This window comes from Gopherus flavomarginatus, chromosome 1, assembly GCF_025201925.1.
Source record: "Gopherus flavomarginatus isolate rGopFla2 chromosome 1, rGopFla2.mat.asm, whole genome shotgun sequence".
Classification (NCBI taxonomy): Eukaryota; Metazoa; Chordata; order Testudines; family Testudinidae; genus Gopherus; species Gopherus flavomarginatus.
Genome location: NC_066617.1, coordinates 154,256,908 through 154,394,516, shown reverse-complemented (window position 1 = coordinate 154,394,516; position 137,609 = coordinate 154,256,908). Strand labels below are relative to the sequence as shown.

Here is a 137,609-nt window from a genome sequence, read left to right as displayed (position 1 = left end):
TAGCAACGTGAGGAATCTAACAGCTCTTCAGCTTCAGAAGTCATTTTCAGCACCTTGCTAAATAATCTTTCTCTGAGCCACTTCTCAGGGCTTGTTTACACTACAGACACTACTCTTCTGTATTGCTCTCAGTTCCTCTCTATGGGATGGTAAAAAGAATGGTTCCTTTTAGAATACCCTGTCCTACAGCATCTCCTGGGGATTTTTCCCCTAAATGCCTAGATGCTCTAATCTGAATATTTCCATTTCTCTCCCAGGAATTACACCCATTTCCATCATCCTATTTATGGGAACTGCTACACATTCAATGATGGCAATAGCAGCCTGTGGACGTCATCCCTGCCTGGGATCAATAATGGTGAGGGTCCCCGTGACAGGTGGGGAGAACCCATTGAGATGTGTATCTAGAATAGGAGAGTTTTGGGGGTGGGAGAGAACTGTGAGCACCAAGATCCTCCTCTGCTTATTCCCCTGTGTGATGGTGGATTGCATCCCCACCATGACCCATGTGAGTTTTGATTGCCAAAAGTTCAGGCCTCCTCCAAATTCTGCTTTCTCCAGGTCTGGCTTTGCAATCCCAGTTCTCTGCTGCCTCCAGAGACTCTAGCCCTGATCCCCAACTCTCTGCCTCCTCTCCAGGCCTGACCCCCTTACTTTCCACTCCACTCAGGCCCAGCCCTGATCCAGTTTTCTTTTCTGACTCAGCTGAGATTCCCCCCACTCTCTGCTGCCTCCTTCTCCCCCACTAGCCCAGGTGTGATCTCTCGGCTGTCCCCCCACCCCAGTGACTGGCCCTGATCCCGCCTCTCACTCTCTGAAACCTCTACAGGCCTCTCTCTGCTAGTGCGCACAGAGCAGAACGACTATATCCCACTGCTGTCCACAGTGACGGGAGCCCGGGTGATGGTCCATGAGCAGAATGAACCAGCCTTCATGGATGATGGGGGCTTCAATGTGCGTCCGGGTATGGAGACCTCCATCAGCATGAGAAAGGTAGGGGGGGTAGAATGAGGGAAGAAGCATGGGCTTCACTGTGTACCCATATGAAGACTTGTGTCAGGACAAGATTGGTCAGTAGGGAGCAGAAGGGTTGCCGTGAAAATAGGATATGGGGAGCAGAAAAGTTAACCCTAGACGGTGGCAACACTGGGTGGGACTGAGGGGGAGGACATTACCTTGGGAGCCATTACTAATCAGGGAAGGGCTGGAAAAGGGGGATAGCAGGAAGGAGTTGGTGGCATGAGATAGGAGTGAGGACTGGGAGGTTATTACCATCGTATTTGTTATTGATTGGGGATGGATGGCCTGTGGTGTGCAGGCAGTCAGACTGGATGATCTGGTGGTCCTGTCTGGCTTTAAATTCTCTGACTCTAAGACTGACAAGCTGCTGTTTGTTGTCAGGAGACGACAATGCGTCTTGGGGGCAGTTACAGTGACTGCACTGAAGATGGCAGTGATGTGCCAGTACAGAACCTGTACCCATCCCGATACACTGAGCAGGTAATCCATCACCACTGGTCCTATTCCAGACCTGTCCTCGCCCTCCTTGGGATACAATCTCAGTCATTCCCTGCCATGAGTGGGTCTCATGTGTTTTCTGGGCCTGATTATGCTGGGATGTGAAGATTCCCCTGCTGAGCTCTCCCCTTCTCTCATGCCTCCCAGGCCTGCATTCGTTCCTGTTTCCAGATCAGTATGGTAGAGCGCTGTGGCTGTGCATATTACTTCTACCCCTTACCCTCTGGAGCCGAGTATTGTGACTACACTAAGCATATAGCATGGGGTAAGTGCTGACAGTGCAGAAGGAATTACATAATGAACCCCCCCCCCCCCCAAACCCTCCAACTCCCAACACTAAGACTTTCCCATTATCCCCTGCTATCAGCTCCCCAACTCCCCTGTTTAAGTCCTCTAGGGGATTCCTTTTCTGGAGCTCTCAGCCCCTCCAAGGGTGCTACCTTGTTCTGAGTGCGCATCACCCATCTACATGCCCCAGAGGTTCTCTTCCCTGCACAGATAAGAGTGAGCTCACTTTTGGTTTTCTCTCTTCCTGCTCAGGTCACTGTTATTACAAACTCCAGGTTGAATTCAAATCCAACGTTCTGGGCTGTTTCAGCAAATGTCGGAAACCTTGCGAGTAAGTCTCAGCAGGCTAAAAACTAGAGCTTTATGAACACCATTATATGAAATAGTTGCCTGAGATCTCAGGGGACTGGACTTGGCCCAGTAGGTCACTTCCAGTCCTACGCTCCTATGAGGGTCTCATTCCTAGTGCTCATTGAATGGCTGAGAATTTGATTTGCCAAACCAAGTATTCAAATATATGGGGCAAATAGTGTTTGAACAGTTAAATATCCAGATAGCTACGTCAATCTAGTGTGTCCCAGCAGGAAACAAAGTTAGTAGTGGGGTAAAAATGCTGTCTGTGGGGATAGCTCCTGGATGCTGCAGTCTGGCTACTTTCAGGAGGCAGCACTGTAAGGAGTAAAGCAGAAGTGCTAGATATGGAGAAAGTTCCCAGTTGTTGAGGTTGCTGTGCTGATACTGGACCTTGTGGATCCCATAGCCCTTGCGGTTAAGAATGTATCTGTCTTCCTCCAGGGTGACCGAGTACCAGCTGTCAGCTGGACACTCCCACTGGCTTTCCACTGTTTCCGAGGTAAGGATATCGTTTCCTGTGGGAATCCCACCAGACACAGGATGCAGATGCATCTCACCATTTATTAACCCTCAGCAAGAGGAGGGTGAGATCACAGAGTAGTGTATATCTATGATGCCCTTTGTGCTTTCCTTTCAGGACTGGGTGTCTCACATGCTGTCCCGACAGAATAAGTACAATATCACATCCAAGAGGTGAGATCTCCAGAACTGGGGCTCAGGACCAGAGATGGGACCCAGTGATGGTGGGGTCAGGGGCCTGGGCCCAGATGAACCAATGATGGGTAGAAACAGGGGAGTAGGGGTGGTCAGGGGCCTAGAGCCAAGCACAGAGATCAAATCAGTGGTAGGGAGAGAAGCAGGGGTCCAGGAGTGCAGGGCCAGACAGGAAGAATGACCCAGTCATGGGAAGACAGGAGAGCCTGACTTACCTGGTCATGGAGATAGGTGGAAGTTCAGGGGTCTAAGGATAGACCCAGAGACAGACCTAGTGAGGGGGAAGACAAAAGGCTTCAGGAGCGTGGGACCAGGCCCACAGTCTTGGCTAGTAATGGGATAGGAGTGTTCTCAGGGGCCTGGGCCCAGATCAGTGGACTTGATCCAGTGATAAGTTGAGATTTGGGGAGCAGTTTAGGGGGCCAGGTCCAGAGACTGGCAGAATGATTGGGAGGATCCCTGGACAAAGGACTGATGTAATGTTGGAGGTGAAGTCTTGGGCAGGGATTGTGAACTTGGGGAATCAAACTGAAAGTGTGGAGGTATTCTATAAGTTTAGGAGAAAGTCAGATGTGAGTTTGGTGCAGTAGTAAGTTTGGAACTATTGCACCAAAGTAGGGGCATGTGCAAGGGGTGGGGGCAAGCAGGGGTACTGGTCCCCCCTAATAATCAGCGAGGGACGCAGTACTCCCCCAGCTCCAGGGCTGTGGCAGGGAGAGAGCCACAGCCCCGGGGCTTGGGGGGCAGGAGTCTTCTCTCCCTGCTGCAACCCCAGAGCTGGAGGAGTCCTCTTGCCCCAGGGGCCAGGTGTGGAGCGGGGGCAGCAAGCTCCTCCCAGGGCCGGAGATGGGGGGGGGCAGTGAGCTACTCCTGAGGCTGGGGAGAGTGAGCTTCTGTGCCCCTCCAAAAGGGGTCAAATTTAAATTCCTGCGCACACCCCTGCACCAAAGTGTGTGGGAGTGAGGGTGACTAGAGGTCCCATTTTTAAAGGGACAGTCCTGTTTTTTGGGACTTTTTCTTATATAGGCGCCTATTAACCCCCATCCCGTGTCCCATTTTTTCACAGTTGCTATCTGGTAACCCTAGTTGGAGTGATAAAGGCTTGGGGGTTGGGTGGGAGTTTGTGGGTGTTGATTTGAGGGATCCTAAATCTGGGATATCACACAGGAATCTCAGAGGAATCCTGTAGGTATGGCCAGTTGCACTGGATTTTGGGCACACGGCAGGTTTGAGTGATAAGTGGGCTGCCGAATGGGGGAACTGCAGGTTTGGAGGATTAAATATTTGGTGTGGGTGCAGGATAAGGAGTGTATGCTGCAATACAGGGGTTGCAGGATTAGAGTCACTCATCTCTTTCTCTTATTAACAGGAATGGAGTGGCCAAAGTGAACATATTTTTTGAGGAATGGAATTATAAAACCAATGGGGAGTCTCCTGCCTTCACGGTACATACTTCATCCTCCAGCTTCCCTTCCCATTCATCATACCCCTCTGCCTTGCAGCAGCATCCCTGACTTCTGCATTTCTCCTCCTGAGGCAGGACTGGAGATGGGAATAAAGCCCCAGCAGTGGTGATCCTGGCAGTGAGCGGGAATATGAGCATCTTCACACAGACACAATTCTCACTACCCCCATCTCTCTCTTGCAGGTGGTGACGCTGCTCTCCCAGCTGGGGAATCAGTGGAGTCTCTGGTTTGGTTCCTCTGTTCTTTCTGTGGTAGAGCTCGCCGAGCTGATTTTGGATTTCATTGCCATCACTTTCATCCTCTCCTTCCGGTGGCTCCGCTCCCGTCAGCTACCGGCCTCTGCTGTGCCACCCCAAGGTGCTCATGACAACACTGCCTTCCAGCCTGAATCCTCTGGCCCCAGTGCTCCACCCCGCTCCACTGTCGAGGCTGTGGTAACAACGCTGCCCTCCTACAACAGCCTGGAACTGTGTGGGCAGGACAGGGATGCCGAGATTGGACTGGAGTGAGGATTGTGGTGGGGCAGCGCAGTGAGGTTGAGTTTTCTGTCCCACACCACAGATTACATGGTTGGGTCTGAAGACATGCGGCAGGTTGGAGCAAGGAATGATCTCGTTTGGTGCTACAGCACGTGCAGCTCAGCTGCATTCCTATCATGCTGGTGCAGAGCTTCCATCACCTCCATTATGGCACTCAGTTGGGAGGCAAGTGACTGTAGTGTTGTTTGGGGGGAGGTGTTAGTTTATATTCCCTACTGTTAGTAAACCCTGCATTCGTCTCCCACAATACAGCTGACAATGCCTTTGGCCACATTTGCTGAGGAGTGACCAATGATAGGAAGAGACAGCATATGTGGGTGATATTGACTGAGCCACCTTCCACATATACACACTCACTTCTCTGCACCCAGGACCGTGGCCACGCTGGTCTGTAACTGTTTGAGAATAAAAACTAATTAAAGAGACTTGGGTGTGTGATCAGGAAAAATTAGGCTCTACTGCGTATGCCTGACAGCAGACGGGGTGGGGTGTATAGAATCCAAGAAGGTACTAGCATGCACAAATACCTCATCCTGTCTAGGACAAGTTTTCGGGCAGGAGGCTAGATGCTGCTTCCCAACTCTGGGTTGCTGCTTCTGATGCCATGCTCAGGCTGGAAATTTCCCCCTCCGCACAGGAATCTAGGGAGGAGACTAAGAGAGCCTGTTTGGAAGGACACCTCCCTAGGCTAGAGACCAGGCAGGATAGGTGCTAGGTTGAGGAACAGATTTTGGGTGGTGGTGGTGATAGGGAAAGGGTTCCTGCATGGATCCTCATTCTGGCATGAGGTCTAGAATATTCTCAAGCTCTCCACGGTACCTGCAACTCTTAGGCCAATACAAAGATTCTTCTTTGCAACATAACATATGCCTCACTCTAACTCTCCATTCAGCCTCTCATCTCTTTTTTGAACACTGGGGGCTAAAGTTGTCTTGACTCTGGCTTATACCTCCCATAATCAGGAGCTGTGGGGGCTAAAGTAGCCTCAGTGATGCAGAGCCTGCAGAGCTACCCTAAACTGTGACATTGCTTCAGTGGCCCCTCGGAGCTGATGCAGTAATTAGAATAGGAATAAGAACTCTGCAGGTCCACCGCAGCTCGGATCCACCTATTCCTACTCTGTTCAACCACAGAATACCCACTGCATGGGTGTGAGGGTGCTGTGCTGAGTTGGCTCCGTAATCTGCTTTGTGAAAAATGTCAAAGTTTTGAAATTCATTTTCATTCCCCATCAGAACAAAAATGAGACCTCTGAAATTAAAAAAACCCCACAACACACAGGAGAAAGCAAGTTACCCCAGAACAGCCAATAGCCCAGAGGTTAGAGGACTTCCATGGGACCCAGGTTCAAGTCCCTACTTGGCCTGATTCATAGCACCACCCTAACCACCAGGTTACAGTATCTCTTGCTCATGATCTGCTATTGGAGCTGTTCTACCGGATATAAATGATGACATATTCATGGGGCCAGAGAGAGACTGGATCTAGCCTGGGCAATAGGCTATTTTGGGGTGGCTTGTTCTCTTTCATCCTGGCCCTGAGGAAAAACAGTTACTAGGGGTAGATAACTGTTATTCTTCGAGATGTGTTGCTCATGTTCTTTCCAAGTAGGAGTGCGTGCGCCGCATGTATAGTCACTGGAAGACTTTTCCCCTAGCGGTACTCATCGAGTCGGCTATGGAGGCCCCTGGAGTCGTGCCTTCATGGCAATGTACATAGGTCCCTGCTGAGCTGCTGCCTCTTCAGTTCCTTCTTGCCACTGCTCTGACAGAGGGGTAGGAGGGTGAGTATCAGAATGGATATGAGCCACACATCTCTAAGAAGAAGTTACAAGAGGTAGGTAACATTTTTTTTCTTCGAGAGCTTGATCATATTGATTCCAAGTAGGGACTAGGTGGGAGTCACCTAGGAGGAGGGGTCAGAGTTCACTGAGTCACAGACTGCAGCACCACTCTGTCAAATGTGGCATCATCTCTAGCCTGCTGAGTAATGGCATAGTGCGATGACCACATTGCTGCCCTGCAAATGTCTTGAAGGGGGACCTGTGCCAGGAACACCGTTGAGGAAGCCTCCGCTCTTCTAGCGTGTGCTGTTACTGCTGAGGCAGGTATCTTTGCTAGGTCGTAGCATGTCCCAATATAGGCCAAGATTCATGAAGAGATCCTTTGGGACAACACTAGAAACCCCCTCATCCGCACAGCAATTGCAATGAAGAGCTGTGTTGATTTTCGAAACAGCTTTGTCTGCTCATTGTAAAAAGCTAACGCTCATCTGACAGCTCACAACCCTGGGTTTAGCAGGCCAATGCTCAAACCACTGAGCTATCCCTCCCTGAAGCACCTTATCTAATTTTCTAGATCAAAATGCCTCTTCTTTGTGTAGGACAAGACAATTTAACACTTTGTGACAAACGAGATGAGCCAACAAGGAGTGTTGGAGAAACAGAAGGTTAGGTGAGCGTGACAAAGGGAGTCCTCTCAATAGTGACACCTTACCCTCCTCTCTATTTTGGAGAAGAGGTTCACAAGTTGAGATACAGTGTGTAAAGACATGGAGACACTGATATGTATTGGGTGAGGGATAAAAACAGTAAATAAATTACTGTAGACATGGCACAGTTATCCCTCCCCCTCTGGGTTGGAGAGAGGCCACATTGCCTCACTAAGTTGTCAGGCCGCTGCCTAGTGTCAGGGGAATTAGCGTGAGGCGTAGTATCCCAACTGGGCTAACAGGCTAAGCAGCCAAGTACCTATAGCCCTTGAGCCCTGCATGCAGAGGCCATGCACAGTTTAGTGTATGGTCTCTGGGTCCTTGGAGCAGGGTTCAGAGCGCATATAGGTGACTAGTAGCTCCAGGCCCTTCAGCCAAGGGCACAGCACACACAATGGTCAATTTGCTCTGGCCTCTGGAGGCAGAGACAGAGCAAGACCTGCAGTCAGTTAGTTCTGAGCTCTAGTTGTAGGGCCAGAGCAAGCCCAGGAGTCAATCAGCCCTGGTGTCTTGGTGCAGACACAGAACAAGCCAGCAGTCAATTGGCCCTGGTCGCTCAATGTAGAGGCAGAACACACCCAATAGTCAATGAGCTCTGGCTTCTTGATTCAGAGGCAGAGCATACCCAGGAGTCAATTAACCCTTGGCTCTTGTACCAGAGCCAGAGTAAACCGCAGGGGCTGGGCATCCTAGCTCCAGGAGACAATCAATGAGCACAGGCCACTGGGCCTGGTGAGGGGGAGGCTGCCACCCCTGGGATGGGGTGGAAGGTGGGGTCTGGGCCCACCCTACTCCACCAGACCCCAACCTAGTGTCCTAACATTGGCAGAGTGGTCCACCCCTGGGTCAGCAGGGATCCCAACCACAACAGACTGGCTATGCCTTATGCAAAGCTGCAGCCAGACCAAGGTCAGCTGCCTCTGGACCACTTCCTCCCCTCCTCTCAGGGTGTATTAGAACAGCAGGGTGTCCTCTGCTTCCTTTAGGTAGGTGGCCTGTGGCAACCCTAGGTTCAGCAGCAAGGTCAGCCTCCAGGAGCAAGCAGGGTCTGTCTGACTTCAGTGTCTTGGTCCCAACTGAGCAGGAGGTCCTGCACTTTATACTTCCTGCCCTGGTGACGTACTTCCAGCAGAGGAGTGAGGCAGGCCTGGCTCTGCCCACTTAGGCACAGAAGGAGTTCCTCCCTGTCTCGGTCCAAGGGAAGCCACACTGCCTCACTACAACTATGCAATGGCCTTTATTATGAGCAAGAAAGTCTCAGAACAGGGGTGGACAAACTTTTTGGCCTGAGGGCCATATTGGGGAATAGACATTGTATAGCAGGCCATGAATGATCACAAAATTGGGGTTGGTGGGTGGGAGGGGGTGAGGGTTCTGGTTGGGGGTGCAGGCTCTAGGGTGGGCCTGGGGATCATAGAATCTCAGGATTGGAAGGGACCTCAGGAGGTCATCTAGTCCAACCCCCTAATCAAAGCAGGACCAATCCCCAACTGAATCATCCTAGCCAGGGCTTTGTCAAGCCTGACCTTAAAAACCTCTAGAGGAGATTCCACCACCTCCTTAGGTAACCCATTCCAGTGCTTCACCACCCTCCTAGTGAAAAAGTTTTTCCTAATATCCAGCCTAAACCACCCCCACTGCAACTTGAGACCATTACTCCTTGTTCTGTCATCTGGTACCACTGAGAACAGTCTAGAGCCATCCTCTTTGGAACCCCCCTTCAGGTAATTGAAAGCAACTATCAAATCCCCCCACATTCTTCTCTTCTGCAGACTAAACAATCCCAGTTCCCTCAGCCTCTCCTCCTAAGTCATGTACTCCAGCCCCCTAATCATTTTTATTGTCCTCCGCTGGACTCTCTCCAATTTTTCCACATCCTTTTTGTAGGGCAGGTCCCAAGACCGGACACAGTACTCCCGATGAGGCCTCACCAATGTTGAATAGAGGGGAATGATCACATCCCTCGATCTGCTGGCAATGCTCCTATTTATAGAGCCCAAAATGCCATTAGCCTTCTTGGCAACAAGGGCACACTGCTGACTCATATCCAGCTTCTTGTCCACTGTAACCCCTAGGTCCTTTTCTGCAGAACTGCTGCCTATCCATCCAGTTCCTACTCTGTAACAGTGAATAGGATTCTTCCGTCCTAAGTGCAGTACTCTGCACTTGTCCTTGTTGAACCTCATCAGGTTTCTTTTGGACCAATCCTCTAATTTGTCTAGGTCCCTCTGTAGCCTATCCCTATCCTCCAGAGTATCTACCACTCCTCCCAGTTTAGTGTCATCTGCAAATTTGCTGAGGGTGCAGTCCACATCCTCCTCCAAATCATTAATGAAGATATTGAACAAAATCGGCCCCAGGACCGACCCTTGGGATGCCACACTTGATACCAGCTGCCAACTAGACATGGAGCCATTGATCACTACCTGGTGAGCCCAATGATCTAGCCAGCTTTCTATCCACCTTATAGTCCATTCATCCAGCCCAGATTTCTTTAACTTGCTGGTGAAGAATACAATGGGAGACTATTTCAAAACCTTTGTTCAAGTCAAGAAATAACACGTCAACTGCTTTCCTCTCATCCAGTTATCTTGTCATAGAAGTAAATTAGGTTAGTCAGGCATAAAAAAGAAGTTCGGGGTGTAGGGGGGAGATTAGGGCTGGGGCAAGGGTGTGGGAAGGGGTTCAGGTCCCAGCTGGGGGTGCAGGCTCTGGAGTGCGGCTGGGCATGAGAGGTTTGGGCTGCAGGAGGGTGCTCTGTGCTGGGATCGAAGGTTTTGGAGAGCAGGACAGGGATCAGGGCTGGGGCAGGGGCATGGGGAGAGGCTATGGGGTTCAGGCTTCAAGCGGTGCTTACCTCAAGCAGCTCCCAAAAGCAGTGGCATGTCCCTTCTCTGACTCCTATGCATAGAGCAGCCCTCGACTCTGCGCCCCAGAGTGGGGCCATGCTGCAGTTTCCAGGAGCAGTGTGACATGGCCCCCGCCCCAGCTCCCAAGCTGGAGCACCAGAGTGTGACCGAGCCATGTGGTGCGGGCCCCTGACCTGGTGCCCCAGCTGGAGCGCCAGAACAGGGCAAGCCCCCAGAGACTGCTCCCCAGTGGGAGCTCACGGGGCAGCTTAAAACGGCTTGCAGACCAGATCGTAGTTTGCCCACCCGTCTTAGAGCAATCTGTGTTCATGAAAGACGTGTGGGTGTGGCAGCCTGCCCCATCACAATCATACAGTGCACAACTTCTGGTCAGCCATGAACCCTCCAATTTCCAAACTAATGTTCTTGGAACACTTATTAATGGTTTCCATATTATTTCTGTAGCAATTATTCAGATGCTCGCCAAATCAGAGAAACCTATCACAGTTCATGGAAACAAATCCAGGATGTGGTCCAAATCAGAAGATTACAGTTGGAAGGGACTTCCCGAGGTCATTTAGTCCAACCTCCTGCTCAAAGCAGGACCAACCTCAACTAAATCATCCCAGCCAGGGCTTTGTCAAATCTGCTCTCATATACTGTACGTGGTGCACACCAGGAATAAAGCCCAGATCATTTCTATCCAAGTAAGTCAACATAATGCCTAGATGATCACAATCTCTTAAGTCACTAATTAGATGTTGGCAAAACATGATACCAATGCAGGTCACTGCTCTCTGCCCAAATCAGGCTGTAGTCCCAGTGATGGGTTGGACCCCTTAAGGTGACACCTGAGATACCACTAAGCCCTCCAGTTATGCCAGTCTGGGCACCCTTCTTACCTGTCTAGCTGAGCCAGGCTATTAAGCCTCCTCCAGTGCACCGACAGGCAGGGCCACACCCAACTGCAGAATGACAGACACTGAGATCAGATCTAGGAAGGCTCAGTTTAAGGGACTTGCTCCAGCATTCAGGTGTCCACCTCCCTTGGTATATTATGAAATTTGCCTCCTCCCTCAGTGTGGAGGAAGGTATGCACAGTCTCTTATCCCCACCTATTATGAATTGCACAAACTGGGTTGTTATAAGAAATAAGTTTATTAACTACAAAAGGTGGATTATAAGTGAATATAAGAGTAATCTGTTTTGTTCTCTCATCTAAGCAAATAAAACAAAACACGCAAGCTAAGCTTGTTCACTAAAGAAATTGGTTACAAGTAGTGATTTCTCACCCTAGATATCGTTACAGGCAGATTACAGAAAGTCTTGAAAGGCAGCTGCACTGGTCTCCAGCTTAAGACCGTCGATATTTATTACTCACAAGCTAGATGTCCTTCCAGCTTGGGCTCAACACTTCTCCCCCGAGGTCAGTTCTTGCTTCCAGATGTTTTTTAATGTCTCTTTGGGTGGGGAGGCAGAGGAGAACCTCGATGTCACTTCTCTGCCTTATACAGTGCTTATGGCGGGAACCTTTATCTCCCAGTGGAAGAACAGCGGTATTCCAAGGAGTGGTGACTCAGACCCATGTCTCTGCAAGACTGTGGCAGCCATTATTCACAGACTGTCTGGAGGGTCCACATGAAGACTAAGCTCTTTCACAGTCCATTGTTTTTGCTAGTGGGCCATTAGCCCTGTCTGGCTTTTCCATTCTTGTACTTGAAGGGCTGGTTGGGCTGACACCCAAAGTAGCATATTTGAAATACAGATACATAGTCAATATTCCTAACTTCAGATACAGAAATGATACAGGCATACAAATTGGATAATCAATCACAATCTTTCCAATTATCTCACATGAGCTATCTTGCATAAAGTATATATCTCAGTTATGTCATTAATATCATAAGCATATTTTCATAAAGAACATGGAGTGAAACATCAGTCCCACGTCATAGTTTACTCTTTGCTCTCCTGCAAACTTTTGCCACTTCATGAGCCAAGAATCTTCTAGAATCCACATTAGCAACCCTGGCAGCACACACACATTCCTTTTCCCTCAGCAGCCAAGATACCTGAGCTGTCGGTTCCAAACCTCCACACTGTGTGTCTTTGGAAACTCCACATTAATAAACCACTCAAGGAGTGCGGCATTGTTTTGGTGGCACTTTTCCTCTCCGGTCCTCACTGTATACTCAGCTCTCACCCATGGCTCCATGTAGCTATAAGTATGTGACAACAGCCACACCCTGGTAAGCAGGTGGGCTAAACCAGGTGAGGGTAACCAGAAGTGTGGAAACTGACTGGATTTAGGGATTGTCCTCCAAGCATACGAAGATTGTTCTAGTAGCTGTCAAGGTTTGGGTCTTAAAACAAGGAGAAATTAACCATTCCCCTCCTTTTCCCCCCTACCAATCCCTGGTGAGTTTAGACTCAATCCCTTGGATTCTAAAACAAGGAAAAGTCAATCAGGTTCTTAAAAAGAAAGCTTTTAATTAAAGTAAAAATTCTCTCTGTAAAATCAGGATGGAAAATGCTTTACAGGGTACTCAGATTCATATAGACTAGAGAGACTCCCCCGCTACCCCAGCCTGAGATTCAAAGTTACAGCAAACAGAGGTAAGACACATTTACCAGTTGAGAAAAACATAAGACTAATCCGCCATGCCTAGCTATTACTTACTATTTTGAAACATGAAAGACCGATTCAGAAAGACTGGAGAACCTGGAATGATGTCCCGTTCCTCTCAGTCCCGAGAGCGAACAACGAACCAAAAGAAAAGCACAAACAAAGACTTCCCTCCACCAAGTTTTGAAAGTATCTTGTCCCCCTATTGGTCCGCTGGTCAGGTGTCAGCCAGGTTTATTGAGCTTTTTAACCCTTTACAGGTAAAAGGAACATTAACCCTTAACCATCTGTTTATGACACGCCCCCCCCAAATCTCAGACAGTGTGGAACCACACTGGCGGTGATTTCTTCCTAGAACTTTAGAATAAATAGATTAATAAAACACATGCATCTTTACATATACTACTAATTATGTAAAACAACAAGACTTTTCACATTTCAAGGACAATTTTTAACCAGTTGATTCTGGGAAACTTTCACGGGAGAGTGCATCAGCTACTTTGTTAGAAGCTCCTGAAACGTGTTGAATTTCAAAATCAAAATCTTGGAGAGCTAAACTCCATCAAAGCAGTTTTTTGTTGTTTCCCTTGGCAGTATGAAGCCACTTTAGCGCAGCATGGTCGGTTTGTAGCTGGAAACGCTGTCCCCAAATGTATGGGCGTAGCTTTTCCAGGGCATACACAATGGCGTAGCATTCTTTTTCACTGATTGACCACTGGCTTTCCCTCTCAGACAGTTTCTTGCTGAGAAACACGACAGGATGGAAGTTTTGATCCGGTCCTTCCTGCCGTAAAACTGCTCCCACACCATGCTCAGATGCATCTGTGGTTACTAGGAATGGTTTGTCAAAGTCTGGGGCCCTTAGCACAGGGTCAGACATGAGGGTTGCCTTAAGCTGGGTAGAGGCCTTCTGACACTCATCAGTCCACTTAACTGCATTTGGCTGAGTCTTTTTGGTCAGGTCTGTTAGTGGGGCAGCGATTTGGCTGTAGTGTGGCACAAATCGCCTGTAATACCTGGCCAAGCCTAAGAAGGATTGGATCTGTTTCTTTGACTTTGGGACAGGCCACTTCTGGCTAGCATCCACCTTGGTCTGTAGGGGGTTTATTGTTCCTTGACTCACCTGGTGTCCAAGGTAGTCACTCTGTTTTGGCCTATTTGATACTTTTTAGCCTTAACAGTTAGTCCTGCCTGCCTGATGCGCTCAAAGACTTTTTCCAGGTGTTCTGCCCATGAATCAGAAAAAATGGCCACATCATCAAGGTAGGCAACTGCATATTCTCTCAACCCTGCTAGGAGACCATCTACAAGTCTTTGGAAGGTGGCAGGTGCATTTCGCAGCCCGAAAGGAAGCACATTAAATTCATACACCCCTGCATGGGTGATGAAGGCTGACCTTTCTTTGGCGGGTTCATCTAGCAGTACTTGCCAGTATCCCTTGATTAAGTCTACTGTAGAGATGAACTGGGCATGTCCCAATTTCTCCAATAGCTCATCTGTGCGTGGCATTGGATAGTTGTCGGGACGAGTTACAGCATTTAGCTTACGGCAGTCCATGCAAAAGCGTATCTCCCCATCTGGCTTGGGTACTAGAACCACTGGAGATGCCTATGCACTGGTAGAGGGGCGGATTATACCCATCTGTAGCATGTTTTGGATCTCCCGTTCTATAGCAGCTTGGGCATGAGGAGACACCCGGTAGGGTGGGGTTCTAATTGGGTGAGCATTACCTGTGTCAATGGAGTGGTATGCCCGTTCAGTCCGTCCTGGGGTGGCTGAGAACAATGGGGTGAAGCTAGTGCACAGCTTCTTGATCTGTTGCCGCTGCAGATGTTCCAAGGTTGTGGAGAGGTTCACCTCTTCCACGCCACCGTCACCTTTTCCATCGTAGTAGACACCTTCAGGCCACTCAGCACCATCTCCCTGGGCTGTAAACTGACAAACCTTTAAGTCTCTGGAATAAAAGGGCTTGAGAGAATTAACACGGTACACTTTAGGCTTTAGGGTGGAGGTGGGAAATGCTATGAGATAGTTAACAGCTCCCAGGCGCTCTTGGACCGTGAATGGCCCTTCCCATGATGCTTCCATCTTATGGGCCTGTTGCGCCTTCAGACCGTAACCTGGTCCCCTACTTTGAAGGAACGCTCTCTGGTATGTTTATCATACCAGGCCTTTTGCTCTTCCTGAGCATCCTTTAGGTTTTCTTTAGCAAGGGCTAAAGAGTGTCGGAGGGTGCTTTGTAGCTTGCTTACAACGTCTAGAATGTTAGTTCCCGGAGAAGGCGTAAACCCCTCCCATTGCTGCTTCACTAACTGTAATGGCCCCTTAACCTCGTGGCCACACACAAGTTCGAATGGTGAAAACCCTAAACTGGGAAGTGGTACGGCCCTGTAGGCAAAAAGCAACTGCTGCAACACTAGGTCCCAATCATTGGAGTGTTCATTTATGAATTTACGTATCATGGTCCCCAAAGTTCCTCTAAACCTCTCCACCAGGCCATTGGTTTGATGGTGGTAAGGGGTGGCAACCAAGTGATTTATCCCATGAGCTTCCCACAGATTTTTCATGGTCCCTGCCAGGAAATTAGTTCCCGAATCTGTAAGGATGTCGGAGGGCCAACCTATCCTGGCAAAAATGTCTGTTAAGGCCTGGCACACAGTTTTAGCCCTGGTGTTGCTTAGCGCTACTGCTTCCAGCCATCGGATAGCAAAGTCCACGAAAGTCAGTATGTACTGCTTTCCTCTGGGGGTCTTTTTTTGGGAAAGGACCCAGAATATCCACAGCTACTTGCTGAAATGGGACCTCAATTATGGGGAGTGGCTGGAGAGGGGCTTTGACCCCGTCTTGGGGCTTTCCCACTCTTCGGCACATCTCACAAGACCGCACATAATTAGCAATGTCCTTGTCCATCCCCTCCCAGTGGAAGGACTTCCCCAAACTGTCTTTGGTTCTGTTCACCCCAGAATGGCCACTGGGATGATCATGGGCTAAGCTTAAGAGCTTTCCCCGGTACTTAGTTGGAACTACCAACTGTTTTTGAGGACGCCAGTCTTCCTGGTGTCCACCAGAAAGAGTCTCCTTGTATAAAAGTCCTTGTTCTACAACAAATGGGCATTGGTTAGGAGAGGTGGTGGGGTGCTCCATGCCGCCGCCCAAGCTTTCTGAAGGCTGTCATCTGCTTCCTGCTCAGTCTAGAACTGTTCCCTAGAGGCTGGAGACACAAGTTCCTCCTTAGACTGTGGACTTGGGCTTGGTCCCTCTGGAAGCGATGTAGGTGATGGGGTTGTTTTCGTTGATGGTGAACTGCTTTCCGCTGGTGCACTATGTGACATTTCAGGCTCTGGCTGAGCCTCTTGGGTAGGGTTGTCTGCTGCTTCTGCCAGTTCAGGCCCACTGGTGCCCTCTGGCGTTGGAGTGGTAGATGGGTTTGCAAGCGCTGGAGTCAGTGTTGGCAACGGTTCTGGTGCTGGTTGCTCTTTCAGTTCCGGTTCTGGGACTGGATGCACTATGGCTGTTGCCGTCGTTGGCAGCGGATCCAGGTCCACCACCTGTCTGGGTCTCTGGTAAAACAGACGGGGCCCTTGTGGACAGCTCAGGAACAGCGATGGGTCTGGAAGCTTGCCTGGCTTGGCTGCATGTAACCATTCCCACCCTCTTGGCCAGCTTCACCTGGTTGGCCAAGTCTTCCCCCAGTAGCATGGGGATGGGATAATTGTCAGACTGCAAAAGTCCACATTCCTGACCAGCCCTTGTACTGGACAGGCAGTTCAGCTGTAGGCAAGTTTACAGATTTTTGATATGAATGGGTAAATTGTCACTTGGGCCTCTTGGTTGATGAATTTGGGGTCCACTAAGGATTGGTGGATAGCTGACACTTGTGCCCCAGTGTCTCTCCACGTGATAACCTTCTTTCTGCCCACTCTCAAGGTTTCCCTTCTCTCTGAGTGTATTTGAGAGGCATCTGGGCCTGGGGATCTTTGGTGCGATGGTGGTGTAATGAACTGCACTCGATTAGGGTTCTTGGGGCAGTTGGCCTTTATATGTCCCAGTCCATTACATTTAAAGCATCTTCCAGCTGACTGGTCACTGGGATGAGGTGGATTGTTGGAGACTGGCGAGGTGGGACAATAGGGAGTCTGGGGCTTTCCTTGGGTTGTAGGTGGGGTCTTAGGTTGCCCTCGGTGATAGGGTTTATTTTCTGTTTGCCCCCTGTGATATTCGCTTCCCTTGCTAGTAGCTTTCTTCTTTTTTGCCACTTCCACCCATTTGGCTCCAATCTCCCCTGCCTCGGTTACAGGTTTGGGCTTCCCATCTAGGATGTACCTTTCTATTTCCTCAGGAACGCCCTCTAAGAACTGCTCCATTTGCATTAGGAAGGACAGCTCTGCCAGAGAGTTAGCATTTGCTCCTGATATCCAGAAACCCCAATTCTCTCCAATGTGGTAGGCGTGTCAGGTAAATGACACATCCGGTTTCCACCTTAGGGCTCTCAACCACTGACGGGCATGCTCAGGTGTTAGCCCCATTCTGATTCTGGCCTTAGTTTGAAAAAGTTTATAATCGTTCATGTTTTCCCTAGGCATTTCAGCCGTCACCTCTGCTAAGAGTCCACTAAGCTGTGGCCTCAGCTCTATCATGTACTGGTCTGTAGAGATGTTGTACCCAAGGCAGGCCCTTTCAAATTTTTCTAAGAAGGCCTCAGTATCATCACCTGCCTCGTAGGTGGGGAATTTCCTGGGATGGGGAACGGTACCTGGAGAAGGGTTGTTAGGGTTGGCTGTTGCATCTTGCTTAGCCTTTTCTAATTCCAGGGCCTCCCTCTGGAGCTCCAAAGCCCTCCGGTGGTCAGCCTCTTTGGCTTTTTCTTTGCTTTCTCTCATCTCCAGCCCTTTGTTTCTTCTCCATAGTTCTCCTGTGGTCAGCCTCTTTGGCTCTCTCTTCTGCATCCAGTCTAGCCAGCTCCTGTTTAGTTGCTTCCTTGGTACTCATTTGTCTGCTTTCCTGTGGTGGCCACACTACCTCTGCAGCTTACTGACTGGAATGCTTTAGCTCAGGCTGCTTGGTTAACAGATTTTCTAACTAGCTATATCCGAGAGGTAGAAAAAAACAAACAAACACACAATTCAACCCGTAAATGCCTTTTTCTGGTTGTCTGCTGGCTCACAGCTTGAAGCCTCCTTTTAACAAAGACCCTTGTAAAAAAAAAAAAAACGTAATACCTCTGCCCTCAGGCTGCTTTCCAAGCAGTTAGGGAGAGAAAAAAAAATCCTATTGGCTTTTGGTTCCTAGAAATCCCAACACTGCTCACCATGTCAAGGGTTTTTCCCCACTTTGAACTTTAGGGTTCAAGAAGTGGGGACCTGCATGATCACTTTTAAGCTCAATTACTAGCTTAAATTTGGTACGCTGCCACCAGCCAGAACTCTGTGTCTGGCACACTTCTGTTCCCCCCACACCTTTCCTGGGGAACCCAAGACCCAAACCCCTTGGGTCTTAAAACAAGGAGAAATTAACCATCCCCCTCCTTTTCCCTCCACCAATCCCTGGTGAGTTTAGACTCAATCCCTTGGATTCTAAAACGAGGAAAAATCAATCAGGTTCTTAAAAAAAAAGCTTTTAATTAAAGAAAGAAAAGGTAAAAATTCTCTCTGTAAAATCAGGATGGAAAATGCTTTATAGGGTACTCAGGTTCATATAGACTAGAGGGACTCTCCCCCCACCCCCAGCCTGAGATTCAAAGTTACAGCAAACAGAGGTAAAAATCCTTCCAGCAAAAAGACATGTACCAGTTGAGAAAAACATAAGACTAATCCGCCTTGCCTGGCTATTACTTACTATTTTGAAACATGAAAGACCGATTCAGAAAGATTGGAGAACCTGGAATGATGTCCCGTCCCTCTCAGTCCCGAGAGCGAACAACGAACCAAAAGAAAAGCACAAACAAAGACTTCCCTCCACCAAGATTTGAAAGTATCTTGTCCTCCTATTGGTCCTCTGGTCAGGTGTCAGCCAAGTTTACTGAGCTTTTTAACCCTTTACAGGTAAAAGAGACATTAACTCTTAACCATCTGTTTATGACAGTAGTTAAGGCGGAAGAGACCATATATTGGTCCAACAACTTGAAAAGCAGTGCAGCAACACATTGTGGAAGGCGAAAGGCATGATGGGACACTACAGCAGTCATGGCTATCCACTGCAGCTAAAGAAGCCTCCAGTAGTAACAGCCTTTGTGCCACTGGGCCAAGCTTTAGCCTCCAAGAGAATGGGATTGTCCCAGTGCAATGACTCTCCCATTTTAATCAACCTCACACGCACACAATTAATGCACCTCTCTTAAAGAGTCCTGTGGCGATGGGGGAGTGGCAAAGTGACTGGTGAAGATGATTACTGGCTGTTGTAACCACAAGCTTGCACGCAGGTGGCCTGGGACACTGGTCGCCCACCCCATCCCAAGGGCAGCAGGGAAGCTTGGTAACATGCCAGGCGACAGAGCAGCCCTCATTAGGATTGCACACTACTCTCCCTGTGCAAGGGAAGGGGTTAGAAAAGGTGCCTCAAACATTGCCTGCGCCAATCAAATCCAGTCAATTTACCGCAGCTGGCAGATCATCCTCAACGCAGTCGAAAACTAAAGAGCACTTGGAACATCAGGACTATGACAGACCAAGATGATACTTCTCAATTTAAAAGAATAGCTTTCCTTTCAAAAGAGCTAGCCTGGTATGATATTGACATTGCAGTGTTCAGTGAAACCAGATTGGCAGATGAGGGCTTTATTACAGAACTGGCTGGGGGCTACACCTTGGGCTTGTCTACGCTTACTTTTTATAGCACTCTAACTTGCTGGCTCAGGGGTGTGAAAAATCACCCCCTTGAGCACAGCAAGTCAGAGTGCTTTAAAGTGCTAGCGTAGACAGGCTCCAAGTGCTGGGATCTGCGTTCCCAGCGCTTGGGAGTTAATCCCCTCGTCAAGGTGGATTACCAGGAGCACTGAGAGAGCTCTCTCCCAGCGCTTGTGCGCTACCACACTCACACTTCAAAGCACTGCCGTGGGAGTGTTCCTGTGCTTTGACTTTTCCAGTATAGACTGCAACATCACAATGTCTACATGGTTTTATAAAGATATGTTAATGAGTGAACATAATGTAACTGGAATATGCTTCATGCAAAAGGTCTCTTGTAATGTATCATTACAAAGCTTATAATCTACTGAGTGTGAGCATCCTATTTGTATAAATGTACCACTTGTATCTGAAACTGGAAATACGAAATGTAACTGAGGGCCTATTGTAATTATGCAAAGTGTGGGCCATTAATGGCAATTTGGAATCTTGATGAAGCCCACTAACCAGGACAATCGTATGCAGATGGGTGTGTTTTACCTGTAAGTCTTCCTTTATGTGTGTGTGCTGGCAAGTGAGCAATGAAATGTAATCATGTCACCTGAACTGGAATCCACCTTTTAACCTGGTGTCTTTCCATTGAGAAGGAGGGGGTGGGAACTCAGGCTGACAAAGGATTCCCATCTTATGCAAAAGATATATAAAGGGGTGGAAGAACAAAACCAGAGAGGAGCCATCATGAAGAATCCCCTAGCTACCACCTGAGCTGGAACAAAGGCTGTACCAGGGGAAAGAATTGTGCCCAGGCCTGGAAGGTGTCCAGTCTGAGGAAAAAACTTAATCTCGCCCTCAGAGATGCTTCAATATCTGTATTCAGTTTGATTAGACAGATTTGCACATTTTATTTTGCTTGGTGACTTACTTTTTTCCTGTCTGTTACCACTTGGAGCCACTGAAATCCTACTTTTAATGAAATCACTTTTTACTTATTAACTCAGTATGTATTAATACTTGGAGGAGCAAGCAACTGCGCATCTCTATCAGTGTTATAGAGGGCGAACAATTTATGAGTTTACCTTGCATGAGCTTTATACAGGGTAAAACAGATTTATTTAGGTTTAGACCCCATTGGGATGGGGCATCTGAGTGTTAAAGACAAGCACACTTCTGTGAGCTTCTTTCAGGTAAACCTGCAGCTTTGAGGCAAGTAATTCAGACTCTGGGTCTTCGTGGGAGCAGATGGCATGTCTGGCTCAGCAAGACAGGGTGCTGGAGTCCCAAGCTGGCAGGGAAAGCAGGGGCAGTAGTCTGGGCATATCTGGTGGCAGCTTCCAAGGGGGGTTCTGTAGTTCAATCCATCACAGACATTTCCCTTCTTTTTGAAGGGAAAAGAAGCACAATTCATTGACTGGGAATTGTCATCACAACCAAACTCTTGTAATGTCTTGAAGAATTTCCAACAGGCATCCACAAAAGACTCATGAAACTCTGGCTATGGCTAAATAAGTCACGATTTGCTACCATCATCAGTGCATATGTGCCCACCTTAACAAGCCTGACGATGCTAAAGAACAGTTCTACTCTGATCTCAAATGTCTCATCAAGTCAACACCTCAAAGTGACAAACTAATCATAGGAGATTTCACTGCATGAGTAGGTAAAGGTAACAACTGGCAAGGTGTCATTGGAAAAAATGGCATTCAAAAAAAAATGAACAAAAATGGTCTCCTACTCCTAAGCAAGTGTGGGGAACATAACTTAATTACAAATACTATCCTCAGACAGGCAGACAAATATAAAACTACATGGATGCACCCCAAACAATGGCATCTAATAGATTCGCATTGATGGACAGTGATGTACATAGAGATGTCTGGATCACCAGAGCCATGTGTGGATGGAGCAGGAAGCTGGATGGATCCTAGAATGATTAGGTCAATACTGAATGTACACACCGTAGCCACATGCCTGAAATGCCAAAAACAATCAAGAGATCCCAATATTGCTGAACTAAATCATGCATACTATCGAGACAAGCTACAAAGTGCACTAGGAACCAACCTTGGTGATAACCTTGTTTCATGGGAGGAATTCAGAGATACAGTACTAAGACATTCCCCTGGTGTTATCTGGACTGGTGATCTGCTAGGTCACTTCAATCCTTGACTCTGGGAGCCAGCATTACCTTGCTCTGCTGTGAGAAAACCCACTCCTGGGTTGTTCCTGCACAGCCTCTGGCATGTATCTGGGAGCAGCTTACATGAGTGAGCACCTTTGGCCAGCCACTGCTTGGATTGTGCAACTAAGTGACACTAGCCAATATCTCCGGTCTCAGACACAACCCTAGGAACCTCTGTCTTGCAGCGCCAGTTATGCCTGCTGGACGCTGCAAGCTTATAGGAGTTCGCCAGTTTAACAAAGAAATTGATATGTACTAGGTTTGTTATTCCAAAGGGAGTCTGACACTTCAAACTGAACACACTGCTTCAGGTAGAACAAACAAATTTATTAATTACAAAAATAGATTTTAAGTGATTATAAGTCAAAGCACAAGTAGTCCATTTTGGTCAAATGACATAAAAGCAAACTTGTTCTAAGTTGATCTTAACACTTTCAGTGCCCTTACAAACTTAGATGCTTCTCACCACAAGCTGGCTGGTTGCCCTTCAGTCAAGCTTTCCCCTTTGATCAGTGCTTCAGTTGTGTGGTGGCGGTGTCTGTAGATGGAGGTGGAAGAGAGAGCATAGCACGTCTCCCCCTTTAATCATGTTCTTTCTTTCCTCCTAGTTCTCCCTGCCCCTTCAGAGTCAGGTAAGCATTACCTCATCAGTCTCAAACTGACCAAGGGAAGGGGGGAGTGACTCACTAGAGAGTCTAACAGATCTTTTGTTGCTGCCTAGGCCAGTGTCCTTTGTTCCTGTGAGGCTGGGCCGGGCTGGGCTTGTCACACCTCATCAAGGCATGTATGGGAACTACCCCTCTGCTCCCGAAGAGTTTTTGCCTGGGCTTGTTTTAAGCCACAAGGACACATGTTTAGCCTCACAAGTATATACATGAAATTACAACCTATAACATTGCTCAGTGCATCATGAGCCTTCCGAAAACACATGCCATGACAAACTGCATTGGATACCACACAATCATATTATAAGGATGGACACAGAGGTGCAGGGTGTTCCTGAGGTACAGACTGTCACAAGCACAAAAACGTGCAGCTGACATCCTCAGACAGAAGAAAAGGGCTCATGACGAAAATGAGGATGAAATCACAGTACTCTTGAAAGAAAAAAAAATATGAGGCTTTCCAAAACTGGCAAAATAGTTATTCAGTCCATCCCAAAGAGACAGGTTCAAACTTCTGCAAAGCAACACACGGAGACAACTACACTCAACACAAGATAAATGGTGGGAGAAGGTAGCAGAAGACATTCAAATGTATGGAGAAACAAATGAAATAAGTTATTTGATTCTTTGAAGCTAGTACATGGACCTTCAAAGGTGGGCAGAGGTTCACCCATGACAGCTGATGGCTAGACAGTCAAAGACATACATGGCATGGAACAGATGTAGAACGGATGAAAAAGATTAATTGTTCACTTTAATATAACGTCATAAGCAAAGTTTTATGAATGAAACAACATTCGTTCATAACCGGTTACCCCAATAACTGGCTAATTGACAATTAAGATGCTTGTAAGAGCCAAACCCTTTAGCCAGTTGCCCTTGTAAGTTTCACTGTCAATCCAATTCCTGCTTAAACCACTGAGACTTGCACTGTTTCAGTATTGTAACTTCTGTTCACTGTTTACCATATTGTAATTCAAATTCCATTTTGCAAAACCCTGCTGTAATCTTATTAGTTTAGACGTGTAAATGAGGTATGTATAGATAATGAAATCAACCTCCAGCACCAGCCTGTTCTGATGAAATAGAGTTCAAAACACTACCGGCTGAAGATGCAGACAACAGCCCTAACAAAGTAAGAAGAGACCACCCTAAAAAGAAAACAAAAAGGTACAATAAAAAGGAAGATCAAAGTCAGGTCTGCGGCTGAAAGTCATGTCTGCAATTGACAGGTGATGACACCGAACTCAGAGGCAGTGTGACATAGCAAGACCTATAGACTCTGGATTCCAACTAAAGCCTACAAAAAGGATGGGTGAGATGGAGGACTTTTGAAGGTAACGTTCTGCTGCGAACATGGGAGGGCAGATCCAGCCTTCCTTGTGCCTGGCTTTCTTGGCCAGTTAGCCACCACAAGCTACAATCCCAAGCCATATTCAGGAATGGTAACTATCAAGCAGCTGCAGAACACACACATACACACACACACACACACACACACACACACACTATATGTATTGGTCATAAATCAAATTGTGGTATCATAATAGATGTGGCATCTTTGCCTTGCCTCCTGAAATGATCCTGTGAAGTTTTGTCTGCTTAACACAGAGATGGGTTGAACACTTCAGCCAACTACTGAACAGGCCACCCTCAAATGAAACAAGTGCTATTAACCAGATACCTCAAGAGCCTAATCAGCACCACCCTGACTCCCCACACTCACTTGAAGAAACGGAAGAGGCATGATGAGCTCAGGAAAGTCCTCAGGCAGAGATGGAATACCAGCAGAAACATAAATCTGCTGGCCCAAAGATGTCAACAACACTCCAGAAAATCCCTATGACATCTGGGACAACGAAGAAATGCCACAAGACTTCAAAGAGGCCACAATTATTCCTTTATTTAAAAATAAAAGTAGCAAAAACAGTCTGTGATAACTACCATGGGATCTCTCTCCTATCAGTGTCACTGGAAAAATCTTTTGCTCGTGTCCTCCTAAATTGTATCAGAAGCCAATCTACCTGAGGGTCAATGCGGATTCACTGACTCCTTTCCTATTTCAAATGGAGTCAAACAAGCTTGTGTCTTTGCTCCTGTACTGTTCAACTGCTTCTTCACTCAAGTTCTCAACCATACTACAAACAGGCACAACAGAAGCATATATATCAGGTACAGACAACATCTCAGACTTCAATCTTATAAAGGCTTAAAGCAAGAATCAAAGTAACAGAACTACTAATAAGAAAAGCACTTTGCGGATGATTGTGCCCTCCTAGCACACACAGAGGGAGATTTCCAATGCATTGTAGATTGCTTCGTGGAAGCATCCAAATGCAATGAGCCTGGAGAAAACTGTGGTGTTGCATCAACCATCTTCACTACTCCATGCCATATCCCATTAGCTTATCCATTAGTGGAATACAACTAAAGCAAGTTGACAAATTTTACCTCTCAGCAACAAGATCTCCAATGATGGATCTCTTGACAAAGATCACAAACAGGATACAGAGAGCTTCTCAGTCACTAGGAAATCTATGCAACAAAGTCCTGAAATCTCACAACATAACCCTCTCAACGAAAACAGAACTTGACAGTGCTTTTGTGTTCACATCTCTTCTATGGCTGTGAGACCCAGACACCATACGCATGACATATCAAACAGCGAGAGGCCTTCTATATGTGGTGTCTGTGCGCCATTATGGGGATCCACTGGAAGACAAAATACCCACTTGGAAGTTCTCCAAAAGTCAAATGCCACAAGCATCAAGGCCATAGTGATAAGAGCCTAACTATGCTGGGTTGGACATATCATTAGGATGCCTGAACATCGACTCCCCAAGAAAAAAAAAAAAAAAAGACAAGAACAAAAACAAACCATTTTCTATGGAGGATTGGCACAAGGACACTGCAATCAAGGCCACCCCAGAAAGTGCTAAAAGGACAGCACCAAGAACAGGGTACACTTTGGTGCAATAAAACTAAATGATCTTGAAAGGCTGCATCAAATAGATCAGCATGGTGACATACAACACTCCAGCCTTTGATGAGGACAGAAATAATCAACTGTTAGCTGCAAGTGAAAAGCATCATGCTACTGCTATAGCTACCAAGAAGCTCACCCAGTGACTGTGTCTGCCTGATCTGCTCATGAGCATCACGCTTCGGACTTCAGAGTCACTCCAGAATCCACAAAAAGAGATAGCATGAAAAGATCAAACCAACAAGACTATGCAAGAATGGAGTAGCCATTTGCTTCCCTCCTTCCCACAGGGGATAGGAAAATACAGATTCTCAAGCAAGAAATCCAGTGCTTACCTACCACCTGTCCTCATTTCCCGTCCCCTTTGCAGCCCCAGCCTATCTCCTTGGCCCTCTCCACTGGTGCCTTCCCACACACAGAGACCTCTGTATCTGGCTCCTCGCCACCCAATAGAAAAAGCATTTTCATTAGACTGGATACTAACTAGTTTGCTGTGTTCACAATAAACCTCCCCATGAAGCAAATGCAGGTTATATTATAAAACTAGACAACTTGTAGCAAACAATGTGAGTTAAGTTTTTATTGCACAAGGGTACAAAGGTTCAGACTAGAAACATCAGTGGCAGGGTGTTCACAGGGCAATGGTATTGGCACATTCCCTCATATTATCTAGGCAAGCATAAAGTGGATGAACAGAAACTCATTTTCTTTATTGACACATACACATCTATGCAAGCAAAAATACAAACATGTTTTTAAACACCATTCACAATTTGGATCCCTCAAAGACTCAGTGGGTGGCACTACCTCGCACAAAAATTGACCGATTGGGACCATTTTTGACCTGCATCACAGAAGTAGTCTGATTTCTAATCCTGCACGCACACAAAAGCCCCACCTAAAAACTGCTATTTTTTCCAGGGCTTCAATCTCTGGGTCCTACTCTGCACTCCTATGAAGAGCTGCAAATTTCAAGAAAATCTCTGCAAGCATAGAGACTTTAGAGCACTTAGGCAAGGTCTACACTACATATCTATATCAGTATAATTATGTCACTCAAGGGTGTGAAAAAATCCACCTCCCGGAGTGACACAGTTATATTGACCTTAGCTCCCTCCCCCTCCCCCCCGCCACCAAGTATGCAGCACTATTTTGGCAAGAGGGCTTCTCCAGAGACATAGCTACCGCCTCTCAGGGAGGTGGATTAACTATGCCAACATAGTTACTCCCAGGGGAATTCTGTGCTAAAAACAAACAGAAGAAAAACCACTGTGCACAATATTTTAAAATTCTGCATATTTTGTCAAAACACCACAATATAATCACACCAGTTTCAATTATTTTGGTAATTTATTTCAAAATACCTGTCAACAAGTTTGTTTGTAACAATACAGACAACAAAAAAGACTCAGGAAATGTTTGTCAGATTCGTTACTACGCATATTAATACAGAACCCTGAGTAATAATTCATTTAAACTACAATACAGAATCATCTTTCCTGCACCCCTCAGAACCAATGCAAAGGCTGGGGGGAGTGAGGGCTAACAAAGGAGCTGAAGGAGAGGGAAACAATTGCAAGGTGTGAATTTGGAGGGTTGTTGGGTATGGGTGGGAAAAATATGGTGGGTTTTTTTTTTTGTAGGAGGCACGGAGGGACTGTTAGAGAGATTCCCCCATGCATATCCTGGGGGACTCTTAGCCTCTCCTCTTCAATCATGCACATCTGCCCCAGTCCTCATGTGTCCCCATCCCCACGTGGCTGTGTCCCCACTTGGCTGTGTCCCCACTTGGCCATTCCCCTTCCTCCCATCTAGCCCTGCAGCCCCAGTCCCCTCCTCTCATCCTTGTGTCCCTACACCCCATCCCCATGTGTCTGTGCCCCTACACAGGCATTCCCTTCCCACCTGTGGCCTTGCACCCCTCCCCCGTCCTCATGTGGCCCTGCCCCTACTCTCCCATTCAGCCCCTGCCCCAATCTGTTCTCCCACGTAGCCCTTATGAACCCATCTGACCTCCCAGCAGCTCCACGCTGTGTTTCCCCATAGTCCCGGTCTCCTGACCTCAGCGAACAGGTGCTGTGAAGCCGGCACTGCAGGCTCTGTCTCTTCCCTTCCCTAGCTGGGTGGAAACAGCTGTTGTGTTCTAATGCAACAGTGGCCTCTGGTGGGCAAAAGGCAGAACTGCAGCAACTTTCTTGCAGAAAATAGCTTCTGCAAAAAAAATTTTAAATATGCACGGTCCGTTTATTATGGACATGCACAGTGGTGCAGAATTCCTCCAGGAGTACATGGTGTAGCACTGTACATGAAGAAGAGTTCTTAGAAGTATCCTCCTTTAAACAGGAAGGATAGAGGGCCAATGGAGGGGAAAAAGCTCCTCTTCACATCCATCTGCAGCATAGGAGGCTCTGAAAGGTGTGAAGTGGCCCATTCTTCTCAATGGGATGATCCCAGCTGATTAAGAACACCCCAGCCTGAAACAATAGCATGTGAATTGTTCCACCCATCTCAGGGGGGGTTCCCAATGACCCCATGAGTGCTTTAGATTAGAGCCTGTAATATGCATGAAGTATACTCATTCTCTGCTTCCCTTCAGAAGTGGCAGGACTTCCCCATATCCTGGTTTACATGGGAGCAGAGAGGGGGCCTATGATCCTCCCAAAAGGGCAAGCCACCCACAATCCAGCTCATATTGGTGGGGGAAGGAGTGCATCCAAGCACTATAGATGGCCCTAAGCCCCCCAGATCCTGGCACACACCTAGGAAGCAGTAAGAGGGGATCAAAACGCCACCAGAGATACAAGATCCCTCATATCCCAGCTCACGAGGGGGCAGGGATGGGAACCCAGACTCCCCTAAAAGGAGCAAGAGTCCCCCAGGTCTGGGCACACACACAGAAAGGGAGAATGTGGGGCTGCTAGGTGCTCCTACCCCTAGTTGTCCCCCAGTCCTCCAGCCACTCAGCCCCACATTTCCCCTTCCCAGTGTCCCACTCCCAGCCCCCCTCTAATTCCCACACTTCTCTGACCTACAATCCATCCCCATACACTCCCTACTCTCACTGTAGCACCAAACCCCTCTCCTCCAATAACTCTTCCCTCTCAGGAAGCAGTCACATGTCTAATCCCCCTCCTAAATAAAATTACTACCTATAGAACTTGAATTGTAGCAAGCTTCAGCCACTCAGTCCAAAACTCTTGTCACAGGTAGGTGCTTGTGATAAATTTATTCTTAGTTACATTAACAGAAGGGTGAGTTCACAATCATCAATCTCAACAAGGTATGTTTCATCCAGTCATTAGTACCTCTGAGTTTAACAGCACAAGGCAGCCAAAGGAAAATATTTTTGGAAGGCGGCTCTAACTTGGGCATCTCATGACCAAGTGACCCCAAATTTAGAGACACACCACATTTCAAATCAATCCAAGTAACTGTTCAGATTTGAGAGCACTTACAAGAGAGTCAAGCTGTAAAGCATATAAAATGGTGGGAAACGAAACACTCCCGACATTTTTCTGTAGTGGTATGGTCACTCTAAAAAAAAAAAAAAAAATTGACCATTTTCTTAAATACTGTTTTCATATTTGGTCCTCAAATTTACTTTGGCTAAAACTAAGACAGACCATTTTGACTGACAACACATCAACCGCTTAATCTGCAGGTCAGAGCACATGCATGCACACACCCCTTTTTTCCCCCTCTCCAATCTATACCTCAAGTGATCCCAAATTTGGGACACTAACTCTACCCAGTAGCCTTCAGTGGCACACCAAATTTCAAAGGAATCTGACTAAACACGTTGATTTTAGAGGACTTAGAAAGGCCAGTCAACTGAGGTGATGAAACATCATTAACTATGATGGCACTGCCCTGCCATTAGGATAGGAGTGAGTCTGTGTGCAACATGGTGCCCAGAAACCCTGTTCTGGCAACTGTACTTGCCTCTGACAGACATGTAAAAAGATGTCTGTCTCTTTTACACTTTGGCAACATAAAATAGCATGCTAATAAAGCATCAGTGACATTCCTGTGAATGTATGGGACTATCATTACCAGTCTGAGTCCCTTTCTTCGCATGTATGGCAGCATGCACAAATAGTCTTATAAAGTCTCATCGTTCTTCTGAAGTGAATTTGCTTTCTTTTCATTATAGTATTGGTTCAAAGTATGTGTGCCTATCAATCTGATTATCTATCTTTTTTGTGGACAGCTGAACATATGTCTGACTTTTAATGCCACCATGCCTTGATGGGTATCTTAATGAGTAAATGCCTATCAGTGTCACTTTGTCAGCATCTGGACATCTTGCATGCATTATTGTTAAGGCTACATTTTAGTCAGAGGTATTTTTAGTAAGTTGTGGACAATAAACAAAAATTCACACCCTGTGACCTGTCCATGATTTTTATTATGTATCCTTGACTAAATCTTGGGGGGGGGGGGTAAATGGGTGCTGGGGGTGCTCCAGGCCAGTGCCACAGACCACTAAGTACCTGAGCTTGTCACCTGGCAGCCCTGCCCCAGTCACCCACCCACCTGCCCCAATCCCCACAGGCACACCCTACCTGGGAATGACAGAAAGGCTCAGGGGCCACCAGCACAAGGCAAAAGCACATGCTGAGTGCAGCCATTATTGGACAGTCAAGATTTTGGTATTTGCATATGGAAACAAAGCAGCATCATTGAGGCCCAGCCCTGGTGGCCCCCCCCTGCAGGGCCAATACCGCCTCCCCTCCCCAACTGTCATGGATTGTCAGGTGCAGTGGCTCAGACCAGGAATAGGCATGCACCATCTGGCCTTCTCAAAACCACTGCCTCTCAGGGACAGCTCTTTGTCCTCACTCTCCACCCATCATTTGGCAGCTCCACTTCACCCTCTGCTGCCCACTCGGATCACCAGGCTCCTTCAACAGGGGGCCATGGCCAGCCCCCACTCCACCACTGTATACAGTTGAGGGGGCAACTTGGGACTCTGTCACAGCCCACAGTTTAGGAACCACGTATATAGAGCACCACCAAGCCCCCTTTCCTCTGATGGGTGTTTCCTCACTAACTCCCTTCTTCAAAGGGAATTACCTCCTCCTTGTCTTAGGGGTGTGTGTAGCTCTCAACCCCCACTTCTCTAGTTGTGTTTTTCCTCTGCCTCCCTTCCCTACATATTGCACCCACTAACTATCCCCAGCTGATAAGTGGGATTGTCTCCTTTAAATTCCTTTTTAAATTTAAACTCCAAGTCTTTCAGTGTCCTTCTGTTTATGGACATCTCCTTTGAGCCCCTCACTCATACATTTCCTCTGAACCTTCTCTAATAACCCCCCAGTTGCAACACAGTTCAAACAGCACTGAACTCTACTACTTCCAGCCTTAGTAAAGCCTGTTTTCAGTGAGAGAGCACACACATCTTCCTCCCACCCTGTCATTATGAACAGCTGTCTGCCCTCTCATAAGTTACCACTCCTATCTAATGGTCTTCCTTCCTCTCGGACACAAGAAATTGCCTTATGGTGTTCAGTAGAAGAGCCACGTAGGTCAAGCTCTATTACATTCTATGGGACAAACACCAATTATTAACCCAGGTTCCTGATGCTGATAGTAACATGGTTTAGAGTTGTTACCTTTCCTCACAAGGACATACTTGAGATACAGTAAGATAGAATGACTCAGAACCAGCTATGCACTTAAGTTCCAGAGGAGAACCACTGCCCTACAGACTAGAGGTTCATTTTCCCCAACCGTGGAATTGCAGAAGGTGCACTATCTTCCCCACTCCCACCCACTGGAGCAGTTCAAGCTAGACACAAAAGGAGTCAGACCCCCACACCCCCCCAGTAGTCCAGGGACACCCTTCCCCACCCATATGCAGACCAAACAGACAAAGCAAGGGAGTAGAACTGTGTTTATTAGCAGAGAGTTCAAAGTACATGAGCTGGGTGCTATATATGCCCAAGGAGAAGGTTACAGTTGCGTTTATAGAGAAAAGTCACACCACACATGTGAAACACCCACTGAAGCCATATGGACAGGGAAGGAAGTTCCTTGCTTTGGGCTCGGAACAACAGGGACGGGGGAATATTTTTTGCCCCCACATGAACCAGAAAGAGGGGCATAAAAAACCCAACAGAAAGATAAATGGAAGAAACAGCCCAGAGGCCTCAGCGCCAGAGGAACAAGAGGGATGGGGGAGGGCTTGTCCAGGAAAGTTTGAGCAATACCTGCTGGCTTGGGAGCCCTGCATCATCTTGCTTGCCCTCCTCCCAAGTTATGGCATCAGCACAATCAGGCCCTAGCTCCTCTTCGGCAGATGTACTTCTGTCCATCCATCTCCACAGCTCAATTCGACAGAGGATAGTAGGAAGCACTCAGACAACAAGGACCACTTCACTCCAGATCTTCAGTTTTGCCTTCCTCAAGATGGGGAGGGATGGGCAATTACAGGGACTCGGTGTAAATGAAATGCTGGTTCATGGAGGTGAGCAAGCAAAACCCATACCCTTCCCAGAATATCCTATTGCAACAGAGTCTTTTCTTCCTTTACCGGCATTCCATCTACCTTACACTCATGAACCCCCACAGATGGCAACCCTCTTCCCAGCATCATTGGCCCCTGCTCACAAGTCCCAGTGCATTCTAATTCATAGCCAGGGCTCCCTGAATTGAGGAAGCCTTTCGGTGCAGAATACAGGGAGCATTGCTCCCTCTCCCTACACTCTTCCCTCAGTGGTTCTGTTTGAGAACAAACTACTCACAAGAGGTTCTGTAGGGATTTACACACAAACTGTGCAGCTCATTTCATCCACAGAATTCACCACAACACTTCAAGGACTCAGAGGAGCAGTGTAGCTCTTTTCACAGATGGGAAAATGGAGGCACAAGAGAAGTGACTTACCCACAGAAGGTTATACCGTTTCATGCGCTCAACTCCCCAGAGCTGGACTAGATAAACCTTGGAGAGAGTTCAGTCTGGACTCAAAAGTCTAAACTAAAGTTTGTAGCATTAACAGAAAAAGTTTTAATCTTGTGAACCAGGCAGATTTGCTGAGATCCAAGAGTTGCCTAATACAGAGCTTTGGAAAAATGTCGAACTCTTTCTCAGAGCAGAACTCTACTTTACTACCATTTTTTTGTCACTGCTTGAGAGACTGAAGCCTTGGAGAAAGAACAAAGCAGAAGATGGGGACTTGCCCAGAAATACACACAGGATGCAGTTACCCAGCTGACTATTTAAGCAACAGAGACACCCCACACCTGGGACCCCCCCAACCCATGTCTCCCTTCACACAACAGAAAGAGGCACACAGCTTGATGAAGCAAGAAAAATCCAGAATTCCCTCACTCCCTCTACCAGTCCTGTTCCCTCCATGCCCTGGACTTCCTCAGAGTAAGGGGCATGCCAGTAGCTAACCAGGGTGACATCCTGACAAGTCTGTACCAGTTACAGGAATACCAGCCCCCAACATAACCACTGCTGTTGTCCTTGCAGTGTAGGCAAAAGGATCACCAACCCTTCCTCTTGCATTCCTATAATGCCGAGAGCTGCCACATCATGAGCAAGGCACAACCCATCACTATTTGTGGGGAGCTGAAGGCTAAGTGACCAGCATATACTAGTTTAGACTTCAGCAGTTAAAGGGAAACTCCATAAGAGCTGAGGCCAGATGCTCTCCTCTGAGTTGAGGCACTACTCTAATCAATTTCATATTGGAGTCGTCCTCCTGCTCTCTATGCTCATCACAGCCAGGGAACTGCTTTGAGAAAACTCACATTGCTGAAGTACACCCTTTAGGTACAGCTGTGATGAAGGTGACATTTAAGCCATGCCTCACTCAAATTCAGACTTAAAAAAAACCCTCAAACATAAGAATGGGAGCAACATCTTCCCTTCCCCCTTAACTGAGCTGGCCCTCCCTGGGGCTGCAGCAGGTTTTGAAGAGGTTAAACCTAGGTCCAGGAGAGTTGCTTCAGAATCTTACACAGAAGACAAACAAAACCAGCTAAAGAACTGAAGATGAAGCAGCCACATGGAGCGGGGAGCATGGGCAAGGAAGGAGACAGGAAGAGGGGAAGGTGGACTGCAGACTGAGGGGCCACATTCTCAAGTACAGAAGTAAACTGGAGACAGAATGCAACAGAAGGAAAAGAGAAAGGAGAGAACAAGAGGGCAAATTACACCCAGGTCCCCACTAGTAGGCAACTGAGGCCTACAACCCTCCAGCCAAGTTAGGGACTTCCCAACCCTTCCACTCCCATGTCTTTCACACTTAGGAGAAGAACTCCTATCCCAGTAGAGCGAAGGCCCCATTTCCCAAGGAAAAAGAGCTCTCAGACTGGGTCCTTTATATGCTATTTCGAACATATCATTTCCCTGAGGAGTTTCCCCAGATACTCCACCCTTCACCAGGCATTCGGAAGGTACCTTTTCCCTTAACCAGCAGGCAGAAGCTACCATTTGAACATGCAGGGTACTCTCAGACCTTCAGTCCCTTAACCAAAAGGGAGAAGGTGGCATTTTGCAAGAGTTGGGGGCTCCCTCACACTCCATTCAGATTCTATATGGTACTTACGTACAATCGCCACCATCACAATGGCACAGATCACTCCAAGCATGATCATCATCTGGGGAGAAAGAAAGACTGAAAGGTTAATACTCTCAGAAGGGGTTATTATGGGGTGGAGTACTCCCAAGGCATCTCATCCACACTCTAGAGACAAGAAAGCTCAGAGTTCCAGTCCTTCCATACAGCATTGCCTGGTGCAAAATAGCATTTCCTCTTTCTAGCCCCCAGCATCACGAACCTGCTTCAACAGCCAAGAGATGAATGTCCAGGTTGGATCAGGAGTCTCCAAAGAAGGGGGAGCAACAAGTCCTAATTAGTAGCACAGCAAGTTTTCTTCAAATCCTAGGCCATGGATGCAGTGCTGACCCATTGATTCTCATCTCTAATCTTCTCCCCAATCATTCCCCAAGGCCTCTCATGCAGAGCAGTGAGGAAGCAGCAGAGATCCAGTGGAAGGCTACACTCCACAACCCCTCACAGAGGGTATGAAGCGATCCAGGTCATTCTCCTTCCTGTGTACCTTGCCTTCCAAAGAGGTCTTGGGGCAGCTTCATGCTGAAACCACAGCCATAACTCTACAGAGTGCAACTGCCTTATAACCCAAACTTCACTTTGATGCAGCCACACACTACCTGTGCCTGCTGACAGGGAGTGGGGGAGAAGGGAGAAGAAAGGGAGGGACACAACCTCATACACCACACCACACGCTGAAAAGTGGCAGTACCTCAGAGCAGCTCCAAACTTTCTCCACTTCTGCCTTTGCCTCTCCAAGCCTGGCTTGCTGTCCCAGCAGCTCTGCAGGGAGGGGCCTGGCTACATAGTGGGGTGGCACATGCAGGGTCACACAAACTGTGGCTTCTGGACGCAGCCAAAGTAGACATGGAACAACTGCATGTCTGGCCTCACTGGAAGGTAGATGAAAGGGTTGGGAGGCTTACCTTACAGTTCTTCCACCAGTACTTCCTCTTTAGCTTTCCTGCACTAGTTTTAAACACTGAGGCACCAGCCTCAAGTGCCTCTGCCTTGCCATCCATCTCGGTCAGCCTTATGTCTCGATCCAGCACTTTCTCCACATTCACACTCATTATGCTCACCACCTGCAAAAAGAAGAAAGTCATGTTACACCAGCACAGAAGGAGGCGCAAAAGCAAGAACGGGATTCTAGTCCATTACACTAGTCCTAGGCAATATGATAATACAAAATAATAAGAGACCAAGCTCATGAGACACTGATTTACCTCCTCCATCTGGGCCTGGGACTGCTGCAGCCGAAGGTTACTAGTCAAGTTGGGGGAAGGCCCAGGGGGACCCCCACCAAGAGCACCCCCTTCTGGGGCCCCAAGAGCAGATTGTTGAGCTGGATCAGACCTGATGAGACAAGGAGACATATGCAACAGAGGAAACAGTAATATGGGTCCATCTACGTACCTCAGATTTAAGAGAAAAGCACAACTCAGGAGTCAAGTCCCAAACTCAAAAGCCACGAGAAAGCTCGAGAACTGATACAGTATCTCAAACTGGGAGAGGATATGTAGTGAGGTCTCATGGGGTGGGGGGGGATTGTCAATCCTGGGTCCAGCACTACTGAATATTTTAATTATTTGGATAATGGCATTGAAATTATGCTTATAAAATATATGGATGACACCAAGCTGGGAGTGGTGGTAAGCACTTTGGAGGATAGGTTTAGAATTGAAAACGACCATAAGAAATTTGAGAACTGGCCTGAATTCAGCAACATGAGATTCACTAAAACACAAGTGTGATGTAGTAGACCTAGGGCTTGGCTACACTTGTGACTTAGTGTGCAAAAACGGAGCCCCGTGGGCACTAGCTTACTCCCCATCCACACTGGCAAGTCACGTAGAGCGCTCTGACTCCGCAGCTAGAGTGCTGCTGGTACTCCACCTCAGAGAGGAATAATGTTTGCTGTGCCTTGGCTACAACACACCGGTGTCAATGTGAATGAGGTGTTGCATTACTCTTATCAGCTTCCAGAAACGTCCCATAATCCCCTTAAATCAAGTGGGGACTCTTGTCATTGTTTTGAACTCCTGTAGGAATGCAGAAATGCCCTTTCAAAGCTGTTTCTGACAGCCAGCATGCAAGTTCTTACTGTGGAACGCTGTGTGTGAGAGAGAGGAGGGTGGGCGGGCGGGGGGGGGAGTGGGTTTGCTGCTGTCAGAACTTACAAGACAGTATGCTGACATGCTCTCAACCCCCCAAAAACCCACTCTCTTCCCCACATACACTCTACTCCACCCCCATTTGAAAAGCACATTGCAGCCACTTGCACGCTGGGATAGCTACCACAATGCACTGCTCTCTGTGGCCATTGCAAGAGCTGCTAATGTGGCCACGCCAATGCGCTGGCAGTTGTCCGTGTGGATAGACTGCAGCGCTTTCCCTACTGAGCTCTGTGAAGTCTGGTTTAACTCAAAGCACTTTATATCTGCAAGTGTAGCCATGCCCTTAGTTCACAACTCCAAAAGCAACAACTACAAGATGGGGAATAACTGGCCAGGTGGAAGTACTGCTGAAAAGAATCTGGGAGTTATAATTGATCAGAAATTGAAAATGAGTCAACAATGTGATGCAGTTGCAAAAAAGGCTAATGTTACTCTGTGGTATATTAACAGGAGCATTGTATGCAAGACAGGCAGTAATTTTCCCACTCTGCTCAGCACTGATGAGGCCTCAGCTGGAGTCCTGTGTCCAATTCTGAGCACAAGATGTGGGCAATTTGGAGAGTCCAAAGGAGAGCAAAAAAAAAGGCAAGGTTTAGAAAACTTGATCTATATGGAAAGGTTAAAAAACAGGTATGTTTAGTCTTGAAAAGAAAAATAGTGAGGGGGAACCTGATAACAGGCTTCCAATATGTTAAGGGATATTGGAGGACTGTGATTAATTGCTCCCCATGACCACTGAAGGTAGGAAAAGTAGTAATGGGCTTCCTCTGCAGTAAGGGAGATTCAAGTTAGATATCAGGGAAAAAACAAACAAACAAAAAAAAAAAAACTATAAGGGTTAGAATAGGCTTTGAGTGAGGTTGTGAAATCCCCCATCACTGGAGATTTTTAAAGATAGGTTGGACCTGATTTCTGTTTACTTGTCCAGTCTCAACATAGGGGGCTGGACTTGACCTGGAGGTCCCTTCCAGACTTACATTTCTATGATTCAATGGCACACAGGTATCTAATGCCAGACAACAAATAACGGCCAACTTTAAAAGGAAAGAAACAGAAGCGAGGGAAGGGAATTGAGTCTAGCAGTAAACCTGCATATGTGCATGCAGGACTGGAATAACCATCATCATCTTTCTACCCCCAAAGTCATCTTTAACTGATTTCTCTCAATTAGGAATTAAGGCTGCATTTCTCAGTCTGGGGAGCTGATCACAGGAATGCAACTACTTGAAGCATTCACCACACAGGACTGCTTCAGACCAGGATGCTTATAAGTCACACACACCCCCCAGCACCTCCCAAGAAACTAACCAGCACCATCCCACCACTTGAGCTGGGACAACTAGAACCTGCAAAAATATTTAGGCAGAGAGGGACACTTTCAGAGCAGTTCCCAGGGCCCACAGAGCAGACAAGCCACCTCCCAACCCTAGGCAAACCTCTACAGGGAGAGGAGAGCCCATTCCAAATGTTATTACAACATGGGCAAAGAGAGACACTCCCCTCGCCCCTTCATTTCAGCTGCAGGGAGCCAGAACCACCTGGTGCCTTGCCTGACAGGCACCACTGATGCGCGAGGGTGCACAGAGCAGGATTCCCAGGCAGTCCCCTAGAACAGGGACTCCATGGCAGAGCCTAAGACCCGCACAGCAGGAGACCCCCAGCCTCTGAGCCCTTGGGCGGGGACTGCAGGGGCCAGAGGGAAGGCTGCTAGGAACGAGACGCGACACACGAGCGCAGATACTGCTGCTGCTAGTGGTCGGGCAGAGCAGGCTGGCGAGAGCACCAGCCGGAGAAGTGCAGACGCCGCTGTGCAGGGCGGATCCGGCCATAGACGTTGATGGGAGCCAGGCAGAGGTGCAGGAAGGCCCATTTCGTGCCAGCCGAGGCCCCCACCAATCGAGGGGGGAAGCCAGTCCTGGGGCTGCGGGGAGCTGGCAGGAGCCGAGGAGAGGCGGCCAGCACTGGCACGCAGGCTGCCCCTTCTCCCAGGGAGGTGGCGGGTACATCTTGCGGGCCAGAGGACCCTGCAGGCTGCTCAGTCCCAGCTCGGGGCCGCTGCTATCGCTCCGCACGGGGCAGCGCCCAATCCCCGCGAGCCACAGCTGCTGCAATGCGCGGCGCGGCGCGGCGCCCCCTTTACTCACATAGCTCCGCCGGGCTGAGAACGCGCAACTCAGCGCTGCTACGCGGCACCCGTCCTACACCTGCCTCGGGTTTGGGCTGTCGCGTCTCTGCGCCCCCTCCCGCCCAACGATTTATAGTCTGGTGCTATTTGACCGCGCCCACCGCCGGCAAATCAGCGCCGCCAGAGGCCACGGCCACGCCCCCTCCCGTCTGCAATGTCCCTTTGCACCGCCAGTCTAGACACCCTGTGGGTCTGGCTGCTGCCCCTCCACTCGCACAGCCACAGCCTAGCACCAGCCAAGCGTCATGTGACGGTCCCCCAACCGCTCTACAGGGAGCTGCAGCCTCCGTTCCTCCTCCCCCCGCGCCACCGAGCTGTCAGGCCACGCCCACAACTCTTAAAGGACGAGGGTTGATATGGTCGTGGCGAGGAAGCCCCTCGGGTCCCCCCCGCCCTGAGGTCAGAGAAAGCTGCGCAGCGGGACACAGATAATGGGTGTTTATACGGGAAAGAAGAGGGCCCCGGAAAGGGGAAAGAAGCCCAGAAAATCCAGCCTGGCGCAGACGCAATCATTGCAGGGCCGAGCTGCGGACAGAGATAATCAAGACGTCATTATAAAAGTGGAATGTGAGCGCATCAGACTGAAAAAAAATCACCATGGCATCACAGCCTGATGTACCAATCTCACTACAGCACAGCTCACACGTGGAAAGAAGTTAGGGCTAGGGACTGCTGCCCCACCCCTCAATGTGGAGAAGTGACTATATGTCGCAGCTCCCCCTTCATGACTCAGAGACTCTACAACAGCAAGTGACACTAGCCAAACTTCTGCCACACATCATTGCCTTCCCCTGCAATAGCCAGGATTGCTGGTGCAGGGCTCCAATGTGTTGATTCATTTACTTCTCCCACCCACTCTATAGAGATCAACTATCTATTTCAGAAGGTGGAGAGAGCTACTAGGGAAGAGGCTGTTCTAGATTTGATTTTGACAGATAGAGAAAAATTGGTTTTGAATTTGAAAGTGGAAAGCAGCTTAGGTGGACGTGATCATGAAATGGTAGAGTTCATGAGTCTAAGAAATGGTAGGCATAGAGTCATAGACGTTCAGGGTTAGAAGGGACCTCAGGAGTTCATCTAGTCCAACCTCCTGCTCAAAGCATGACCAATCCCCAGACCCATAAATAGCCCCCTCAAGGCTTGAGCACACAACCCTGCGGTTGAGCAGGCCAATGCGCAAACCACTAATCTATCCCCAGCTCCATGAGAACAGCAAAATAAAGACGATGGATTTCAAGGCAGACTTGAGCAAACTCAGGGGAGTTTGCCAGTAAGATCCCATGGGAAGCAAGTCTAAGAGGAAAAACAATTGAAGACAGTAGTTTTTCAAAGAGGCATTATTAAGGGCACAAGAGCAAACTATCCCACTGTGGAGGAAAGATTGGAAGTATGGCAAGAGACCACCCTGGCTTACCCAGAAGAAACAAGGAAACATTCTACAAATACATTAGAAGCAAGAGGAAGACTAAGCACAGGGTAGGCCCATTACTCCATGGGAGCAAGGAGGGAAATAACAGAAAGTGTGGAAATAGCAGAGGTGCTTAATGACTTGTTTCGGTTTTCACCAAGAAAGTTGATGATGAATGGACATCCAACATTGTGAATGCTAGTGAAAATGAGCTAGGATCAGAGGCTAAAATAGGGAAAGAACAAGTTAAAAGTTATTTAGACAAATTAGATGTCTTCAAGTCACCAGGGCCTGAGGAAACGCATCCTAGAATACTCAAGGAGCTGACTGAGGAGTTATCTGAGACATTCGCGATTATCTTTGAAAACTCATGGAAGACGGGATTCCAGAAGACTGGAAAAGGACATATATAGTCCCAACCTATAAAAAGGGAAATAAGGACAACCTGGGGAATTACAGACCAGACAGCTTAACTTCTGTACCTGGAAAGATAATGGAGCAAATAATTAAACAATCAATTTGCAGTAAGATACAAGATAGTAAGGTGATAAGTAACAGCATGGATTTGTCAAGAACAAATCATGTCAAACCAACCTGATAGCTTTCTTTGACAGAGTAACAAGTGTTGTGGATAGGAGGGAAGCGGTAGATGTGATATATCTTGACTTTAGTAAGGCTTTTGATACTGTCTTGCATGATCTTCTCATAAGCAAACTAGGGAAATACAACCTAGATGGAGCTACTATAAGATGGGTACATAGCTGGTTGGAGAACTGTTCCGAGCTATCAGTGGTTCGCAGTCATGCTGGAAGGGTATAATGAGTGGGGTCCCACAGGGATTAGTTCTGGGTCCAGTTCTGTTCAATATATTCATCAATTATTTACATAATGGCATAGAGAGTACATGTATAAAGTTTGAGGATGATACCAAGCTGGGAGGGGTTGCAGGTGCTTTGGAGGATAGGATTATAATTCAAAATGATCTGGATAAACTGGAAGAATGGTCTGAAGTAAATGGGATGAAATTCAAGGACAAATGCAAAGTACTCCACTTAAGCAGGAACAATCAGATGCACACATACAAAATGGGAAATGACTGCCTATGAAGGAGTACTGCAGAAAGGGAGCTGGGGGTCATAGTGGACCACAAGCTAAATAAGAGTCAACAGTAACACTGTTGCAAAAAAGCAAACATCATTCTGGGATGTATTAGTAGGAGTGCTGTAAGTAAGACATGAGAAGTAATTCTTCTGCTCTACTCTGCGCTGATTAGGCCTCAACTGGAGTATTGTATCCAGTTTTGGGCGCAATATTTCAGAAAAGATGTGGAGAAACTGGAAAAAGTCCAGAGAACAGCAGCAAAAATGATTAAAGGTCTAGAAAATGACCTATGAGGGGAGATTGAAAAAAATGAGTTTGTTTAGTCTGGAGAAGAAAAGACTGAAAGGGGACATAACAGTTTTCAAGTACACGAAAGGTTGTTACAAGGAGGGAGAAAAATTGTTCTTCTTAACCTCTGAGGACAGGACAAGCAGCAATGGGCTTAAATTGTAGAAAGGGAGGTTTAGGTTGTACATTAGGAAAAACTTCCTGTCAGGGTGGTAAAGCACTGGAATAAATTGCATGGGGAGGTTGTGGAATCTCCATCATTGGTGATTAAGAGCAGGTTAGACAAAAACCTGTCAGGGATGGTCTAGATCAGTGGTCTCCAACCATTTTGTCTGGCAGGCACCAGACGACGAGCCACCGAGGACCGGGGCTGGTGGACGAGCATCTGCCGAAATGCCGCCAAGAAGCGGCAACGTCAGTAGGTATCGTTGCTGAAAAGTGGCAACGTCAATAGGCGTCGCCACTGAAATACCGCTGAAAATCATCGGTATTTCGGTGGCAATGCCTCTGGATGCTGCTGCTTCTCAGTGGCATTTTGGCAGATGCTCGTCCGCCAGCCAGTATGCGGGTGCACAAAGATGCCCCGGTGGGCACCATGTTGGGGACCACTGGTCTAGATAATACTTAGTCCTGCCATGAGTGCAAGGGACTGGACTAAATGACCTCTCAAGGTCCCTTCTAGTCCTATGATTATCTTTGCCATGCAACCTACTACTCACAAATTTTATCTGTTGTGCAGATTGTGAAAAAAAAACTCAGAAAACCCTGAGTTGTGTCACAGAAGTGAAAGCAGTCATGCTTTGGGAGGAGATATGTCTTTTATTTTACCCATTCCCTTTAAAAGATTGACTAACACTTAGTTTCACTAACGTTCAATTTAGTCAAGAATTGTTTGGTGTGTTTACAGGGCTATGGTCCCACAAAGTGGAAATCAAGATGGAACCTTAACTAGGATACCTCCTGATGATACAGATTTAAAAGACCCACATGAATAAGCCCCTGGAAGTACTTGCATTCATCTTTAGATGATGAAGCCAGCCAGCTCCGTTCCTGACAGTCAACCATCATCTCTGGAAAAAGATCCCAGTACCTCTGCAACAGCCATGAGAAAATCCATGTGTGCATGTAGCCCAGGTTTTCTACCATCAGCCCTCCAAAGATTCTCAAGATTAAACCTGAGCTGAGGTACATTCAATCTATCCCATCCTATCAAGGGAAAAGGAGCGGTTCTTTCTATATCCCAGCACAGGTTATGAAAGATGTAGCATGTTCACAGCTTGACCCACAAACACACCATTCTTTATTAGAATGATAAGATATGAACTACTAATAAAATGCAGTTAAAAAGTTTGGGAAACAAGGCAGGAGAAAGTGATAGGATTAGAAAGGGAAAGCAAAGAGACAAGAGGTGTGGAATAGAAGGAATACAGGAGATATGGGGAAGCAAAAAGTGGGTGGCTGCAGGTAGGCTGAGCCGTGAATACATTGCTGCTGGAGCCATATTTCATATAACAGAATTTGATAGCTCAAGCATATGCCTTACAGGCTGAAGCAGCAGCAATGTTCAGAAACTCTAAAGCTTTGTCTACGCTAGCACTTTTGTCCGTCAGGGGTGTGAAAAAAAACCCTCTCTCTCTCATCGACATAAGTTTCACTGACAAAAGTGCTGGTATGGCATAGAGCGGCTAAACAGGAGATCTTACAGTGGTACAGCTGTAGCGGTAGTTGTGCCGTTGTAAGGTCCATAGTGTAGACATAACCTCTGGAGCACTCTGACAGGGTTTGTAGCCTCCATAGCAGTGCTTTCAAGCTCTTCTATAAAGGCATGAAGGTACACAAGGTGGAGTAACAGCCAAAGTTGTAGCCGGGTCTAAGGAGACTTCCCTCTGTCACCTGACTAGAGACCTATTGCTGACCCTCCTAGGGGCCAGAATTCTTCCATTATATCCCTCTGCAGACAAAGGGCTCTAAGGGCTCAGCAATGTTTCATGCTGGGGTACAACCCAAACAAGTTTCCAACTCCTGCCTCCCACTGGATCAGAATGGAAACCACTGGGTCTCTGCCTGGTGTGAAAGTAGAATGAATTATATTGTGAAAATAGAAAGGATTAAAGAAATGCTGTCTGTACCTTTAAGAAAAACTGTTGGAATGCTGCAATCCAGGTGTCAGGAATACAGACATTCACATAGAACAACTGCACCATTTAAGGGCAATTGGTGAAGTATTAGCCTCAGATCCATAAAGAGTTAGTAAGGAAGTAGGATATGCATGCTGTGCCCCAGGTGAATTTTACAGTTTTGCTTTCTTTGTTCCTTTGTCTGATTCCCGCTCTTTTATCTGTATAAATAAGACTGTTTTGGCCTTGCATGGCCGCTCACATATTCTGAATGTTATTGGCAGAGCGCTGTGCTAATAAAACAGAGTGGTCTGACAAATTGTGAGTCCTGATTCTAACTTTGACAATTTGGAGGTTCCACCGAGATGGCAAACGTCTTCACTGGGGCTGTGTGATTCCTGACTGTTTTTGTGGGATGACCGTGGCAGCCGGCACCTGGGCATTTGGCCCAAGCGGTCCCCCACTAGAGCGGAAAGGCGCACAGCCACAGTGAGGTCTACGCCATCGAACCTGTTGGTTCCCACTCTGTTCTGGTAGGGATCCCGGGATCTGACATCAGGAATCTGGTCAGGTAATTATTTCTGTGTTTTGTCCGGACTGAGGACTGTCCTGTCTCTGTGTCTATCTGTCCTCTTGTGGAGTGTTTGAGTCTGGGTGCCGTCTCTGTCTGGGGATCGGCCGACCAAGGGGTTCCTGTCCCCGCGGTCTGAGTGAGTGAAATCTGCACAATTGCAGCCGCACCACACCTTGGGTAAAACCCTTAGTGTGAAAGCAAGGGCAATTGAGGCAGTAGCCTGTGGGCTCCTTTTATGTGTTGCAGCAGGCATCGCTCTGACGAACCTGAATTTCCTTCTTGTGTGATTGGTGTGTGAAAGTCCTCCTGTACTGGTAACCAGACGTCTAAGTCGGGACAGTTCCCTAAATGAACGCCGGCTCATTTTATGTATTTAGGATGGGTCCAGACTCCTGTAAAAAGTGTCAAGACTCCTGTAAATTTCTGGGAAAATGGTCTAGGCTAACTCAGGGGGATCCCAAAACTCAGTGGCCACTGTTAAAATCTTGGAACAAAGACTGAGTGGACGTCTTAAAGGACAAACTCGGCCAACCTAAAACTAAATTGGCTAAAGGAGAGGTTAATTGTTTCATGCAGTGGTGGGAAGAGGCAAATCATAGGTGGACAAAATCAAAACTGGCCTCTCTCACTTATTCAAATAATAAGTTAAAAGCTTTATTAAAAGCCTCCTCTCCCACCACTAGACCGAGCGCTCCCCTTTACCCCGTTCTCCAAACCCCGGATCGATCCAAACCCCTTCATACTCCCATCTCATTGTAAAAAGGACAAAAAGTCCCTTGTTCTGTTCCCCTTTGTTGTCTGCCTCAGAAACTGATTCTTTATAGTGTCCCACTACCAATTCAGCAAGGCTCGGGGCGGGGGGAGCTCCTCAACTAGCCCCCACCCTTCCTGGTCCCTTTCCTTGAACATTTCTTTCAAAATTGTGAAATGACCACAATATCATTCACAAACGGTTCATTGAAAAAAAGCAGGATCGGGCCCAGACAAGCAGGCAAGCAACAGAAAAGAAACAGGTTGAAAGCCCTAAGGGAATAGTGTCAGGAGTAAAAAAAAAGTAGTAAGTGCAGGCATGAACCCCTGGAACAATACTTAAAAGGGTGAAATCTAAGGTGATAAAGGTGTCATTTTGGAACATAAACAAGTGATTTAAGAAAAGAGAGTGAAAAGTTAACTATAGAGGCTGGAGAGAATTAAGCAGTTAAACTTTGTGGAAAATGTTAAAAAGGACCATGTTAAAGAGAGAGAATTCTTGGTTTCTTTGCAGACATTCTGAAGGGAAAATGGGCCCTTTTCCAGAAGAGTGCCTGTAAATAATCCTTATATATATACAGCTATGCAAAAACAAAACAGTGTAAAAAAAAAAAATGTTAAGGAAAAGAAAATGTGTATGTATCTATTTGTCTGTGTATGTAAAGTTCTAAGAATCTAAACCAACACATCTGGTTTGTAAAACTACTGTTTTGTAGGTGTAAGATAAATTGATTTTGTTTTTGTTTTTAATGCCACTAAAAATTCATTTGACTCTTTGATTCAAAGTTGCAAAACTGACAGACCTTTTTGCAAGACACAGGTAATTAGTGTTGTTTGGCTTTGGGATTTAGCATTTAACCCTTAAGGGGTAACTTGATTCTTTACAAAAATTAAAATGTTTTTAAATAAAGACCAAGTCATGGCTGCAATAGGGCAGTCAGAATCAGGAGAATAGGTAGAGATTCTGGAGTCTTTTTGTTTGTTTGGTTTGTTTTTTTTGTAACAATAGCAGATAAGAGCTGTAATGACAGAATAAGAAGTTAACAGTGACCCTCTGAAGCAACAGCAGAGGTGAGGTGCACAAAACAAAAAGAAGCAATGTTAAAAACACTGAGCCTTAAAATGACTATGTGTAATCAGACTGTCACTTTAATAAAAGTACATGAAAACTCTGTAAAAACAAAACAAAGTTATACCTTATGTAAAAATTAATATGGCTAATGTTTTTGAAAAGTTATAGTATAGAAAGAATGTGCATTTTCCGTAGGACATGTGCAGCGTATATTGTAGAAAGGGATGTAAAAAAAAAAAAATGCAAATGAAACATGCTGCTGAATTAAAATCCTATTAGGGCTCCAAAAAGAGCCGCAATAGGCTGTGTTTTCTTTTTCAGATCCCTGTGTGTTAAAACAGAGTCTCTGAGCTCTGCTGATGGCTTTGAATCCAAAAGCCTAGCCTGTGTTGATGCAAATTACCTAACTGATAAAGAAAGGTGAAAACTGCCAGCACAAATGAAGCTGCAAATAAAGAACATACCTGGTCAGCAAACAAACTGCCTACATAAAAGGCATGGTATAACAAGATACCTTTAATTAATTTGATGCTAATGTTACTGTTAATATTAAACATTAAAATAACTTTAATGTTAGTGAGTACCCCTGTAACAACTTGTAGTGTGTATGATTTTTGGAAAAATCCTTTAAAGTAATATGGTAATGATGCTTCTCAGCTATTACCTGTGAATAAACTTAAAGCTTAACACAGCAGGGAAAACATTACAAACTTGGTCTGCTATATAAGAGGCAAAACTTGAGGTACACCACCTCATGAATTTAATAACTAAACAGTGAAATAATTTTTGCATAACCCTTAAAATGTAGAAGCCATTAAAACCTGGCCTGCCTTAAAAAAAAAAAAAAAAAAAAAAAAAAAAAACCACACAGGAAAATATGGGGGTAATTCCTCTGTTTTGCCTGCAGTCAGGAAGGGTATTTGTAAAAGAATGAAATCTTTAAGCAATAATCAATGCCACCCCAAAAGGGGTAGAAAACTGTTCTTTTTGTCTTTCAGATAATCCAAAGTACTGTATAATGGACTATGTGTATGTGTTAATTCTTGGGGAAAAGTGTTTAAAAAGTGCTAGCAACCCACCAGAAGACAAATGTAAATGTAATGTAAGTACTGTGTTTACCAATAATCACATTTACTATTTGCCACAACAACAACAACAAAAGAGTCTCCGCTTACTGTAAGCACTGATTTAGCTGAGTTCTCTATCAACCTTGGCATTAAATGGCAAACAGTTACCAATCATCTGTTAAAAGGTAAAAAGGTAACATGGCTCCTAAAAAAAAATAAAAACAAAAATGTGGAAAACTGAACTGTTCATATTATACACGCAAATGGGGACATGTTAAAAATTGCCACTGCATAAAAGCATAACAGCTTACCATTGGTATAACATTTTCTGGATGGTCTCCCACAACTACTGGCATACTAATATTACTACCCTAATTGTTTTTGGTTTTACATTGTATGTGTTTAATTGAAATGTTTAAAATGTGCTTGTGGATAAAACAAATGTATGTAAAGCTAAAGCCACAGGCCCAAATCACCTCCCAGTATTTTCTGTTACGTGGACTAAATAAGAAGTGACACTGGCCATTAATAATCTTAGTGTCAAAAGGGGGATATGTAGGAGCAGGATTTTATAATATCCTATAAGAATTAAAGTATAATTTGATTTCATCCTGCTAGTCACTATTTTTAAATAGCAGAAAGAAATGACCCCCTGGGACTATAGGATTCTGTTTTCCCATATGCATTACAAATTGGGCCCTCTCTAACTCTTTGTTTTAAGATTTAGGTAGTAAGAGACAGGATTCTCTATTGTGTCTGTGTTAAGTAAATTAGAGAAACATTGAAGGCCTGGGTCTCAATGTAAATTGTCTTAGTTATCAATTGTAAAACTTAGCAAGGTTTAATTTGCAATGCTTTTTTTGTTCTATATAAAATACTACTGTTTGTATTCTCAAATCTATTTGTGTGAATGAGGAATGTATGCATCAGGAAAAGATAAGGTGTGAAGGCCATTGTTACAGCCAGAGTCAAGGGACGGCTGTTAAACTGTCTGGCATCTCAGAGTGGATACATGCTTCGCAGTGTAAGAATGCACAGACCCCAGTGAACCAATTACCACCTCAGGACCACGCAGAGTCAATTTTTTTGACTCCAGAAGAAGACGTAGAGGAACAGCCTGCAATACCTTACAATCTACGCTCTCGTAAGGGTTGCCAGAAGCAGATGACTACATAAAGCAAGGCCCAAGAAGAAGCAGTAGTGAGCCAAGCGCCTGCTGCCTGGTGGACATAAAACTGTGAGTGCAGTTCCCTCAGTTGAGGTTGTCAGAACCAGAAGGGCCTTGCCTCCAACATGCAGCTCTGGTAGCGCCTGTTCCTCGGCTGCTGGTATCTTAAGGTCTGGGGTGCACACAATGACAATTCTTTTATCCAGCAGCAAGTGTGGATAGCTCAGATCCTTATTATTTCTAAATGCTGGGTCTGCAGCCACATCCCAGCCCACTCTCAAACTGGTGTTCCTGTCCTGGCTATCCCACTCAATTCCCCAGACCTCACTGGAGGACTTTGTCTGTTTAACACAATATGGAACAGTAATGACACCTGGGAAGAGGCTATTGGCAGTTCCTTTACCCCACTTGGGGGAGCAATACACCAGGCAAAAAGGCTCCTAAGTAGTTAAATAATGGCAAATAAAACCAGAGAAAGTTTAAGAGCCCTGGCCAAGGAAACAGAGGCGATCGGACAGGTGGCCCTCCAGAACCGTCAGGCATTGGACATAGTGCTCACGGCCAAAGGAGGGACCTGTGCTCTCACTGGAAAACAATGTTGTATGTTTATACAATACCAATAAGGTAATAGATCGCTACAGCCACTTAGAACAAATCGCATATCTTCCTCATGAAGAGCTGAGTTCTTTATGGAAGTGGCTAAGTAACCTGTTCAATTTCTCTGGCATAGGAAACTGGTTGTTTCAGGGAGCCCTAACTATCCTGTTTGAAATCTTAGTGATTTTTGTATGCTTTCAGTTAATCTGTTGTATCCAGAATTGTGTCACCCAGATGGCTGCCCCAAAACAGAGTGCTAATATAATGATTTTGAATATCACTGATGAACAAAAAGATAAGAAACGGTTAATTTGTGGAACCCAGTAATTGTTGGTCATGGCGTGCGCTTGACCAAAAGGAGGGATTGTGAAAGTAGAATGAATTATATTGTGAAAATAGAAAGGATTAAAGAAATGCTGTCTGTACCTTTAAGAAAAACTGTTGGAATGCTGCAATCCAGGTGTCAGGAATACAGACATTCACATAGAACAACTGCACCATTTAAGGGCAATTGGTGAAGTATTAGCCTCAGATCCATAAAGAGTTAGTAAGGAAGTAGGATATGCATGCTGTGCCCCAGGTGAATTTTACAGTTTTGCTTTCTTTGTTCCTTTGTCTGATTCCCGCTCTTTTATCTGTATAAATAAGACTGTTTTGGCCTTGCATGGCCGCTCACATATTCTGAATGTTATTGGCAGAGCGCTGTGCTAATAAAACAGAGTGGTCTGACAAATTGTGAGTCCTGATTCTAACTTTGACACTGGACACCAGCTAAAGCTTCCTCCAAGAGAGCACTACTACTCATTTCAATTCCCCAGTCACAACTGCTGTCCCCACCACTGGAGGAAGGAGGGAAATGAACTCTGTTCTTCTGTTACAGCTCCCTTACTGAGGCTAATTCTTGATGCAATAACATCTCAATGCAACACTGTTCCTCCTGGGACACCACAGAACTCCTCATTCAGCTGTCTATACTGAGGCCTTGGTACATCAGGGACTCCCCATGGTAGACATTTCAGCACAGCCAACGAACTGCTGATGCTTCATTACAGGAGAACTGGTATTCACCAGCCCAAGACCCCATCCACAAACAGACATGCCAAACCCACAAAAAAAACCCCACAGAAATTGGGCTTGTTTTTGGCTTAATTGGCTTGTGAGTTGCTTGTCGGCTAGTTTTTGGCTTGTCGCTTTTTGCTTCCTTTTTTTCATTGGCTCCCAGCAAGCAAGGGCAAGAGGGGGAGGAAGCCGGGGCAAAGGGGTGGGAGTGAGTCGGGGTGCATGGCAGGCCCACCACAGTCCCAGACTGCATGCTGGGGGTATCTAGTCACATAGTGTTGGGATTCTTAAGGACTGGCTTGTTTTGAAATGGGATTAGCTTGATTTTTGGCTTGTGAAAGTCAGCATGCTTCTTTACCATGTCAAAGTTGGCAACTGTGTCCACAACCTTCTTTCCCTCTCCCACCACAAGTCTACCTCACATCCCCTTATTGTATGTAGTGCTGTAACTATGTCAATCCCAGCATTTGGTTCAATACAAGATATAACCTCATCCACCTTGTCTCTCTCACTTCCTGTTGTAGCTCCCCACACAGCTACCGGATGATGCAGCAAAGGACAGAGCTGAGTAGAGTGGGGATGGGAATTTAGCAACATTCAGAGAGGCATTGGATAATATCTAGTAATCATACATAATTTTTTTGGAAAGGCTATTAAATCTTATACTTGGTTTTCAGCCCAGCTCTCACTGTGAGAAATCAGAACGTGAACTAGAGTACCACAGATCTGCCTACAGCAGATTTCTTACACCTGCCTCTGAAGGATCTGGTACTGGCCCCTCTATGAGACAGGGCACTTGACCCCAGCTGATCCAGTAGGGCTATTCCTACAAAAGATCCTGATGACAACCTGACTTCAGGGAAAATTTCAAAAAGGGTTTATCTAAATTTAACCTGCTTAAATTATATTAGTAACCTTTGGCTAAGAAAATTCAGCTGTTCAGGGACTGTATTAAATATAGATTAAACACAGGACATAGTAGTGTGAATTAAAAGGATTAATCATCCGTTAAAGACAAATTTCAATGCAACTTCAATTCTGGGCTGTTAAGGTAACCAGCATTACTCAAGTCACAATTTTGGGGGGGGGGGGGGGGGTTTGAAGGACAGACAGACAACTAAACTGTGAGCTGTAGCAGATGGGGCATGAGTGGAGAAGGAGAATACAAAAGAGACTTGCAACTCTTTGGGAGAATTATAAAAAGAAATCAAGGTTGTCTGAGTGCTGATAATTGAAATAATTTAAGGTTTTGTGTCATTTCAATATTAAGATTGGTGTAACAAACTATGAAGCTGGAAACCAGATACTACAGGGAGGGATTGCAATAGAGCAATATGGGGAGCCAAACTAAGAGAAGCAGTAAGAAGATAAATTTAAGGGTGGTGGTGAAGAAATAATCAGCAAAGGTGTGCAAAGGGAGTCATAGAATATCAGGGTTGGAAGGGACCTCAGAAAGTCATCTAGTCCAACCCCCTGCTCAAAGCAGGGCCAATCCCCAGACAGATTTTTGCCCCAGTTCCCTAAATGGCCCCCTCAAGGATTGAATTCACAACCCTGGGTTTAGCAGATGAATGCTCAAACCACTGAGCTATCCCTCCCCCTGAGGGAGCTCAGGACTGGACAAGCAGGAGGGTCTGTACGTAGGATCAAAGGTAGAAGGTGGCTATAGAAGAGCAACTCCGTTTATTATGATTTTACAACACCCCCATATGTGCACAGCTCCAGGTGCTAAACCCGTTACACCCAGGATGCCATCGCTTCCAGGATGCACATGGCTAGTTCTCACAGGTCTGCTCCTAGCGGTGTTTTCCAGTGCGGTTGAAACGTCTGTACAGGAACTTGATCCTTTTGTTAAGGTTCTTGTAATCCTGATCAAACATTCGGTGACCTACAATTTGCTTCTTGCGGATGCATCTCTGTAGCTCATTTCCCCGCCAGCCTCGCAACCAGCTGGGCCCTGTGATCAAGTCCTTGGGGTGAACCTGGAAATCTCCTGAGGAGGAAGGGGTAAGTGGGAAACAGAGGCAGTAACAGGCAGGGTAGCAGAAAGGTTACCCCCAGGTCCCATCAACCTCAATTAATTCTGACACCATTAAAATTTTCCCCAGCCCCAGAGTAGGACTAACCTCTACTCTCCTGACTCCCCCCAATTTGGAGTTCCAGTTACTTTCCCTTCTTCCATGATATCCTCAGACCCACGGTTGGTTACTTACCTAGAATTCCTATATTGTCATAGACCCCAAATAAGGCTCGTTTCTCTGTCCAGCGATCAACCTCTTTAGGTTCAGGGGGCACCTTCACATGGATCCAGCTGGAGACCCCTTGAAAGGGAGAAGACAGCTGAAGAACGAGATTATCAGGGAAAGGGCCTGATCCTGCCGGTCGCCCGTGCCTGGCCGGGAGGGCACCACAAGGTCTGGGCGCGAACCCCGCCCCGCTCACCACAGTGGAGGCTCCTCGCGGTCCGGACCAGGGAGAGGCTACGGCCCAAGAGGCCCCATCTTGCCAGCTGCAGCGGAGTCCCCATTGTGCCCCCTGCAAAGACAGAGCAAAGGTCACCGGGGCAGCCCGGGCGGCAAGGGCAGCACGGCCGGACCTACGCTCCCCGCAGGAGCCACGGCGGCCCGACTGGACCGGAGACCTCAGCGGCAGCGCGCACCCCACCCGGACAGAGCCATCTTAACTGGCGGCGGCTTCCCAGAATGCACCGCTTCCCGCGCGGCCTGTCTTGGCGCGCCCCAGTGCCCCTGCTCCCGCCCACAGGTCCAGACCAAACCAACGGTGGCTGCTGCCCCGGACGCCCGCTCCCCCACAGGCTGACAATGAACCTGGGCTCCAGGGATTCAGCCCCACCCCAACCGGGGCCACGGACCGGCGCTTGGGCGGCCGGGAACTGAGAGGTGGAGGGAGCCCCTGGTGTCTGATTGGTTGTTGTGTTCCAGCCGCCCCCTGATTGGCGCTGGTAAGAAGGAGGCGGTTGTGATTCGAATACGGGAGGAGTTGGCGCCAACCCGGCCGTTCAGAGATGGCCGGGCTTGTACGTGGGTAATTGGACGGAGGTGAAGAGAGCGGTCTGGGCTGTGATTGGCTCCCTGGCGTTCCGCGGGCGCTGATAGGCTGAAGCTAGCGGTTGTAGCGTTTGCCTGCGCGGTGTGAGCGTTCCGAGGCGGACCGGCCGCGTTGGCTGGCCAGGCGCGCGGGCTGGTGGAGCCAGGCCGCTGCCGTTGCTCACGTCGTGTCTGTTCCCCGGCAGCCAGGAGATGCCGTCCTCGCCGCTCCGCTGGGAGTTCCACCTGCCCCTGGCCCCGGCCGACCTGCTCCGTAGCGGGGGCCCCGCGCAGTACGTGGTGCAGGAGGTGCTGGCCCCGGCCCAGGTTGCTGCGCAGCTGGCGGGTAAGAGGCGCGGCTCCCCCGCCCCCCGCGGTTACTAGCGGTGCCGCCTCGCGCGGTGTGATTGTGACTCTGGCAATTTTGCGGATGTTTTTCCCGATCTCGTGAAAACGGCTGTTCCCTTATTCAAAATGGGCGCCACTCCGCCCATGGCTGCTAATGGGGCTGAAGCCAGCAAAATGGGCGCCATCTCCCTACCGTCCCGCGGCGTCTGGGAGTCAGGCTGACCAATAAGCAGATATAAAGAGCCCATGGAAAGGTGGAAGTTCCCTTACTCTGTCTGGAGGGGGGCGGGGGTGTGTGTCAGTGGTAATGACACCAGTCCCATTAGGGTAGATGTGGCCCATTCCCAACAGTTGACAAGAAGGTGTGAATGTGAGAGGGAAAATGATTTTTTGTAGTGACCCAGTTATCCAGTGTTTATTCAGGCCGGATTTGATGGTGTCAAGTTTGCAAATTAATTCTAGTTCTGCAGTTTCTCTTTGAAGTTGTTTTGTTGAAGAATTGCCACTTTTAAGTCTCTTGTTGAGTGTCCAGAGAGATTGACGTGTTCTACTGGTTTTTATATGTTACCATTCTTGATGTCTGATTTGTGTCCATTTATTCTTTTGGATAGAGACTCTCGTTTGGCCAATGTACATGGCAGAGGGGTATTGCTGGCACATGATGGCATGTATAACATTGGTAGCTGTGCAGGTGAACTTGCTCCCTATGGTATGGATGATGTGGTTAGGTCCTATGATAGTGTCCCTTGAATAGCTATGCGGAGAGAGTTGGCAATGGGGTTTGCTGCTGGGATTGGTTCCTGTGTTAGTTTCTTGTTGTTGTTGCTGGTATTTGCTTCAGGTTGGGGGGCTGTTTGTAAGCGAGGACTGGCCTGGCTTGCAATGTCTGTGAGAGTGAGGGATCATCCTTCATGATGCGTTGGAGAGGTTTTAGTTGGGGGGTGTCTGTGGGGCTAGTGGTGTTCTGTTACTTTGTTGGGGCCTGTCCTGTAGTAGATGACTTTTGGGTACCCTTCTGGCTCTGTCATTCTGTTTCTTCACTTCCCCAGGTGGGTATTGATAGAGATCCTGTAGGTGTTATCTTAGGGCTTGGCTGTAGATGGACTAGATGACTTCCTGAGGTCCCTTCCAACCTTGATATTCTATCATCTACCAATGTGATATATGCCATCATGTGCCAGCAAATGCCCTCCGGATCATTATAAAAAATAATTTTCCCTCTGATAGCCACACCGTCTTGTCAACTGTTGAGAATGGGCCACATCCACCCTAATTGAATTGGTGTTATCACTGTCCCCACCCCACACACACCCTGGTAAGGCAACTCCCATCTTTTCATGTGCTGTATATTTATACTTGCTTACTGTATTTTTCACTCCATGCATCTGATGAAGTGAGTTATAGCTCACAAATGCATATGCCCAAATAAATTTGTTAGGCTCTATGGCAGGGGTCTCAAACACATGGCCTACCAAGCCCCCCCTCGCCCGCTCCTCTGCTCACCTCCAGGCCAGGGGTGAGCAAACTGATTCAGCTGTGGGATTGCCCCCAGTGGCACTGCAAGCCCCGCACCGCTCCGTTAAGCAGCTGGCAGCACAACCCTTCAGGCCGGAGGGGAGGAGGCAGTCTCACTTCAAGGTACCGCCCCTCCCCTGCAGCTCCCATTGGTGGGAACAGGGAACCGCGGCCAATGGGAGCTTCGTGGTAGGTACCTGGAGGAGCAGCAATGGAGCCCCGTGCCCACCCCTGCTCTTCCAGGGGCCATGGTTCCGGCCGCTTCCTGGAGTGGTGCGGGGCCAGGAGCCTGCCCTGTCCCCGATGCGCACTGCTGCCACCCCAGAGCTGCTCTTGGTAAGTGGCGCTGGGCTGGAACTTGCACCCTGTACCCTTCTTGCACCCCAACTCCCTGCCCTGAGCCCCCTCCTGCACCCAACTCCCTGCCCTGAACCCCTGCTGTACCCCCTGGTGACAGGGAAGGGGCAGCGTAGGATTGGGAAGAGGCAGGGCCTCATGGAAAGGGTGGAGTGGGGGCAGGGGCAGTGAGGATGGAGGTGTCAGTGATGTGGCCCTCGGGCCAATGCACTTATCTTCATGTGGCCCTTGTAATCATTTGAGTTTGAGACCTCTGCTCTAAGGTGCCAAAAGGACTACTCATTGTTTTCACTGTTTTTGAGTGAGTTGAAGCCAGCCCGCGAGCGATGTGGCTGCCAATGTGCGGTGCAGGAGCCAGAGATAGTGAGGGGCAGCAGAGGCTGAACGGTTGGTGGGGAGGGTGAGGGGGGCAAGTACTGGGGCAGAGGGTGGGTACTTGATTTCATGTAGAGATGCCAGTCTTGCTCTGAGACATCTAGAAATGTTTGTGAAAAAAATTAGGGAGCTTGTTTGGAGAGCTTTCCTCTTCCCCTCCCTGTTTATGAGAAGCAGAGAGTTGGGATGTCCCATCCCTGTTGTGCCCCTGACACCCACCCACAAATGGAGAAGGGGAGGATCAGACCTGGGAAAGCTACCCTCATACATCACCTAGGGTCCTTAATCAGTTTGGTCAGTCTCAGGCCTGTACCTCCTTCCAGGGATGATCCCCCCCCCCCCTTCTCCCTTTTATGTCACGTTCCCTTTCTCCTCCTCTGCCATCACTACCTCCTCAAGCTTTTCCTTCCCTATAGACTGCACAGTGAGGGTCCAAGAAGATAAGTTGCAGCACTTGTTAATGGTGTTTTGTCAAATCTGCAGTGAAAGTGTTCTTAAAATGAGCAACACGTGCTGGGTCATCATCCGAGACTGCTATAACATGAATTATATGGCAGAATGTGCGTAAAACAGACCAGGAGGCATACAGTTCTCCCCCAAGGAGTTCAGTCACAAATTTAATTGACACTTTCTTTAAACGAGCGTCATCAGCATGCAAGCATGTCCTCTGGAATGGTGGCCGAAGCATGAAGGGCATACGAATGTTTAGCATATTTGACATGTAAATACCTTGCAATGCCAGATACAGAAGTGCCATGTGAACACTTAATGTCACTTTCAGGTGACATTGTAAATAAGAAGTGGGCAGCATTATCTCCTGCAAATGTAAACAAACTTGTTTGTCTGAGCGATTGGCTGAACAAGAAGTAGGACTGAGTGGACTTGTAGGCTCTAAAGTTTTACACTTTCATTTCTGAGTGCAGTTATGTAACAAACAAAAAATCTACATTTATAAGTTGCACTTTCAGGATAAAGAGAGTGCACTACAGAACTTGTATGAGATGAATTGATTTTTTTACAGTGCAAATATTTGTAATAAAAATATAAAGTGGGCACTGTATATTTTGTGTTGTAACTGAAGTCAATACATTTGAAAATGTAGAAAAGCATCCAAAATATTTAATAAATTTCAATTAGGATTCTATTGTTTATCTGTGTGATTAAAACTGCGATTAATCATGATTAATTTTTTTTTTAGTTAATTGCGTGAGTTAACTGCAGTTAGTCAACAGCCCTAGTAAAGACATGTAAAAAATTGACAGGATTACTGAAAATTAGGGAGGATTGGCATGTGCTTCTTGGATGGTCCTGTAGTAGTGAAATAGGGTCCGGGAGCAGCAGAAATCAGTAGAGCGGGGAGTTGGGAAAATGTTGCTACTGGATCTGGGGTCCTGAGCCCTGCAGCAACACTTAACTTCTCCCAGTGCCTTGGGACTTCTCCTCTACTTGACATCCAAGCAGAAAAGAAGCCCCAGGGTGACCAGCGAGCCAGAGACTTGATGCTGTTGGACCCGGAGAAGGGGTGGCGGGGGAGAACACTTCAGGCAGCAAGGCAGGTGACAGGAGAAGTCCACACAGTAATAAGGGAACAATCATCCATTGTCTATCTTAGGGGTAAGGAGAAGATAAATGGAGTCTTCATCTGAGCAGCCAGAGAGGGGGTGTTCATTTTGTGTCCATTAAAGGCTGTCTTTTCATCCTGAAATTATCTCACACAGCCAAAAGAGTGGAGGGGAGTTAAAAAGTCACAAGGCTAAAAAAAAAAAGTTTGATAGCTTTTTGGTTTTTGTTTGTTTAAATCTCTTGATTTTTGTGGGGCCAATCTCATGGCTTTGGCACTTGATTCATGATTTTTGATCCCTTGCAGTTGGCAATATTGTGTTAATTGTGTCTCCCTGTCTCTTCAGAATTCCGGGGGGCGTTCCAAGTGCAGGGGCCACTAGCCATCCTGCAGCACTTCGACACCCTCTACAGTCTACTCCAGTGAGTATACCCCGCACTGCAGGAGTGGGAGGGAGTGGCTTGGTCATGGGCTTCAGGGGTGATGGTGATCAGTGGTAGTGGGCACTGCTGTTCTTGCTCCAGCGAGGCTTCAGGAGAACAGAGTCCTGGATGTATCTGCAGAGGTATCCAGATGGGGATAGGCCCTGGCTGGGTCCCTTTATAGATGCCTCCTCTTCCTGAGCGCAGTAGGGCCCGGTGCTGAGAGTGGCATGAATCCGTCCCCACCCTGCGGTGATCCCACTGGGATACTAGTTAGTGATGTGATAACATAAGCATTGACTGTTTAACTGGTTACTGCAGACGCTATCTCGGGAAGGAGAGGGCGTTAAGCTGTGGTGGAGCTGGAAACTGAGAGTTGCTGGAGGGAAGGGAATGTTACAGCTGGGCAGGAAACACAGATTTCCTATCTCACAAATATTTTAGGTAGGCCATTCTTCCCCCCTTCACCTCCCCATTCAACATCCGGACAGAACGGATACCTTTTGATATGGATGTATGCGTTAGAGCTGTTTTTATAAGTTTTATTACAGGATAAAAATTTGGTTTGTCTGGTTGTTAAATAGCGTTGGAGGGTGATTTATGTATGTGAATTCTATAATAAGCAATTTTTCACTCTCAGCCTTATGTCAGCTTATCTTGCAGTTTCCATAATTGGTAGTAGGAAAACATCTATTGATTTGTACTAATAGAGGTCTACAAAACTTTTGCTGGCATAGCAACGTCAATAAGGGGTGTATATAATGGTGTCCTAGTTTTTGGCCAAGTCTCGACAAGGCCTTAGTTACCATATTATAACTTCTTGCATTGCCTTTGTCTTTTTTGTAACTTTTTGTGTTTAGTACAGTATCAGACTCTCTCACTAATTCAAATAATTTGCATTTCCAGACCATAGCTAAGTATTTGGTACTCAAAAGTGAAGTGGTATTTGCTAATTAATAAGCTTCAGTAATAAATTCTGATTGCTCACCTAGATCCACTCTGTTTACGTTTTGTTTTTAACATTTTAAAATGTTCTTCTATGAAATCTTTGTGTAGAGGCCTGTCTTGGAGGTGCTGATGCACTATACTAAGTTTCACTCTTAATGTAGGTGCTCAGTCTGTTACCTGAGGAGGAATATAGTGTATCCTCCCAAAACTCTAGCACATGCATTTGGAGTACAGAATTTTCTGAGAAGTTACAGGTAAACCCATCAATGAGTTAGATTAGTTCTTTTATCTTCAAATTCTCCAGGGAAACTCTCTGCAGAACGTATTTGAACCGTCTCATAAATTGATCCCTCTAGTCACAAATGTGGGCAGGTTGGGAGAGGACTAGGTTTAGAAGACAAGTCTAGAGTTGCTCCTGAAGACTCTTGTGTGACAGCCTTGAACTAGGCCTAGTGCCAATGGTCATCCTGTATTTTATCATCTGTTGTCTGCCTCACAGCCACTTCCGGTCCATAAATGCTGCAGTCAAGGAGGATGCCCTTGAGCTGATGGTGAAAGGTAGGTGTGAGGATCCTTCTCCCCTTGTGGAGGGGATAGTGCGATATTTGCTTCCTCCCTGCAGCTTTATGATGATATAAAGGCAAATGTGACCCCATTGGCTGGGCTGCACCCTCACTCATCCCTGATACAGGTCTGTAATCTTGGCAGGCAATGCAGAGTTGTGTGTGTTTGCTGTAAGGGCAGACCGACAGGAAGTCCCATTTCATTCCTGGCTGGCTATATCCCAGCCCCTAGCAAGTGGTCCTAGGAGCTGGGCAGGGGATGGGGACAGGGTGAACTTAGCATCTCTGGGTCCTGGGTCACAGGGTGTAGCCCAAATTATGGCTGGTGAGGCATGAGCACAGTTCTTTGGTAATCTGATGGCTGCTGTGAGTTTGTTACAAGGGAAGTGGGTGCTTTGGTGTGTATGGGTAGTGATGCCTATGCCTTCTCACCTCCTTGCAGTGGTGTCCCGTCACTCCAGTGACCTCTCCTCCATCTTGGATAATCTTGACCTGAACCCTTCAGACCGCACCACTCACCTCAATGCTCTTAAAATGAACTGCTATGTACTGATACATCTAGTAGAGGCCTTTGAAATAGACTCCTGCAAGAGTGGCTTGGCAGGGCTAGATCCCAGTGGGAAGGTATGTATGTGAGCGTGGGGGTGGATTATGCATCTCCATTTTCATAAAAGCTTTGCAACTTTGTTCTTACACATTGATGTCCCCTCAGGTGACTGTAACATCAGTTCAGTACCATAGTTGGAATTTCCCATATGGATACTGGGCAGGCCAAAATGACATGAGGAAAGCCAGGCTGTGGTACATGCACCTCTAAGAAATGCTTGTGGGCAGCAGCTTCAGGAGACAGGACATATCACAGCATGTAGTGCTCCACTGATCTCTAAATGCTCAGACTGTTCTCTGTGCTGCCTCCCACTTCTGTGTCTGCCTTTGTTGCAGTTCCAGTATACCAGCATTTCCTCCCAAGCACATACCTCTTCCCCTCCATGTATTAGAGGGAAGCAACTGCTTCCATTTGGTGTAGCCCTTTGGCTCCCGGCGGGTTTGGGACAAGGGTTTCATTACTGTAAAGCTTGAGTGTCGCCCCCAGCTTTAAAAGGATTTGCTGCCTGATGTGAATACCCATAATCTCCTCAGAGCAAGAAGAACCGCACCACGGGCTCAGGCTTCTGCTGGGAGGAAGAGAGGCAGCCACTCATACATCTGCTGACACAGCTGCTGCAACTGAACCTCCGTCGACTGTGGTGTGGTTTGGTGATGGAGGAGGAGTTCATCAGGTAAAGGTTCAAGAGAATGCTGGGGAGAGGAAGACGATGGAATGGCTGCAGGGTGTGAGCTGTATGTGGGAGATTTTTGGAAGGGCTGACTTGTAAGAGGATAGATGGCTAGGTAAATCAGTTTGTTGCACCTCATTCAAAGGCAATCTATAGGATGTGAACCTTTAGGGGAGTAAAGAGTTTGAAAAGAAATTTGGGAGAACAGGCTAAGACTGAACCAAGGAAAAAGTTTGGGAACCAGTGCTGGACGGGAGGGGTAGCTCTGTGGTTTGAGCATTGGCCTGCTAAACCCAGGATTGTGAGTTCAGTCCTTGAGGGGGTCATCTAGGGATCTGGGGCAAAAAAAAAAAGGTTGGGGATTGGTCCTGCTTTGAGCAGGGGGTTGGACTAGATGACCTCCGGAGGTCCCTTCCAACCCTGATATTCTATGATTCTGAGGGATCTATGAGCATGGACACCTCACTGCTAAGGCCCTGAGGAAAAAAATCTTTTTTTTTTTTTTTTTCCCCACCCTTTTCATACTGCTGTGGTGTCCCATCTCCCCTCCCCTCTCTTCCCCCCCGCCCCCCCCACATGAGAGAGGTGTTCTCAGTGCCACCCCCTTTCCCTGCTGGCTAGACAAGAAGCAGCAATGATGGCCTAGGGTAGGAGTGAATTGGGCTGGGTGGGCTGAGCCAGACCACCTGGTGCCATGTGTTGAGATTCCTCTGCTTCCCAGAATGGAATTGGCCCATTAGTTCATGAACAGCTGCAGCCTCAGTGGGAAGGTAGAAGTGTCTCCCTGCTGTTGGGAAAAATCATGGCATTGGGCTAATTTCATGGGTTTTTTGTTTTGGTTGGGTTTTTTTTAATGCAGTCCATGAAATTCTTTACACAGGGCCTTAGTCATTGCTTAGGACACTGGGAAGTTGGAGCCAAGGTAACAGTGAGGAGGTGGAAACTTTTTTAAAGGCTCCACCAGTTCAGATCTCTTAGGGGGGTAGGGGGAGTGTCAGATTGCAGTGTCAGGTCTCATCACTCCCTATTTTCCTCTCAGCCTAGTGACTGGCAGCTGTTACCGCATTTTGGAGAAGCCCAGCATCAGCCACCAGAAGCATCGGGCCATGCGGGAGGCAGTAATGCATCTGCTTGCTGTGGCTCTGACTCACTATGACCACATGCTCAGTGAGTCTGTCACCTACCCTCCCTGATGTGGGATTCCCTTGTATATCACCTGACCCCTTTCCCCCTCCCCCTTCTGTGGTTTGGCAGGTGCAACTCTGAAGATCACACAGATGCTGCAGCACTTTGAACATGTAGCCCCAGTGTTTGCGAGGGCTGTGAGCCTGTGGGCCACGGAGTATGGCATGAAGAGCATGGTGGGAGAGCTGCTGAGGTGAGAAACTCACCAAGCCCCTGCTCTATCCATCCCTGGCAACCTTGGGCACTGACTCTTTTTCTTTATGCAGGGAGATTGGCCAGAAATGTCCACAGGATCTGACTCGGGATGCTTCCGGAGTGAAGGGTTATGCTGCTTTTCTCTCAGAACTGGCTGAACAAATCCCAGCGATTGTGCTGTCAAACATGAGTGTCCTCCTGCATCACTTGGATGAAGAGGTACTGCTTGGGAAGGGGCAAAGCACAACATATCCCGGGAAAGGAATGTGTACCATAGTGGTGTCCAGTCTTTTGGCCTGAAGATTGAGTGAGTGTATATCACAAAGATCAAGGAGTTGCAATCAATATTCTGAGGCAGATTCTCTGCCTTGCTCCATATCCTACATGCTCCGGTGATGCAAACGGAGCAGGAACCACTGCAGAAAGTACCATGCTGAGAATTCCCCCAGCATAGGTAATATCCAACAGCAGAAAATTGGGGTGGGGGAGAGAACTGGCTCTTGGTTCCCTGCTTTGTGCTTCCCCCCCCCACCCCCACCCCTCCTTCTCCTGGATGCCTATGTGGAGAGAAATACCAATCCTTTGCTAGGCTAAGGCAGAGCCAGCTAATCTATGTGGCTCCCCCTGGGGCTCCCACAGCCAATAGCAGGGATGGCATGGGTATTTGCCAGAGGTGGTTTTTACCAGGTAAAATCATGGCTTGTACCAGTTTAAGGCATTTTCTATTTTAAAAACTTTCATTAGCATGTCACATTCCACTTAGGTTAGTTACATATTCAAGTTACGGTTACATATGGCAATAGATTTGTAGATTATTTAGGTTTGTACAAATAAAAAGTAAAACTTCAGTGGGCATAATACTCATATGTAATTTATAATAGCGAACATCAGAATGTCTATACTTTCCAGTTCAGTATTTTCTAAACAAAGTTATACGTGTTATGACTCATTTCGGTTTTTCAATATTATATTAACAAACGTTGAAAACATTTGATGTGGAATTGACAGTGATGCAGGGTTGAAACATTAAGGAATCAGAAGCATGCAAAATTGCAGACTACCACCCAAGTCCATTTGGCCTTACAGCATTCTGTAGCAGAAGACCAACTTTGATGCAGTGGATTTGACGGAGCCTATTCCTCAGGGGGGCTTTTTGTATTTTTTTTCGAATGGATATATTCAAAGTTTGAAAAGATTTTGTTTTGTACCTGCTGGAAGGGGATGCAATTATTTTTCCTAATTTAACCCAGGTTTAAGATGGTATTTACAGCATCCTGTCCTAAACTAGTTTTTCCCGGGAAATTGCCAACCCTGGCCAATAGAGCAGCCAGAACTTCTGTCTTTCCTCATCATGATGCAGCATTTGGCCAATAGGGGAGCTGCTGAGAAAATGCATTGGGAAAAGAACAGTAGCTATTTTGGGACTGTGGGGGAAGTGGTGCTTCCCATAATAAGGAACCTGATTTGCTTCTGTTTAAGCTGCAGGGTGTGGCTTACCTTCAGCTCATAACCAAATACAAAGTTTCTTAAGTCATTCTCAAAGTCCACAAATGAAACTCATTCCATGGATAGGGTGCTGCAGACTTAGGTGCATAGGAGGGCTGGGAGACACAGCCTCCTGGCTCAGCTACACTTGCTTGTTGTCACACAGGAATTCTGTGATGGAGCAGGGAATTAAATTTGGGTTTCCCAAATCAGGTTAGGTGCTATAAGCACTGGACCATCCTTGCTGTCTTAGCATGAGTCCTAGTTGGATGGGGTCTACAGGAATATGCCCTGCCTTCGCTCCCAGTATAATGAAGTCATTTTCTCTCTTCAGAGCTATGTGATGAGAAATGCCATCCTGACAGCCATGGCAGAGATGTTGCTGCAGGTCCTGAGTGGAGATCAGCTAGAGGAAGCTGCAAGGGGTACTCGGGACCAGTTCCTGGATACACTGCAGGCCCATTTATGTGATGTCAGTGGGTTTGTGCGCAGCCGTGTGCTGCAGCTCTTCACCCGGATTGTCCAGAGGAAGGTGAATCTCTGTGTGAGGAGATTTGGGGGGTTGGTTTCGAACTGCTCTCCTGTGAACGGAGGAGTGAGGGAGAACATCAGGTGTCTTGCTGGGCTCTGAGGAAACTTGGCTGCAGACCCTTCCCAGAGTGAGGAATGAAAGATTGCATCTAATTTCTCCAGGGCTTCTGGGTAACCTCTTCAATCTGCTTTTTGCTGCAGGCCCTGCCCTTGGCTCGGTTCCAGGTTGTGGTGTCTCTAGCTGTGGGCCGTCTCCAAGACAAATCAGTAACAGTGGTTAAGAATGCCATCCAGCTGCTGGCTGCATTTCTCTCAAACAACCCCTTCTCCTGCAAGGTAACCCTTTGTACTATGCTGGAATTTCTGTGCCTCCCCTGGGGCAGGAGCCCCCAGGGAGAGAGTGGTCACCAGTCTTTGGTTGTGGCTCAGGTTGGAGGCTTCCTTGCGTTTTCTCATATCCAGGTGCCCTAATATCTAGGTTTTCCATCCCCTTGTGCAGCTTGCATGTATGCAGGGGCATGGTGTATGCCTCTTAACTCTGCTGAAAACCTGCCCCAGTTTGATTTGAGTCTGCCGTGGGGACTCTTCTTTGAGATCTTGGTTCAGACTTTGGGATCTTGCTTCACTGCATCCCTAAATCATTGTGCAACAGCATGATATCCTTCACTTAGACTTCATCCCAAACTGTTTAGCTTCACAGACAGGCAACCTACTGCAGCCTCCGTTCTGGGAAGTGGACTAGAACCAGGTACTCCAGCTTCCAAAAGCAGGTGTCTTCTACAGGCCTGAGGTACTTAAAGTGGGAGCTGAAAGCAGGCTGTGGGGAAGGAAGAAGGATCCTAAGAATTAAGAAAATGGAGACTAGAGTGAAACATTCCCATTCTCCCCTCACATCCCCAGCTAAGCTGCACTGATTTGGCTGAGCCACTCAAGAAAGAGATTCAGAAGCTGCAAGAAATGAGGGACAAACATACAGCAACAACTGGTAATCTTTTTTTTTTTTTTTTTTTTTTTTTTTTTTGTCCCCCCACCCCCCATCCTAGGGGATATACTGTGCCCTCTCAGCAGGAGTTCCTGTGCACTTCTCATTCTACCTCCTGTCTTGCTCATATTCAACCTGTGTTGGCCTTGCCCCAATCTCATACCCATTTGAGATTCTGTGGCCTTAGATCATGGCCTAAAGCATTAGAAGCTTTCCATAGGGAGAGGGAGGATTAGGAGGGGTAAGCAAAGGGTGCAAGAGAGGAGCATACAGGACCTTAACCTCATCTCAGTCTAAGCTGTTTCTCTCACTTTAGGATAATGGGTCTAGATATCTGTATCATTCCCTTCCTCTGCCTTCTTTTCATAGCGGCACTAATTACCCCAGAGGAGGAGTGGGAGGCCATGCAGCCAGAGCTTAGGGCCACTATACATCAGCTCCTTCACCCATTGCAAGGAGAAGAGGAGGAAGAGACACTAGAGGTTGAGGAGACTGCACTGAATACGGCTGAGCGCATCATCCAGTTGCTGAGGAAGCTAAATTACAAGTGAGTGGGAGACCCTCCAATGGGCCACAGTTGAGCGGATGGGGTCTTCAATCTGGGGAAGAGGGTTACCCTAGGAACTTCCATAAGTAATCCTATTGTCAGGTGAGGTCTGAGCCCTGGGAAGGGTAACACCATATGAGAGATTGAAGACTTGTGTGGAAAGAGCTTTGCTGTATACAGTAGGCTGGAGGTACTGGCAGGAGCTACTGTCCCACAGGTCCAAGGATAAAGCTGAGTGATGGATTTCTTCACTGACATACTCTTCCCTACCCAGTGGATGATTTCTTCTTTTGCATCATCTCTGTCCAGGCATGCTATCCATCTAACAGAGATGGCTGTGCGCCACTTCCATGGGATGGAGCCCTTCACCAGCAGTTCGGGGTTGGAAGGTGACAAGGAAACCATGATCCTGGGCATTCTGAGGACACTCTACACAGGTAGCTTTTCTGAGCCTGCTAGTTCCTTGTCCTGGGGCTATATTGATACCAATACTGTAGAGGTGAAGCACTTTATATCCCTTTTATTCAACCCTGTCTCTGCTTGTTTTGTGCCAGACCATAGTAGTGAGACTTCACTGACAGTATAGTGAGAATCCAGCTCTAGGTCTGAATCTCCCTTTTTGACTGCTTGGCTAAGCTGCTGTTGTTCAGAGAGGGGCTCTTGGTTTAGGTCACCAGAAGTGAAGGGATATTGATCAAAGAGCAGTTTCTTCTGGCCTCTAGCATTTGTTTATGGATTATTATTCTTGCTGTGTAGGTTCCAACCTGGAAAACAATATCCAACAACCTTTGCATAGCAGTGGGGATGAAGACCATGTAATAGAGGAGCAGCCACCATCTGAGCTGGTTAAGCAGGAGATGCTGGTGCAGTATCTGCAAGATGCCCACAGCTTCTCCATGAAAATCACTGAAGCCTTGAGCATGGTCAGCAGGATGATGTATGAAAGCTCTGTCTCTGGTAGGTTGGGTAGACACAGATCATCCTACACATTAAGATTTCCAGGTCCTAAGCTTGGTGTACGAGAAATCTTTATTTTGGATATGTGGGAGAGGCTGGGACTGGAGTAGCCTGGACAGGTGCCTTGGGGGCTTGCCTACATGGCTTACATTGGCCTCACAGTACCAGTCAAAAGGGTTATCTTGGGGAAAGTGCAGTCTTGTGGGGAGAAGGGCTTCCGCTGGTATCTAAAAGCCTCAGCAAGCTTTTTAGGTAAATGTAGAAAATTCAGCCTGAAGGCTGAAAATATTTCAAAATGTCAGGTGGCCACAATCAATTCTTAGGGGCAGATTCTCTGCCCTGTTCTCCTTTTCTGCTTGGGTGATGTTCAAGTAGTGGACACCCCCTGCAGCTCTCTTGTTGGGTGTTTCCCTGCTCTAGACAAAGAGCCAGCATATCTGTCTTCCATGTTGCCATGCTGAACAGTTCCCAGATGTGCAGAAGAGCAAGGAGGAGAGTGGCTGGAAGTGCATGCTATGCTGCGGCTAATCACAGTTGGTGTATGGCCCCTGGGAGCAATAGCCAGCTGGTTCATGTTGGAACAGACCTCAGGCTGTGCTAAACCTGAGTAAGAGGTGGGGAGGAGAATCAGAAAGCTGTAAATACTTACTTATTTCTTTCTTTCTCCTCCCTCCCTTAAATCATCCTCTTCTCCCTCTTCCCCTTCTGCGCCCCTTCCCCCTCCGGCCATCCTTTTTCTTCTGGTTTGCTGGGCAGCAGCAGGGGGGCCACAGGAAGCATCTTTGCTCTCTGATGGAGCCAGTCAAGCTCTTATTGTACTCTGCCTGGGGCTCCTATAGGCTGGTAGAAAAAGAGGCTATGGAACAACTGGATCAGTTATACTATTTTCTTGTACAACAGTGTGTGTCTGGCAGGCATGCTGCTCAGTAGCTGCAGTAGGGAAGAAATAGTAGCTGCTTGAAATCACTTGCTATGGGGGGGGATAATCTGTTTCAAAATGCTTCTGTTCAAAAATTGCAAGCCATGGCTCTGGAAACATGTTCTCAATTCATAATCAAATGCAGGGTGTTTGGTTCTGTTTTTTTGGGAGGGTGTATGTGTCATCTTTTTGGGACACTGGACACTGCTGAAAGTGCTGTAGCAGCCACGTCTCTGCTCCACAGGGGAAGAGGGGTGTGTGTGTGTGTGTGTGTGTGTGTGTGTGTGTATGGAGAGAGCTTTTTTGTATGTGGGTTATGGGTGTGCTGGAAGAACAATGGGTACATAATTTATTTCTGAATGATGTCTCTGGCCGGGACTGCATAAAGCTGAACTGACATCTCTCTCTCTCTCTCTCTCCTCTCCCCAGTGGTGCAGGAGGCCATTGAGTTCTTTGTGACAGTCTCGCAGTTTGGTGTCCCCCAGGCACTGCAGGGAGTCCAAAGGATGCTTCCTCTTATATGGTCTAAGGAGCCAGGTATTAGAGAAACAGTGCTAAGCGCCTACAGGAGGCTCTACCTAAGCCCCAGTGGGGACTCGGAAAGGTATGGAACCCCCAAATCAGAGGCTATATCTCCCAGGAGGTGCTGTTGAAAGTGGAGTATGAACAGTGGTCAAACTTCATACTGAGCTGAAATGCTAGTGGGCGCTGAGCTGCGGGGGGGGGGGGGGGGGGGGGGGGGGGGGGGCTGTGTGAGTGAAGTTCTGGGGTGCAATCCAGACCACTGAGGGGTTGTCATTGCCTGCCCTCCATCTTTGAGTGCCTTGCAATGCTTTGCTGTTGTAGCTGTCAAGCTGAGCCACTCACAAACAACTTGCCAACATGCAGGTTGCACCCTGCGTGTCTGCGTATAGCTGCAGCCCTGGACCAGCAGCCAGTCGGCAACACTCCAGTCACGCTCTGGCTTCCACCAACATTGGTTACTACTTGCTAGCTGTCCCCAACCCATTCCCAGTCCTGAAAACATGTGTTCTGCATGGTCCAGCCCTCCCCTGTGCAGTTCAGATATTAAAGGTCCGTTGTCCCTATAAAGGTTTGCTACTTTAACTGGAGTTATGAAACACTGGATTGATTTAGATTGAAGAAGATAGGATTTTAAGTAGAGCTGTCAAGCAATTTAAAAAATTGATTGCACAATTAATTGCACTGTTAAACAATAATAGAATACTATTTATTTTTGGATGTTTTATTCTACATTTTCAAATGTATTGATTTCAATTACAACTAGGGCTGTCGATCACAGTTACGCAATTAACTCAAAATTAATCGTGATTAATTTTTTTAATCACAGTTTTAATCCCCCTGTTAAACAATAGAATACCAATTGAAATGTATTAAATATTTTGGATGTTTTTTACATTTTCATATATTGTATGTTTTTTTAATTTAAATCAAAGTGTATATTTTTATTACAAATATTTGCACTGTAAAAATGATAGTATTTTTCAATTCACCTCATACAAGTACTGTAGTGCAGTCTTTGTGTGACAGTGCAACTTAAAAGTAGGTGGGTTTTTTGCAGTTTTTTACACATACAACTGTACTCAAAAATAAAAGCCATGTAAAACTATAGAGCCTACAAGTCCACTCAGTCCTACTTCTTGTTCAGCCAATTCTGAACAAGATAATGCTACCCGCTTCTTGTTTACAATATCACCTGAAAGTGAGAACAGGCATTCTCATGGTTCTCTTGTAGCCAGCGTCACAGATATTTACGTACACTGAAGATTCATATGTCCCTTCATGCTTCAACCACCATTCCAGGGTACATGTGTCCATGCTGATGGGTTCTGCTGGATAACAATCCAAAGCAGTGCAGACCGATACACGTTCATTTTCATGATCTGAGTTAGATGTCACTAGCAGAAGGTTGGGTGGTTTTCTTTTTTTTTTTTTTTTTTTTCCCCCTTTGGTAGTTCAGGTTCTGTAGTTTCTGGATCGAAGTGTTGCTCTTTTAAGACTTCTGAAAGCATGCTCCACACCTTGGTCCCTGTCAGATTTTGGAAGGCACTTCAGATTCGTAAACCTTGGGTCAGGTGCTGTATCTGTCTTTAGAAATCTCACATTGGTACCTTCTTTGCATTTTGTGAAAGTGTTATTAAAATGAACAATGTGTGCTGGGCCATCATCTGAGGCTACTGTAACATGAAATACAGTAATTTCTCCCTTAACATTGTAGTTATGTTCCTGAAAAATGCTACTTAAAGTGAAGCAATGTTAAGCTAATCCAGGAGGTTAGGATGATTGTGAAGTGTGGCTGAGGTGGTGGAGTCAAGGGTGGGATATTTCCCAGGGAATGCCTTACTGCTAAATGATGAACTAGCACTTGGCTGACCCCTCAGGGTTAACACGTTGTTATGCAGCCTCACACTCTACAAGGCAGTACAAATGAATGGAGGAGATACAGCATGACAGAGAGAGACAGAGTCACACACCATGTGTGTGAGAAAGGGGCAATGCCCCTTTAAGTATGCTGACCACACTCTGAGTACACTGCCTTTGTAAGTAGATCAGCAAGTTGAGACACCAGCTGCTTCCAGCAAGCCTCCTCAGTCCTGAGCCCTGTTGTGTGTCTCTTTTTTCCTCCTCCCTCTCCCTTCCCCCTTACTTCTGTGGAGATGGGGTAAAGGAGCTGGGGAAGAGGACATGCTGACATTAGCACCCCCTCCTTCCCCACTCCTCAGAGCAAGCAGGAGGCAAGATCAGCACAGGGCAATGGGGGGAGGGACAGCTGAACTGCCCAGCAATTGATAGCCTGTTGGGTGGCTGCTGCACTGGAAACTTGGGCGAGGGAGGGGCTACTAGTCCATCCTGATTCCAAGCCCCTACCAGGTAGCTCCAACGGGCTGTTGTTTCTGCAAGCAGTGGACAAAGCAGGAGGCTGCCAAACAGAGTTATAAGGGAGCATTGCACAACTTTAAACAAGCATGTTCTCTAATTGATCAGCAATGAAACAATGTTAACCAGGGTGAAGTTAAGTGAGAAGTTACTGTATATGGCAGAATGCAGGTAAAACAGAGCAGGGGACATACAGTTCTCCCCAAGGAGTTCAGTTACAAATTTTTATTTATTTATTTATTTATTTATTTATTTATTTAAAGGAGCCTCGTCCTCTGGAATGGTGGCCAAAGCATGAATGGGCATAGGAATGTTTAGCATATCTGGCACATAAATACCTTGCAATGCCAGCTACAACAGTACCATGCGAATGCCTGTATTCACTTTCAAGTGACATTGTAAATAAGAAGCAATCAGCAGTATCTCCCATAAATGTAAAGAAACTTGTTTTTGTCTTAGTGATTTGGCTGAACAAGAACTAGGAGTGAGTGGACTTGTAGGCTTTTAAAGTTTAAACACTGTTTTGTTTGAGTGCAGTTACGTTTTTTAAAAAAAACTACATTTGTAAGTTGCACTTTCATGACCGAGATTGACCTATAGTACTTGTATGAGGAGAATTGAAAAAATACTATTTGTTTACCATGCAAATATTTGTAATAATATACACTTTGATTTCAGTTAATACAATATATATGAAAATGTAGAAAAACATCCAAAATATTTAATAAATCTCAATCGGTATTCTATTTAACAGTGCGATTTTAAAACTGTGATTAATTGTCAGCCCTAACTTTTTAAGTAAATTCAGGTATGAGGTAATCCAAGTCAGAAATGGTTACAAAAGAAATAAAGATGAAAATACTTTCTAGTAGTTTTAAAACTTAACAAGCTAGGCATGGTTCAAGGTAATTTCCTTACCATATGTTCCTAGCAACATGGGTGACCAAATTCTCAGGCCAGGATTCTCTGTCTCTCCTCCCCCCCACCCCCCAAGTCATGGGTTGCTTTCTTTATCTTCTTAGGTGAGAAAAAGAGCTTGGAGTTTTCTGCCCTTTTTTTGTATAGTCCAGTTAACGTTTGAGGTGGGCTCTTCTGAGGGTTACCTCTCAAAACAAAGTTGATTCGAAGAAGGCAACATGGAGTCTGGTAGTGAAGGAAGCTCCATGTTTTTTCTTCTCACTTATGTTCGCTGAAATGCATATTTGCTTTGTCTCTTGCTGTTTCTTCTCTCGCAAGGAGCCTGTTATGACTTGTTTGTAAATTCAGGTTAATGCACACTTCTTTGTTCAGAATATAGCTGTGTGGTTTTGACCATCATTCATGACTTTACAAATAATATTACTACATACATTTCACCATGGTGTTATTGAACAGAGTTTTATTCTTCAAATGCTTCACAAGGCATACTTTCTACAAAGATTATTACAGTAGTGTGTAGGCTGTGAATGCAATGGTACTTTTGGTCAGCGAGTCATAAGTAGAGCCCTGCAAATCCGCAGGTATCTGCGGACCATTTCTGCAGATAGAAGTGTGGATGCAGATACAATTTTTGTATTTGTGTAGGGCTCTGACTGTAAGAGCTGGGCAGGCAGCTGTGAGGAACTGTGGCACGGACTTTCCACCTGCCCCAGTCAGGGATGTGGGAGCAGGGGCAGGAGCTCGGGGGCTGCTCGGGTCCCGCACCCAGGGCAGGTGGAGGGTCCACCGCAGCTCCTCAGAGCTGTCTGTCTAGCTCTTACCGTGGCTGGGCTGTGGCTCTGAGCTACCCCCTCTTCCCAACCAGAGATGGGTCAGGGACAGACATGCTGCCAGCTGTGGGGAGCATGGATCCTTCCACCTGCCCTGATCAAGGACCTGTGGGGCAGGGGCTCCCCCTGACCCGGCTCCGGCTGGGGAGGATGGTGCCTCGGAGCCACAGCCTGGCCACAGTAAGAGGCAGGCAGTTGTGGGGAGCCATGGTGGACCCTCCACCCGCCCGGGGCCGGGGGCCTGAGCAGCCCCTAGGCAGCTCCACTGGGAGGAAGGGGGAGAAAGAGACAGACAGACGGGCCAGTGTAGAGCCCAGCTGGGGAGCTGTGGCAGACTCTCCACCTGCCTGGTAGGGTCGGGGGGTACTCAGAGCAGCCCCAGCCATGTCCCTGCCTGGCCGAGGGCAGGTGGAAGGTCTGCAACTCTGGGCGGGCTCCCCACAGCTGCCCGTGTAATTCTGTCCGTAAAGATGCTTTTCCTTCTGAGTCCTTACCTACACTTGTGCAGTTCTAGGATGCACTGTGCTGCTGGATCTCTTTCCATTCAATGGGACCTAAGACAGATGGTTTTGCCCCATCCTCATGAGATCACTGCAAGTTCCATAATGCTTTTTCTGAACCTTGCTGCTGTGTTTATATTTTTCTGTTCTGAGAGTGGCTTTCATGTGAGCATCTCTTGGTTCCCTATTCCCAGATGTTTATGCATCCTGCTGGGAGAAGGGGGCGCATGCACACTACACTTCAGGGACTGGATTGCTGTGTGTGGGATTTGGATCATGGAGGTAGTTGCATGTAAATTGCCTTTTTGTTTGCTTATCTCCTGTACAGGGCCAGGGCGGAGAGTCTGGTGCGGTCTCTTTCCCTCCTCATGGTAGATGCATCACTAGGGACCATTCAGTGCTTAGGGGAAATAGTAAGTACTAGTCCCACCCTGCTTCAGATTCTGTCCAGGATTTTGAGCCTTTGTCCTGCTCGCTGTGAAGGGTTTGACTTGCTGCTGGTGCCTCCTTGTGGCTGGGCTTTGAATAGCAGTTTTCTTCCCTCTGGGTGTATCCTGCCAAAGCAGAGGTGGGCAAACTATGGCCCATGGGCCACATCCGGCCCATAGGACTCTCCTCCTCAGCCCCTGAGCTCCTGCCTTGGGAGGCTGGCCCCTTCCCCCAGCCTCAGCTCACTCGCACTGGCACAATGCTCTGGGCAGTGGGCTGCAAGCTCCTGGGGCAGCGCAGCTACAGAGCCGAGGCCTGACCCGGTGCTCTGTGCTGCGCTGGCTCCAGCCAGACAGTGTGGCTGTAGTGCTGCCAGCCACCAGTGCTCCAGGCAGCACAGTCAGGGAGCAGAGGGGGTTGGAGAGAGAAGACAGGGGAGTTTGGGGTGGTGGTTGGGGGCAGGGGTGTGGCTAGGGGTCGGGGCAGTCAGAGGGCAGGGAATGGGGTTTGAATGGTGGCAGGGGTCCAGGGGGGTGATTGGATGGGGTGGTGGGGAACAGTCAGGCAGGGGTTCCAGGTGTGGTCAGGGGACAGGGAATGAGGGGGTTGGATGGGGCAGGAGTCTCAGAGAGGCTGTCGGGGGTGAGAAGCAGGAGGGGTTGGATAGGGAGTGGGGCTGGGCTATGCCACATCTGGCTGTTTTGGGAGGCACAGCCTCCCCTAACTGGTCCTCTGTACAATTTTGGAAACCCGATGTGGCCCTCAGGCCAGAAAGTTTGTCTGCCCCTGTACCAAAGGCTGCTCTGCTTCTGTGGTGACCGTGGCCTCTGGACAGGCTGCTTTAAGGTCTCTCTTCTTCCTGAATAGTCCATGAACAAAAAGTAAGTGGAATTAACTCAAATAAACTGCGCTAATAAGAAATAGACAGACAGGAATAATTCCCTCTTAGTGTGCGTCAGAATCTGTCTCTCCCTTCCCTCAGGGAAGGGCCTTTAGGCACTGGTCATTTGGGAAGCTCCCTTGTTCTTCAGTGTGGGGTTTGTATACCCCATCACATCACAGTAATCTAGCCATCCCAATAAGATCTCTTCATGAGGGTATGAAACCTGTCCCACTTGCTGTATTCTTGCATCCCTAGTTGTTGTCCCCTTTCTCTCTCCAGATCTCAGAGTTTATGCAGAAAGATGAAATAAAGCCACCTGTGGTCCACCTGCTCTGGGAGCAGTTCACTGAGAAATCACAGTGTTCAGCACTGGAGCGCTGTGCTGCTGTCATGCTGCTGGGGATGATGGCACGGTGAGCTCATAGTTCAGGTCTTTCTGTATCAGTACTGATCCTGTGACAGCAAGGAGTCTTCCCAGAGTTGATTTTATATACACGTTTGTGGGCTGCAGCTTCTGGCTCTAGATTCTGTGGCAAGGACCCTGATTTCTGCAGAAATAGATCATTCAGAAATGAATACCTGAATTAGACATCAAAATATTGTCCCCCACCAGCCCCAGGTTCTCTCAGTTGTTAACTTGATACTGAATTCCCTGTGTTCTAAGCTAGGCTACCTTCCCTTTTCTATGGTATGTTATACTACAGTTCTGGATACCTAGTTACAGCTGCATTGTGCAGATGGGGGAAGCTATTGAATAGGGGAGGAGGGAGCAGAACTACCCTGAGCTGCTGGATTTCTCCTCCTGTAAGAATGATGTCATCTGCTGCTGCTTCTCCTTTCATTACCCAAAACATCTTCTCTGCTCTTGAGGGGGAGAAGATGTTTGCAACATTGTTTAAGCTAAAGTGATGGATTGTCCAGTTGACCTGTTGCGATGCTGCTGGCCCCCCACCAGAGCATATGTAATACCCCACCCCCCTGGAATTTGGTTTACTGTCTCTCAGCTGATGTCAGTTGGCAGCTGTTTCCTCAGGCTCACATCTCCACTCTTCCCTGGGGCACAAGGTAAACTTTGGCTGTTTTCACATATTTGATGTAAGCTTTCAAGAGCAACCCTACTTAATTGCATGTATTTTCCCCCTGACCACTGCCACTAAGGGGAAAGCCGGAGATTGTGGGCAGTAACCTCGATGTTCTGGTGACGACTGGTCTAGATGAGAAGGTAATTGAAGACTATCGCCTCGCCCAAGAAGTGTGCAGTGCCATCTCCAAACTTTCCAACAGCAACAAGGTAAGACTAATACTTTGCAAGTGAGTGCCCCAAAACCAGAAATATTGGGCATGTTAGTTGAGCTGCCATTGTTAGATCATCTATCCTTTAGCATTTAATTCATAGGAAAATAGGTATTTATCAAGTCTAGGTCCACACATCCATATGATGCCTCCACAGTGTAGACTGGAAGATGTAAGTGGAACCATTTCTGTCCATCACTGGCAAGGTAAGGCTAACTTCATTTGGTGGAAACTAGGACAGCAGAGTCTCCAATTGTTTTCTCATCAGTGAGCTTCCAGAGTGGTAATTGAGCTGGAGGCCAGCTTGACCAGCTGGGGAGTGTGTTCCATCAAACCATGTGTCCTAAACTCTCATAGCATCAGGTTCAGACCTTCTGTTTATATTGGTGGAAGAATTGCATTTGATGTTTTACATGTAAAGGGAAGGTCAAACAGTGCAGTGGACTGGCTCAATCCCCAGAGAATACAGCAAGTGAAGTCATCCCTTATAGGTGGACACTCCTAGGTGTCTGCTGCCCGACTCAAGAATTGGGACACAATAGAGCGTTTTGCTCCCCAGACCAATACCAAGGTCCCAGAGTGCTGTCTAGTACCCTTCCAGAAAAAGGTGATGCAATGGGAGAGCCTGTCTCAGATATGGCCAACCAGGTTGTTGAATGTGTTTTTTTGCTCTGCCTTGCCTACAGGGCCATCCAAAAGGTTTAGAAAGGGCTTTAGTGATATCAAACACCCTTTGCTGACCCAAGAGGCCTTGGGCTTTTTTTGTTTTTTTTTCAGATTCAGTCAGTCTAACATCCAGTCTACTGATTATTCTGTGTTTATGGAATCAATCTTCTGATTTAAGACCTTTGTTTTGCATTCAGACCCAACAGGCTCAGACTGGCTGCTTGGACTTTTCTTTTTCAAATGTTTGTTTTTCAAAGTTTAATCCCCTGAAATTGTGAATAGGGGCTGTCCTCTACAAGGAAGTCTCATTCAGACAGTGGTGTAGACAGAAAAGGAGTATGGCTAGCCTTGCCAGTGGTGGACAAAACCTATAGTATGGATCTGTGGACGTGTAGTAAGACTTTCATAAACTAGCAGGATAAATTGGGATTCTTCATGTAGCTCTGTATATTCCCATTTGTGGGTAATGTGCTGACCAGTGCTGCCTAGGAGTGGAACCTTCTCCAAGCAATGTCTGTTGGAGCCACAGGCACTCCCTCCTGCCCATCCCCTCAGTGTCTGTGAACACTGAGTTCAGGGCTATATAAATGGGCACTATGCCCTTCACCATCTCAGTTGCTTCCAACTGCAAGCACCAGATGGAAGTGAATTGCTCCAATCCTTCAGATCCAGGGTTTTCTTCTACCCTTAGTGCCTTGTCAGTTAAGGTTTTTTTTTTTGGGGTGGGGGGGGGGGGCTTGGGTTTCGTGGGATGGCAGATCTGAAGAAAAGCGGGCTTCAAGAGATTTTGCTTCCTGCCTAGTGGTCTTCCTGGCATCTGATGTGTCTTACGTGCCTCAGAGAAGGCCATTCTTAGTGTTTCATCTGTTGGCTCTTAACACACAGAGCACATAAGGGGAGGCAGAACTTACTGTAGGTGCACCTGATTAAGGCAGCTCTCATTGCTAGGCCTTCTGGTTTTGGCTGGGATGCCTTCAGATCCTAAGGCTAAGGAGGTCTTGTTGGCATGTACTGCATCATCAAGTAAGGCTACGGTGCCTAAGAAGTGGTTGTGGGGGAGGGGTCTCACATTCTGCAGTTGCTTCATAAAAATTGTGATGTGTTCAAATCCATACTAGCCCTGAAAGAGAGGAAGCTAGGAAAAGGCCCATTAGTGTGAAAGGCCACAAATGAGGAGCTGAGGCTGGAGAAGTAACCCCTGGTTGGAAGATGACACTCAGCTGAGCAGGTAGGAGCTGGGCTAGTATAAAGCCGGGAAGCTGCCAACAGAAGTGGAGGCAGTGAGGAAGTCTGCGGCCACTCTGCATTAGAGGGGGAAGGAGGGAACCCAGGGTAAGAGCAGGACCTTGAGAGCCTGGCCCGAGGGAAGGGTATACTCAGAAAAGAGAGTGATGGAGAAGAGAGCATGTGGAAAGTGGGTAGAAAGTAGGGCAGAGAGAGAGCAGCAAGGTTGAGGGGGGCTGCACAAACTGTCGCTGCATGTTGTAAGGTTCCTGGGTTGGAACCCAGAGTAGTGGGCATGCCTGGATTCCCCTACCAGCCAGTGACAGAATGGCAGTACCTGGACAGCAGGTCCAATGAAACTAGGCCAGAAGGGGAAAAACCTCAGTGACTTGGCCATCAGGCCAGGTTACAAAGAGGAAACTGCAGGTCCTGGAGTGAGAGAGGGGCCACAGAGTGAGAGAGAAGATGATTGATTGGGTTGAGAGACCACAAGGGGAGTTGTTGGACCTGGAAGAGAGCTATTCCCCAGAGCAGCCAGGAAGAGGTGCCACCTATGGTGAGTGGAGCACCCTGTGACACGGATCCTTCTATGAAAGCTGTTAAGGCATCATCTGTTCAGACTGCTGCTGAGGAACCTATATTAAAGCTGTCCTGACTAATTTCCATTCCAAAGAAGAAGGCTAGGTATAAAATGGCCAATGTTAGCAGTGCCAGGTCCTGTGGATCAGTTTTTTGTTGGATCCTTAAGATTCAAATCTGTTTTTTCTACAGTTTTTATGGCTATAAGAGCTGAGGTGGTTCCGCAATCCCTGTGCAAGTCCAGGATTACAGACAGAAAACTTTCCCCAGAGCCACTGACGCATATGTTTTTTATTAACCCCAGCACTAATGTTGGATCCAAAGAGGACATTTCACTGTGCTGCATCTGATCATTCATCTGATATGAGTGAGAGATTGCTTGGGGATGGGAAGAGAAGGACCTGGATGGCTGCAAGATTTAAATCCCCTACTCTTGAGAAGTGGATAGGAGAGAGGATATTTTGAGGTTTTCCCCAGAGCAGCTTTTCCCTCTTCCTTCTCCTAAGACTCCTGCTGGATCACCAGACAGACCTTTTTTGCCTTTTTATTTCTCTTCTATGCCCCTCCCTGCCCAGCAGTGCTGTTATCTCTGGTAAGAGCCATTGTGGCTCTGAAATCAGACCTACAATTACAAGAGGATCAAGATGGATTTAAAAGATCTGAACAGTCAGTTTGTTCCACCTAGAACTGTTTTTTCCTGTAACCTTATGGACAGTTTGTATATCCTTATTTTATAGATATGTTTCCAGATTACTGGAGAGACTGACAGTCCTGGGCAACATGGCCTTACTGGGCCCCACAGAAGAGGTGTTCTGGGTTTTTTTGTTTTGTGTTTTTTTTTTTTTTTTTTTTTTGGATCATCCACAGTATGAGTTGGGTGGTGAGGCCCTAGCTGAAAAGGATCCAGTCGAAGTGATCTCTTTGGATCCAATGTCCCCAGATCCATCTGCAGCCCAAACAATAGTACCAGACACATCTTCTGAGGAAGAAGAGGAATTGGTCCCTCTCCTGGAACATCTGGCTCCAGTTGCAAATCCACCAGAGTTGTATCCTGATAAAGCAGAAACAATGCTCATATTTTCGTCTCCTTCAGAGGATGAATTACAATTCCACGAGTTGACGGACTGAATGGCATCTACTTTGAACTTGCCTTTTGTTATTGAAGAGACATTGTGTTAGTATTTGACATCTGAGGAGCACCTTTAAGAAGTATGTCTACTTATTTTGGATACACTTTCAACCTGCTAAAGCAGTTTGGGCTGCTCCTGCTTCCTGCCAATCCATCTCTAAGAAGGCGGACAAACTGTGAGCTCCCACATGGGCAGTTTCTTATTTCCATATTTACCCTATGCCACATTCTTTGGTTTCAACAGCAAGTAACCGATATTTAGGTCTGCTCAAGTCCATATTGTTGCTGATTGAGAAGGGAAGACATTGTTACCTTTCAAAGGAAACTAGTAATCAGTGATGAAGAAGAGAAAAGAGTAGCCAATTACCAACGGTAGTCCCCCACTACCAGTTTCACCTCTAGGGGGGGGAATAATGACTGTTTCATTTTAGAATTAGCAGAGGATCAGAGGAAATTTTGCCACATTCTGAGCTTCTAAGAGCAAAACAAGTCCTCGGGGCTGCTTTTGATACTTCTGGCTCTGTGGCTAGGGCTTTAACATCTGCTGTCACCTGCAGACATGTATGGTTAAGATCTTCATTGGCTGTGGATGCTAGATTTTAAAGTTGAAGATCTTCGTTGTCAGGGTCTCTTTAGTAAGAAAAGGGACAAACTTTTGGAGAAATTGAGAACAGATAGAGCAGTGTATCACTTGGTTTATATTCTACTACTAAAAGGAGACCATCTACTGCTTTTCACTTACAGGAGGCAATCTTATCCGCAATCACTTTCATATTTCTCAACTCAACAGCAACTCCAGCACCAGTAACTTAATACTTCTCATTCTCAACAAAAGAAGTCTTTTAGGCCCGGACCTAAGTAGAAGCAATCTGCTTTCTCCTCTTTGTTGAATATGGCTTGTAGATTTGATGTGAGGGTAGAGGTTTGAGGACCAACTCGCAAAATTCCTTTCTACCCTTATTTTGGAGACAGGCCAGACCATTGGTCAACTAGAAATAATAGGAAAGGATTATGCAATACAGTTCAAAACACTATCTCCTTTCAGTTCCTCCAACCTTCCACTTTTCAGGGAACCATCTCACGAAGTTGTTTTTCTGTCAGAAGTTCAGGGATTGCTTTTGATGGGAGCTATAAATGAAGTTCCCAAAGATCTATGGGATTCAAGTTATCTCCTGGTGCAGAGAAAAGATGGGGCTTTTTGCCCTATTTTAGATATAAGGAAGCTGAACACATTCATCTGGAAGTTTTGGTCCCAAATGTTAACTCTAGCCTTGATTGTTCCCTCACTCTCAAGCATGGATTGGTTCAGAGCTCTCTAGGATGCATATTTCTATTAGCTCAGTCATCAGAAGTACCTCTGTTTTGTTGTGGGACTGACCTCTTCAGTTTGAGGTCTTAAGGATCTTTATGGTGCTGCGGGTCCTTACAAAGTGCCTTTCAGAGGTAGTGGTATATCTTAGAAAAGAGGGTGTCTTTGCTTATCGATACATTAAAATGATTAGCTGGTAGAGTAGGCTTTGCGCACAGATCTGTGGACTCTCATTCAGTTTAAAGCTTCTCTTCTTACAGTTTTAGTACTTCTTATAAATGTCAAGAAGTCTATTTGCTGTCCAACTCGGAGAATCCACTTTATAGGATCAGTGGTGAACTCTGTAGCAGGAAGCATTTTCCTTTCAAAGGAAGATTTCTGAAGATTTGGTAATTCTCAAACCCAGATATTAATTTTCACTTTGGGTCTGATGGGTCATACGGCAGTGACTACTTATATCATTCGGTTTGAACGTCTCTGAATGAATCCAGTGCAAAATTGATTGGCTCAAATTTACAAACCAAACTTTAATAAACTTCATATGCTAGTCACCATGCCACAGCACATTTTTTTTATTCTTTGATGTGGTGGATGAACAGAACTGATGTTTTGAAGGGAGTTCTGTTCAGTCCTCTCTCGCCATTGGTCACAATAACCTCTGATGCGTCAGACAATGAATGGAGACCTCACTGAGCCCTCTAACAGTTTTGAGATCACTGGCTGTCCTAAAAAAAGAATTTGCACATAAATGTTTTAGAAGTGTAGGCAATTGATCTGGCTCTCAAATCTTCTTTTCCTCCTCGTCTAATGGGGAAAGTTATGCAGGTAGTGATGGACAATTCAATGGCTGGGTTATGTCCATCAGAGAGGTGCTGATTCAGCTCTGTGTGCTGAGGTAACCAGTCTGGGATTGGGGCATATCACGAGACAGCTGTCTGGCTCTGTATTTAACAGGGGAGAGTGGTGGGCAGATCAGGCTTAGCTGAGGGAAAGCTTTCAGATGCATAAGTGGTCATTAAAGGACCGCTTATACAGAGATCTTCTCCAGTTGGGGTTAGCTTGTCATGAATCTTTCTTTTTTTACAAGCAGGTTTAACAAAGTGTCATCTGTTTTTTCCCAAGGGTAGGCAACAACAGTCAGCCCATCTCAGATGCTCTTCTAATGCATTGGAGAGAGGGCCTTCTGTATACTTTCCCTCCTTTACATTAATTCAGAAGGTGAGGAAGATAAGACTGGACAAGAGGAGGCTGATCCTGGTCACATCAGCCTGGCAGGGATCAGCAGTGGTACAGACCTGCTGTCATGGGAGGTGTACAAACTACTTCCCTTGTCTCTAGATCTATTGTCTAAGCAGCATGTAGAATTCTTCGTCTGGATTTCCAGTCTGTTCATCTAACAGGCCTGGACTATTGAACTCTGACTAATACACTGTGAATCAACCAGGAACAGGATATCACTTTACTCTAGAAAACATTGTACAAGAAAATATCACTTGAAATGAGCTAGATTTGTCTTTTGGAGACGGGGAAAATCTTACACTTACTGGGGAATCAACACCTGGTGACTGATGCATCAGCAGCAGATCGCTGTCCCATCAACTCCTGTACTTCACTGGATCTAAACGAGTAATGGGAAACCGATGTCAACGGGAGCTGTGTAGCGTGGACCCCACAGTAAGTAGATCTAAGCTATGTCAACTTGAGTTACACTATTCACGTAACTCAAATTGTGTAGCTTAGATCAACTTTTCCCTGTAGTGTAGACCAGGCCTCAGTTACCAGTTACATTAGATTTTTATTCCTTATGTTTTGGAATAGTTAAAGTCTGAGTGGTTATCTAATTTCTCTGAGTGTGCTTGGCAGCTTTGTCTTATTTTGATGGTAGGTTGGTTGGTTGTGCATGATATGATTAAAAGATTTCTAAAGCAGTTATCTAGTATGTATTCCCCCCTTCACAGACCTAGTTCCCACATGCAATCTTATTTTGGTTTTATCTATGCTTATGAAGACCCCTCTTGAGTACTTGGTAGTGTTACTTTTTATCTATTAAGTTTGTGTTTATGATTGTTTATAACATCAGCCAGAAGGGTAAGCTAATTTCATACATTGATGGCAGTCCCACCTTTATCTATTTTTTTTTATAAATATAAGATGGTTTTTAGACCTGATCCCAGGTTTTTGCCAAAAACAGCATCTGAGTTTCATATGGGACAAATTTATTAGTGTTCTTTCAGAAGCCACATACTAATACAGGGGAATCTGCTTTAGATACTTCAGATGCTAGAAGAGTTCTAGTGTTTTATTTTAAATAGAAATAAAGATTTTTAGGAAGTCTTTTTTGGGTTATTTGTTCCTTATGTTAAGAATCATATGGATTACCATGTGTCTTTTTCAAACTATTTCCAGATAGTATCCTTGAATATTACAAGTTAGCAGCAGTTTCTCTGACTACTAGTGTGAGATCTCATCCTAGTAGGAAAGTGGCATCGTATTTTGCTCATCTTAAACATGTTTCTGTTGGGGGAAATCTGTAAAGTTGCTACTTGGAAGTCAGTTCATATGTTTACTAAACATTATACTTTTAGATTAGCATTCACTCTGGAAGCCAGGTCTAGTAGAGCTGTTCTTCAGTTGTAATTTAATTAGGACTCTGTGCCCATCTCCTAATTCTTAGCACTGCTTGCCAAATTAAATGTAAGTGGGAGTGTATCCAGAGCCCCTTGAAGAAATTAAGATTGATTACTTGTAACTGGAATTCTTTGAGATGCCTGCATACTAGCACTTTCCACTTGCCTTCCCCCGCTTTCTCAGTCATACCTTTAAGTCTCTTTCTCCCCACTCCCTGGTCAGTGGTATGAGGAACTGAGGTGATAGAGGATGGTGTGTGTATTCCATAATGTTCTATGGAAATGTGCTTATGAGCGTAAATATAAGGTAACTGAAATAGGCTTTATGCAAAAGGTCTCTTGTAAGGTATCATTGCAAAGCTTATAATCTACTGAGTGTGTTCATTCTATTTGTATGCATGTATCATTCTTGTATCTGTAACTAAAAATATGAAATGTAACTCTGAAGTCTTATTGTAATTATGCAAAGTGTAGGCCATTAATGGTGGCTTGGAATCTTGATGGCTCTTATTGACTAGGACAATTGGTTGTGAATGGCTCTGTTTACTTGCAAACCTTCCTGGATGCATGCAGGACAGCCCTGGAAGAATGAAGGCTGGGGTCTCACAGGAGTTGTGACCATGTCATGTGATACTGGAATCCATCTTAAACCTGGTACTTTTCCATTTAGAAGGGTGGGTGGGAACCCAGAAAGTCAAAGATTCCTACCTTGCGCCAAAGCTATAGAAGGGGATGGAACAGAACAAAAAAGGTCCCAGTCATGAGAGAGCCCCTGCTTTTCACCTAAGATGCCTGCTGAAACTAACCAGGTCTGTACCAGGGGAAAGGATTGGGCCCACGCTAGGAAGGAGTCTAGTCTGTGAAAGACACTTATTGGAACATCTCTGAGGGTTAGATTTACCAGTAATCAGTTTCTTAATGTATTAGGCTTAGACTTGTGTGTTCTTTTTATTTTGCTTGATAACTTATTTTGTTCTGTCTATCTGTTACTTGAAACCACTTAAATCCTCTTTTTATACTTAATAAAATCACTTTTTTTGTTTATTAGTAAACCCAGAGTAAGTGATTAATACCCAGGGGAGCAAACAGCTGTGCATCTCTCTCTATCAGTGTTATAGAGGGCTGACAATTCATGCGCTGACCGTGCATGAGCTTAATGCAGAGTAAAATGGATTTATTTGGGATTTGGATCCCATTGGGAGCTGGGTGCTGGAGATAGGTGACCTACTGAGCAGTTTTTGGTTAAAGTCTGCAGTTTTGGGAGCATGGACCAGACCTGGGTCTTTGTTGCAGCAGGCTAGCATGTCTGGCTCAACAAGGCAGGGTTCTGGAGTCCCAAGCTGCCAGGGAAAATGGGTTCAGCAGTAATTCCAGCATGTCAGGTGACAGTCCCAAGGGGGTCTCTGACTGAATCTGTCTTGTGCACATGCATACACACATACACGGGGGAGGAATAGCTCAGTGGTTTAAGCATTGGCCTGCTAAACCCAGGGTTGTGAGTTCAATCCTTGCAGGGACCATTTAGAGGACTGGGGTAAAAATCTGTTTGTTTGGGAATTGGTCCTGCTTTGAGCAGAGGGTTGGACTAGATGACCTCCTGAGGTCCCTTCCAACCTTGATACTCTGATATAAGCCTTGACCTTGGAATGTTTATGAATGCGATGGGGAGTGGTGGTGGAAAGGTGGCAGTGCATGTGTACTCCAACAGGTACTGTGTAGAGAAAGTTCCACCAATAACCAGCCCTGGTCAGCATGTTGCCCATAAGTATGACTATGTAGTCATCTTGAATAGGGATGTAAATATTGGTTTAAAAAATTTAACCAGTTAAACTATTGAAATTATATTGGTTAACCATTAACCAAGGTAGCTCCGGCAGGCCTGGTGGCGCCAGGGCTGCTCCAGCTTGGCCAGAGCTGGGGGGAGCCGCTTCAGCCCAGGACTCCAGCCTAGCACAGGACTGCCAGGATTAATGGTTACAGTTGGTTAACCAGTAAGCCTAATGCTTACTGGTTAACCTCTTACATCCCTAATCTTGAACTCCAGTTACAGGTAAGTAACATTCATTTAGAGAAGTGGTCCATCCACAGGGAAAACTGCTTCCTCTAATCTCCATTATAAGTTGGCCTATGCCCTGAAATATAAGTTCTTTATCCCTACTTAAGTTCTTGGGGAAGAGAGGTTTTCAATCTAATTATTTTTAAACTAATATTCAAAAACAGTTGTACATTTATATGTTAGAATATCTGAACCCTTGGCCGCAATATAATGGGACAATGATCTCTTTATCTTTTAAAATGAGTTGTCTTTTTAACTTTAATGTATGATCTACCTACTCTTCATGTGCAATAGAATTCTCTGCTCTGGAGACTGTCTGACTGGGTTAGCTATTCCACAAACAAAGCCTTGAGAAACTCAGTGCTTTAGTGCCAGATTTTCCTCCCTATATTAGTCTCACAGCCCCAGTTGCCTTCTGTGCCACAGCACACAGCTTCTCTCAATAACTCGGCTTTCTGGAAGGAACTAGGGCTACAGATGGCTGAAAGCTCGTAGCAGCTCTCCCTCCCTCATTGATACCCCAGACCTGGATTGTGACTGTAAGGATAGTATTGTAGCCAACTGAGGCTATATCTCCCACTGCTGGAAACTGATTTTCTTTCTTTCCACACCCCAAACAATATGCTTATGTGAATTGAGCATCTAGGCAGCTCCAGATGTGCCCATGCTATTCTGGCCATGCTTGACTGTACAAGTATGTCAGACTCCCAGCCCAGGAGTAACTCCTGTCTTCCAGCTTACTCTTTCCCTAGCTCCAGGTTCCATGCATACAGAATGGGTATTTGGCTTCATTTGTCCAGTTTCTGTGCTGCTGTCTGTGGAAACTGCTTCTCTTAAGCCCCAAAATGGCAAGGGGGAGGGTCTACTATATCCTTATAATAATATGACCTGGACTGGTCATAGTACTCCAGGTGAAGGCATTTGATTGATTAATATAATAGCATTAGAATATTTTCAGCATTTACACATTCACCTGGTTGGAAAGCAGGATCAAGTGGTACTCAGGGAATAACTGATAGAACAAGCTCGAAAGTAGGATTGGTCATCTTGGCTTGGAAGCGTCCTTTGTTGGCCTATAGCTGCAGTCTTTCTGCATGATGCAGTGCGACCATTGTAACTTCAGAAAGGGGCAGGAACCACTTTTGTTCTGTATTGCTTTGGCTCTCAAGTGACTCTAGAATTGCTCCCCCAAAACATTCTGGATGGCTCTAGCATCAGTATAAAACATTAGTATCTAGTAGTATGAGTGTGAAAAGAATGAGCCCCTTGGCAACACAGAAGGAGGATCGAGGAGGTTGTGAGTAAGCTAAGGTTACCCATCTGTCTGGGGTTCTCTCTACAGCTAGCTGAGGGGAAGAACCATGCTCCTTTCCGGCTGCCGCAGACACACCAGCTGTTTAGACACCTGAGTGAGGCTGTGACCACAGGTGAGGTCAAGGAATCTTCAGGGTATGGGGTAGGTGTTGATGATATGTCTGGCCTGTGTAACGTGCTTCTCTTTTGTACTCACCAGGCTTTGCCCAGCCAAGCACACTCTGGATCCCCTTCATGGAGTCAGCAATAACCCTCATCTACCAGTTAGCAGAAGGGCCTGAGGAAATATGTGCCCAAATCCTGCAGTGTTGTAGCCAACAAGCTCTAGAGAGGGTTCAGGAGCCACAAGGGGTGGAAACAGGTGAGATGGATGGATGGAGGTCTGCTCCCATAGCCTGCAGTATTGCAACCAGCTGCCCCTGGGGTAGGTAGGTTGGGGAGGCATGGTGAAATGGCTCCAAAAGAAGCTGGATTGGAAGGGGATGAGGATGCAGTGAGCCGGATATCCAAACATTTAGAGGTGGGGTGCAGAGTTACTGAGACTTGCTGATAATTAACAGAATGTAAGTCCAGAGGAGGAGTTCTATGAATTTTGACTCCTTCCTTTTCCACCCATCAGAACCAGGGACTTCTCCAAGTAGCATCCCTGGCGATGCCAACACTCTCCCTACCTTCCTGCTGACACATCTGCTCTCCCTTGTGGGAAATGTGGCCTTACAGCAGGTTGTGCATCTGGAGCGGGCAGTGAGTGCAGAGCTTCGTAGGCGCCGTGTCCTTGGGGAGGAGCAGGAGGCCAAGAAACATGTCAACAGCACCAAGGAGCAGAGTGTCAAGGTGAGAATTGAGCTTCATATGCATAGCCCATTCCTCCTCAGTCATTGCTCCAAGGAGTTTCTAGGGAGAACTGTTCTGTAAGGAGTGGTGTGCGAGACCACTGTGAATTGATTTAAATCACTGATTCTAATCACAGTTTAAATCAGCAAGCAGGAAACCTTGGATTAAATTATTGGTGTGGCTGTTTTGGGGTTTTTTTTGTTTGTTCTTAAATCTTGTTTTATATATGAACTTTTTAGCTCTTTTTTTCCTAAAGAGAGGCTGATTATCATGTTGTTGTTGATATAGCCTTCACACTAAATTTAGTGTGCCTTTTTGCTAACCAAGAGGATACATTAATGTTAGAATTTGGTGATTTTTAGTATTTCTTATTTACTAAATTTTTTTTACTTGTGATTTGTGTCAAGCTCTGTTTGGTTGGAAATTCAAATTTAATTGCACAAAAATAGCATTTTTAAATGGTTTTTCTGTTAGGTAAATCTATTTTAAATATACTGGATACATATGAAAAACTGAGGAGAAAAGGTTATTAAAATATGTTTTGCATTTAAAATTAACTGATTATTAAACCAATTAAATATCCTCTGTAGTTAGTGAATTGAAGTAACTGGCTTCTGCTCACCATATTCTTCACGATTTTAGAACTGGTAGATCTCATCCTCTCACCTGGTTCTTATTCATAGACTGGAAAGGGAAAAGCTAGGTTTCCTACTTTTTCAACTCCCATTGGCTTTTTAACTTTGAATGAACTAGTCATTGAACTGAATTTGTTGAATAATCTGAAATGAAAAAAATGTTCTCTCTGAAGAGGCTATTACTTTCAAAATTTAGTTTAGAATTTCAACAAACTTGTTCCAGGTGCTTAGCGAATGACTTCCTCCGGTTCAGTGATTTGACTGTCTTTTAAACTTAGCAGCCAGCATATACTGCTCAATATTATTATTTTTTGTATTTTTAAATTAAATGTTTTTAATGTGTTATAGTAAGAATAGGTCTTAACATAAGTTGTCATATTCATCTTTAATGTAAATAGTTATTTGTACAAAATGAACCTGTATTTAATTTTTAAAAGTTGAGTTTTCAGTTTTTATCCACCTTGTACAACAGTTAAGTCTCTCTCTCTCTCTCTCTCCCTCCCCCCCGAAGAGTACTGTTCCAGTGCTTAAACAAAGTGCTGGGGGCACTGTTGATGTTTTAGATGAGAGATGGTTGAGGTCTTAACCTCTCATGTTCACTAAAGATCCCCTGATGCCCTTGAGTTTGGGATGCGGCAGGGAGGAGAATGAGCCCAGGTGTCCTAACCATGCTCCTCTCTTCTCTTCCTGTCCCATGTAAGTCCTAGCACTGGCACTGGCACTGGCACTCGCACTCCCCAGCACCTTTGACTTTTTTGGCTTCTTTTCAGTGTTCACCTGACACACACTTTTTTGCAATGCAGTTCAGTGGCAGAGGTCTTTTGTCTGTGCCTTGTATGACCAAGACTAAGTGGTGGTGGAGGTGCTGAAGGAGGAAGGAGTTTCTGGAGCCTCTCTGAGATTGAGGCTCTTTGTTCCTTTGGAACAGTCTGTGAAATTACACAGACAACAGTAGTTTTCTTAAACTATATTAAAAATAGAGGAAATGATGGTAGAACAAAATCAGTTCATATTATCATACATACTCTAATATGTTGCAAAGCCCAGTGAGGGAGACTTCCACTAGTTTAAGTTGCGCCCCCCCCCCCCCCCCCACACACACACACACTTCCTCCTGAAGCCTCCACTCTGCTGTCTCCAGAAAACACTCTTCTCTCTATCCCTCATGCACCCTGCTTATACAGTTCTCAAATGTTTATAGTTTATCATCAGAACGGGTTAGGTTACATTGATGTTTCCCCATGAGTGTTTATACCACAGTACTGTCTGGAGGAAGTAGTAAACTGTGTCCTCCGTATAAAGGAAGACCAGTTTGATCTTCTGTTTTTATAAGTTCCTCATAAATCAAAGTAACTGGCCTTCTGGATTTGCACATCCATTGTTGCTTATAGGTATTAGACCAGTCCCTCATGCTGGTTGTAGCCCAGTTGGTCTTGGCTGATCAGAGGTCTTATGGACTTGTTTCTTTAAATGCCTCATCAATGTTGCCATACCATGAAATACAAACTGACAGACCTCTGCCCTGCTATCATAATTCTGTTCAAACTAGAGAGGGCAAATGGGCTGAATCCTCCCTGTGTTTGATCTTGTAAGCTTTTATCATCTTGCTGTTAATCTGTGCCCATATCCCACCCTGGAGGGAAGGACCTTGTGATCAGAGAATATCAGGTTTGGAAGGGACCTCAGGAGGTTTTCTAGTTCAACCCCCTACTCAAAGCAGGACCAATCCCCAGACAGTCTTTTACCCCAGTTCCCTAAATGGCCCCCTCAAGGATTGAACTGAAAACCCTGGGTTTAGCAGGCCAATACTCAAACCACTGAACTATCCCTCCTCCCAAAAAACTAGTGCTCCAGGTGCACTTTGAACTCACTCCACACAGCACAGCTCTATAAGTACTTTGCACTAACCCATTGCACCACTGGAGCCCACATGAAAGGTGCTAGTATGATGCAAAGTCTTTTCTGTAACTTTTTTGTTCAAGAACTTCTTCCTTCCCTCTGCACAGAGCATTGAGAATGAGACCACCATGGAGGAGGATCTGGGCCTAGTAGGTGCCTCAGCTGATGACACTGAGGCAGAACTCATCCGCAACATCTGTGATACAGAGCTCCTGGATGGTGAGTGTGGCCCCTAGATGGGAGTGTTCCCCTCCAGTCCGTACTTCTTTATCTGCCATGCCCTAAAGTGTGGACACAATGTGCGAGAGGACCAGCATGAGGCACACAAATTATTCCTTCAGGAAACTTAAAATGCTGTGGAAATTTCCTTTTCATGTGAATTTCTTATAACATCAGGTTCATGATTCTGAATTTCTGATGGCACTTGTCCCCTCACTTTTGTAGTTGGACACCAAATCTGTGTGGACTCTTAAGTAATTTGTGACTAAATATGTCATCTCCTTTGAAATGAGATACATTTTGGAGTATACTCTCTTAGATCTGGCTGTGTTTCTCCCCACTGCAGGGAAGCAGCTGCTCTCTGCCTTTATTCCCCTGGTGCTCAAGATCTGCAATAACCCTGGGCTCTACAATGATCCAGCACTCTCAGCTGCTGCGGCACTGGCCCTTGGTAAACTCTGCATGGTCAGGTAATGTCCAGCCTTGTGGCCATAATCCTCTCTTCTCCCCAGTCTAACCTCTTAAAGCAACATCTTCCAGAAGTGACTTTGTCCCCATGTCATAGCACCCTTCTCTGGAGAGAGTACGATGGCAGTGCCCTTGGCTCTGTTCTCACTGAAGCTGTAAAAATTGAGTCTTGCTTTTGTCTTCTGTCCCCACCCTGTTTTCCCTCAGTGCTGAGTTCTGTGACTCTCATTTGCGCCTTCTGTTTACCATGCTGGAGAAATCCACCCTACCAGGTGTGAGATCCAATCTCATGATTGCAGCAGGAGACCTAGCTATCCGCTTCCCCAATCTGGTGGAGCCGTGGACCCCCCATCTGTATGCCAGGTAAAGCATCTCCTTGCACCCCTGGGAGTGAAGGGTTTAGAACAGCTGATGTGGGGGAAGAGGGGGGTAGTGCCTCTTAGTAAAGTGAGGGAGCTGTAGTAACCCAGATTTGAGGAGATAAGATGGAGGTCTGTGCAGATGAGGGAATTTTGAGAGCTAAGGGTTGTGGCAGGGAGGCCTGAACAAATACGAGACTTGGCTCTTCAGGAGGGAGCCGGATGACCTATTGGCTCCCTGTGTAACTGAATCTTTCTCTCTTAGGCTGCGGGACCCCTGTCAAGGTGTGAGGCAGACAGCTGGGCTGGTGATGACCCACCTGATTCTCAAAGACATGGTAAAAGTAAAGGGGCAAGTGAGTGAGATGGCTGCTCTGCTCATTGACCCTGAAGAGGAAATTGTGGGTCTGGCTCGGAATTTTTTCAGCGAACTTTCCAACAAGGTGAGGGATGGCAAGGGATTCTAGGGAGGATCCCAGGGAGGAGGTGTGGAGATGAAGAGGAGGTTGTTGGGATGGGGGATCTAAGCAAAGAGTGAGGAGCTCTGGAGAAGGGTGCTAGTTTCCAGGCTGTCTTGTACATGGCCAAGGAGACAGTGTCTGTCCTGGACCCTCTCTCATGCTGTCTGGTGACCTGTACAAATCCAGAAGGACACTCTCTCTCTCAGAACCATCCTTGTGCCAATCCTGATATTGTTGGAAGTGACTATCCATCCACTGCAGAGTACATTGACTCTATATGGTTTGTATTCTACAGGAGGTCAGACTGGATGACCACAATGGTCCATTTTGGTCTTTTTGAATCTTAGAGATTTTGTCACCACAGCATATAACTGCTACCACCAGCCCTGTGCCTCATCTCTGCCCTGTGTGTTCTCTCCTCAAACATACTACTGTATGCTCCAGCATCTAGCCTTTTAACACTTAAACAACTTTAGTTGCTGTCACTTAAAGCAGACTTCTACCTGCCACGCTTACAGGGCCCAGCAAGACTGGAGCTCCAGCAGTCTAACCAGCTTGCCTGGTAAACACTGCCAAGCCAGATGTATTGCTGATTTGGCTCACATGGCCTTACGCTCCACCTTGTGTGCCAGAACCAAGCCTTAAAAGAAGCAGAATTTCCAGAGATCGTGGGTGGAACTGGCTGAGAAGATATTACTACAGGGTCAGCAACCTCTGGCGGGCCGGGCCAGTTTATCTGCCGTGTCGGCAGGTTCGGCGGACCGCGGCTCCCACTGGCCACAGTTCTTCGTCCCAGGCCAGTGGGGGTGGCAGGAAGCCCCGCGGGCTGAAGGATGTGCTGGCTGCAGCTTCCAGCCACCCCCACTGGCCTGGGACGGCGAACCGTGGCCAGTGGGAGCCGCGGTCCGCCGAACCTGCCAACACAGCAGATAAACAAACTGGCCCGGCCTGCCAGGCTGCTTATCTGGCGAGCCGCGTGCCAGAGGTTGCTGACCCCTGTATTACTATGTGGTCAGACACATGTACACTTGAACAACTCCTCCTAAGGAGGGATACCTCCCACTTGCATAGGTCTCTTGGTGCCCACACCTACTTCTCTGTGAGTATGTGCCATTTGGCTTTCCCTGTATCCAAGGTGTTTGAAGAATCTCCACACCCTGAGGAGAGAGGGGTTCCTGATTGGTTTCTATCAGGCATGAGCTGGGACAGCAGCTCTTTGAGCTGAACCATTGTTCAGACCTCCTTTAACTGAAGATTTCCTTGCTGAACAGGGCTTAGTTAGAAAACTATCTACTGAATGTGCCAAGGAAGTTTCAGGTCTCTTTGGGAGCTTCACTTACTGGCTCAAGTGCTCACTACTTTGAGTCTGGATTCAGAGGACAAACTGCTTTGAAAACGCATATCTAGTACTATTAAAGGATGCCAGTTGTGAGAACCTACCTCTGCAGTATTGCGTTCAGCCCCACTAAATGTGATTCCCTAGTGGGTCAGTGCTGCTCTTGGGAAGTCCTATGTTTAGTCATTAACGCTTCATTCAGAAGCTCCAATTCTCTCAACTTGCTTGGTAGCCTCCTCCTGGGCATAACCTCTTACCTTGTAAATTAAGGTTTTTCCCCTACCTCTAAGATAGTCAGGGGGTTCCTAAATGGGTCCTGGATTCCTGCTCTCTGTGTTTTCACTGATCTGTTTTCCAGGCCTCAGGCTCCCTGTTCAGACCTGTCTCCGTTATTTTCACATGCAGAAAGGAATTCATTGGTCTGGCATCCAGCTACTGGGTTACAGTGCCAACATAGGCTAATGAAGCTGCTGAAACTGTTTTGGTATTTTGGCACCTCCTATACTAGGTCTGGAATTGGCTCACAACCTCAATTAGCTGCTTCTGTGCCACGGGTGTTAGCAGACCTGCTTGTGCATGGAAATTGACTGTACAGGTCTGTCACAACTTACGCACATTTAACATGTGCAATTTCAGCTTTATGCTGAAGGGCCCGCAGGAGCCCGGAAGAGCCCTTTAAATGCCGCCCTGGCCCTGCTGCCGGAGCTGCGAGTGGGATTTAAAGGGCTTGGAGATATAATTTTCAGTATACGTGGTTTTCGCTTTACACGATAACCACAGAACGGAACCCCCGCATATGATAAGACTTGCCTGTAGGTGTTTGAGTGCTAGTTGCAGCCTGCATGGAGGTAAGCTTCTCTCCTCTTCCCCCTGCCCTCCCCCCAGCTGACTTGTTTCCTCCGTACAAATTGCTCCCGTTTTACTTCTGAACCCCTTCTCTCCCCTTGAACTCTTTTCCTAGAATCTTTTGGAAACTTCAAATTCAAGGCTGCTTTAAATTGTCTATTGTCCACCCAGTCTATTCTCTCTATTTGGCAGTAGGCTTTTCTGCTTTTTTGTAAGAGGGTAAGAAAATGGGATTGATCCAGGTGGAAGAGCCTGGTTCAAATTGCAACCCTTCTCAAAGGCAGTGAGATAAGTGTCTATAATCCCCTGCTGCTGGGGGAGGACAACAATTGAGCCTATCTGCTCTCTCCAGAGTTGGTGGTCTGTGTTCTATAACTACTTATCAGTTCACTAGATTTCTGGTCCCTTTAATCTCTAGAGCTCTAGTTCATGCTGTCACGGCTGTTTGTGTTCCTCATAGCAGTTTCACTGCCAGCTGGCATGTTTTTTCCTGTTTAAGTTCTCTCTGATACTCCAGTTTCTCTCTATCTGCAGCTTTTCCGATTCCAAGAATTGATTGTTAGGAAGCCCAGTTGGGATGGGGCCCAGCTGCTGCTTTGCGTGTGTACACACACTGTACACACAGTTCCACTGGAAACGTCCTCCTTGGACTCTCCTGTGTCCACTGGAGAACTGGTCATTCCCAGTTTTCTCACAGTTCTGGTACCCAGTTTTTCCTCCAGATACTGCAGACTGACCAGCAATGCCTTTTTTCACTGTTTTTTATTGTCTAGCCCTTTTTCTTTGCACAACTCCACTTGCTGCTTTTTTGTGAGCGGTTCATATTTGATTTTCCTGACCATCTTTTCTTACTCTCTTCTCAAAAAGCTACATTAAGCTACTTTTTCTCTTGCTTTTTCCTTAATACTTGTTTTTACTGCTGTCACTTACTGCAAATTGCCACTGTCACGTTAATCCCACTCGTTCCACCATTATCATGGGTCCAGGGTTAGCTGCACTTCTGACCCCCTTCTGTGGTATCTCTGAATGCACTCCCTCCAGATCTTAGGCCTCAAGCCTTTACTTTCCTGGAGAGGAATTATGTGATTCTCCCATTTTGACTGATCCCTGGACTATAGCCCCTTGTATACCAACCATGATTTCTCATCCAGCTTGATTGGGTTAAGCCCTGCAAGTCTTCCCTTCAGGAGCTATGACTAGTGTTGAATACTGTGACTCAAGAGAGCCTTCTGAAATCTAAGTATTTATTCTTTGAGTAGTGTCTGTATGGATCCTCCACTGTAGATGTGTCTGCGTTCTGTGCTGCTGACACAGAACTTAGGTAGCAGTGTCCATTGGGCCTACACGTGCTCTGTCTCTCCTCATGCTGCACTATGAGGCTAGCCAGCTGATGGACTGATTCTGTCTACTGTGACCAGTCAAGTCACAGGACAGCTGATTGATATCCAGTGTCCCCAGTCTCTGTACCAAATGTGTACAAAGGTGGGGCCTGTGGGGCATGCACGACACTGTCCAAGGGGGAATCCACAGTGCTATTTGGAGACTGCTGGGCTCTGAAAAAATCCCCCCTTGGTTTTGTCAGCCAGTGTTTGGGCACATTTCACTTAGCATGATAACTGCTGGCCCTGTCAAGTCTCTCCCTCTGGGGTTGCTAGCCTGCCCAGAAGCTCATCTTCCAGAATTAGGTACTGTTTGTGCTGTTACACTAGTCACTGAATTATTTTGGGAATTCTACCTGAGAGAGCCTGTTGACTTGACCCCTCTATCACTATGGGGACCTATGGGAATTGAGCCCTCTATTATGGACACAAACGATCCCTAGGATTCCTCCGTTCTCCTTGAGCTCTCCTGCCAGAAAAATAAAGCTTCTCATAGATTCTCCTGGGTTGAGTAACAGTGACACAGCCTCCTCAAATATTCTGAATCCAAATTGCTTGACACCAAAGACGCTAATAAACTTATGCTGAAAGTGTATCAGGCTTTGCCAGGCCAGCAGGGAATAACTCATGACTCTGCTTCCCCTGCTAAAGTTTTCCCCAAAGTAAGAGGGTCAGCAAGTCTCAATGTATAGGAAAAAAAATCTTTTCCCCAAGATATATACTTCCCTTAAATCTTCTACTAAAGGAAAAGTGAGGAAAGTTTGGTACCGACTCTGAGACTGCAATGTCAACTCCTTAAAGTCCTCCATCCCAGAAGAGGGCTGTCATTTCCTATGCTTCCATCCTCAAAACCTCTTTTGATCCTGGCTTTAGGCCTTTAGTAAACCTGTAGGGGTATTTCTTGTGCTAGTCTTGAATGTTCCTTCTGGTGGTAGTTCATCTGTTTCTCTAGGTTTGGCTGTGCAGCTTCCAAGAAGTGTGTGCATGTGTAGGTGTATACAGACCCACCTTCCGAAGCTGATGAACATAGCCATGCCAAAAATCACTGGGGCTGGTGACAGGCCATTTAAATTGGAAACTCTGTTCTCTAGCTTGTCCCAAACTGTACATTCATTCCTTCATTAGTATATGCCTTGTAATCATTTTGTGTGTCCTGTGCAGGGTAATGCCATCTACAACTTGCTTCCGGATATTATCAGCCGCCTCTCAGACCCAGACTGCGGCGTGGAGGAAGAGTCCTTCCATACCATTATGAGGTATTCTGGGGTAATGGATGTTGTCTTAAGACTATGTATATCTTGGTATGCAACATAGAATATCAGGGTTGGAAGGGACCTCACAACATGTAGAATGGTCTAGAGAAAGAGTGCAGTGCTGTATAAAATACATTCCAGTCACTGTCTGATCAGAACTGTTGACTTGTTTCATAATGAGAAGTTGAAATAGGAATTGCAGTTAAAAAAAAAAAAAGGCAGTAAATCTGTAGGGGTATATCTTGTGCTAGTCTCGAATGCTCCCTCTAGCAGCTGTTGATCTGTTTCTTTAGCTTTGGCTGTGCACCCTCCAAGAGGTAGGTAGGTAGGTAGAGAGGGGTGTGTGTATGTGTGTGTGTGTGTGTGTGTGTGTGTACACACAGACCTACCTCCACCTGCTTTGTAGCTAGATATGGGTGAGGGGGTGGTATTGATCACTGTAGCAATAGAGAGATGTCTGCAGGTTTTGCACCTGTTCTGGCAGCGTCTGGTGTCACTCTGACTTGGTAGGTCCTGGTTTGTGGAGAGCTGCTGATGAGGTTGTTGTGGGGGTTGTTTGAAGGCCAGAAGAGGGGGTTTGGGAAAGGTTTCTTTCAGGAGGTGGAAGAATAAGGGTTATTTAATGATACCCTGTACAGTTTCCAGGATAGAGTGGTAGGTTACAACTAAGAGGGTGCAGCTGGAGGGTTTTTCCCCCTTGTATTCAAGCAGGTTCTCTCAGAATATGTGGATTTCTCATTTTGTGATGCAGTCTACTTCTCTGGTGGCATGTCTTTGGTGAGGGTAGTTTTAATTGTGTTAAGGTATGTATCCTGGACTTTCTCCTCCAAGCATATTCTGTGGTCTGAGTACCTGGTTGTGTATAAGAATTCTTGGAGTGGTTACTGGATCTATGAAGGTAGGTGTGGGTTTCTTGTCCGTAAGGTTCCATTGTTGAAGCTGCTAATGTTGTCTAGGAAGCTGATGCTAGTTCCAGAGAATATAATGGACAAGTGGTGGTGGTTGAAGTTATGGTGGAAATCTGAAGGAGATTAGGTTGTCTGTCCAGAGGATGAAAATATCATTGACATATCTTAAGTGCATCATTGGTTTCATGAAGCATTTGTCCAGAAATTCTTCCTTAAGATGGCCTATGAGCACACTGGGGAGCCATCCTAGTACCCCTGGCTGTTCCCTTGTTTTGGACAAAATGTTTGAATATAAAATTGTTATGGGTAAGGATGAAATGAATGAGTTTGGAGATCTGAGTGTTGTTGATAGTCCTGTAGTTATTTGAGGCAGGCAGTGATGCCATCATTATGAGGGATGTTGGTTTAGAGCAGGGGTTCTTCTTCGAGTGATTGCTCACATCCATTCCAGTTAGATGTGCGCGCCGCACGTGCACGTTCGTCGGAAACTTTTTACCCTAGCAACTCCAGTGGGCCGGCAGGTCGCCCCCTGGAGTGGCGCCGCCATGGCGCTCAATATATATCCCTGCCGGCCCACCCGCTCCTCAGTTCCTTCTTACCGCCGTGTCGGTCGTTGGAACTGTGGAGCGCGGCATAGCTGTCCTCCACGTCCCTAGCTCTCCTTGTTATCTCTCGTTATTGTTATAGTTGTTAGTTAGATCGTTAAGTATAGTTAGTAAGTAATTAAGTGTAAATAGTGTTGTAAATAGTTGTTCGCCGGGGCTGTAGCCCTTCCCGGCACCGGGCTCATGCCTGGTTCGCCGGGCTTTAAGCAGTGTGCGGCCTGTAAGAAGCCTATGCCTACCAGCGACCCCCACGACGCGTGCCTGAAGTGCCTGGGGGAATCGCACAGATCGGACAAGTGCCGCATCTGCAAGGCTTTTAAGCCCAGGACAAAAAAGGAGAGAGACCAAAGACTCCGGACTCTCCTCATGGAGGCGGCACTTGACCCGGCGGCTTCGCAGGCCGTGATCTCGGCGCCGGTACCGGATCGCACCGGCACCGGGAAGACTCCCCGGCACCGACCTTCTCCGGCACCGGGTGCAGAGCCAAGACCGTCAGCGTCTGCTACTCCAGCCAGGCAGACCCGACTGGAGCGCCCGGCCTCGACATCGGCCGCGGCGCCGCCGGCACCGTCGACTCCGGGCCCGGCGGGTCCGTCGAGTCCGGTGCCGCCAAGCTCCCCCATAAGATCTGGGGTTGAGATATTGGTCGCATCCACGCCGGAGACCTTCGCCTCGGCACGGGACCTTATTGCCTTGACAGAGCCTACTCAGCTGCCACCCCCGGTACCTCCGGTGCGGGTCGCATCTAGAGGCAAGCCCATGATGTCGGCACCGTCTCGGGACTCGCGCTCGCGGTCCAGGTCCCGACGTCACGGCAGGTCAAGATCCCATCGCCGCTCGCAGTCCCGGCACCGCTCCCCTCGGCGGTACCGGTCGCACTCGCGGCACCGATCGACCTCCAGACGGTCGCGGTCTGACTCCAGCCGCCGATACCGGCACCGTGACTCCAGGAGCCAGTCCCGCCGTCACTCGCCGCACCGGTCGACCTCCCGGCACCGAGCTGGTGGCAGGTCCAGGTCGACCTCCTGGCACCGCGTCGGTGGCAGGTCCCGGTCCCGATCCCGGCACCGAAGCGGCGGCCGGTACCGGTCCAGATCCCGGCACCGAGACAGAACCCGGTCCCGATCCCGGCACCGCTATGACTCCCGGTACCGATCCCCGGCACCGAGAAGATCGTCGCTGCCGACCCGCGCAGACCCTTACCAGCCAGGGTCGGCCCCGCCGTGGCCTTCTAGGCAGCCGTCGGTGTCTTCGCAAACGGACAGCGGGTATGCGCTGGGCACCGACCGGCAGGCGGCGCTCTTTCAAGACCCGCCGCAACAGGACCAAGGCCCGCAGCAGTGGGGGTTTTGGACCCCATGGGCATACCATCAAGCCCAGGGCCCCCAACAGCTTCCTGCTAGGCCTGCGACGGCGGAGCACAGGGTGCCGGAGGCCTCGTTGTCTCGCCCCCCTCCCTCCCCGGATGGAGAGGAAGGGTCCAAGCAGCAAGACTCCGCTCTGGCTCCTGAGGCAGAGGCGAGGGCCGAGGGGGACCCCCCATTGGACACTTTCTTGCCGGGGGTCTCCTCATCCTCTTCCCCTGATGAAGCGGTGGCTGGCACCTCCTCCAGTAGCCCCCCCCCGCTGGATCTCAGGGCACACCAAGACCTCCTTAGGCGAGTAGCTCAGAATCTGAGCCTACAAGCCGAGGAGGTCTCGGAGATCGAGGATCCGATTGTCACCATCCTCTCGTCGGATGCTTCCACCAGGGTCGCCCTACCCTTCATTAGGACGATCCAGGCCAACGCCAATACTATCTGGCAGTCACCGGCCTCCATCCCCCCTACGGCGAGGGGCGTCGAGAGGAAGTACATGGCCCCCTCTAAAGGCTATGAGTACCTCCATGTCCACCCGACACCGTGTTCCCTGGTGGTACAGTCGGTGAATGACAGGGAGCGTCATGGGCAGGAAGCTCCAGCCCCCAAATCCAGGGAGGCCAGGCGTATGGACCTCCTTGGACGCAAAGTATACTCGGCTGGGGCGCTGCAGCTCAGGGTTTCGAACCAACAAGCCCTGCTCAGCAGGTACGCGTTCAACTCATGGGTGGCAGCGGACAAATTTAAAGAGCTGCTGCCGCAAGACACCCGCCAAGAATTTGCGGCCATCCTAGATGAGGGCAAGAAGGTTGCGCGTACATCATTGCAAGCTTCTTTGGACGCTGCAGACTCGGCTGCCCGCACCCTCGCCTCGGGGGTAACGATGCGCCATATCTCCTGGCTGCAGGTCTCTGGCCTTCCTCCGGAGCTCCAACATACCATCCAGGACCTCCCGTTCGAAGGCCAGGGCCTGTTTTCGGAAAAGACAGACCCCAGACTTAAGAGTCTAAAGGACAATCGGGTCATTATGCGCTCCCTCGGGATGCACACGCCGGGAACGCAGCGCAGACCCTTCCGGCCACAGCAGCAACAGCAGCGCAGGCCATACCCCCAGTTCCGCCAACGGCAGAACCTCAATAGGCGCCGTGGCAGGAATGGAAGGCATAGGCATTCGGGGAACCAAGGGGGGCAGAATCAAGGCTCCTCTAAGCCCCCGCCTGGACCCAAGCCTTCATTTTGAAGGTGCGCCCGAGGGCGCAGTAACAGTTTCCCCCACGGATCCTTCCCCCCCGTTTTCCAACTGCCTTTCGTTTTTCCTCCCGGCGTGGACCCAAATAACATCGGACCGCTGGGTCTTACGCACGGTGCAGACGGGATACCGCCTGCAGTTTATATCATTTCCTCCTTCCCGCCCCCCTTCCTCGTCCCTCTTCAGGGACCCCTCTCATGAGCAATTCCTTCGGCAGGAGGTACAGACGCTCCTCAGCAAAGGAGCTATAGAGGCGGTTCCGGAAAACGAGAAAGGCAAGGGGTTTTATTCCTGCTACTTTCTGATCCCCAAGGCCAAGGGAGGCCTCAGGCCTATCCTCGACCTGCGAGAGCTCAACAAATACCTGGTGAAGTTGAAGTTCCGCATGGTATCCCTGGGGACCATTATCCCATCCCTGGATCCGGGAGACTGGTACGCCGCCCTCGACATGCAGGACGCTTATTTTCACATTGCCATTTGGCCACACCACAGAAGTTTCCTTCGTTTCGTGGTGGGCCCCCTTCACTACCAATTTGCAGTCCTCCCATTTGGCCTTTCTACGGCCCCGAGGGTATTTACAAAATGCATGGCAGTCGTTGTGGCACATCTTCGGCGCAGTCGTATCCACGTGTTCCCTTACCTAGACGATTGGTTAATTCGGGGCACGTCGGAACTGCAAGTTTGCAGCCACGTCCACGTGATCACCGGCCTGTTTGCTACCTTGGGCCTCATGATCAACATGGACAAGTCCACCCTGATCCCCACGCAGAGGGTGGAGTTCATCGGGGCCGTCCTGGACGCGACCGTGGCCAGGGCTCTTCTGCCGTTGCCGAGGTTCCAGGCATTGTCGGCGATCGTTCAACGACTGCGGGCAGCCCCCTTGACATCAGTGCGGACATGTCTAGCCCTGTTAGGCCACATGGCAGCATGCACGTTTGTGACCGGTTATGCTCGGCTCCGCATGAGGCCCCTCCAGTTGTGGCTCATCGAACATTACCGGCCGGCAAGGCAGCCGCTAGACATGCTGATCACAATCCCCCAAGGGGTGTTAGATTCTCTCGACTGGTGGCTAGACCAGTCCGTAGTGTGTGCGGGGCTCCCTTTCCACCCACCTCAGCCCTCGGTGTCCCTGACAACGGATGCCTCAGATCTCGGCTGGGGGGCCCACCTGGGAACCCTGAGAACGCAGGGCCTGTGGTCCCCGCAGGAGGTGAGGTTGCACATCAACATGCGGGAGTTGAGAGCGGTCCGCCTTGCTTGTCAAACGTTCTGTCACCAGCTTCGAGGTCGTTGTGTCGCGGTGTTTACCGACAACACAACGACCATGTACTATATCAACAAGCAGGGCGGCACCAGATCCTCTCCCCTGTGTCACGAGGCGATGCGACTCTGGGACTTTTGTGTAGCCCACTCCATTCACCTCACGGCTTCCTTCCTCCCCGGAGTACGGAACACGCTGGCAGATCGCTTGAGCAGATCCTTCCTATCGCACAAGTGGTCCCTTCGCCCGGACGTCGCTCTCTCCATCTTCCAGAGGTGGGGTTATCCCCATGTGGACCTCTTCGCGTCCGGGGGGAACAAGAAGTGCCAGGCGTTCTGCTCCTTTCAGGGCAGGGAGCCCGGGTCGATAGCGGATGCCTTCCTTATTCCGTGGACGACCCACTTGTACTACGCGTTTCCCCCGTTTCCTCTGGTTCACAGGGTCCTTCTGAAGGTGCGCAGGGACAGGACTCGCGTGATCATGGTAGCCCCGGCGTGGCCCAGGCAACATTGGTACCCCATGCTGCTGGACCTGGCCATAGCCGACCCAGTTCCCCTGCCCCTTCACCCGGACCTGATTACCCAGGAGCACGGGACTCTCTGTCACCCGGACCTGCAGTCGCTGCACCTAGCGGCGTGGTTCCTGCGTGGCTGACCGGCTCTGAACTGCGCCGCTCCACACCGGTGCGGGAGGTGCTTTTGGGCAGCAGGAAGCCTTCCACGAGAGCGACATACTCGGCCAAGTGGAAGCGTTTCTCCTGTTGGTGCGTGGAGAGAGGTCTCCGCCCTATGGAAGTTTCGGTGGCCAATATCTTAGACTACGTTTGGTCCCTCAAACAACAGGGTCTGGCGATATCGTCGTTGCGGGTCCACCTGGCAGCTATCTCCACCTTTCACCCGGGTGGGGATGGTCGCTCTGTTTTTTCTCACCCGACGGTGTCTAGATTCCTTAAGGGGCTGGAACGTTTATACCCTAACGTCCGACTCCCTGCTCCAACCTGGGATCTTAACCTGGTGTTGTATCGGCTCATGGGGCCCCCCTTTGAGCCGTTAGCTACTTGCTCCCTACTTTATCTCTCTTGGAAGACTGCCTTTTTAGTAGCTATCACCTCAGCTAGGCGGGTGTCGGAACTCCGGGCTCTTGTGGTAGACCCCCCGTATACAGTCTTCCACAAAGATAAGGTGCAGCTGAGGCCACACCCTGCCTTTCTCCCCAAGGTAGTCTCGACCTTCCACATCAACCAAGAGATATTCCTTCCGGTTTTTTTCCCGAAACCTCACTCTTCAGGCAGGGAGCAGCAGCTCCACTCACTTGATGTCCGTAGGGCTCTCGCGTTCTATGTGGAGAGGACCAAACCCTTCCGCAAATCCCCCCAGCTTTTCGTGGCGGTAGCGGACCGCATGAAGGGGCTTCCTATCTCCTCCCAGAGGTTATCCTCATGGGTAACGTCCTGTATCAGGACCTGCTATGACTTGGCCCACGTCCCTACGGGCCGGGTGACTGCGCATTCTACCAGGGCGCAGGCGTCGTCGCTGGCTTTCCTCGCCCGTGTGCCCATCCAGGAAATCTGTCGGGCAGCGACCTGGTCATCGGTCCACACCTTTGCTTCCCACTACGCCCTGGTCCAGCAGTCAAGAGAGGACGCGGCCTTCGGATCTGCAGTGCTCCATGCCGCGACTTCTCACTCCGACCCCACCGCCTAGGTATGGCTTGGGATTCACCTAACTGGAATGGATGTGAGCAATCACTCGAAGAAGAAAAGACGGTTACTCACCTTTGTAACTGTTGTTCTTCGAGATGTGTTGCTCACATCCATTCCACACCCGCCCTCCTTCCCCACTGTCGGAGTAGCTGGCAAGAAGGAACTGAGGAGCGGGTGGGCCGGCAGGGATATATATTGAGCGCCATGGCGGCGCCACTCCAGGGGGCGACCTGCCGGCCCACTGGAGTTGCTAGGGTAAAAAGTTTCCGACGAACGTGCACGCGCGGCGCGCACACCTAACTGGAATGGATGTGAGCAACACATCTCGAAGAACAACAGTTACAAAGGTGAGTAACCGTCTTTTCTCAAACTGGGGGTCATGAGGTTTATGTGGGGAGTCATGAGCTCATGACCTCTACCCCCCAAACCCCGCTTTGCCTCCAGCATTTATAATGGTGTTTAAATTAAATGGTGGCGGGGGGGGAGGGGAGGAGGGAGTGTTGCACTCAGAGGCTTGCTATGTGAAAGGGGTCACTAGTACAAAAGTTTAAGAATCACCTGGTGTAGAGGAAGATGATATCTATAGTGGCAAGGATTGAGTTCTGAGGAAGGTTGTTAATGTTGTAGAGTTTCTGCAGGAAGCTGTCCCTTTGTGTGAAAGTGGTTTGAGGATGGTTTGAGTCCTGATTTCTTCTATAAGAGTGCCATGGCCAGATATGATGGGTCCTCAGCAGCAGGCAGACTTAAGCAGACTTAAGTACTGCAGAGCATTTTTGAGGAAAATTCTAAATTTTTTTCAGTTGGTATTTGACTTATATGGTTACTGAATCCCAATCATGTCCCAGAGCTGTATTTGTTTTTTGGGGAGTTCCCGCATGTTGTGGATGGAGGGCTTCACACACAGTGGACACTGGAAAGTGCAGTAAGGTATCCAAAGTCATCTATTTATAGATGAATAATATTGACCATTTGAGTCCTAGAGGGGCATCATTCTAGCTCTCGCTTTTTTAAGAATTATTTTTAACGCAAGGAAGCCTTTGCTTGAAGATTTTCTGTGATAATCTTACATAAATTTCTCCATTCTTTGACTAATAAGGGCCACAAATATGCCCCATCCTGGAAACAAAAGGAACATCTGGGATGAAAGCAAAATCAGTGTTCAAGTTTTTTTAAAGGGGAAATCTATCCTCATGTTCTGAATAAGAATTAACTATAGTTTGAAGGCAACATACTTTCTGGCATTAGGAAAGTAGAATGAAATTATTTTATCTGTAATAGTTCTTTGCTGGTGAGTATTTTTAGATGACTGGGGGCTCTCCTAGTAACTGATGGGTCTAGTTCTCTTAACCTCAACCCCTGCAAAAATGCAAGTTGTTACAGCACCCTAAAAATGGATGTTTTCCACTGTTCCCAAAATGTGACTTTTTTGCCACTTCATGTGAAAAAACAAAAGACAGGAAAGAGACAATCTGCTTAACTGCAATGATCTAGTTGTGAAAAGTGAAATATCAGAATCTATAAACTCTCCATTGGGAACTATGCTATAAATTGTCTTCTGCCACTAAGCTTAGGAAAGATCATTAGGGCCTGGCAGAAGTCCTAAGCTTTCTCGGCTGGTGTGGTGAGGAAGGTATACAGATGTTAAGAATGTTAAGGTTACAAAGTCAAGCCTGCAGAAGTTAAGAAGTGCTAGAATTAAGGTTCCCTGTGCAATGTTAATTTGGCCCCCTTGCGTTTAAGTATTATGGTGGTCTTTTTTTAATTAGTCATACTATTTATTTATTTATCTCCCCCTGCCCCATTCCCCCTGCTTCCATCAATATGCAGGATGGATAGTGCTCACTGAATGAGCTTCACAAAACCCCTCTGATGTGAGGTGGTATTATTACTTCTGTTTTGAAAATGAGAAACACATGCATAGAGTGAGGTCAAATGTCCCAATTTTGTCGGCCTGCTTTTGAGGTGTTTATGACCTGATTCTTTTCAGAATATATAGCATTATACAGTAACTCCTCACTTATCTTCATCCCAGTTCACGTCGTTTCGTTGTTATGTTGCTGATCAATTAGAGAACATGCTCGTTTAAAGTTGTGCAATGCTCCCTTATAACATTTGGCAGCCACCTGCTTTGTCCACTGCTTGCAGAAAGAGCAGCCTATTGGAGCTAGCTGGTGGGGGCTTGGAACCAGGGTGGACTGGCTGCCCAGCAGGCTATCAATTTCTGGGCAGTACAACTGTGCCTCCCCCCACTGCCATGTGCTGCACCTGCCCTCTGCCTTGGGGCTGCTCCTGGGAGCCTCCTGCTTGCTATGCAGTGAGAAGGGGGGAAAAGAGGGGTGCTAATGACAGGGTGTCCCCCTGCTCCTGTACCCCATCTCCACAGAGCATGGGGAGGCGGGGGGAGGACACACAACAGGGCTCAGGACAAAAGGAGCTTGCTGGCAGCAGTTGCTGTCTCAAGTTGCTGATCTACTTAAAGGCAGTGTACTTGAAGAGGCAATGTGCTGTGCGCGCGCGCTCTCTCTCTCTCTCTCTCCCTCTCGCTCTGTCTGCCATACTGTCTCCCCTCCTTCCATTTGTGCTGCCTTGTAGAATGTGAGGTTTCATTAACAATGTGTTAACCCTTGAGGGCTCAGCTGAGTGCTAGTTCATCATTCAGCACTATGGCATTCCCTGGGAAATATTCCACCCTCTGATTCCAGCACCTCAGCTAAGCTTCACAATCATCATTGCTGTGTACAGTATTAAATTGTTTAAAATCTATACTGTATGTGTATATGTATAATATAAGATAAAATAGTCTCTTGTCTGGTGAAAAAAATTTCCCTGGAACCTAACCTCTCTTTCCCCCCACCCCCCGCCCCATTTACATTAAGTGAAATGATGTTAAGCGAATCCAATTTTCCCATTGACTTCATTTGTGGTTGTGAATGCTCAGCAGTGCTGCAGATCAGACCCCAGGATCTCAAATTAGGCATCTGAAAAAAAAGGAACTGCCTGCCCTGTGAAAGGAAGGAGTTCTACAGCCAAGTCTCATTCATCACCCATCCATTATTCATTCTCCGGTCACTGTCCATCCAGTGCATTGAATGAGGCGGGGTCCTGTGGATAGAACCATCTAATAATGTAATTATAGCATAGTATATGTACGTTTAATTAAAAGACTGTATCATGCATATGCACAAGGGGCCCAGATAAACCTTCAATGTGGCATTTCCTAACTTTTGAGTGCTTGACTTTGTAACTTTAATTTTCTTTAATGTTGTTTTTTGATATCTTATAGGCTTTTAAAAAAGCAAATTGGAGACACATTTCATCATACGATATATTGATACCTACATGGGTCACAAGCAGTGCTGGAAGCTTTAGATCCACTGTACAGACCTCAATCACTTGAGCTAATGGAGTAACTGACAACTGTATTAGGTTTCAGAGTAGCAGCCGTGTTAGTCTGTATCCGCAAAAAGAACAGGATTACTTGTGGCACCTTAGAGACTAACAAATTTATTTGAGCATAAGCTTTCGTGGGCTACAGCCCACTTCATCGGATGCATGTAGTGGAAAATACAGTAGGAAGAGATATAATATAGTGTAGCGGTAATGAAAATGGCCCACTTCCAGCAATTGACGAGGGGATGTAAGGAACTGAGGGGGAGAATTAGCATGGGGAAATAATTTTACTTTGTGTAATGGCCCATCCACTCCCAGTCTTTATTCAAGCCTGTCCGCAGTCTCTACGCAAAATAATAAATGGACACAAATTGGACGTCAAGAATTATAACATTCAAAAACCAGTTGGAGAACACTTCGATCTCCCTGGTCACTCGATTACAGACCTAAGTCACAGTATTACAACAAAAAAACTTCAAAAACAGACTCCAACGAGAGACTGTTGAATTGGAATTTAATTTGCAAATTGGACACCATCAAACTAGGCTTGAATAAAGACTGGGAGTGGATGGGCCATTGCACAAAGTAAAACTATTTTTCCCCATGCTAATTTCTCCCCCTCCCCCTGCCAGTTCCTTACAGATGTCAATTGCTGGAAATGAGCCATTTTCATTACCACTACAAACAATTATTTTTCTCTCCTGCTGATAATAGCTCAACTTAACTAATCACTCTACTTATAGTGTGTATGGTAACATCCATTGTTTCATGTTCTCTGTACATGTATATATCTTCCTACTGTATTTTCCATTACATGCATCCGATGAAGTGGGTCTGTAGCCCACGAAAGCTTATGCTCAAATAAATTTGTTAGTCTCTAAGGTGCCACAAGTACTTCTTTTCTTTTTATATTAGGTTGTCATTTTCTAGATGAAGCAGCCACTAAAGGGGAATCATCTTTGCTGGAGTGCTCTCATGCAGTTGTAAGTGTTTTTGGTTTGGGTTTGGTTTTTTTTGTTTGTTTTTTTTTAAACATGGAGAAATACATTTTGCTGGAAAAATTTCAACAAAACTACCTGTGACAGGCAGCCATCATGGAAAACTTCAGCTTGGCAAATAAGTGACTGAAAACAAGTTCTTTTTAACTGGAAGCTTTGGGCAACCTTCACTGTAGGTGATGCTACCATTTCTGTGTATTTAAAAAAGGTCCAGATACTTCTAATATTAGTACTTGCTGAGAGCTCAAAATACAAACTCATCCCAGAGAAGGCAGTCACTTAGAAACAAGACACCTCTTTTGCCTCCACCTCTAGCCAAAGGCTCGTGCGCAAGGTGACTGCAGTTATGGAGGGAACAGGACTGGAGAGTTAGGGAGGAGGCAGGGATATATCTAGGGTGGCTGTAGCAGTGGATGGGGAGGCTGGGATGGGCATAGTTGCATCTTTGGTAGCAGCCAACTTTGAAGGGTCAGGGGATTACTGATTCAGAAGTTTCTCTCCCTGTGGTCTGGGCTTACCAGAGCTGAGCTGTGGAGTGGCTGCTCCCCTCTTTCTTCCCACCTTTTTGATGGGAAGGGAGGAGAATACAACTGTCTAAGGCTGGCAGTGGGGTAAGGAGCAGCCATCGGCATCCTGCTCCTATGTCTTTCTCTCCCTTCACGTATGTGTAAGGGAGTGCATGACATCAAAAGTAAATGTGAAATGAGTGGCAACTAGCAGGTCTGTAGCAGCTGAAGTGGACAATGGGTTGAGTGAATCAGGCAGGACCCCAAAGAGCTTTGTTCAGTTGCTCCCAGACTGTTCTTTCTCCCCGACGCAGCCCCTCTGTTCCCTACTCCCAGCTGACCCACCACACACACCACACCTGTGCTGGGGCTGGGGAGGAGATCCTGTGCTCACAAGATCAGACAGCTGATCAATTGGTGGCACCCAAATTATTCCCTTGATGTGTGTCAGTCCTAGTCTTGCTGCCTTTGTACCACAGTGAGAAGTTTGTTCTGTGTTGCTCTGCTCTAAGCTCTGGGGAGAGGTGCAGATCCTGTGTAACAGTATGGCACTCACATCTTGCTAGCAGCCCTTCTGGTCAGGTGCATCTGTGGTCTTTAAACAGTCCCGGCCCTGGTATTGGGCTGTATCCCCAGGGCGTCCTCCCTGGAGGCAATGGTTTTGCCCTCTTGGTCTGTTCTGGCCCCTGATCGCCAGCTAGGCCTCTTAACAGTTCAGTTTCCTTTCCGGGGGTTTATTGCTGTCCAATTGTAGGCCACTTCCCCTGTGGCTTATGGGTAGGGCCCTACTAAATTCATGTCCATGAAAAACACGTCACTGACTGTGAAATCTGGTCTTCTGCATGCTTTTATACAGATTCCATGGGGGAGACAGCGTTTCTGAAATTCGGGGTTCTGACCCAAAAGGGAGTTGCTGGGGGATCAAAAGGTTATTGGGGAAGGGGGAGGTGTTGCAGTATTGCCCCCTTTACTTCTGCACTGCCTTTGGAGCTGGGCGGCTGGAGAGCTGCAGCTTCTGACCGGGAGCCCAGCCCTGAAGACAGTGCCCCACCAGCGCAGAAGTAAGGGTGGCAATACCGTACCATGCTACCCCGACTTTTGCACTGTTGCGTTCAGAGCTGGGCAGCTGGAGAGTTGTAGCTGCTGACTGAGGGCCCAGCTCTACAGAATAAGGGTGGCAATACCTGCATTCCTTCCTTCTGTGCTGCTGCTGATGGTGGCTCTGCCTTCAGAGCTGGGTTCCTGGCTAGCAGCTGCTGCTCTTCAGCTGCCCAGTTCTGAAGCCAGCATCAGCAGCATAGAAGTAAGGGTAGCAGTACTGCAATCTCCTTCAATGACCATGCAACCCCCTACAACTCCTTTTTTTGTCAGGACCCCCACAATAACAACACCATGAAATTTCAGATTTAAATAGGCTGAAATCATGAACTTTTTAAACTCCCATGACTCTGAAATTGACCAAAATGGACCATTGGTAGAGCTCTACTTATGTGGGGGGAGGGCTGAAGCCTGCCTACTACTCTGGGTCCAGGGAATAGCAGCCACGCACTACTATGTCCCTTTTACAAAACTGTTTTCAGTTCCCTGTGCCACTTCTCTGTGGCCCCAGTCTTCACTAAAGCTTCACCCTTATCTCAGGGCTCTTTTATGTTCGGGCCCAGCAGGCAGCCAGGAGCTATTTTTCTGAGCTGTCTGCAGTGCTGCAATTCCCTTTGGCCAGCCAGGAGCACCAACTCCATTCCTCTGGCTCCAGCAAGGAACTGAATGTCTCTGGCTCTGTAGCTCCTCTTTATTTGGCCCTAATTGGCTGCTTCATTTGCAGCCAGGGTGGGCTGCGTGGAGGACTCCTCTACTGCACCTTTCCTGGGACAGGTGTGGCAGTACCCTGAAGCCTCCAGCAGGGGGTCTCTGGGCCAAGACCACCCAATCACACTCTTTTATGTAAAGACTAATTTACAGTAAGGTTAAATTGATTCCCCGGTATCACATTGGTTACAATAAAAGATAGTAAACTTTGGAAAACCGAGAATAGCAGAGTTGAAGGTAATACTTTCCTCAGAAGAACAATGAAACTCTCGACACCTTGCTCCTCAACATTACCTGCCTCTTTCCATGTGTCCATCACAACTCCTAATGAGGGCTCCTCTTCATGTGCTCCAGCTGGATCTCTGTATGGTCTGCGATGCAATACTGATCTGGAGAGTAACTGCTACTGGCTAACAGATTAATTTAGCCATGATGATCTGATGCTTTGCTTCCAGCTGCCATATTCATTTGGCCATATTCATTTGGGAATTTCTTCAAATTACCTTCCTGTCATTTTCACAGATCAGAAAGCAAATATTCCCCACAATCAAAAGAACAATGAGTTGCTGGTGCCCCAATGGTGTTAGAGTTAATCTTCTTTGGAAAGCTTTCCCTTTAAATTTGGTGCTTTCTTTTTAATTGGTGTTTTTTTTTTAATGTTATGCTCTTGCAATATATGGGATGCAGTGCTGCAGGAATTGCCATAAAATGGAGTCTGTTTGCAGGTTTTTGCCATATATCCTTAACTCTGCACTTACGGTTGGAGTTCTTAAATTCACTCAGAAGAGGTACAGGGAACACAGACCAGTGTTATGGGCCACAATCTTAATTATAACTTCGTTTTGTCTGAATTCATATTGCAATGGAAGCTCTAACAGTTACCCAAATTCACAGTACTGCTGCCTAGGAAAATATGATTAGTACTGAGCTGTGCTTGCAACTTCTTTTCCTCTTTCACTCAGCTCGGCAATATCCCAAGACCCCATTTTGCGGCTCTGTGTGGAGAAGTGGGAATTCTTTGTGCTCCTCCTCCTAATTTTTTTTCCCCTCCCTGCAGACAGCTTTTCTCTTATATCACAAAGGACAAGCAGACAGAGAGCCTGGTGGAGAAGCTGTGCCAGCGATTCCGGACTGCCAGGTGGGTTGCACTCTAACTTTCCAGGACAAGGAGTATAGTGCGAGTTCTCTGACTACTAAAGCATGAGCCTGCTCCCATGGGAATGGTGTCAGTCTCCCATTGTGCTGCCCATATGACATGATAGTTCTGCAGACCCTGCTCTAGGTTGGGATCTTCCTTTCTCCACCTCCTTTTAAAACAAAAAATTAAGGACTGAGATTTATAAAGCTGTTTGCTCTTATCACTCTGTCATTAGTGGAGAGGGTACATGACTTCAGCAGCGCCTGACTGCAGAAGGTCATAGCAGATTCCAGACTGTCAAGATTTAAATCCTGTCCACCATGCAATGAATGGTCTTATGCCCTTGAAAAGGCGTCTGCTATGCACATTATTCTGCCTTGGGAAAGGACATATCCCCAGTACATGTTGTTTGATCTGCCTCCTACACCTAAAAATCCAGAGATGTAAGGCTCTAATTACATTTACTTGAGCAGTCTGTGAAAGTTGTGCCTAATCTTGAGGAGGCAGGAGCCATCTAGCAGTACCCTGGCAAACAGGTACCAAGGTTTGAGTGGGAAGAAGAGAACATTAAAAACATCAAAATCCAGAGCCAGCATCAGGATCCTTGACATGATCTCTGCATTCAGCATGACTGTTCCAGGAGGTGTGTCCCTAATCACCATCTCCTAGCTTCAGCTCTTCTTGCATCAAGTAGGGATCTCTCTCCTCTCAGGTCAAGAGTGGGACTCTCAAATTCTGGAAGCGCCCTATACCAAGCATCTGCACAACTGGCAAACTGCAACCTGGTCAGTAACCTTCTAACTCGCTATCTTGGCCTTGCTAAGATTACTAGGGTCCACCATTCCATGTGTGTAGAAACAGATCCACATTGTAAATGTTGAGGAAAAAGTAATTGGTCTCTGTTGCCAGTAGCATCAGTGGTCAGGCCTGATGCTACTGGAAGATCTTTGTGAGCATGAAGAGAGTGTTCTGGAGACACTTGACCATCGTCCTCCGTCAAAGGAGTCTTCATCTTGACCAAACGGACACATTAACCCCAACTCTGGCCACAGTGGTTCTTCACGTGATAGTCTGTAAACATATTCCAGTGTTGGTGGGGGGACATCACAAAGGGCAGAGCTGCCCCAGTTCCTTCTCACTGCCCATTGCTAAGAGTCAGCGTATTCTCACTCTTATTCCTCATTGTGCATTATTTGTAAAATATTTTAAAGTGGTTGTTGATAGTTAGCAGTGCAGTTTAATGTAGTGTTAGTATTTCTGTTAATTATCCAAACTAGGAAGAAAATAACTTTTGTTTTTTGGGTTTTGTTTTTTGCTTCTCCTGTAATAATGACAAATCACAAATCAAAACTTTTTTTTAATGTTTCCCATCATGTTAAAAGATGGGCACACCTGGTGCTGCTTTTACGTAGAGGAGGATCACATCCCCGATCGTGTTGCAACCTGTTGATCATTTTCAAAAAGAACACAGTGGGCTAAGGAGTCCTGCCTCATGGCAACTCTAATTGAATAGTCCATTCATACTGACTCTGATCCTGGCTTCTCAGCATTGGATGCTTCTAAAGATCGAGGAGCCTCAAGGTCAGTTCCTGCAGCTTCATTGTCCTTATTGTCAAGCTTGCATGACAAGCCTTAGGTCACACCTCATATGGGAGCTTAAACATCACATGGACAAGCGGCGCAGATCACCATCTCCAGTCCTGCTGTTCAGGCTTGTAAAAATTCCATCTGACATTAAGGGTGCATCAAAATTTTGCAAGAGGTCCCTGAGCATCAGTATTGATTCCGGTCGTGGCCCTGTTGGAGAAGACTTACCCCAGGTCTCTGCCAGCACAATCTCTCAGTGATATTGACTTCATTGGTACTGAGCTCATCCAGACAGCCACTAGCTGTATTGACAACTTTCATAGACTGTGTTACTACAGCAGTCTGTTTTAGCAATGTCTTCTATGGCATCAGTATCTTCTACTTGTAATATCATACTATTCACTGTCTATGCTTCAAACCCCCTGGTACCAGCAGCCTTTCCAGCTCTGTTGACACGGGAAGCATACCTAGCCAGTAGAGAGAGCTCCATGTCCTTAGTACAGTTTTCACTGCTCATACCTTCAAGATCAACTTTATTTAGTGGCAGCGCACTAGTACCAAATAGTCAAGTATTTTCTTCATCTACTGGAAGAGCACCTCCCTTTCTGGAGGACTACTCCACATCATGCTCTGATTCTGAGGTCAGTGACCAGCTGTTGCCTGCTGGATCACAATGTACTACTATCTCAGTTTCCTCACTCCATGGAAAGACTTCACTCCTACAACTTTTATTACAAGGCCACATACTGTACCATTCACCTTGGAACTTTGGATACCCATGGAATTTTTGGACACCTTGGGCTCTCCCTGTTCTTTATCTGTATCTTTTCAGAAACCATATATTGCTAAAATGGAGCAGAGGTTTCATACGTGAGATGTAAGTAGAGCTCTCATTTTATCTGGACAGAACTAAACAGGTTAAGAAGTTAGAGAAACGAAGTGGGTGAGGTAATATCTTTTATTGGACCAGTTTGTGTTGTTGAGGCTGTATGTAGCATCTGTTGACAGAATCAAACAATATTTAGTTGAATATCTACTCAAAGAACATCAACTGGCTATCATAACATATCAAGGTCTGCTACAAGTTAGCTGGGAAACCTACCCCAGGAAAAGGGTTGGCTCAGTCTACTGAGGCTCATTCTATTTCAGTGTCCTTAGTGCCATGGTCACACACTTGCAAAGTATTATGCACTAATTCCAGTTCCAGAGATGTGAGGTTTGGCAGGACTGTGTTCAGTTCTCTTTACTTAGACTTTTTGCCCCTGTACGTACTTGTGGTTCTGTTGCTTAGGAATCCCCAACAGTGGAATATGGAAGTACTCTGAGCCAACTCAAGTCTCCTGTCTTTTTTTTTTTTCCCCTTTGGATCCCCGCAAAGTCTCCGATCCCAGAATTTGGCAGAGAAGGGCCTCTATTAATTGAGAGGGCCTTAAGTCTATTGTCTGTCCTTGCGGGCCAAAGGAGTGAACAAACTACATATAACACAATGCAGAGGGAGATGTCTTTACGTAGACGTTGAAGGCACCTGATGTGTGCATGTGACACTGAGAAGCCTGCAGAGCACAATGCATGTCTGTTAAAACCATGTGCTTCATCTTTAGGTCTGTCATTCTTTCCAGTAAATATTTTAAGCTGCTCTAAAACTTATTATAAAATCCTCACTATCTAGCAAGTAGAAATACTAGGACACTTTTTTTTGTTTATAGCTATGGATCCAAGAGATCCAGAGGTCCACAGCAGCCTGCTGCTGTGGGAATATGCAGAGGACTCCTGAAAAAGAAATTTAAGGTTACCTATATGTAACAGGAGTTCTTCGAGATGGACTCTGTGTAGTCAGATCTTGGGATGTGCCTCTTTCTGGTAGCCACTTTCTGGTAGCAGTGTCTATTAGAGAACTAACATGATTCTCCTACTCTTCCGCTCAACATTTCAGCAGAGTTTTAATAGTATTACAGTATAGCCTCAGTTACAAACACCAGAATTGCAAACTGACCAGTCAACCATACACCTCATTTGGAATTGTAAATACACAATAAGGCAGCAGTGAGGGAAGGGCGGTTGGGAGGGAAACAAATACAGTCCCGTACTGCATTAAACGTAAAGTATTAAAGAAATAAAGGAAAAGTTTAAAAAAAAAAAAAAAAAAAGACAAAGTAAGGAAACTTTCTGTGCTTGTTTCATTTAAATTAAAATGGTTAAAAGTAGCATAGTAGTAAAATTTCAAAGCTGTAATCTTTCAAAAGTTTGCAACTAAACATTGACAGAACAAAACATTGGTTAAGAGTTCTGAACACTTCAGATTCATGAACAGCTTCCATTCCCGAGGTGGACTAGGGAGTGTGATAAGACAGAGTCCATCTCAAAGAAATCTGGTTACATGTATGTAACCTTTTGAGTGTCCTCTGCATATTCCCACCCTTGAGATAGTTCGGCATTCAAGAATGGATGGAGGGATATCAAGTCCTAATTAATCAAGGATTGGGGTACCCCTCTGTCAAACTAAAGAGCTCTGTCTGCCATGTTTAATGCATAGTGTTTAGTGAAAGTGTGAATTGAACCGCGAGTAGCAACTTCACATATTTTCAATAAGAGGAAAGTGCTGAGCACATGCTGCAGTGACTGAACTTGTAGAGTGAGCCCTAAAGACCAGCAAGGGGAGAGTGGGAAGAAATCTTGTAACTCTTCACTATACACTGTCTAAATCATCTAGAAAACGACTGGACAGAAATAGTTTGACCTTTGTAGTGTCCAGCATAGGAAATAAGCAATTTGGGAAAGTCCCTGAAGTCTTAATCCTGTCCAGAAACTAGTATAAAACTCTCATTACATCAAAAGCATGCAATTTGGTTTCACTTTTAAGTATGGGGTCTAGGAAAGAAGACTGGTAGGTTAATATATTAACATGGAAAGTCAGAAATTACTTTAGAAAATCTGTGGTGAGGTCTTGTCTTTAGAAGTTGGTCCAATAAAAGATGATACCTCATCCACCTTCTTTCTAATATCCTGGGATCAACAAAGTTGCTACAACAACTCAGTTAAAAACTGACTGACTGAACCCACACTTGAACAAAGTCAAGGACATTTGTTATCTAATCAGGTGATAAAAAAGACTGAGATTTCAGTAGCCCAAAAGGCTGAAAATAATATGACTCACTGAATCCTTCAGTGACCACTCATGCAGCTGCATGGAATCTCTGCTCAGTCAATCAACAATCTTGTTGTGATCTCCCACTAATAAATGCTATGTAGAATACACCAGTCCCATAGCTTTATCGCCTCCTTGCAAAGTTAAGATAAACGAGCTCTGTCATATAATACATTGCTGACATATTGTCCATGGCAGCTTGAACAACTAAATTCTTTACTTAGAGGAGGAACAACTTGAGAGCTAGACAGATGGCCCTCAGTTGTTTTAACAATTTATGTGCAAATGGGATTCTTGGTGATTCCAAAGGCCTCGAATTAATAAATTTGCTGCAATGTTTCCGAAGTCAGTTGGAGGACACATCCTCCTACTGCAATAGTTACATCAGATAAAACCTCCTTTGAGAACATTCTCTGATCTCAGCCACCATGTTAGAGAGAATCATCACTCCAATATTTGAATATTTTGAACACGCCACCCATACTGAGTTTGGGATTCATTGATCTCCAGTGTTTGAAGTGGCTCATTCTTAGTCACATATGTTGAGGCCTAGTAAAGTCACCCCATTGAAATGGGGTTGTGACCCACTTTGAGAGGGCTTTGGAAGTAGTCTCTGAATGCTGGAGTTCAACTTAATAAACATTTCTCAGGGATTGCACCAGGGAAGGAGATTCTCTGAGATGGTGACTTCTTCTTTATTAGAAGGCTCAAATTCTTGAACAGGGAACAAGTGATCTGAATGGTATTTCTCATTTCCTTCTTCAGAAGAAGCCTTTAAATATGGGAAGAAAACAAAATCTGCTCAGATATGTTGCTACCGCAGAACGGCATTTGGTTAAAAATTCTGAGCACAGCAGGAAAGGCTTGTATTGAAAATCGTCTGACCAAAAGTGAAATGAAGATATTTACATTGAGATGGTATTGTACAAATATGGGAGCAAGCATCCTTGAGATCAAGAGCAGCAAATCTATCCAAAGTAGAAAGGGAGGAGATGAGTGATATGAGAATTAGCATTCTGAATTAGAACTTTCAGATATCTTTTGGATTCCTGAGATCTAAAATCAGTCGAAGACATCTGTCCTTTGGGATTAGAAAATGAGGAAAATCCCATGTTTCTGAAATGTAATGGAACCATTTCTTTGAGTGATTTGCTCATGTGTATTCCACAGTAGGTATGCGTGTTCGCGATGTGCACCTGTTCCGGAAGTTTTTCCCCAGCAGTACCTGTAGGGGTGTGCCCCTAGCGACCCCTGCAGTGGTGCCTCCATGGTGCGGTATAAGGGGTGCTGCACGCTCCCCCACACTCCGTTCCTTCTTGCTAGTGAAGGTGTGTCAGAACTGCTCTGCTCCAGCTTGGCTGCAGCTTCCCTCTTGATCTCTGTTAGTTCATAGTTAGTAGTACCTGTAGTTAAAGTAGTCTAGTTTAGACTTAGTTTAGTGTGCCCGGGTTGAGGCATGCCCCAGACTTTAAGTCGTGTGACACTTGCAAGCGGCTGATGCCCGTAAGTGATCTGCACGCGGACTGTTTATGCTGTCTAGGGGAAACCTATCAGCAATCGCTGCAAGATTTGCGGATCCTTCAAGCCTCGGACCAAGAAGGAATGGGACACTTGGTTCCGAGCCATTTTGATTGAGTCAGAGCGGCACAATGGAGTCAGGTCAAGGCCAAGTCAGCAGCAAGCACCGTGGCGACCCTTCAGTGCCTTCCACCAGCCAGCACTGCTCCAAGAAAGCTAAGAAGAGGTATTTGCCGAGACACCGGAGTAAGACCAGGGAAGAGACTAGACCTACATTGGACAGTTCTTGGCCACCGTCAGCCTCTGGCCTCCAACCCATTGAGCGGCCCACTCTGCCAACTTCCACAGATGTCTGGGTGCCCTCCACACCAGAGGCTCTGCAAGCGGCTCGGGATATTAAGCCTCTGCTAGTACTAGGGGCACCGCCACTGTTGGCTCCCTGGTCCAGAGGCAAGCCACCGCTTGGATCCCAACAGTCGCTGCCTAGTTAGTACGGTTCATGGTCTAGGGAATGTTCCTGATGCCATTCAGCAACCACCCTGTGCGCAGTCCGTGCTGGTCCCCATCAACCCCCACCAGGTTGTCTGGCTGGGTACTGACTGGCAGGGGTTCCAAGCGTGCCCCGTCGAGACTGTGACAGACAGCACCGGGAGTCCTCATCTCCGAGAGGCTACCGCAGCCTGTCAGGGTATGGGCATCGATGCTGTTCCTGTTCTTCGTTTCGCTCAAGGTCCCTGCTGCGGCACCACTCCTACAGTCCCAGGCGTCATTGCCGTCACCTTGCCGTCGCGGATCTGCCCATCTGAGCTTATCGCAGAGCAGCTGCTACCGGAGGTGGTAGAGCTCCTCCACGCTGGGATCACAGTCTTGTGGTTGGCACCGTTCTTGATGCCACCGCTCCTCCTAGTCCCAGGATAGTGGCAGGTTGTATGCCAGCCCGGCCTCCTTTTGCAGTCGTTAGTCGATGGGACAGGCTGGTCAGGCTGAACAGCCAGCTTTGCCGGTGCCACAGTAAGTGCAGTGGCACCTGGCCCCTTGGCCAGCATTGTGGTACCAACTGGGCCCCCAGTGGTGGCTCGCTTGGTGGCCGGAGCCTCGGAGAGACTGTCTTCCCTATTTCGGCCTCTGTATCTCAGCCTCCCAGTAAGGAGTCAGTGAGGTATTCATCACCAGTTCTGCACCCAGAGGGGGATCAAGTGGTGGGTCCTGCGGCACTGGTGGGTATGCAGAGTACCGCACCACCATCATCCTCCATTCCCTGATGAGGTGATTAGGGCCCCTCCTCCGCCTGTCTTGCAGGAGGACTCTAAAGGCCCCCAGGAACTTTTTTGAAAAGAGTGGCATCAAGCCTTAACCTTCAAGCTGAGGAGATGGAGGTACCCACGGACTCCCTCTTTAACGTTTTCTCAGCCTTGGCACCACGTAGGGTGGCCCTCCGACTCCATGAAGAGGTGGTAAAGATTTTGAATGCCTTGTGGCAAGCCCCAGCTTTCTTGCTCCCCATCTCTAAGAGGGTGGAACAGAAGTACTTCATACCTGCCAAGGGGCATAAATACCTATATACCAACCCTGCCACAGATTCCCTGGTGGTTGTCGGTCAACCACAGGGAGAGGCATGGCCAACCAGCCCCTACTCCTAAGAATAAAGACTCAAGGAGACTGGATCTATTTGGGAGAAAGGTTTATTAGTCCTCGAGTTTCTAGTTAAGGGTGGCAAACCACTAGGCCTTCCAGGGGAGTTACAAGTTCAATTTGTGGGGCTCTCTGCCCAAATTTGAAGATTCCCTCCAAGAACATGACAAAAAGCAGTTCCAAGCTCTGGAGGAGGGTACAGGGGCTGCCAGGGCAGCCCTTCAGGCAGTGTTGGATGCTGCAGATATGGCTGCAAGGTGTATGTCCCCTGCGGTGTCCATGAGGAGGGCGTTGTGTCCAGCGAGAGACAGAACTTCTTATAGGACCTTCTGTTCGATGACAAGGCTCTGTTTACAGAACAGACGGACATGAAATTGCATGCTCTGAAAGATTCCTGCACAACGCTTAAGACCCTTGGCCTCTATGTCCTGGCTCTGGCCAGGACCAAATTTTAAGCCTTAGCAAGCTCCCACCCAGGCCACCCACGCTATGAGCTTCCTTATAAAAAGTCAAGGGACTATAAGAAATGCCCATAGAGGCAATGCCGGTCTGCACCCCAACCTGGGTCCTCCAAGGGCAAACAGGCGGGAAAGCATCAGTTTTGATGGGACACACGGGGGCGACTTACTAGTTCATATCAGGGATCCACCTGCAATGAAACTTCCCTTCTCCAACCAATTGTGTGCTTTTTCTCCCAGAGTGGTCGTGGCTGACCTCGAACCGATGGGTCTTCAGCACTGTCTCCTGGGGCTCCACCTTCCAGTTTACCTCTACTCCACCCTCCCACTCCCCATCTCTCCTGGACGACCCCTCCTCAGGAGGCCCTGCTCAAGCAGGAGGTGGAGCGGCTCCTTGTCTTAGGAGCGGTGGAAGTGGTACCAGAGGAATTTCAGACGCAAGGGTTTATCCTCGCGCTACTGCCTTATCCCGAAGGCCAAAGCGGGGCTCAGGCCCATCCTGGACCTGCAAGGCCTGAACCAGTACATGGTAAAGCTCAAGTTTCATATAGTCTCTCCCGCCTCCATTATCCCCTCCCTGGACGCCGGGGACTGGTATATTGCCTTCAATCTGCAGGACGTGTAGTTCCACATTCATATATTCGAGGGGCACCGACATTTCCTCTGTTTCACGGTTGGGCAGGAACACCACCAAATTACAATCCTTCCATTTGGCCTGTCCAGCGCTCCCAGTGTATTCACAAAGTGAAAGTCTGTGGTAGTGGTCTACCTCAGACATCACGGCTTCCAGATCTTCCCCTATCTCAATGACTGGCTGATTAAGAGCCGCTCCAGGTCGCAGGTGTGGGATCACGTGACGCTCCTGTCCACATGCACCACTCTGGGCCTTTTTGTGAATGACACCAAGTCCACATTAGTCCTGGTGCAGCACATAGTTTATTGGGGCAAGTCCTGGACATGATATCGGCCAGGGCCACCCTCCCACCAGACAGGTTGAGACCCTAAGGGAGCTCATTGACACAGTCACAAGGTTCCTTGTGACCGCAGCCAGAGCATGCCTTGAGCTCCTGGGTCACATGTCAGCATGCATACATGTGGTTCGCCACGCCAGACTCAGGATGAGGCCCCTCCAGCAGCAAATCCATTCAAAGTAGAAAGGGAGGGGATAAGTGATATGAGAATTAGCTGAAAGTTCTAATTCAGAATGCTATCTGTTGGATTCCTGAGATCTAAAATCAGTCGAAGACATCTGTCCTTTGGGATTAGAAAATGAGGAAAATCCCATGTTTCTGAAACTTAATGGAACTACTTCTTTGAGTGATTGCTCATGTGTATTGCATAGAAGGTGTGCGTGCTTGCCATGTGACCTTGGTATTCTCCCAATCCAGCGACAGGGTGGAAAAAGTCCTCACTGTGACCGAACCGGTGATCGCCTCCTTACAGTGATGCTCCTTCCCTGAGGAACATGCAGCACATCATTCTGTTCAGGGGCAGGCCCCCATCAGTGGAGCTAGTGTCTGACGCATCAGACCTGAGATGGGGAGCCCATGTGGGGAATGTTCAGACCCAAGGTCTATGGTCCATGCAGGGCCTTGCCCTGCATATAAATGTCAAGGAGCTCAAGGCAGTATGTCTGTCTGGCATGCGTGGCCTTCTGCTTGCACCTGGAGGGCAGAGTGGTCAGGTTTCTCACAGACAACACATCTTTGATGTTTTACATCAACAGGCAAGGCAGTGCCCACTCCTCTGCCAGGAAGCCCTCAGGCTGTCAGACTTCTGTATAGCTCATGATATTTGCCTGGAAGCCCACCACTTACAGGGCACCTGGAACTCGCGTGTGGATCACTTGAGCTGAGACTTCTCCTCCCAGCATGAGTGGTCACTACACTCAGAGGTGGTGCACAGGATTTTCCAAAAGTGGGGCACTCCTCAGATGGACCTGTTTGTGACACAGCAGAACCGCTGGTGTCCCCACTTCTGCTCCAGAGAAGACTGGGGTGCAGATGCCATCTCCAATGCCTTCCTCCTATGGTGGTTGGGCCAGCTTCTCTATGCCTCCCCCAGATCCCATTGATCGGCAAGGTTTTGGGGAAGATAAAAATGGACAGGGTTCAGGTTCTCCTGACTGTCCCAGCATGGCCTGGGCAACATTGGTACAGGACTCTTACGTGTCTGGCTGTCACCCCGCTGTGGCCATTGCCATCCCACCCAAACCTGCTCTCCCAGGACTAGGGCTGCTTCCTCCACCCTGACCTAGCAGCACTCCACCTCACGGCTGGCTGCTCAATGGTTAGGCTAAGAGGAGCCTGGCGAAGTGGTCTTGATTTTCCTGATGGGCAGCTGATTGGGGCGTTTTGCCTGTGGCTGCTCCGATCCAACTCCATTTTAGACTACCTCCTTCACCTTAAAGCCCAAGGCTTAGCGCCTTTGTCCACCAAGGTGCACTTGGCGGCCATGACGGCCTTCCACCTGCCAGTGCAGGGACACACAATATTCTCCCATGCTATGACTGGCCAATTCCTTAAGGGATTGGATCGTCTCTTCCCATATGTTAGGCCCCCAGTCCTGCAGTGGTACCTGAACTTGGTGCTGGCCCAGTTTATGGGTCACCCGTTGACGGGTGTCTCGTTTGCACTGCTAGCTACATGCTCCTGGTCGCACCTCTCGTGGAAGGTAGCCTTCCTGGTGGTGATCATATCAGCTAGATGGGTCTCAGAACTCAGGGCCCTGACCTCCAAACCCCCGTACAAGGTGTTCCATAAGGATTAGATCCAGCTCCCAACTGCATCCTTATTTCCTCCCCAAGCTGGTCTCCACCTACAACATGGGTCGGGACATCTTCCTGCTGGTGCTCTGTTCCAAACCCCATGCGTCCAGTGAGGAGCGCCACCTCCACATGCTGGATGTGAGACAGGCTCTGGCCTTTTACTTGGAACATATAAATCCTTTCAGGAAGTCCTCGCAGCTGTTCATTGCCTTGGCCAAAAGCATGAGAGGTCAGCCAATCTCCACTCAGCGGCTCTCCAATTGGATCACCTCGTGTATTCATACCAGTTATGACCTGGCGGGAGTCCCCCCGCTGCCGATTGTGAGGGCACACTCGACTAGGGCGCAAGCCTCATCAGCTGTTTTTTTTTTTTTAGCCCATGTCCCCATTCAGGACATTTGTAGGGCTGCCACATAGTCATTGGTCCATAGGTTCACCTCACATTATGCGATAGTCTCCCAGACTAGGGAGACTGTCAGGTTTGGCAGGGCTGTGCTCTGTCCTGAGAATTTGTGAACTCCTACCCACCTCCAACAGATATAGCTTGGAATCACCTATTGTGGAATGCACATGAGCAATCACTCAGAGAAAAGGCAGTTACCTTTTCCGTAACTGGTGTTCTTCAAGATGAGTTGCTCATGTCCATTCCACATCTCTCCCTCCTTCCCCTCTGTCGGAGTTCTCTGGGAAAAAGAAACTGAGGGTGGGGGGAGTGTGCAGCGTCCCTTATACCCCACCACAGAGGTGCTAATCCAGGAGTTGCTGGGGTGCTCCCCTACAGCTACTGCTAGAGGAAAAACTTCTGGCACCAGTGCACGTGGCGAGCATGCACACCTATTGTGGAATGGACATGAGCAACACAGCTTGAAGACCAGTTACGGAAAAGGTAATTGTCTTTTTTGTCTATTGCTGTTGCTTGTAATAGTCTGTATTTCTGTCCTTAGTACCCTCTTGTGAAAAGGGAGTTGAGTGGGATAATGTGGAGGAAGGCAAGGTTTTAACTATCCAGCTCAAATCCTTATTGTGTCCAATACCCATCTGTCCAAGGTGGTGATCTTCCATACGTTGTAAAACTGACAAGCAGTCTCCAAAAATATGGGTAGAACTCTGATTGTTTTGCAGCCCTCAGTTTTCTTGTCAAACTTGTGGTCTGATATTAGGCAATGAAGACTTAGCTGAAGAACCTTGTTTGTTTTTTGTTCTGTTTTGTTTTGTTTGTTCTGATATGAGGATTGAAGGCTCTTTTCTTCTATTGAAATTGAGGAAAGGATTGTTGCTGCTACTAGTATTTTGTCTTTTTTGGTCAGAGGAGGAAGAAGGTGGACAGTACTGCCTGTGGCAGTGGTTCTCAAACTGTGGGTCGGGACTCCAAAGTGGGTCATGACCCCTGTCACGGAGTCTCCAGGTGATGCTCTGGAATTGCTCCCTACAAAGCCAGTCAGGACTCTGGTGAAATCGCCCCTCTGTGAGCAAAGCCCTGTCTTCAGGGCAAGAAGCTCACACGGCTTCACCTTCCTAGATCTGACCTTGGAGCATTCAGCATCCTCCACCCCTCCATGCGCTTCCCACAGCGAGTCCTCCCAGGCAGAGTCCTGGGGAGGCCAAAGGGTCCTGCACCCCAACTTCACAGTCAGACGTGACTCTTAGCCAGTCAGTAAAACAGAGGCTTATTAGAAGACAGGAACACGGTCTGAAACAGAGCTTGTAGGTACAGAGAACAGGACCCTTCAGCTGGGTCCATTTTGGGGGGCAGTGAGCCAGACACCCACGTCTGCACTTCACTCCTCGTCCCCAGCTAGCTCCAAACTGACTCACCCTCCAGCCCCTCCCCTGGGCTTTGTCCCTTTCCCAGGCCAGGAGGTCACCTAATTCCTTTGTTCTCCAACACCTTTCACTATCTTCTTGTAGGGGGGAAGGGCTCAGGCCATTAGTTGCCAGGAGACAGTGTCGGCCATTTATGTGCACTGGCCCTTTTTGCTCTGCAACTATCACACTCGCTTATCCCACCACCTAACAACTTAAGAAACACATTGGGGAAACTGAGGCACCTCTACAGTATTCAGAGGAAACATTAACAGTCCCACTTCGTCACAGCCCCATTTTAATGGGGTCTCCAGGGCTGGCTTAGACTTTCTGGGGCCATAGCCTGAGCCCCAGCACCTGGGGTCGCAGCCAAAGCCTGGATGCTTCAGCCCTGGGTTGTGGGGCTCAGGTTACAGGCCCTCTGCCTGGGGCTGAAGTCCTTGGGCTTTGACTTTGTACCCCACCCAGGGTGGTGGAGCTTGGGCGGGCTCATGCTTCAATCTCCCTTCCTGGGGTCGTGTAGTAATTTTTGTTGTCAAGAGTGTTGCGGTGCAATGACCATGGTATCTGAACATAGGAGCAGATTTCCTGCTAAAAGATTGTAGCAGACTAAGATCTAGTGGAAGACTGTCTTCCATTTTTTCTAAAACTTCATCAGGTTTAACACCTGAAGAGACCATCCCCTTCAAAAGGAAGATCTTGTATTCTAGACTGTCTGTATAGGTAACAACGAAGATCTTAACCTTGCACACCCATAGAGAGGTATTGAGGAAGCAATCAGTCTGGAAGCAATGTCTGAAATATCAGAAGGCACTCTAAGTGCATGTATTGCAGCATTCTGACTTTTTCTATTGAGGACACTAATTTCCATGAATCCTCTGAAAGTTTTTTGGTGAAAAATGAAATCTTTTCCAAAAGGTGAAATTGATATCTCAACATTGCTGCTTGATAATTGCCACTCTTATTCAGAGAAGCTGGGGGAAAAACCCAACAATTTTCTAAGGTATTCTAGAAGGAACCACCTTAAAAATGTAATCAAATGCTCCTACTCCCTGGAAGGAGGAAAAATCTGGAAAACCTACCTGGAGATCATCAAGGAAACCCAAAACAACTATCAAAAAAAGTGAAGTTGGTCCAATTAAAATATTACTGTGATGGGTTAAATCAGTTGGCAGCCCCAAGGGGGTTTCTATGATGTGCCAAGATTACTTCTGCCCCTGCTTTCACTGCCCTGGCAGTTTAGGACTTCAGTGCCCTGCCTGGTTTGAGCCAGACGCACTAGCCTGCTCCAAACCCAGTCCCAGGTTCTGAACCACGTCCCCTAACAGCTGTAGTTTTAACTGAAAATAACTTACAGAAGTGTTCCTGTCTTTAACATTCAGATGTCCAACTCCCAATGGGGTCCAAACCCCAAATAAATCTGTTTTACCCTGTATAAAGCTCATACAAGGTAAACTCATAAATTGTTCGCCCTCTATAACACTGATGGAGATGCACAGCTGTTTGCCTCCTCCAGGTATTAATACATAACTGGTGGGTTAATTAAGAAGTAAAAAGTGATTTTATTAAATACAGAAAGTAGGATTTAAGTGATTCCAAGTAGTGACAGACAGAACAAAGTGAATTACCAAGTATAATAAAATAAAACACGGAAATCTAAGCGTAATACCGTAAGAAAACTTTACAGACAAGAACCTCACCCTTAGAGGAATTCCAGTAAGCTTCCTTTTACAGACTAGTCTCTCTTTCTAGTCTTGGTCCAGCAATCACTCACATCCCCAGTAGTTACTGTCCTTTGTTCCAGTTTCTTTCAGGTATCCTTGGGGGTGGAGAGGCTATCCCTTTAGCTAGCTGAAGACAAAATGGAGGCATCTCCCACAGGCTTAAATAGATTTTCTCTTGAGGCTGGAGACCCTCTCCACTCTCCTATGCAAAGTCCAGCTTCAGGATGGAGTTTTGGAGTCACGTGGGCAAGCCACATGTCCATGCACGACTTTTTTTACCAGCCAAACCACATTCCTGGGAAGGCTCAGATGTAGATTGGCATCTTCAAGTTCATTTTTGGCTTAAGTGGTTTTTGATTTGGCACTTAATTTTCACTTTTCTCAAGAAGCTAACCAAATGCTAGGCTAGTTAAAATCAAGACAGTACACAGCCAATATTCATAACTTCGAATACAAAAATGATAAATACATACAAATAGGATGAATACATTCAGTAGATCATAACCTTTACGTAGACGTGTTACATGGCATATGTAGCCTAAAACATATTCCAGTACAATCATATACAATCATAAGCATATTCCATAAAGCCTTATGGGGGGCACAGTCACTATTGCCTCTCTAATCTTGTCTCTCTATCTGTCTAAAACGTTGAAAAGCTGATGAGTGGCTTCTGCCAAAGCTATTGAACGCAATTTCAAATTGTAATGGAATTGGATAGCATTATCAGAGGGGGATCAAGCTGAAATAACACCCACATTATTGTCGGGGGGAAGAATCGCCCACAAATTCAAACTTCTGTTGAAATTCATGAGACCTCAGTATCCTCCTAGGGCACCGTATGAAAACTTTATCTTTGAGCCCTGCTCAGTGCTGCATCCACCATATCACCCACACTATGGTCTTTTTGGTGGCCATCACCTTGGTCAAAAGTGAATGTGCTCTCAGGCACTCATATCTAATCTCCTATATATACCTAGTTTTACAAGGACAAGAAAGTACTCAGACCTCCTATGAGATTAATTCCCAAAGTAGTTTGGTTTAAGTGGAAATCAATTAGCTTATCTGTATTCTTCCCAAAATCACACTCTGCACAAGGAAAGAAGTTACCCACTTTGGATGCATACAGAGCTCTGACTGACACTGCTGCTTAGAAAAGATTCTGAGCTCAGGTGCATGAGGTAGCCACATTGACTACAACATCTCAAACCACAGTTATCGTAGGATAAGTAACCATTCTGTTCTCCATTTCCTGATATCTTCAGATAAAGACAATGCCTTTAGTCAAACACATGTTATTGGGCTCAACCTGAATAACTAGGTGAAATTTAATAGGCTGTGGTATACCAGTCAGACGAAATAAATCAGTGGTTTTCAACCTTTTTTCATGTGCAGACTCTTAAAAAAATTTCAAATGGAGGAGCAGACCTCTTTGGAAATCTGAGACAAAACCTATGGACTCCTATGGGTGTGCAGACCACAGGTTGAAGACCACTGGGCTAGATGATCTAATTGTTCCTTCTGCCCTTAAATTCTGTGAATCCTAGACATTCAGTTAAACTGATTTTTATAAGATTGCACCTGTTCTAGAGTAACTTGCTTAGTATATGCTCCTTCACTCTGAAGCTGAAGACAATCTTTGTTTTCCGCAGAACAGAGCGTCAGTATCGAGACCTTTCTCATTGTCTCACTTTGCTTCCTCTCTCTGAACGAGGCCTCCGCAAGATGCAAGATAACTTTGATTGTTTTGCTGACAAACTCCATGACTTGGCTGTCTATAACTGTTTCCTAGCTACACTGGGCAGACTCCGCAGGTCGGTCACCCGACCGGAGACCAAGGTGAGAATCTGATAACTAATTCCAAGATTGGAAGAGTACTTCTGCTTCCAAGCTATCCCAGACTAGTACTAGCGAAAATCAAGGTGACTGTCCATGATGAGCTGCAAGACTAGATATAGCTGCTTCTAGGCCATGATGAAGGATCACAAAGCTTGCAATGTAAGGAACTCCTATGGTAGGTTTGCTGGGCTTGCTGGGAGGTGCAGGTGGAATCTGGGCTGCAGCATAGAATCCCTTCCCCCCCCCCTCCCCACTTATCAGCTTCTGTGTCTCACTGTATCAGGCTCTGATTGAAGAGATGGAGCAGAAACTCCATGCCTGCCACAACCATGGTATGGATTCCACAGAGGTTCCCAAGGAGCCTCTATGCCAGGAGGGAGGCAACACTCCCCTGCCAGAACCAGGAAAGAAGAGACAAGTAGCTGGTATGTTCTTCCTAAGGCTTCACAGTCCTGGCCTCTTTGTTCCTCCTGTCCTGCAATCCAGGCAGAGCAGCTGTGGGTTTCTCACCCCTTTCAGGAAACAAGGCCCCTCACCTCTCTGCTTCTCTTGCAGGCTCCTGCCGCCGCCCTATGAGCATAGCCAACAGAGATGCAGACTCTTCTTTCATCACACCTCAACCCCGTGTGTCCAGGCGTTGCCGGGGTGCCGCACTGCGCCATTCATCTCGGAAACCTGCCATCACCTTCTCTAGCGATGAGGAGAACAGCCCTGAGGATGGTAAGGACTCTGTGCATGTTAGAAGGCTATGGGGTGTGGGGGAAGAAGCCTGGACTGCCCTTTAATGGGATCTTGCGGGTTGTTGCTGCCGCTGCTAAGGCCCATGTTGTAATGAGAGCTGGCTTTTTTTTTTTTATTTATTTTTTTTGGAACCTCTGAAACTATTTATGAATTTGGGTCAAATTTGGCAAATAGTTTCAGCTGGGAGGGAAAATCGAAAATGTCAAATATTGTCATACTTTGAATTGACACTTCCAAAATATTTCACTTAAATGTCAACACTTTCTTCATCCTGGCCCTTTTTTGGTTGGTTTGTTTAGTCAAGAAAAACAGAAAAAATTCTGTTCAGTTCACAACAAACTGAATTTTTTATGAATTTTTCATTAAGGCCATCGAACTGAAAAATCAATTATTCACTCAGCTCTAATAATAATAATAATGGTAATAAAGTTCCTTTCAGGCATTCTTTGCATATTCCTCCTAGGTTCCCAGTCCCAAATGATCCCATCATCTCTTGGGGGTGTAAGGCATTCACAGCTCTCCGTCTGGGAGGGAGGCCATGCCCCTTTGCCACAAGGCCTCAGGGGTCTCTGTCACTCAGTGGGGTAGAGTAGAAATGTCTATAAGCCCCAGCCCTCAGGCAGCATGGGGCAGCACACAGTTAGGAGGCTCTGGCCAGTAGGCAGGGCAGAGCAGTAAAGTCCAGAATCCCAAGCCCTTGGGCAGGACAGAAAAGTCAGGAGGTTCTGGCCTGGGGTCAGGGCACAACAATGAGTCCCTGTGCCCAAGCCCTCAGACAGGATGGAACAGCAAAGTCTATAGGCCCAGGCCCTTAAACAGGGTGGACCGCTGACAAACGCAAGCCTTTTGGGGTGGGGAGGCTGCCACCCCAGGGGTGAGGTGGCTGGGGTAGGGAGACACGGGCCCACCAATTCCACCGCATCCAAGCCCAGGGCCCTAACAGTGGCAGAGTGGTCCACCACTGGGTCAGCAGGGAAATCTAGCCGCAACACTGGACGACTGTCAGTCAGCAATACAGCCAAACACCGCTCTGGCATTTCCTCTACATCTCTGGCGCTGCAGCGGTTGCTGTCGAGTCTGAGCTCTAACAACGGATGAGAGATATCCTTCTTCTGCAGCAGCTCCTCTCCAACAGAGCTGGAGGGGCCTGCCTTTTATAGTTCGGGTTCCTGTCCCACCCCTCTACTTTCAGTGAGGCGGGCATGGGTGGCCTGGCTCTGGCTGCCGGGGGGAGTCACAGCTGTCCACTTGGGAAGGAGGTCACACCCCCTTGCTGCAGAGGGCCGTAGATTCTATTCTGGGTTACCAGTAACCTTGGTCCCCTTTCTTATGTCCTCTGGTACTCTGGGTATATGGGTGTGCTGCCTTCTCAGTGACTGACACTCTGCTTCCTCCCTCTTAGAACTCTGTGCCGAATTGGCAGAGGATGAAACACCAAGCAAGGTGACTCCAATTTCCCGAGCTTCTGCTTGCCGTGCTCTGTGACAAAATATCTCACAGATGTGCCTCAGTTATTTAATAAGAAATAAAGCTGGTTTTATTTTCTCTTCTGTCTTCTGTGTTAAACCAACCATGTAGCCTTTTGACCATGTAAATGAGGAAATGGCAGAGCTGAGATTTACAGGGGCTCAATCTTTGGGGTCTTGCATCCCATTGCAAATGGTACACTTGTCCTAAACTTGCTGAGCATACAGCTCTTCTTAGAGTGCCATCCCTATCTGTGTTCCACATGTGCGAATGCATGTGCACCATATGCCTGCGATCAGATTTCTAACAAGCTGTGTCCGTTGGTCCGTGCCTGTGCAGTTGTTCGCCTTGTGCTCAAAACCCAAGGATATAAGAAGTGATGTGGGCTGATGCCTCTCCAGTTCCTTTTTACCACTGCATGGCCTGAATCAGAATTCTGTGTCCACAGATTTTTTTCTTTTTGTCTTAACAAACCTGCAAATATGTTGTAAATAGTTGTTTAGTATTTTAGTATAACATTTCTTTTTCCCTCCCTGTGGACAAAGACTTATGCCTAAAGTTCCAGGGCTTAAGAACTATCTCTTGTCCCTGCTCCTTCTGTGTGAGCAACAAGCACCAGTGCAGTCTCTCTTGTCTGAGAGAGGCACATATCTCTGCTAAGTGCAAAATTTGCTATTTGTTTCCCCCGCAAACCTGCAAGACTCAAGAATTCCAGCTAAGAAAACAGGGAGGAGGCTATGAGACCTCAGTCAGAACTGGGCCAGTGAGACTCCCTCTTCCTCGCTACGGTACATCAACCTCAACTGATGAGCAGTGCTCCTTCAGGCCCAAACTCACGAATAGAAGCTAGAGTTACTAAGCCCAAGAAGTTACTCTCATCAGAAGCCCTGGATGATAAGGGGCACACAAAAGCAGGAGGATCTCCTTCCACATCTGCTCCCCAACTCTGTCCTTGCACATGGGTCATAAAGACTTAAGTTCACTTCAAGCCTCCTGTCATGAGGGCAAGGGGTGAAGGGGAGAGGAGCTGCCAGTATTAACATCTGCACTGATTCCTTAGCTGAAGGATAGTCACTCAATGACACCATCTATGAGCTCCTTAATAGACTCTTCAATGGTACCAGCCCATCACCATAAAGATTTGCTGTCCACAATGGCCATGAATGTGCTGGATCCATTGGTCCTGACTACCGGAATGTGTCTGACTCCAGGGTGAACCAAATTTTGTACCTAACCAGAGGATATCTTCACCCTATCTTATCCCCCGTCTCGTTTTCCTTCAGGTCCAACCCTCCTGAGTGAGATTGAAACACCAGAGGAGGAAGCTACCTCCAGGGGATAGGAGTGTTCCCACTCCTTCAGGTTTTAGGCAGAAGTCTTCATCCCCACGTACCAACAGCTCTGCCAATCAAAAAAGAACTAGCCTGAACAGGACTCGGAGGCTCCAAGCAATCCTTCACCTCCACAGAGAGAGGTGAATTGGATCTGGGATCTGTCCACCATCCGATGCCATGCAGTTCCCCTCAACTGGTTGACTCTTCATAGTGGCCCTATTGTGGCCCAAGGGATCACTAAGGTAGACATCCCGGAGCTGACCATGAGTTCCGTCATATCTTTCCCATGGAACACCTATTGGCTCCATCAGAGTCTGTGGGAGAGGAACTAGAACCAGATCTACACGTTCTGATGGGTGTTTCATTTTCCTTACCAGATGAGGCTGAAAAAAATTCAGTTTGTTTTGAATGGAAACAGAATTTTTTGAGTGGCTGTTTTTCCCCTCAATAAAACATCTTTGCCATCCACACCTGACAATCACAGGCAATATCACAAGCTTCTAATAAGAGTGGCAAATTATCTCCTAGACCTCCTCTGGTGGAACCTGAATACCCAGCATTAGCTCCTTGACATTTGATAAACTTCTGGTCCCAGTAGGTGGCTGTCCCAGTAAATGAGGCGATCAAGGAACCAGTGACATTTTGTACCATGGGGAAACACACCCATATTCCTCGTTCATATATAATTGTGACCTTGCATATAAAACATGCCATGTGAGGTAGCATGGGAAAGGCTGATTTGCTGAACCCAATTGTTCCATCTAAATATGTATATAATCAATGCATATAAAGTTATGAGAATGTGTTGTATGGCTAACACTAAAACGTGCTGTGGGTTTTGGAAGAGCCCAGATACTAGTTCTCCAGAAACAATGTCAAGGAAAGTAACCAATGCCTGGTTGGGTGTCAAATCACCCAACAGCCATTTGTCAAAAACAAATCATGTCAAACCAACCTGATAGCTTTCTTTGACAGAGTAACAAGCCTTGAGGATAGGGGGAAGCAGGAGATGTTGTATATCTTGACTTTAGTAAGGCTTTTAATACTGTCTCACATGATCTCATAAACAAACTAGGGAAATACAACCTAGATGGAGCTACTATCAGTAAGGTACATAACTGGTTGGAAAATTGTACCCAGAGAGTAGTTATCAGTGGTTCACAGTCAAGCTGGAAAGGCATAACGAGTGGAGGCCCGCAGGGATAGGTTCGGAGTCTGGTTTTGTTCAATATCTTCATCAATGATTTAGATAATGGCAGAGAGAGTATACTTAAAGTTTGTGGATGATACTAAGCTGGGAGGGGTTGCAAGTGCTTTGGAGGATAGGATTAAAATTCAAAATTGATCTGGGCAAACTGGAGAAATGGTCTGAAGTAAATGGGATGAAATTGAAGGAGAAATGCAAAGTACTACACTTAGGAAGGAACAATCAGTTGCATACATACAAAATGGGAAATAACTGCCTAGGAAACAGTACTGCGGAAAGGGATCGGGGGTCATAGTGGACCACAAGCTAAATATGAACAAATCAACAGCGTTACACTGTTGCAAAAAAAGCAAACATTCTGGGATGTATTAGCAGGAGTATTGTAAGCAAGACACAAGAAGTAATTCTTCTGCTCTACTCCATGCTGATTAGACCTCAACTGGAGTATTGTGTCCACTTCTGGGTGCCACATTTCAGGAAAGACATGGACAAATTGAAGGAAGTCCAGAGAAGAGCAACAAAAATGATTAGAAGTCTAGAAAACATGACCTATGAGGGAAGATTGAAAAAATTGGGTTGGTTTAGTCTGGAGAAGACCTGAGAGGGGACATAAGTTTAAGTACATAAAATGTTGTTAGAAGGAGTAGGGAGAAAAATTATTGTTCTTAACTTCTGAGGATAGGACAAGACGTGATGGGCTTAAATTGCAGCAAGGGCAGTTTAGGTTGGACATTAGGAAAAACTTCCTAACTGTCAGAGTGGTTAAGCACTGGAATACATTGCCTAGAGAGGTTGTGGAATCTCCATCATTGGGGATTTTTAAGAGCAGGTTGAACAAATACACTTCTACCTCGATAAAATGCGACCCAATCTACCACAAATTCAGATATAATGGTAAAGCAGTGCTCCAGGGAGGCAGGGCTGTGCACTCCGGTGGATCAAAGCAAGTTCAATATAACGCAGTTTCAGCTATAATGTAAGATTTTTTGGCTCTCGAGGACAGTGTTGTATCGAGGTAGAGGTGTACCTGTCGGGGATGGTCTAAAAATGCTTAGTCCTACTTTGACTGCAGGGGACTGGACGAGATGGCCTTTTGAAGTCCCTTCCGGTCCTATGATTCTATGATTGTCCATCAAGGGAGCTACAATTCATTGACTCATCTGCATAAGGCCACACCAGGGAAATTGCTCAACCTTGCTTGGGGACTCAGCAATGCCCACCAGACATGCCTGGACTTGTTCTCCAAGCACATGGGCTAAGGATATAACATAGAACACAGGCCAGGCCTGCCCCCACCCTGCAACAAAGACACTCAGAAGATTCTAACCAAGGAGACTGGCCCAGATTTAAGGAACAAACCTGTATGTTAAGGGCTTCAGTATCCAGTGAGGTGAGAAAAACTGCTTAATCTAGATGTTGCCCAGTCTAATAAGGTTGAGAGTTTAGATTGTGTGCCTATATTTATATTTATTATATTTTGGTAACTAACTCTGACTTTTTGCCTACCACTTATAATCACTTAATTTATCTTTTTAGAGTCAATAAAGTTGTTTGACTGTTTATCTTTACCAGTGAGTTTGCCTAAAGTGTTAGTAAATTGGCTTAGGTTTGCAAAGGCTGGTGTACATCCACTTTCCATTGATGAAGTGGTGAGCCAATTAATTTGCCCTGCTCGTCTTGAGCAGTGCAAGATGGTATATTCCTGAAGTACAAGGCTAGGAGCTGGGGGGATTTGGCTGATGCATTACTCTGATTCATGAGTGACTTCGGGAGTATTCATGCAATCTAGCTGGGGGTGGGGCTCTGCATGCAGTTGTGCTGAGTGATAACAGCATGTGGAGGGGCTTGCTGCTTGCCACTAGCAAAGCATTGTGAGAGAGACAGCCCAGGATGGAAAGTTAAGGAGGCACAGTGGTCCCATGATCCCAGGCTGAAACCTGCGGATCCTGTCACACCCCTGGGACTCCATTTTTCCAGCTCTCTGTATTAATGAAAACAGTCAGCCTGAGCCCCCTTGCCCCATCTTAAAATGAGCAGAATTCTCTGACTTATTCTCCTTGTTTTTTATTATTCTATCTGGCTCTGGTCCCAATTAGATCAGTGAAAAGGGGGTTCCACTGTAAAATTTAAGCATTCAAAAATCAACCACAAGAGGGGGTGATGTGCACATTGAATATGTGACACTGGCACTTTCAATAAAATTTAGTTAATGTTTTGTTTTGGTTTTCACAAAATGTAAACACTAAGTATTCTCTGTACAAATACAAATGCCATTTTTTCTGCGGCAATGGATTTCTAGGATCCCTGATCATAACACAGCCCTTGAATTATATCCATATACATATTATATATATGTAGGCTTTAGTGTTTTGGACTAATTTAGTATTTGTCTCTGTATTATACCTTTTCCAATCAACACTTGTTATAGATTATGACATCTTGTGAATTTTCATGCACTTTTCACAGTTGAGCTGACACCTAGGATACATTTGTAGGCCCAATTGTTAAAACAGGCATAGAATGATTGCCACATAAGCACCAAGGAAAAGGGTCCTACTCCCCATATTTTAGTCCCCAAGAACAATGGAGGATGGAGACTCTTGACTTTGGGCAATTGAACATTTTTACTCAAATCAAAATTCTGTATGGTTATGCTGGCATCAATAATCCCCTCCTTCCACGAGGGAATGTGGTTTGCAGCTCTTGACATAAAAGATGCTTATTCTCATATGGATGTTCATACATCCTGCAAAAAGTTCTCATGTTTCTGGTAGGGCAAGAATGCTACCAGTTCAAAGTACTTCCATTTGGGCTAGCAACGGCACCCAGAGACACCTTATTGGTGGCAGCCTAAATGAGATGTTCAGGCTACACAGTCTTTCCATATGCGGATGACTGACTCCAGTCAGGTGGTGCAGTCGGCGATTGTTCTTGTTCCATCTTCTGACAGCCTTGAGAATCTGCATCAACAACGAAAATTGCCTTTTGACTTCTGCAAGATCTAGCAATTTTTATAGAAGCAATCCTAGGTTTGATCTCAGCAAAGGCCTACTTCCCTGTAGAAAGATTCCAGACCATGAACAATTTAATAAGACAGGTCACTTTCAGACCACAAAACACCATCAGTGTCTGCCTTTCTCTACTAGGCCACATTACGTTGTGTACTTAAGAACGTAACGGCCATAATGGATCAGACCAATGGTCCATCTACCCCAGTATCCTATCTTCCAACAGTGTCCAATGCCAGGTGTTCTTCGAGTGCTTGCTCATATCAATTCCAGTTAGGTGTGTGCATGCGCTGCGTGCACGGAAGTCGGAAATCTTTTCCCCAGCAGCTACCTGTTGGGCCGGCTGTGGAGCCCCCTGGAGTGGCGCCGATATGGCGCTCTATATAAGACCCTGCCGGCCTGACTCCACCCTTCAGTTCCTCCTTACTGCCCGTGACGGTTGTTGGAACAGTGGTCTCTTGCTGGCAAGTGCTCCACTACTCCCTAGCATTCTCTTATAGTTGTAAATGGTTCCCTTTGTTAGTTAATCATTAGTAGTTATCTTTGTGTTAAGTGTAGTATAGTGGTTTGGGGGTGGGGGGTTCCCCTTCAACGAGTGCGCTACGGGACTCTGGGGCATGCCATCCCAGGGCTTCAAACCCTGCAGTTCTTGCGGCAAGTCCATGTCTACAGGTGACCCCCACGACTCCTGCCTTAGGTGTCTGGGGGAGACTCATCAGGCAGACAGATGCAAAATCTGCATATCATTTAAGCCCCGCACGAGGAGAGGGAAATCTGCCTCAAGCAACTCCTCATGGAGTCTGCACTGCGTCTCTCTCAAGATGCAGGCCTGAGCACCTCAGTGCGCAGTGCTTCCCCATCGGTGCTGCCCACAGCACCGCACAAGGACCCTCACCCTCCTCCGGACTGATGATCTCCCAGGCCCCAAAGACATCTACCTCGGCACCACTCCCACTCCCCAATTGCTGTAAGATGCAAGCCGTGGAAGGACATTCCAAAAGGCTCAAGTCAGTCACCGTGGCCCTGACCGAGCACAGCTCAGACCAGGCCCCAAAGCCTGACAAAACCACAAGACCTCCATCAGCTCATACTAGTCCTGCGCCACAAGGGCCTCTTCAAGTGGAGGAAGCTACGTTGCCCTCCACCCCAAACACCTTTGAGGCCGCTAGAGGGCTTATTGAGATGATGGCACCGGTGTCCCCCATCCTGGCACTGCCCCTGGCATGACTCCCAGTACCGTCGAGGGGTAAACCGGCGATGTTCGGGCCGCCCATTCCCAGACCAGCTTCCCCACGCTGCTCTGAGTCCCAGTGGCGTTCGGAGTCCTGGCACCACACTGCGCACTGGTCCGACTCACGATGCTGGTTAGACTCGTGGTGATGGTCTTGCAGCCCCAACCCTCAGAGCCGTTCACACTCGAGGTCGTGGTCAGCCACCAGGACATGGTCCAGATCGTGTTCGGCAACAGCATGGCACCGTTTGGACTGGCACCGATCTGCGCACTGATCCCCTGCGCAGCACCGCTCATCATTGCATCACCACTTTCAGGCCCATTGCAGATCCCCAACCCAATCCCGATCCCCTTTGCGGCACCAATCATCCTTGTGGCACCGATCCACATTTCAGTACAGATCATCTTCATGATTCCAGTCCCTGGTGCGGCACCGGGACCCACCTCAGCACTGCTCCATGGCGCGGCACTGATCACCCTCTCAGCGCCCCCCCCCCCCATACTGGCAGTGGTCATCACGTGATCCTCGCCCATTGAGGGATTCGGTGCCCCCCTCCACACACTCCCGCACCACTCCCAGTCGTTGCACTCGCGGTCCCCCTCCATCAGATCGGGACAAGCCTCAAGGCCTCAGACATCCCTCAGTCGGGTCCGGGAAGCCTGGGACATGATCCCTCAGTGCCACAATGGCAACCTCAGTGGAAATTTTGGATCCCTTAGGCATACCACCAGGCCCAAGGTGCCACTCCCGCTGCCCACCCATCAACACACTCAGGTGACTGACCCTCCCCCCCATCATAAACAGATAGTTAAGGGTTAATGTCTCTTTTACCTGTAAAGTGTTAACAAACAGGGAACCAAAAACACCTGACCAGAGGACCAATCAGGAAACAAGATACTTTCAAATCTCGGTGGAGGGAAGCCTTTGTTTGTGGTTCTGGGGTTTTGTTTTGTTCTCTCTGGGTCCTGGAAGGGACTAGATGTGCAACCAGGTTTCTTGCCAATCTCCCTGCTACAGTCTCTTATATATTCAGAATAGTGAGTATTGACTAGGAAAGGCGGTTATAGGCTTTTAATTGTTTTCTGTATTTGCAAATGTGTAGTTTGCTGGAAGTATTTTAAATTGTATTTTGCTGGGGGGGGGGGGGGGGGGGCTTCTCTCTAGTGTCTATAAGCTGAAAGACCCTGTAACTTTTACCATCTAAATTACAGAGACAACTTTTACTTTTTTTTTCTTTCTTTCTTATTAAAAGTTTTGCTTTTTAAGACCTATTTGATTTTTCCCCTTGTTGAGTTTCAAGGGAATTGAGTCTGTACTTAACAGGGAAGGAGAAGGGAGGAATCCCTTTGTTTTAGATTCACGGAGCTTGAATCTGTCTGTCTCTCCAGGATAACCCAGGGAGGGGACGCCTGGTAGGGGGAGAGAAGGGGTTTGAATCACAGTGATCTTCCAGGGTAACCCAGGGAGGGAAAGCCTAGGAGAGGCACTGGTGAGGGAAAGAGTTTTACTTTCCTTGTGTTCAGATCCAGGGGGTCTGGGTCTTGGGGGTCCCCAGGGAAGGTTTTGGGGGGACCAGAGTGTATCAAGCACTCCAAGTCCTGATTGGTGGCTGCTATCAGATCTAAGATGGTAATTAAGTTTAGGGAAATTCACGCTGGTACCCTATTTTTTTGGACTCTAAGGTTCAGATTGGGGAAATATACCATTACACCCCTCCCCCCGAGGCAACCCTCAGCCGCTCACCTCCAGACCAGCCCCAATCCTCGGAGTCAGCTCTTCCTGCGGTAGAGGCTACCCCACACTCCCAGGAAGATCCGTTCGTGAGAAATCAAGGGGCCAAGTCAGACCCAGCTCTCTGGGTGGTATCATCCTCCCCTGACGAGGCTGTAGCTTGCACATCCATGGCTGGCCCACCTCCCATGGACTTTAGGGTCTTACAAGAGCTACTCAGGCATGTAGCCCTAAACATGAACCTCCAAGTGGAGAAGGTTGTGGAGGAAGAAGACCCCATGGTAGACGTCTTGA

General features: G+C 47.1%; 4 protein-coding genes and 1 non-coding gene across 10 annotated transcripts in view; 3 read left to right on the top strand and 2 right to left on the bottom strand.

Moving 5' to 3' along the window:
- SCNN1A (sodium channel epithelial 1 subunit alpha) overlaps window positions 1-5,316 on the top strand; it is an 8,739-nt gene extending 3,423 nt beyond the window's left edge. The window contains exons 5-13 of the mRNA XM_050943028.1: window positions 258-358; window positions 830-993; window positions 1,402-1,500; window positions 1,666-1,783; window positions 2,059-2,137; window positions 2,602-2,659; window positions 2,798-2,853; window positions 4,244-4,319; window positions 4,523-5,316. Of these exons, the coding sequence (XP_050798985.1) occupies window positions 258-358; window positions 830-993; window positions 1,402-1,500; window positions 1,666-1,783; window positions 2,059-2,137; window positions 2,602-2,659; window positions 2,798-2,853; window positions 4,244-4,319; window positions 4,523-4,849 (1,078 nt within the window). The 3' untranslated portion in view covers window positions 4,850-5,316. The remainder of the gene's footprint in view (window positions 1-257; window positions 359-829; window positions 994-1,401; window positions 1,501-1,665; window positions 1,784-2,058; window positions 2,138-2,601; window positions 2,660-2,797; window positions 2,854-4,243; window positions 4,320-4,522) is intronic.
- Window positions 5,317-28,595: 23,279 nt separating this feature from the next.
- Window positions 28,596-38,698, bottom strand: VAMP1 (vesicle associated membrane protein 1). Of its 2 annotated transcripts, none has more exons than XM_050940124.1 (5): window positions 38,402-38,698; window positions 35,307-35,436; window positions 35,007-35,165; window positions 34,075-34,126; window positions 28,596-29,047 (listed from the first exon to the last, which is right to left on the bottom strand). In XM_050940124.1, coding segments are annotated over exons 1-5 (348 nt in total). In that variant the 5' UTR covers window positions 38,404-38,698; the 3' UTR covers window positions 28,596-29,042. The 2 variants fall into 2 exon arrangements, with proteins under 2 accessions (XP_050796081.1, XP_050796072.1); XM_050940115.1 differs by lacking the exon at window positions 28,596-29,047 and adding an exon at window positions 31,391-33,622 and having other exon boundaries at window positions 38,402-38,695.
- Window positions 38,699-51,309: 12,611 nt separating this feature from the next.
- MRPL51 (mitochondrial ribosomal protein L51) lies at window positions 51,310-52,534 on the bottom strand. Of its 3 annotated transcripts, none has more exons than XM_050937053.1 (4): window positions 52,516-52,534; window positions 52,086-52,178; window positions 51,857-51,964; window positions 51,310-51,636 (listed from the first exon to the last, which is right to left on the bottom strand). In XM_050937053.1, the coding sequence occupies exons 2-4, from the start codon at window positions 52,168-52,170 to the stop codon at window positions 51,440-51,442; spliced, it is 390 nt and encodes a 129-aa protein (XP_050793010.1). In that variant the 5' UTR covers window positions 52,171-52,178; window positions 52,516-52,534; the 3' UTR covers window positions 51,310-51,439. The 3 variants fall into 3 exon arrangements, with proteins under 3 accessions (XP_050793010.1, XP_050793009.1, XP_050793008.1); XM_050937052.1 differs by lacking the exon at window positions 52,516-52,534 and adding an exon at window positions 52,472-52,496; XM_050937051.1 differs by lacking the exon at window positions 52,516-52,534 and adding an exon at window positions 52,303-52,357.
- Window positions 52,535-52,820: 286 nt separating this feature from the next.
- NCAPD2 (non-SMC condensin I complex subunit D2) lies at window positions 52,821-128,881 on the top strand. Of its 3 annotated transcripts, XM_050937049.1 has the most exons (31): window positions 52,822-53,036; window positions 57,193-57,268; window positions 58,716-58,774; window positions 59,222-59,403; window positions 59,920-60,059; window positions 61,096-61,223; window positions 61,311-61,434; window positions 61,508-61,655; window positions 63,256-63,453; window positions 63,654-63,788; window positions 64,353-64,437; window positions 64,804-64,981; window positions 65,291-65,418; window positions 65,738-65,938; window positions 67,287-67,461; window positions 72,332-72,416; window positions 73,595-73,728; window positions 74,474-74,606; window positions 85,541-85,625; window positions 85,712-85,873; window positions 86,132-86,346; window positions 88,988-89,099; window positions 89,446-89,569; window positions 89,775-89,930; window positions 90,192-90,369; window positions 95,110-95,204; window positions 110,042-110,122; window positions 126,409-126,595; window positions 126,879-127,020; window positions 127,151-127,315; window positions 128,739-128,881. In XM_050937049.1, the coding sequence occupies exons 1-31, from the start codon at window positions 52,904-52,906 to the stop codon at window positions 128,819-128,821; spliced, it is 4,227 nt and encodes a 1,408-aa protein (XP_050793006.1). In that variant the 5' UTR covers window positions 52,822-52,903; the 3' UTR covers window positions 128,822-128,881. The 3 variants fall into 3 exon arrangements, 2 of the variants coding, with proteins under 2 accessions (XP_050793007.1, XP_050793006.1); XR_007772185.1 differs by lacking the exons at window positions 126,879-127,020; window positions 127,151-127,315; window positions 128,739-128,881 and adding an exon at window positions 118,703-118,991 and having other exon boundaries at window positions 52,821-53,036; window positions 126,409-126,490; XM_050937050.1 differs by lacking the exons at window positions 126,879-127,020; window positions 127,151-127,315; window positions 128,739-128,881 and having other exon boundaries at window positions 52,821-53,036; window positions 126,414-126,545.
- On the top strand, window positions 58,838-59,142 carry LOC127043388 (small nucleolar RNA U85). Its single transcript, XR_007772247.1, has one exon. It is a non-coding gene; the product is annotated as a small nucleolar RNA U85 (small nucleolar RNA).
- Window positions 128,882-137,609: the final 8,728 nt, after the last annotated feature.

What these genes read in the sequence shown, in the direction of transcription:
- VAMP1 (XM_050940115.1), bottom strand. An exon ending in CCCAGGCCCAGATGGAGGAG is followed by an intron (nt 35,166 to 35,306) that starts GTAAATCAGTGT and finishes TTCTTTTTGCAG; the next exon opens with GTGGTGAGCATAATGAGTGT. An exon ending in ACTGGTGGAAGAACTGTAAG is followed by an intron (nt 34,127 to 35,006) that starts GTAAGCCTCCCA and finishes CTTTCTCCCCAG; the next exon opens with ATGATGATCATGCTTGGAGT.
- MRPL51 (XM_050937051.1), bottom strand. An exon ending in CGCGAGGAGCCTCCACTGTG is followed by an intron (nt 51,965 to 52,085) that starts GTGAGCGGGGCG and finishes CTCCCTTTCAAG; the next exon opens with GGGTCTCCAGCTGGATCCAT. An exon ending in TGACAATATAGGAATTCTAG is followed by an intron (nt 51,637 to 51,856) that starts GTAAGTAACCAA and finishes CTTCCTCCTCAG; the next exon opens with GAGATTTCCAGGTTCACCCC.
- NCAPD2 (XM_050937049.1), top strand. Translation starts at nt 52,904, where the DNA reads ATGCCGTCCTCGCCGCTCCGCTGGGAGTTCCACCTGCCCCTGGCCCCG. An exon ending in GCCACAAGGGGTGGAAACAG is followed by an intron (nt 85,874 to 86,131) that starts GTGAGATGGATG and finishes TCCACCCATCAG; the next exon opens with AACCAGGGACTTCTCCAAGT. An exon ending in GGTAAACTCTGCATGGTCAG is followed by an intron (nt 89,570 to 89,774) that starts GTAATGTCCAGC and finishes GTTTTCCCTCAG; the next exon opens with TGCTGAGTTCTGTGACTCTC.